At 35.6% G+C, this 144,179-nt stretch overlaps 1 protein-coding gene across 1 annotated transcript; it reads left to right on the plus strand.

Moving 5' to 3' along the window:
- The first annotated feature begins 71,761 nt into the window (after window positions 1-71,761).
- LOC133032787 (uncharacterized) lies at window positions 71,762-72,718 on the plus strand. The gene is made up of 2 exons (XM_061107237.1): window positions 71,762-71,981; window positions 72,075-72,718. The coding sequence occupies exons 1-2, from the start codon at window positions 71,762-71,764 to the stop codon at window positions 72,716-72,718; spliced, it is 864 nt and encodes a 287-aa protein (XP_060963220.1).
- Window positions 72,719-144,179: the final 71,461 nt, after the last annotated feature.

A 144,179-nucleotide genomic window follows, 5' to 3' on the forward strand; every position in this document is an offset into this window, starting at 1 on the left:
ATATAGAATGACTTTATATGATTTATAGACCATTCATCCAATGATATGTCATTGAGCTAATTCGAAATGAATAAGCTAAGAGGAATTAGGATAATTTTGTTTTAAATAAGAATCCAACGATGCTCCGATTAGCGAGAGTCAAAGTAATCTTATTTATACAATCTTCTTGTTTCATATTATAAAATACTAGTCTAATGTGTCATCAATTGATGAACAGCTAGATGTTGCATATACAATATTTATCTTTTGAGATCTAACACTATTATGTTTGTCTAATGGTGAAAATCCATTAGGGATTTATCTCATTAGAAAAACAAACCAAGTTAGACCAACAATGAAGATTCGAAATTAAACTACAATTTAATAACAGAAAATAACATGGTTCAATATTAATTCATACACAATTCAGAAATTATTAAACACATAGCAAGTAGGAATGATAAGTGAAAATACTAAAACATACAATCCTAATTAATTTCCAAGGTCTTCAACAAACTGATATCAGTGTCCCGTTTAGGCGAGAGTCAGTGATAGCATCCATTGAATAGAGTTGTCAGCTCATCTAAAATGATAAACATTCTAGCAACCTTTTATTCGATCAAGATTGGAATCCGCGTTGTCCCGTTTAGGCGAGAGTCAAGGCTATTCTATCTTATGAGCTTCCACCATTGTTTCATATTCTTGCAAGTCTTATACAGTCGCCACCATTAGGGTGATCAATACTATATTAAAAACTTACAAGATTACTTATCTTTCGAGATTAAACGGTGCTAACTTGCTAATGAACGTTCCTCCATTAGGGAGGATTACTCACTAAAACAATAGCTATGTAAAACCAACAATGGAGATCGAATATCCTAATAAAGCTCATTATTTAATGAAGGTTGTGTTTTCTCCTAATATTTATTTTAATCAATTTATTTTAAATATACATATTCATTTAATTAAAATTTCCAATAGAATGAAAAATTCTAAATATAAATTTTAATTTAATATTTATAAGTTATAATTAGATGGATATGAAAATAACGTGAATTATTTCTATCTTAGTAATAATTTCCATAAATATTTAGAAAATTATTCAATTTAAGTTGTTTCAAAATTAATTTAAATTAATTTACAACTCAAATTTAATTTTCTATAAATATATATTGCATTTCAAAAAATGAAGTGTATAAGAATACTACTTTCGAAAATGCTTTAAAATAAAATAAAATAAAAATAAATTCTGGAAAAATTATCTTAATTTTATGTTGGCCCAAAATTAATTAATAAAATTAATTTACAACAAAAATAAAATTTTCCTATTTAATTAAATATTTAAGAAAAATTTCAAACATTTAAGTATCATGATTAAGAATCAACTTAAATATTAATTTTCTATTTAATTAAATACACTAGAAAAATACTTCAAGTAAAACAGATAATATCTATCTAGACTTTCATTGACTAATTAATTTAATTTCTAATTATAATATATTTTAGTTCATTTATTTTAATTAATCATTAAATGAAAAAATCATTGATTTAAGTTGGTCCAAAATTAAAATAAATAATTTTCAACTTTAATCTATTTTTCAAATAAAATTCGAAATTTCTACATTAAAGAAATGCAATTTCGAAATTTTGGGAAAAAGATTAATAAAATAAAATAAAATATATTTTGAAAATTATTCAGATTTAAGTTATTCTGAAATAAGATTCCAAACTTAAGACAATTTTCAACTTTAATTAAATAACATGAAAATAACAATATTTAAGTATCATGATGAAAATCAACTTAGATATTGAAATTTTCAATTTAATTAAATGTATTAAATTCAAGAAATAAATAATTAAGTATAGAGGAAACTTAATTGTTAATTCTAGTTTAATACTAGGAAAATATTTTAAACTTAGATTGTACCAAAATTAATTATTAAACAATTAATTTCACAATCAATGATATTTTCTTATTTAATATTAGAAATAATAATTAGTACTAGAGATAACTATCTAGAATATATATCATTAACTAAGTGTTTTTCTAAAATTAACTTTAAAATATTAAAATGAAAAATAAATTTCATATATTTCAAAAGTTAATTATGTTGCTAATTCAATTTTAATTAGGTTAGACTAATATAATTAACCTAATACAATTATTTAAATAAGGCAAATGGGCCTTCACAATTGGGGTAGTTCATGTGAGGAGGAGCTGGGTTCAGTATGTCGTACCCACTTCTATTGGCCCCCAACTCTCACACAAGGCCCAAAAGAGAGGAATTTGACCTTTAAATAAACAATTGTTATTCATTGAATCAGCCCAAATCTAATTGGGCCTAAATAAAATTACTTATGTCAAATTTTATTTTAGCAACCTAGTCCATTTACTTAGTAAAACTTAGATGGGCTTCCTATATGCATCTAAGCCCAATAGCAAACATATAGGCTCACACAGGTCAAATGATTTGGATGGGCCTTATCATGTTACTAGGTTTACACAGATGAAAGAAGTACAAAATTTACCTGTTACAAATTATTTATAAGATCTATTGACAATTGGACTATGATTAAAATCAGATCATTGGATCTGTCAACAAGTTAATCATAGCAATTCAGATCAAATAAATAATAGGTTTGTTAAAAGGAATTTTGAATAAACAATATAAATAAACAAACATTGTCCATGTAACAGATGTGAAATAAGATATTAATATAATTAAATTATTATTCTTAAACTAACCAAATAAATTTTGAAAATTTAGGGTTGTTAAAACAAACCTTAAAAAATTTCAAAATAAAAGAAACTAATTTTAAAATATCTAGGTTTATTTGAATCAAATTAAATTTAATATCAAATAAGATCAATGATTTGAAAGAAAGAACCTTCAATATCAATTTCAGATCTTATAATTTAATAAAATTATAGTAACAAAATAAACCAATTTTAAAATAGATTTGGTTAGATAATTATTATTTTAAGAATAAAATAATAAATAAATAATAATTACAATAATTATATGTCAAAATATCTAAATTAAGCAATATTCAAATTTCTACAAAATATCTAAGTTATTTAAATATTTAAGATATGATTTATAAATTTCCAATAAGAAAAAAATGATATATATAGAAAAAATATTATTTTTAAACTTATAATTTATAAATAATTAAATATTTAACAAAATAAAAAATTTTGAATTTGAAAATATTATGGTAAGTGTATCTATAAAAATATCTATGTTAATTTCAAATTTATTAATTATTTAATTTGTCATATAAGATAATTTTAATATAATATTTTAAAGAAAAAGACAAAGTTATCTTTTAATTTAAAATATGTTAAATATCAAAATATCTAATCTTATAATTAAATAATAAATAAATATTAAAGAAGTTAACAAATTTTTAAATCTGACCATAATAGGAAATATTTAAAATTGGAAATATTCCAAATTGGAAATATTTAAAATTGGAAATACTCCAAAATGGAAATATTTAAAATTGGAAAAATTCCAAATTGAAAATATTTTAAAATTGGAAATATTTCAATTTAGAAATATTTAAAAATGGAAAAATAAATTTTGGGAAACAATCCCATGAAAAAATTGGATTTTTGGGGAAAAAACCCCAAAAATCGCAATTTTGGGTTGGCAGCCCAGTAGGCTGCATCTGCAGCACAGTAGAGGCTGCTAGCAGGGTGCATGAGCGGCAACACTCGACGCATGCAGGGGTGACACGGGCGAGGCTCACGCGCGCGCACGGCTTCGTTGTCCAAAGCCTGATGCGTGCGATTGAGTTCCGTAAAAACCAAAATTGCTTAAAAACCAAAATTGAGTTCCGTAAAAACATAACTTTTTCAATTTTTATCGGAATTGAGTTCCGTAAAAACCAAAATTGCTTAATTTTTCACAAGGAATCCAAATAAAATATTTTCAAAAATAGAAAAAATATTTTTCATGGAAAAAGGTACTGTACAACATATACATTCATCAACTAACACATAAACCACATGAAACCATCCAAATCAACACAAAAACATATAAAACATTATTTTAATTCATATTACATGAAAGTAAATCATTACCATGGCTCTGGTGCCAGTTGTTGGAAATATTTTACTAGGATCTAGATTTACTACCAAGTATGTTTCATTAACATCCTAATATGAATTCTAAAACAATCAAATAAACACATAAGAGTTTAAGAAAACCTTACATTGGGTGCAGCGGAATATAATGACTCCTTCCATTCAGATCTCTAGCCCTTGATTCCTTTCTGTAGCAGAGCATTATCAAGATCTGAATATGGATCTCTTTCTCTCCTTCTTGTTGGTGTTGATTTTCCACAGTCTTACATACTATGATTGAGGTACCACTTGATGTGTGTGGGCACTACTCATTCACTCAAGGGTTTCGAAATTCTAGAGAGGAAAAGAAAGAGAAAGTGGTGTGTAGGCTTTTCTCTGAAGGAAACAATGTGCAAAGTTATGAGTTTCCTGAACCCAACACTTTCTATTTATAGAATGCCCTCTAGGTTTAGGTTAGAATTGTGTGGCATTAAAATAATGGAAAAAATAAAATGGTAAACCTCTTGCATAGTGGGCGGCCCATATGAGGAAATTGGGCCTCACTTTGCAACTTTCCCATTTTGTTATTTTTCATTCCCATTTTCTCAAAAATGCCAATTTTCCAATTTAACCTTTTAAATGCCAATTCTAATTATTTAATAACTAAAAATAATTATTGAATAATATTGCAGTTCAATATATTTATTAATTTAGACGTATAAAATATCTTAATTAATAAATAAACCTAGAATCTCTTTTCTTTACAATTTCGCCCTTGCTTAGTGAAAATTCATAAAGTAGACATAGTCTAACTTTAGAATTATAATTGATTAATTAAAATCAATTAACTGAGTCTTACAAGCAGTATGGTCTCAACTAGTATGGGGACCATGGGTCTATATAACCGAGCTTCCAATAAGTCGAACTGAATTTACCAAGTAAATTCCCTAACTTATTAATTCCTTATTGAATCCACTCTTAGAACTTAGAATTGCACTCTTAGTCATATAGAACACTCTATATGTTCCATGATATAGACACGTTATTAGTTATCCATTGTTATAATCCTAATGTGATCAATGATCCTCTATATAGATGATTTACACTGTAAAGGGATTAAATTACCGTAACACCCTACAATGTATTTTATCCTTAAAACACTTAACCCTGTATAAATGATATTTCAGCTAAGTGAAATGAGTACTCCACCATTTATTTTCGTTTGGTTAAGCTCAAAAGAAATCATCCTTTACTTTCTATTCACCAGATAGAAGTTATAGATTCCATATTTATGTTAGCGCTCCCACTCAATTGCACTACTGTGTTCCCAAAATATACGTATCACCCTGACCCAAAAGTAGGCTTAACTAACAAATCAAAGAACACGAATAACACTCTTGAGATTGAACCTAATCATATCAGGATTAAGATCATTTGATCTAGGATCAACAGGTGATATTGAATTGAATAGATATTACGGTAAATTCTAATATATCTAATCAAAGTTCAATATCAGTCCCTTCCGATGTATACTCCATACATCCGATACTGGTAAACTTTGCCAATGTCCTGGAAAGGACATAACACTTTTCCAAGGTGTAAGAATACGTATCGCTTATTATACCATGTCAGTCTAAATCCAGTGTTCTGAGAAATCAGGGAATAAACTTTCGAACATATAATTAAGATTATATTCCACTGTGCTGACAACACTATAATCTTTAACAAATAGAATTCATATGTTCATATGTTCTGGACTTAAATAGAATTCATACATTATATATATAATCATGAAATAAATCATGTGAACCATGCAACATAAAATGTTATTTCTGATCTTTATTAATAAGTAAATCTGATTATATTGAAATGGGTTTTATTTAGGGAACAAAGCCCAACATGATGATGTTTGTGAATTTTCGTGAAAAATAATTTAAATTCTGTTTCTAGAACTATTTTTATTGGATAGTTTGGAAAAAATTAAGCAATTTACTTTTTTACAGAACTCAATTTCGATTCTATTTGAATTAGTTATGAATTTTTGAAAATCGGAAAAATATCAGGATGGTGTCACCCACCCTACGTGCGCGGATGAGGGTGCAACCCTCGGCTGCACGCGCTCAGACAAAATGCTCGACCGAGCTTCCTCGGTAAGGACAAGATCCTGTCGGAAATCGTCCCATGCGCGCGCGGAGAGGCTGCATGCAGCCTCCTGCGCCGAGGGACTTCGGTCAAGCCTCCCTGCTCGTGCGTGTGGACAGTATGCAATGCATACTGTCCGTACCACTTACACTTTTTTTTTTTTCATTTTCTTCTATTTTTCATGCTATTTCATGAAATTAACTTCCGATTTTTTGTGAAGTTTTGTATTTTGATTTTTACTTTTCATATTTCAAATCTAATTATCAGAAATAAATTAATTTGAATTTTTTAAAATTAATTTTAGATATTAGTGTAATTTGAATTTGAAAATTGGTAAAAATCTATCTCTTTGCTTAATTTTTTATCTTATTTTTTTAAATTTGATTATTTTATCTTATTTTTTAAATTTAAGGTCAGATATTAATTTTTTTTTTAAAAATTAATTTTTTTTAAATAATTTGACCTTATTTAAATTTAAAATAAGATTACTATAATCATGATATTTTGAATAGAAATAGGATATTTTGCTAACTTTTAAATTTTGTTATTTTTTTTATTTAAATGAAATTATAAAATCAGAAAAGGATATTTATTTATCATTTTTTATTTTATTGAATATTTAATTTATAAAATAACATGAAATTTTTTAAAAGCAGTTAGCAAATTTTTTGTGAAATGATATTTAGGTTAGTTGAAACCTAATTTTTCAAAATTGTAGGTTTAATTTTAAATATTATTTTATTTTAATTAAAAATGCGAAAATATTTTTTTTATTTATTATTTTCGAAATTTAATTATTTAAAATTAAATAAATCCTACATCCAACTATCCAGTTTAACTTGTTGCAGGAGTATGTGTTTTAGCTTATGTGTAAGTTTTATAAAACCTATTATTGCTTGATCTAAATTGCCATGGTTAACTTGTTGACAGATCCAATGATTTGATTTTAACCCATGGTTCAATTGTCAATAGTAAATAATTTGTAACAAGTAAATTTGACATTCTTCTTTCATCTGTGTATGACCTAGAAACATGATAGGGTCCATCCAAATCTGTGTGCATGTGTGAGCCTATATGTTTATTTTATTATAGATGCATATAGGTTGTTGCTAAATAAAATGTCACACCCTGATAGATTTTATTTAGGTCCATTTAGTTTTTTGGACCTATTCAATTAATAAAAGTTATTTATTTTAAGGTTAAATTCCTCTCTTTTGGGCCTTGTGTGAGAGTTGGGAGCCAATAGAAGTGGGTACGACATACTGAACCCAGCTCCCCCTCACATGAACTACCCCAATTGTGAAGGCTCATTTGCCTGATTTTGGATAACTGTGCATTGGTTAAGGTACTCTGGATAAACAACAAGTTGGAGGAAGCCACCTGGGAGCTAGAAACAAACATGAGAGCTCAATATCAAGAGTTGTTCAGGTTAGATTTCGGGGACGAAATCCTTTTAAGGGAGGGATAGTTGTAAAGACCGCTTAGTTTAATTTGGAAATTAGCAGATATTTAAGGTTTAATTATGAAAATTATTTATGGATATTTAAATAATTATTTATGTTGATTTATTTGAATTCAAAATGCATTTTATGTCATATAGTGAAATTTCATAATTTTACATTTTCGGTGCCCGGCAACATGGAACGCGGTGTATGGCTCAGTAGAATCACAATTTAGTATTTTTGTATATTGGGGCAGTTTATTTAGACATTGGGAATGTCGAGATTAGTCGGGAATTTAGAGTTTTCCCAAAATACCCTTTTAGTGGTTTTTAACCCTTTTAGTGTGGAAGGGGCAAAATGGTCTTTTTGCCCCATAAACCTTTGTCCTTTAGTGGACTTAGTATTATGTGACTATGTGATTTGTGATGTGTTTATTTGGCTGAAATGAATAATTAAAATTACATTTATAACTCATTTTATTCAAAATTGAAAAATCAAAGAAAAAGCAAAACCAATTTTCCTCTCATACTCTCTCCCTCTTTCGGCCCCTTTGAGCAGCAATCATTTTTCTTTGTGGATTCAAGCAGATTTTGAGAGAATCCAAGCTCTAGGTATAGGTCTTGCTCTCTCTCTTTAGTTTTTTTGAAATTTAAGGAAGAAAATGGTTGCATGCTTGATGTTTTGTTGATGGTAACTGCTGTGTATGATTGTTGTTATTTTCTGAAGATTAGATATGTTTATTTGAGTAGATTCAAGCTTGTTTTGTTGTTAGTTAATTGGTTTTTAACCTTCTGTAAGCTTTGAGCTCAAAACTTTGATTTTCAAGGTAAAATGATGAATTTTGTTGCTGTAGTTGTTGTTATTGTTTGATTGTGTTTTCAGAGGCTTAATTATGCATATTTGAGTAGATTTAAGCAGGTCTTGATGCATGTTAGTGGGGTTTAACCAAGCTTGAGTTTTGAATTCAAAGCTTGGAGCTTTAATGGCATTTTTTGTATATGTGCTTACTGGGTTGTTTTGATGCTTTGAGAACGTTCTTTGGGGTATTTAGAACAGGTTTGGAAGGTTTGATATGGTTTGGGATTGAATTGCATGAGATATGAATTTTTCAAAGTTTCCTGGACTGAACCGGAATTCCGGTTCAGTATAGCCTGTAGGAACCGGAATTCCGGTTGGTGTTCTGGGTTCCTCCCAGAACCGAAATTTCGGTTGTAGAACCGGTCTGCCGGTTGGGGAAAAATTGGGAACCCTAGTTCTTCCCATTTTTGTGTTGTTTAGGGTATCGCCATGCTTTTTATCGATAGGGAAACTTTTAGTTTCTAGTTTAAGTCCCCGGAAAGTGATTTAGCGTGTCACTTATCTAGTGTTGTGATTATTATGGTTTAGAAGCCTGTAATTCGCCGAGCAGTTCGTTCCACTCAGGTTGACCGGCACACCTAAATTCGGAATCGAGGTAAGATTAGTATAACAATATGCATATGTATTTACATGTTTAGTGTGCATGTTAGGAAGCCTGTTAGATTACATTAGATATGTATGTTGGCTTCGTACCATTCGACAATATCACATCGGTACGACTAGAGTATGACTAGCGTACCGAGTATAGGCTAATATCATGGTCGATGGTACTGTACTGTTTGACTGTATCACATCGGTAAAGCTAGAGTATGACTAGCAGCTAGAGTATGACTAGCGTACCGAGTATAGGCTGATACTGTAACACATTGGTAAGGCTAGAGTATGACTAGTGGCTGGAGTATGAACAGTGTACCGAGTATAGGCAGTTACTCTGTCAAAAGTACCGTCGTACGAACGTTCGAGACTCAGTACCGTGTGGGATACGGGGATTAGGGTTGTGGTCAGGGGTATGGGCGTCTGATCATAACCCGGGATTTATGTATGTTTTATGATTTATGCTTTTCTTACTGAGTCTGTCGACTCACAGTGCTATGTTTATGTGTAGGTAAGGGCAAGGCCAAGGCTGAGGAACCGTGAGGACGAGCCGATGAAGATTGTACATGTCGGGGCGGTTAGGCCTGGAGCATACGATCCTCGGGACAACAGTGCTTTTGTAGTTGGTCGCTAGGCGACAAATATTTTGTAATGAACAGTAAACTTTTTGTAAAGTATTTTGTAAATAGGATTCCAAAGTATTTTGTATGAAATATTATAAGTTTTAATTAAAAAGCAAAATTTTAATTAATTACGATTTCCATAAACCTCGTTGATTAGCAACGAGCTGCACTGTACGTTTATGTAACACCCTAACTAACATAGGCGTATTACGTGATTTTTAAACATGCTGTGCAGCTCGTTGCTAATCAATGAGGTTTATGGAAAACGTGATTAATTAAAATTTTTGCTTTTTAATTAAACTTATAAAATAATATTACAAAAGACTCGGGATCCCGATTACAAAATCATTTACAAAAGTTTACAGTTCATACAAAATATGTGTCGCCTAGCGACTAGTTACAAAAATCAGCCTTGCTGTCCTGAGGATCGTACGCTCCAGGCCTAACCGCCCCGACATGTACAATCTTCATAAGCTCGATCACGGTCCATCAGCTTTAGCCTTGCCTTTACATACACATAAACGTAGAACTGTGAGTCGACCGACTCAGTAAGAAAAGCATAATAATATTCATACATAAAACCCGGTCATGATCAGACGCCCATACCCCTGATCATAACCCTAACTGCCGTGTCCAACACGATACTAAGTCCCCCTAACTGTCGTGTCCAACACGATACTGAGTTCTGAACGTTCATAGGGACGGTACTATTGACAAGTAACAGCCTGATCGGTCGAACCAGTCATACTCCGGCTGCTGGTCATACTCCAGCCTGTACCGACGTGTTACAATATCCGCCTGATCGGTCGAACCGGTCATACTCCGGCTGCTGGTCATACTTCAGCCTGTACCGACGGGATACGTCAATAGTACGAAACCACCAACCTAAGTGTCAGCCTGATCGGTCGAACCGGTCATACTCCATTGCTAGTCATACTCCGGCTGTCTACCGACGTGACAGGGTTGGATGGTTCGAAGCCAACATACATAACTAATGTAATCTAACAGGCTTCCTACATGCACGCTAAACATGTAATCTACATATGCATACTGTTATACTAATCTTACCTGGATTCCGAATTCAGGTGTGCGGCCAACCCGATCGGAACTTAATCGCGGCGGATTACAGGCTCCTAAACCATAAAAATCACAACACTATAAGCGACACGCGAAATCACTTCCCGGGGACTTAAACTAGGAACTAAAAGTTTCCCTATCGATAAAAAGCATGGCAATACCCCTTAAAACATAAAATCGAGGAAATCTAGGGTTTCAGAATTTTCCCCAACCGGTAGACCGGTTGCCCAACCGGAATTCCGGTTCTGGGAAAATTCAGAACCCCATCCGGAGTTCCGGATGCACAACCGGAATTCCGGTTCCTCGCAGGCAACAAACTCAAAAAATCATAACTTGCTCAAATCAACTCCAAATCAATTCAAACCTTCCAGACCTACTCCATATAACCCAAATAACAATTCTAAGGCATCAAAACCACCCAGATTGCACATAATCAAAAATCACCATTAAAGCTCAAGCTTTGAGTTCTAAACTCAAACTTGAGCAAACCTAGCTAACATGCAATCAAACCAGCTTGAATCTACTTAAACATGCATAACTAAGCCTCTGGAGACAATTACAAACATCCACAACATCACAGCAACAGAACATAGACATTTCTTTCAAAAATCATATATTTTGCATAGAAAACCATAGCTTTGCTCAACCTAAGAATCATGCTTCAAAAACAACTCAAATAACATCTAACAAACATGCTTTAACCTCAGAAAATATCCACAAAACACAGCAGCAACAACAATCAAAAATTCATGGATGCATCATCATCTTTTCTTGAAAATTAAGAAAACTAAAGAGCAAGTTTCAAGGCTTACCTAGAGCTTAGAATCACCCAAAAACAGCTTGAAAATCAAAGAAAATCCAACCCTTTGCACACCCACAACCAGCCGAGAGAGAGAGGAAAAGAGAGAGTGTGTGTTTTTGAAAATTTTTCCTATTTTTGACTAAGTGTTGAAAATGTGAAAGAAAAAGAATTTTAAGGCATATCACACTTACTTTCAGCCAATACTAACATAAATAAACATTTATTTATCAATTAATAAAATCACTAAAAAGAAAATATCATTAGGGCAAAAAGACCATTTTGCCCCTCCACACTAAAATCACATAAATCACACTAAAGGGGTATTTTTGGGAAATTCTAAATTCCCGGCCATTCCCGACATTCCCAATGTCTAATAAACCGCCCCAAACTACTAACATACTAAGTTGTGATTTTTACTGAGCCAAACACCGAGTTCCAAAATACCGGGCACCGGAATGCAAAATTATGCAACCTACTACATGACATAAAAATGCATCTCTGAATTCAATAATAACAGTATAATAAATTATTTAAATAGCTATAAATAATTTTCATAATTAATCATGATTAACTGCTAATTTCCAAATTAAACTAAGCGGTCTTTACAACTATTCCCCCCTTAAAAGGATTTCGTCCCCGAAATCTAACCTCAATAACTCTGGATATTGAGCTCTCATATCTGACTCTAGCTCCCAGGTGGCTTCCTCCACCTTGCTGTTTCTCCAGAGAACTTTGACCAATGCTATGGTCTTATTCCGAAGGACTTTATCCTTTTTATCCAGGATCTGCACTGGCTGTTCTTCATAAGTCATGTCTGGCTGCAGCTCAAGGCTCTCATAACTGAGTATATGAGAGGGATCTGAAACGTATTTTCTCAACATCGAGACATGGAATACGTTGTGAACTGCTGATAAAGCTGGAGGCAACGCTAACCGGTATGCCACTTGACCTATCTTCTCGAGAATCTCGAAAGGTCCTGTAAATCTAGGGCATAACTTGTCTCTTTTCCCAAAACGTTTGATCCCCTTCATCGGAGATACCCGTAAAAACACATGGTCCCCTACTTGGAACTCAACATCTCTGCGTTTCGGATCTGCGTAACTTTTCTGTCTACTCTGTGAGGCAAGCATTCTAGCTTTTATTTTCTCTATTGCCTCATTGGTCCGCTGCACTGTTTCTGGATCTAGGTATTTCCTCTCCCCTGTCTCATCCCAGTGAATGGGAGATCTACACTTCCTACCGTATAACAGTTCGTAGGGAGCCATCCCTATCGTACTCTGATAACTGTTGTTATAAGAAAATTCTATCAACGGTAGATACTTATTCCATGAGCCTTCAAAATCCATAACACAGGCTCGCAACATGTCCTCCAATATCTGAATTGTCCTTTAGGACTGACCATCTGTCTGAGGATGGAATGTTGTACTAAATTTCAGCCTTGTACCCATTGCTCGCTGCAAACTTTGCCAAAATTTAGAGGTGAACTTCGGATCCCTGTCCGAAACTATAGACTTATGTACCCCATGAAGTCTTACTATCTCTCTGACATACAACTCTGCCAACTGATCCACTGTAAATGTTGTTCTAACCGGCAGAAAATGAGCAGATTTCGTAAATCGATCCACCACTACCCAGATGGAATCAAACAAACCCGTGGTCCTAGGTAACTCGACCACAAAATCCATCGTAATATCCTCCCACTTCCATTCTGGTAGGGTTAGAGGCTGCAACAACCCTGTTGGTCTCTGATGTTCAACCTTAATCTGCTGACAAGTGAGGCATCTCAATACGACTTCTACCAAATTCTTCTTCATACCGCTCCACCAGAAGTACGGTTTCAGATCTTGGTACATCTTAGCGGTGCCGGGATGCAGAGAATACGGGGTAGAATGAGCCTCCTCAAAGATCTCATTCCTAAGTTCCACACTATTCGGAACAAAAACCCTAGCTTTATACAGAAGCATCCCACTGTCTGACACTGAAAAGTCCTTGGCTTGACCAGCCAACGCCTCATCTCTGATCTTCACTAACTGTGGATCCGTCATCTGAGCGAATTTTATTCTTTCCAACAGATCAGATTGCAGCGTTAAGTTGTGAAGCTGACCTACCACAAACTCAATGCTGGATCTAATCATATCCTCCGCTAGCTGAGGTGAGATCTGAACCATACTAGCCACTTGCCCGGGACCCTTTCTGATCAGGGCATCGGCCACTACATTGGCCTTCCCAGGGTGATAGAGGATCTCACAGTCGTAATCTTTCACTAATTCCAACCAACGTCTCTGTCTCATGTTCAAATCTTTCTGAGTAAAGAAATACTTGAGACTTTTATGGTCGGTATAGATTTCACACCTTTCTCCTTAAAGGTAATGCCGCCAAATCTTCAGTGCGAAAACCACTGCGGCCAACTCTAGATCATGAGTCGGGTATCGCTGTTCATAATCCTTTAACTGATGGGAGGCATAAGCGATGACCCGATCGGCTTGCATTAACACACACCCCAGACCCTGTCTGGATGCATCACAATAAACTACAAACTTTTCATTGTCCGAAGGCAAAGCTAGCACTGGTGCGGTAATCAACCTCTGCTTCAACTCCTGAAAACTAGCTTCGCATTTGTCTGACCAAATAAATCGCTGATTTTTCTTTGTAAGTTCGGTTAGGGGCATTGAAATTTTTGAAAACCCTTCCACGAACCTATGGTAATACCCAGCTAAACTCAAAAAGCTTCTGACCTCTGTCACTGTCTTCGGTCTCGGCCAATCCCTGACGGATTCGATCTTCCTGGGATCCACCTTGATCCCATCTTTGCTCACAATATGCCCTAGGAAGGACACCTGAGATAGCCAGAATTCACATTTCTTGAACTTGGCATAAAGCTTGTGTTCCCGAAGCCGTTGCAGTACCCTCTGAAGATGTAATTCATGCTCCTCTTCTGATTGAGAGTACACGAGGATGTCGTCGATAAACACAATCACACAGATATCGAGGAAATCCTTGAATACTCTATTCATCAAGTCCATGAATGCTGCAGGAGCATTGGTTAGTCCGAACGACATAACCAGAAATTCGTAATGTCCATACCTAGTGCGGAAAGCCGTCTTCGGAATGTCCTCCTCTCGGATTCTCAACTGATGATAACCCGAACGGAGATCAATCTTAGAAAAGACCGTCTTCCCCTGAAGCTGATCGAACAAATCATCGATCCTAGGTAATGGATATTTATTCTTCACCGTCAGCTTGTTCAATTCCCTGTAGTCGATGCACATCCTCATAGATCCATCTTTCTTCTTGACGAATAAAACCGGGGCTCCCCAGGGTGACACACTAGGCCGAATAAACCCTATGTCAACCAACCCTTGCTGCTGAATCTTTAATTCCTTAAGTTCAGCTGGAGCCATTCTATACGAGGCTTTGGAAACCGGTTCTACCCCTGGTGCCAAGTCTATCACGAAGTTAATCTCCCGCTGAGGTGGTAACCCCGGAAGTTCTTCGGGAAAAACATCCAAAAATTCTCGAACCACCTTGATGTCCTCTGACCGAATGGTATCTGGCCGAGTGGTGTCCACCACCACGGCCAGAAACCCTAAGCATCCGCCGTGCAATAAATCTCTAGCTGACATGGCTGAAATCACCGGGATCCGAGATCCCCGAACTGAACCAACAAACACGAATGGTTCTTCACTTTCCGGTCGGAAGATCACCATCTTCCTTTTGCAATCAATGCTCGCCGAATATTTAGATAGGAAATCCATTCCTAAAATAATATCAAACTCTACTAGACTCATCTCTATCAAGTCAGCACTTAATTCTCTACCATCTATCCTGATCGGCATAGACCTAATCATTCTGTTGGAGATAACCAATTCTCCGCCAGGTAATAGGGTTCCAAACCCTGATTCATAACTATCGTACGGTCTATCCAATTTACTAAAGACTCTGGCTGCCACATAAGAATGTGTAGCCCCAGAATCAAACAGTACTGAGTAAAGCGAGTTATTAACAGAAAGCTGACCTGTCACAACTGATGGGCTGGCATCTGCATCAACCTGAGTGATGGCGAACACCCTGGCTGGAGTGGGTATCGCTGGAGCTCTCGGTGCCTCTGAACGGAGCTGGGGACAGTCCCTCTTGAAGTGTCCGGGCATGCCACAGTGAAAGCATCCCTGACCTTTGCACTCACCCCGATGGTGCCTTTTGCAGTTAGGGCACTCGGGATAGGAGAATCGGGTCTCAGTACCACTGGAACGACTTCCTCTATTCTGGTTCCCCCGGAACCTCTTGTTCTGACTCGAGCCACCGGATGCAGTGGGTGCTCTCTTCCTCTGATCAATGGCCGAACCACTACTCCCCCTGCTAAAGCCTGATGCAGGAGGGGTAGGAGCCCCGCCACTCGCCGGAGTACTAGCTGACTCCGACATACACCCAACTGCGCCCTCAGCTCGCAGTGCCTTCTCCACCATCTGAGCATAGGTGGTGCTGTCGTCTGTGGTGATCATCAAATCGTGTTTGATCTTCGCATTTAAACCATCCAGGTACTTCTCTTTCTTGCTGAAGTCGGTTGGCACAATTCCCGAGGCTAACCTCGCTAACCGATCGAACTGAGTGTTTGAATTATATTTATCTAGGATCTTAGATCTACTTACAAGTATGTTGGTTTAACAACCTAATATTGAACTTCTAAAACGATGAACTAAACACATAAAAGTTAAGAATAACTTACAGTGATTGCAGCGGAATTAATGTCTCCTTCCACTCAGATCTCTAACCCTTGATTCCTGTCTGTAGCAGAGTATAATCAAGATCTGAGCCCGAAAGTTCTTCAGTTGGATGTGATCCTTCACAGTCTTCCAAACTATAATGAGGTACTAAATGATGTGTGTGGGCACTTCTCTCTCACTAGGAATTTCGAAATTTCTCTCTTATCTTTTCTCTTGATTTCGTGTGATACACAATGCAAAGCAAAGTTTTCTCATGCACAAGAAGAGTAGAGAGGGGCGGCTATAAAAAGGAAAAGGGAAGATCACAACTTTCCAAATAAACAGTTTCCTCTTTTACTGTGTAATTGAATAACTGCCTTATTTAGTGTGATTCACCACTTTCCTATTTAGGCTAGGCTTTGATTAGCAATTATATGACAAATTAAATTGAAAATAATAATTGGGAAATATGCAATCATGTGGCCGGCCATGGTGTGTATGGGCCTCACATGGATTTTGCAGTTTCCTCAATTTTATTTCTGATTCTCCAAAAACTCCATTTTTCCAATTCTAATCATTTAAATGCCAAAACTAATTATTTAATAACTAAAATAGATTATTAAATAATATTGCCATTTAAAAATAATTATTAATTTAGACATGCAAAGTCTCATAATTAATAATTAAACCTAGAAACCCTTTCATTTACAATTTCATCCCTAAACTGTGAGAATTCACAAATTAGACATAGTCTAACTTTTAGAATTATAATTGATTAATCATAAATCAATTATAGAGTCTTACAAACAGTATAGTCTCAACTAGAATGGGGACCATGGATCTATATTCTGAGCTTCCAATAAGTTGAACCGATTTACCAAGTAAATCCCTAACTTATTAATTCCTCGTTGAATCCACTCTTAGAACTTGGAATTGCATTCTCAGACTTATATAGAGCATATCATATGTTTCACGATATCAATATGTTATCTCATTTAACCATTGTTATAATCTTAATGTGATTTAGAGATCCTCTATATAGATGATTTACATCGAGACGGGACCATTTTACCGTTTACACCCCTCAATGTATTTTGCCCATTTGAACACTTAGTTACCTGTAAATGATGATTTAGTGATCTAATATATAGTCACTGAAACAAGAGCTTATCCATTTACTTCTATTTAACTAAGCTCAAAAGGAATCATCACTTTACTTCTATACACCAGTAGAAGCTATAGATTTCCATATTTATGTTTAGCACTCCCATTTAGTTATGCTATCATGTTCCCAAAATACATGTATTATCCTGACCAAAAGGTAGGCTTTAACTAATAAATCAAAGAACAAGAATTGCACTCCTGAGATTGAGCCTAAGCATATCAAGATTTAGATTCTCTTAATCTAAGATCAACTTTTGACATTGACTTGGAAAGATACAACGGTAAGTTTACAATATCTTTGACCAAGTTCAATATCGGTCCAGTCCAATGCATGCTCCATGCATTCGAAACCAGCATACTTTGCCAATGTTCTGGAAAGAACATAACACTTACTCCAAGTGTAAGTATACTTCATCGCTGATTATCACATCAGTGTAAATCCAAAACACTGATGAACAGGGACCAAATCTTTTGAATCATATAATCACAATCACATTCCACTGTATTGACGATACTGTAATTGTGAATAACTATATGTTCTGGATTTAACTGATTTTGTGCATATATCAAGTATATGTATTAAACCATAAGCATGTAACATACATGTAATCATACTTCACTTCTAAATTGATAACTAATCAGATTGTAATGAGTTTTATTTAGGGCATAAAACCCAACAAACTCCCACTTGCACTAACATAAAACAAGTTGTGCATTACAATCAATCTTTTGTCTTGATCCTCTGATCAAGTGTAGTATATTTGAATCCACCCATATATCTGGAACCAGGTTCATAAGACTCATGAAACCTCCCTAACTTATGCTTTACTCATCAAGGGATACTGAAATCCTTACTGCCCATTAAGTACATCTGAATGACCAGAAGACATATCTCTCAAACTTTAAAATTTGGAATTGAGATAAAGCAGTGTAGAATTTTCTTCAGTAAAATAACTTTCTGGTAATTTTGAATTTACAAAGTTATATCTTCTCTAATGAAGCTTGAATTATTATAGATGGGTTTTAACACTCTTCTATAATGATTCCTCCACCCCCAGAGTAACCACCATCTCACAATTTTTTAATGAGTCGGTGTGCATATCATGATCACTAATGCATAGTTCCTTAATAACATATACGTCACTTTTGTAAATCTTTCTTGATTGTCCCCTAATGTTCCCCATTTGATTACATCTCAGATGGCTCCCACTCAATAGCAGATGTCTGGTTAGAAACTTTTAACCTTTTACTATTGTTTCTGGGAACATCTCATTGTGACTTATTATCCTAAGCTGAAACTGTAAGTTTCTTTAAGATTAGGTCAACAACATAGCAGTCTAGTATTTGAAGTGTAAAATACTTGCTAGTGATTTAAGCAATCAAATCAAGATACCATAAAATGTTATGAGAAATAGACATCTTGAATCAAGTCTTTCGAATAGACTGTGCAAGAATTCTTCTATCTTACTCTCATAATTCTGATAAGTTGTTTCTATCCATGTGAATGGTTAGACTTGTTTTTATCAGAGGTATTCTTAAGTTCCTATCACAATTATCAACCAAACGAAGATGGGTAAAGAATTTTAATATTCTCCCACTCAACCAAGGTAATGTGAAACATTATCAAAGAACTTTAATGGTATCAATAACTATTACAACAGTAAATCTAAACTTGAACATATGATCAAGATCAAGGATTTATTCTGATAATAGCTAATTTATTATATTACTTCCATGTTTAAAATTATGTGTCACAAAGGGTACTGTAGAATAAAGTCCACCCCTAAGTTTATAGAGATTATGGTCCACCCCTAAAGGTTGTAAATCTCTAAGTGTGATAGAGAGTCTGTGGAGTTGAATATAATCCAGAGTTCATTAGATATAAAAAATCGTTTGAACTGCATATTATTCTTAACTTTTCTCCACCCCTATCAGATCAAAAGATCTTTTTATTAAACAAATTCTCAAATAATTGTTTTTGGAACTAACAATTATTCATAAACATAGAAATAATTTCTAGTGTTTATGCAGTAATTACTCTGTAAGGAGTTTAAATACCTTTTGAATTTGCATCAATAATAAAAACACATACACATTCAAACATAATAAATATAATAATCGGTAATAGATAAAATAAAGAACTGAAGGTCAACTCATAAATTGCAATATAATTGAAAAAGATATTTTATTATAAACCCAAAAAAATTGTTTGCAATATTTATGAGAACCAAACAGGGAATTAAGATCCCATAACTTGAAATCCAAATTGTTTGAAAAACTAAACAATTAATTCAAATGAAAGAGCTTCTTCTTTATTGTAGACAATCTCCATCCACCATCCAGCTTTCTAATCCAACTCGCTAAGACAGCACCCGAGTTTAAGAAGCTTTAGCTATAAGAAGAATAATAAACAGGGTTAGTAGTCCAGAATTATTAATCCAAAAGGATAATAATTCACTAAAAACACATCAGTTTATAAAGAAAATACCTTGTTTCTTTGCGAGATACTTAGGACATTGGGATTTCCAATGGCCTTTCTCATTGCAGTAGAAACACTTTCCTTTTGGTGTATTGCCAGAAGCTTCAGCATTTTTGTTCCTAGCTGCATTCGCAGCTTGAGCTCGCTTCTTGGCATTTTTCCACTTCTTCTTATGATTGGATTTGGAAGTAGAAGCAACAAGTGCCTCAGGATTACTCGTCTTATTACCATTTCCAGAATACTGAGGTTTATTCCCTCTTTTCTTGGGACCTCCAATCAAATTTTCATATGTCTGAAGGTCATTGACTAAAGTATGAAAGTCTTGTTCCTTCTTATTCATGACATAATTTGATGTGTAGGGCAGAAAATTTGGAGTCAGGCTATTCAAGATGAGACTCACTTGAGTAGTCTGATCCATTTCAGCACCATGATTCTGGGCTTCCTGGAAATAACTAGCCATCTGGAGAAGGTGATCACGCACATTCTGATGGGGTTCCATCCGTGCGTTGATGAATTTCTTAGTCGCGTCAAAACGAGACTGGATAGATGCCATACCGAATAGCTCAGTTAACTGCGTCATGATTTCTGCAGCCGTGACAGTGTTTGCAAACCTTGTTTTCAAGGTGTCAACCATGCTAGAAAGCATGAAGTAACGAGCTTTATTGTTAGCATTATGCCAACGCTCGAACTTCTCTTTCACAGTTTTGGTTGCATTGTCACTTGGCTGCTCAGGGGACGGCTCAGTCAACACAAACGAGGCACTTTCACCTATGAGAGCAATATGAATGTTCTCTCTCCACTTTGGGAAGTTAGACCCATTTAGCTTATTTTCAGTTAAGAGTGACAACATATGGGATTTGACATTGCAATTCAGGATACTACAAGATAACACATAGATATCAATTATGGTTTATCACAAAATCTTATTTAGAAATTACTAGCACACAGCAAGTAGGAATGACTAGAGAAAATACAAAAAAAAAAAAATTCAATCCTAAATAATTTCCAAGGTTTTCAACAAACTGATATCAGTGTCCCGTTTAGGCGAGAGTCAAAGTTATCATTCATCGAATAGAGTTGTCAGCTCATCTAAAATGGCAAACATTCTAGCAACCTTTTATTCGATCGAAAAGAGAATCCGACGTTGTCCCGTTTAGGCGAGAGTCAAGGTCATTCTTATTTCATGAGCTTCTACCATTGTTTCATATGTTTGTAAGTCTTATACAGTATCCACCATTAGGGTGATTAATACCAATATAAAACACTTACAAACATACTTATCTTTCGAGATTAAACGGCGCTAACTTGCTAATGAACGTTCCTCCATTAGGGAGGATTACTCACTAAAACAATAGCTATGTTAAACCAACAATGGAGATCGAATATCTCAAAATAATAAAGCTCATTATTTAAATTGTATTTTCTTCCATTATTTATTTATTTTAAATCTATATATATATATTTATTAAATTTTAAATTTAGAATAGAATCTAAATAAAATTTAATTTAATATTTGTAAAATTAAACTTAGATGGTTAAGAAAATAAAATGAATTATTTCCATCTTAGTGTTAATTTTCCAACAAATATTAAGAAAATTACTTAATTTAAGTTGTATTAATTTAAATTAATTTGCAACTCAAATTAAAATTTTCTACAAATATATATATTGTATTTCCAAAAATATACAATTTTCGAAACACATTTAAAATAAATCAAACTTTACTTAGAAAAAATACTTCAAGCAAAAATATTATCTATCTAGATTTTCTTGACTAATTAATCCAATTTCTAATAATATATTTCAGTTCCTTTATTTTAGATTAATCATTAAATGAAAAGATCATTGATTTAAGTTGATTCAAAATTAATTAAAATAATTAATTTACAACTTCAATCTATCTTTCAAGATAAATTCAAAATCATCTTGCATAATTAAATGCAATTTTGAAAAAATGATTAATAAAATAAATAGAATATATTTTGAAAACTATTCAAATTTAAGTTGTTATGGAAATACCCAACTTAAAATAATTTTCTTATTTAATTAAATATCATGAAAATAACAATATCTAAGTATCATTATGAAAATCAACTTAGATATTTAATTTTCAATTTAATTAAATGTATTAAATTCAGGAAATAAATAATTAAGTATAAAGAAGGCTTAATCATTAATTTCCAATTTAATACAAGGAAAAATATCCTTAATTGAATTGTACCAAAACTAATTATTAAACAATTAATTTCACAATCAATGATATTTTCCTATATTAGAAATAATAATTAGTATAGAAATTAATATCTAGAAGGGTAAATACCATTTTGGACCCTCTGTTTTACAAAAGATACCAATTGGACCCTGTGTTTTGTTAAATGACAAAATAGACCCTATATTTTCTAAAATAGTACATATAGGACCCTGAATTGATTTTTTGTCAAAATAAAGTTTAATTATAATCCGATCTAAAAGTGATATGACAAAACTGTTTACATTTATTGTATCTGTTCGTATTAAGCATTGTCTTTAAGTTGGTTGTATTAAAAAAAAAGTTGTCAAAAATTAAGCTTAGGGTCCTATATGTACTATTTTAGAAAATACAGGGTCCATTTTGTCATTTAACAAAACACAGGGTCCAATCTGTAACTTTTGCAAAACACAGGGTCTAAAATGGTATTTACCCTATCTAGAAAATATCTCAATTCTACTAAGTATTTTTTCAAGATTTGGAAAATATCTGATTTAAGTTATTATAGAAAGAATCTATAAATACAAACTTAAAATTTTCCAAACAAAATTTAATTAAATATCAAAATTAGGTGTTAACTACCTAATTTAAAGATATTCCCTTTTTAAGTTTAAAACCAACTTAAAATAATATCTTTTAAGAATCTTCAATAACTAATTCCTAGAATTCCTCAGCTTAATATTATTATCAAAATATATTCAAATTTAAGTTAAAAGGAAAAATTAGTAATTACTAATTCATAACTTAAATAAGAATATTTAATGAAATAATAAAAGTAAGTTTCAGAAAGAATCTAGTTAGTTAAAATTCTTTATTTAATTAAATACAAGAAAAATACAAATAGTTTATCTAGAAATGAAATTCATTAAACTATGTTTTTCTTAAATTAATTTTGAAGAAATTAATTATGTTGCTATTCAATTTTATTAGGACAAACTAATATAATTAACCTAGCACAGTTATCCAAATCAGGCAAATGGGCCTTCACAATTGGGGTTGTTCATGTGAGGGGGGGCTGGGTCCAGTATGTCGCACCCACTTCTAAGGCTCCCAACTCTCACACAAGGCCCAAAAGAGAGGAATTTAACCTTAAAATGAATAACTGTTATTAATTGAATAGGCCCATTAACTAAATGAGCCTAAATAAAATCTATCAGGTTATGACATTTTATTTAGCAACAACAACCTATATGTATCTATAATAGAAATTAAACATATAGGCTCACACAGGCACACAGATTTGGATGGATCCTATCATGTTACTAGGTCATACACAGATGAAAGAAGTTTGTAAAAATTACCTGTTACAAATTATCTACTTGATCTATCATCAATTGAACTATGGGTTAAAATCAGATCATTTGATCTGTCAACAAGTTAACCCTGGCAATTTAGATCAAGTAATAATAGGTTTTAGAAAAACTTACAAACAATCTAAAACACATACTCCTGCAACAAGGTTAGATCTGGATAGTTGGATGTAGGATTTATTTAATTTTAAATCTATATTTCGAAAAATAAAATTAAAATTAAACCTACCATTTTGAAAAATTAGGTTTTGGGTAACCTAAATGCATTTCAAAATTAAATTGCTAACTTTCCTTTTAAATTTCATGTTATTTAATAAATCAAATAATAAAATAGAAAATGGTAAATACATACCCTTTTCTTATTTTACAATTTAATTTAATTGAAAAATAACAAAATTTAAAAGTTAACAAAAATACCTTATTTCCTCTTTTAAAATTATCATGATTATTTTGATCTTATTTTAATTAAGGTCAAGTTACCAAAAAAAATTAATATCTGACCTTAAAAAAAATAAAATAATCAAATTTTAAAGGAAATAAGAAAAGAGGTAAGCAAAACTTGATTTTTCCTATTTTTCAAAATCAAATTACATTAATATCTAAAATTAATTTTAAAAAAATTAAAATTAATTTATTTCTGATAATTAGATTTGAAATTTGAAAAACAAAAATCAACATACAAAACTACACAAAAAATCGGAATTTAATTCCATGAAATAGCATGATAAATCGAAGAAAACGAAGAAAAACAGCACACTGTACGGATGGTAAGCGTTGCATACCATCCGCGCGCGCAGGGAAGGAGATCAGCCGAGTTTCCTCGGCGCTGGGAGGCTGCCAGCAGCCCTTCCGCGCGCGTGGGTAGGGTGATCACCACCCCCGCTTTCAAAAATTCATAACTAATTCAAATTAAATCGAAATCGAGTTCTGTGAAAAAGTAAATTGCTTAGAATTTTCCAAACTATCCAATAAAAATAATTCCAGATACAGACAATCAATTATTTTTCCCAGAATTCACAAACATCAATCAAACATCAATATGACACATCATGAAACCATCCAAATCACAAGCAAATCGTTTTAAGGCAAAATTTCTTGCAAGCAAATCAATTACCATGGCTCTGGTGCCAGTTGTTGGAATTATATTTATCCAGGATCTTAGATCTACTTACAAGTATGTTGATTTAACAACCTAATATTGAACTTCTAAAACGATGAACTAAACACATAAAAGTTAAGAATAACTTACAGTGATTGCAGCGGAATTAATGTCTCCTTCCACTCAGATCTCTAACCCTTGATTCCTGTCTGTAGCAAAGTATAATCAAGATCTGAGCCCGAAAGTTCTTCAGTTGGATGTGATCCTTCACAGTCTTCCAAACTATAATGAGGTACTGAATGATGTGTGTGGGCACTTCTCTCTCACTAGGAATTTCGAAATTTCTCTCTTATCTTTTCTCTTGATTTCATGTGATACACAATGCAAAGCAAAGTTTTCTCATGCACAAGAAGAGTAGAGAGGGGCGGCTATAAATAGGAAAAGGGAAGATCACAACTTTCCAAATAAACAGTTTCCTCTTTTACTGTGTAATAGAATAACTGCCTTATTTAATGTGATTCACCACTTTCCTATTTAGGCTAGGCTTTGATTAGCAATTATATGACAAATTAAATTGAAAATAATAATTGGAAAATATGCAATCATGTGGCCGGCCATGGTGTGTATGGGCCTCACATGGATTTTGCAGTTTCCTCAATTTTATTTCTGATTCTCCAAAAATTCCATTTTTCCAATTCTAATCATTTAAATGCCAAAACTAATTATTTAATAACTAAAATAGATTATTAAATAATATTGCCATTTAAAAATAATTATTAATTTAGACATGCAAAGTCTCATAATTAATAATTAAACCTAGAAACCCTTTCATTTACAATTTCATCCCTAAACTGTGAGAATTCACAAATTAGACATAGTCTAACTTTTGGAATTATAATTGATTAATCATAAATCAATTATAGAGTCTTACAAACAGTATAGTCTCAACTAGAATGGGGACCATGGATCTATATTCTGAGCTTCCAATAAGTTGAACCGATTTACCAAGTAAATCCCTAACTTATTAATTCCTCGTTGAATCCACTCTTAGAACTTGGAATTGCACTCTCAGACTTATATAGAGCATATCATATGTTTCACGATATCAATATGATATCTCATTTAACCATTGTTATAATCTTAATGTGATTTAGAGATCCTCTATATAGATGATTTACATCGAGACGGGACCAATTTACCGTTTACACCCCTCAATGTATTTTGCCCATTTGAACACTTAGTTACCTGTAAATGATGTTTTAGTGATCTAATATATAGTCACTGAAACAAGAGCTCATCCATTTACTTCTATTTAACTAAGCTCAAAAGGAATCATCACTTTACTTTTATACACCAGTAGAAGCTATAGATTTCCATATTTATGTTTAGCACTCCCATTCAGTTATGCTATCATGTTCCCAAAATATATGTATTATCCTGACCCAAAGGTAGGCTTTAACTAATAAATCAAAGAACAAGAATAGCACTCCTGAGATTGAGCCTAAGCATATCAGGATTTAGATTCTCTTAATCTAAGATCAACTTCTGACATTGACTTGGAAAGATACAACGGTAAGTTTACAATATCTTTAACCAAGTTCAATATCGGTCCAGTCCAATGCATGCTCCATGCATTTGAAACCAGTATACTTTGCCAATGTTCTGGAAAGAACATAACACTTACTCCAAGTGTAAGTATACTTCATCGCTGATTATCACATCAGTGTAAATCCAAAACACTGATGAACAGGGACCAAATCTTTTGAATCATATAATCACAATCACATTCCACTGTATTGACGATACTGTAATTGTGAATAACTATATGTTCTGGATTTAACTAATTTTGTGCATATATCAAGTATATGTATTTAACCATAAACATGTAACATACATGTAATCATACTTCACTTCTAAATTGATAACTAATCAGATTTTAATCAGTTTTATTTAGGGCATAAAACCCAACACTGAGTAGTATACTCAGTTACGCTCATATTCTCACGCTGGGTCAGGTGAGCGAACTCTTTCCTCTTGGCGCTTCTGACCGCCTCATTGTAGTACTTGGCGTTGAAGAGTTCCTGAAACCTTTCCCAGATCATGGTGGTGACATCGTGAATCTGAGACACCATGTCCCACCAGACCAGAGCGTCCTCCTGGAACTGGAAAGTGGCACACACCACTCTATCATTACCGGTGACACCCATGAAGTTCAGAATCTTGGTGATCACCGTCAGCCACTGCTCGGCCTTCATTACGTCTGGACCTCCCAAGAAAATCGGAGGTGCTTGCTTCCAGAACCGTTCGTACAAAGGTTCCAATCTATTGGCCGCCACCACTATCTCGGCCTGGGCAGCAGGGGCAGGTGCCACTGGAACTACTGGCACCGGAACTGCAGGAGCACCCTCCTGTCTCAACCTCTGAATCTCGAGGTCCTGCTCTTCAATCCGGGCTTGCATCTCAGCAAACCGTACCTCCCAATTCTGGGCTCCCTGATCGGCGGGGGGAGCCTGGGCAGCCTGTGGCGGGTTCTCATCACCCCGACCACGAGCCCTGCCTCAGGGACCTCTACCTCGACCCCTAACTGGCGGGGGAAACTGAGCTCCCTGACCTTGATTCGACCCCACTGAGTTGCCTTGACTCCTGGTAGTCCGCCGGCGTCCATCTAGTTAGAACCGCCTGCGAAACCAAGAGTTGGCATATCAGGTCGTATTCAAGGAGAGCTTACTAATGCCGCTTAATTTGGAAATTAAAAACGAAACATGCGCCTATTCTACTATCAGGCTACTAACATGCTTCCTAACAGGCTTTTCTTTTTCATAAATAAATAAATAAACTACTAAAGCAATAAAGGCTTACTGAACCATGAAACAAGCTAACTGCTGATGATGATTGTACATGTCGTGACGATCTTCGGAAGATAACCTGGAGGCTCAGATACCAAATTGTAACACCCTAACTAACATAGGCGTATTACGTGATTTTTAAACATGCTGTGCAGCTCGTTGCTAATCAACGAGGTTTATGGAAAACATGATTAATTAAAATTTTTGCTTTTTAATTAAACTTATAAAATAATATTACAAAAGACTCGGGATCCCGATTACAAAATTATTTACAAAAGTTTACAGTTCATACAAAATATTTGTCGCCTAGCGATTAGTTACAAAAATCAACCTTGCTGTCCCGAGGATCGTACGCTCCAGGCCTAACCGCCCCGACATGTACAATCTTCATAAGCTCGATCACGGTCCATCAGCTTTAGCCTTGCCTTTACCTACACATAAACGTAGAACTGTGAGTCGACCGACTCAGTAAGAAAAGCATAATAATATTCATACATAAAACCCGGTCATGATCAGACGCCCATACCCCTGATCATAACCCTAACTGCCGTGTCCAACACGATACTGAGTCCCCCTAACTGCCGTGTCCAACACGGTACTGAGTTCTGAACGTTCATAGGGACGGTACTATTGACAAGTAACAGCCTGATCGGTCGAACCGGTCATACTCCAGCCTGTACCGACGTGTTACAATATCCGCCTGATCGGTCGAACCGGTCATACTCCGGTTGCTGGTCATACTCCAGCCTGTACCGACGGGATACGTCAATAGTACGGAACCACCAACCTAAGTGTCAGCCTGATCGGTCGAACCGGTCATACTCCGGCTGCTGGTCATACTCCAGCCTGTACCGACGTGACAGGGTTGGATGGTTCGAAGCCAACATACATAAATAATGTAATCTAACAGGCTTCCTACATGCACGCTAAACATGTAATCTACATATGCATACTGTTATACTAATCTTACCTGGATTCCGAATTCAGGTGTGCTTGGCCAACCCTTTGTTGGAACTTAACTGCGCGTCGGATTACAGGCTCCTAAACCATAAAAATCACAACACTATAAGCGACACGCTAAATCACTTCCCGAGGACTTAAACTAGGAACTAAAAGTTTCCCTATCGATAAAAAGCATGGCAATACCCCTTAAAACATAAAATCCAGAAAATCTAGGGTTTCAGAATTTTCCCCAACCGGAATTCCGGTTCTGGGAAAATTCAGAACCCCATCCGGAATTCCGGATGCACAACCGGAATTCCGGTTCCTCGCAGGCAGCAAACTCAAAAAATCATAACTTTCTCAAATCAACTCCAAATCAATTCAAACCTTCCAGACCTACTCCATATAACCCAAATAACAATTCTAAGGCATCAAAACCACCCAGATTGCACATAATCAAAAATCACCATTAAAGCTCAAGCTTTCAGTTCTAAACTCAAACTTGAGCAAACCTAGCTAACATGCAATCAAACCAGCTTGAATCTACTTAAACATGCATAACTAAGCCTCTGGAAACAATTACAAACATCCACAACATCACATCAACAGAACATAGACATTTCTTTCAAAAATCATATATTTTGCATAGAAAACCATAGCTTTGCTCAACCTAAGAATCATGCTTCAAAAACAACTCAAATAACATCTAACAAACATGCTTTAACCTCAGAAAATATCCACAAAACACAGCAGCAACAACAACCAAAAATTCATGCATGCATCATCATCTTTTCTTGAAAATTAAGGAAACTAAAGAGCAAGTTTCAAGGCTTACCTAGAGCTTAGAATCACCCAAAAACAGCTTGAAAATCAAAGAAAATCCAACCCTTTGCACACCCACAACCAGCCGAGAGAGAGAGGAAAAGAGAGAGTGTGTGTTTTTGAAATTTTTTCCTATTTTTGACTAAGTGTTGAAAATGTGAAAGAAAAAGAATTTTAAGGCATATCACACTTAATTTCAGCCAATACTAACATAAATAAACATTTATTTATCAATTAATAAAATCACTAAAAACAAAATATCATTGGGGTAAAAAGACCATTTTGCCCCTCCACACTAAAATCACATAAATCACACTAAAGGGGTATTTTTGGGAAATTCTAAATTCCCGGCCATTCCCGACATTCCCAATGTCTAATAAACCGCCCCAAACTACTAACATACTAAGTTGTGATTTTTACTGAGCCAAACACCGAGTTCTAAAATACCGGGCACCGAAATGCAAAATTATGCAACCTACTACATGACATAAAAATGCATCTCTGAATTCAATAATAACAGTATAATAAATTATTTAAATAGCTATAAATAATTTTCATAATTAATCATGATTAACTGCTAATTTCCAAATTAAACTAGCGGTCTTTACAGTTTAAAATCACGTCAACACACCTATGCTAGTTAGGGTGTTACATGCTCTCATAGGTGAAAGTGCCCTGTTTGTGTTAACTATGCCGTCTCCTGAACAGCCGGGTGACAATGCAACTAAAGCTGTGAAAGAGAAGTTCGAGCGTTGGCAGAATTCTAACAATAAAGCTCGATACTTCATACTTTCCATCATGGTTGACACCTTAAAAACAAGGTTTGCAAAAACCAACACGGCTCCAGAAATAATGATGAAGTTAACTGAGCTGTTCGGTATGGCATCTATCCAGTCTCGCTTTGACGCGACTAAGAAATTCATTAATGCGCGGATGGAACCCCATCCGAATGTGTGTGATCACCTTCTCCTAATGGCAAGTTATTTCCAGGAAGCCCAGAATCATGGTGCTGAAATGGATCAGACAACTCAAGTAAGTCTTATCTTGAATAGTCTGACTCCAGCTTTTCTGCCCTATACATCAAATTATGTCATGAATAAAAAGGAACAAGACTTTCATACGTCAGTCAATGACCTTCAGACATATGAAAATTTGATTGGAGGACCCAAGAAGAAATGGAGTAAACCTCAGAATTTTGGAAATGGTAATGGGACGATTAAACCTGAGGCTCATGTAGCCTCTACTTCAAGACCCAAGACAAATAAGAAGTAGAAAAATAGCAAAAAGCGAGCTCAAGCTGTGAAAACAGTTAAGAACAAAAAGGCTGCTGCTACTGGTGATGCACTAAAAGGAAAGTGTTTCTACTGCAATGAGAAAGGCCATTGGAAACCCAATGTCCTAAACTTCTTGCAAAGAAACAAGGTATTTCTTTCTATAAACTGATGAGTTTTAGTGAATTATTATCCAATTGGATTATTGATTCTGGACTACTAACCTTGTTTATTTATTTCTCTTCTTATTATAGCCCAAGCTGCTTGAACTCAGGTGCTATCTTAGTGAGTTGAATCGGAAAGCTGGACAAAGGGGTGGAGTTCGTCCAAGATAAAGATGAAGCTCATTTATTCATTTATTTATTTTTGAATTAATTGTTTTAGTTTAAAAACAATTTGGATTTCAATTATTAGTTTGGGATTTTTATTCCCTGTTCCTTTCTCATAATATTGCAAACAATTTTCTTTAAGATTTTATAATTTTTTTTTTATTTTTTACAAATAAATTGCAATTTATGAGTTGAGCTTCATTTACTTTATCTTAAACAACAATTACCAATTATATTTATATGTTTGTATGTGTAAGTGTTTTTATTATTGGTACAAATTCTATAAAATTTTAAACTCTTCATAGAGTTATTATTACATAAACACTAGAAATTATTTCTATGTTTATGAACAATTGTTAATTCTAAAACAATTATTAAGAATTTGTTTAATAAAAAGATCTTTTGATCTGATAGGGGTGGAGAAAAGTTAAGAATAATATGCAGTTCAACGATCTTTTATATCTAATGAACTCTGGATTATATTCAAAACTCCACATAATCTCTATAACACTTAGAGAATCATGATCTCTATAACCTTTAAAGGTGGATCATAATCTCTATATACTTAGGGGTGGATTTTAATCCACAGTACTCCCTGTAACACATATTTTCTTTAAACATGGAAGTAATATAATAAATTAGCTATTATCAGAATAAATCATTGATCTTGATTATATGTTCCAGTTTAGATTTACAGTTGTAATAAATAACGATACCAATAAAATTCTTTGATAAAGTTTTACACTACCTTAATTAAGTGGGAGAATTTTAAAATTCTTTTCCCATCTTCATTTGGTTGACACTTGTGATAGGAACTTAAGAACATTATTGAGAAAGCAAATCTAACCATTCATGTGGATAGAAATAACTTATCAGAATTATGAGAATAAGATAGAAGAATTCTTGCATAGTCTATTCGAATGACTCGAGCCAAGATTTCTAATCCTCATAACATTTTATGGTATCTTAATTTGATTACTTAATCTCTAGAAAGTATTTTACACTTCAAATACTAGACTGCTATGTTGATGTTTTAGTCTTAAAAGAAACTTACCATTTCAGACTAATACAATAAGTCACAACTAGATATCCCTCCAAGCAATAAGAGGTTAAAAGTATTATTTAACCAGACATCTATTATTGAGTGGGAGCTATCTGAGATGTAATCAAATAAGGAACGTTAGGAGATACTTAAGAAAGATTTATGAAAGTGATCTATATGTAATATATTAAGGAACTGTATATCAGTTATCCTTATATCTATCCCAACTCATTCAAGAATTTGAGATGGTGGTTACTCTGGGGGTGGAGGAGTTATTCTACAAGAGTATAAAAACCATTCGATAATAATTCAAGCTCTACCAGAAAAGATTTATAACTTTGTAAATTCGAAATTACCAGAAAGTTATTTTACTGAAGAAAATTCTACACTGTATTATCTCAGTTCCAAATTTTAAAATATGAGAGATATGTCTTCTGTTTATTCAGATGTACTTAATAAGCAGTAAGAATTTCAGTATCCCTTAATGAGTAAAGCATATAGTAAAGGATGTTTCATAATGTTTTTATGAACTTGTTTCCAGAAGTTTGGGTGGATTAAAATATACTACACTTGATCTAAAGATCAAGACAACAGATTGATTGGAATGCACAATTTGTTTTATGTTAGTGCAAGTGAGAGTTTGTTGGGTTTTGTGCCCTAAATAAAACCCATTACAATATGATTAGTTATCAATCTAAGAAATTTGAAGTGATTTATGTTTGCATGAATTTTTCATGCTTATGGTTTCATATATTTAATATATGCACAACATCAGTTAAGTCCAGAACATATATTTATTTACAATTACAGTTTTATCAACACAGTGGAATGTGATTGTGATTATATGTTCAAAAGACTTAGTCCCTGTTTTATCAGTATTTTGGATTTACACTCATGTGATAATCAGCGATGATGTATACTTAAACTTGGAGTAAGTGTTATGTTCTTTCCAGGACATTAGTAAAGTATACTAGTTTCGAATGTATGGAGTATACATTGGACTGGACCGATATTGAACTTAGTCAAGATATTATAAACTTACCTTTGTATCTTTCCAAGTCAATATCACTAGTTGATCTTAGATCAAAAGAATCTAAATCCTGATATGCTTAGGCTCAACTCAGGAGTGTTATTCGTGTTCTTTGATTTATTAGTTAAGCCTACTTTTGGGTCAGGGTGATACGTATATTTTGGGAACATGATAGTATGATTTAGTGGGAACGCTGAACATAAATATGGAATCTATAGCTTCTACTGGTGTATAGAAGTCAATTGATGATTCCCTTCGAGCTTAGCTAAATAGAAGTAAATGGATGAGCTCTTGTTTCAGTGACTATTTCTTAGATCACTAAAACATCATTTACAGGTAGCTAAGTGTTTTAAGGGGCCAAATACATTGAGGGGTGAAAACGATAAATTTATCACATCTCGATGTAAATCATCTATATAGAAGATCTTTGATCACATTAAGATTATAACAATTGTTAAATGAGATAGCATATCTATATCGTGGAACATATAGAATGCTCTATATAAGTCCGAGAGTGTAATTCCAAGTTCTAAGAATGGATTCAATAAGGAATTAATAAGTTAGGGAATTTACTTAGTAAATTCGGTTCGGCTTATTGGAAGCTCAGCAATATAGATCCATGGTCCCCATTCTAGTTGAGACCATACTGCTTGTAAGACTCAATAATTGATTTATGATTAATAAATTATAATTCTAAAGATTAGACTATGTGTAATTTGTGAATTTTCACTAAGCAAGGGTGAATTCGTAAAGAAAAGAGATTCTAGGTTTATTTATTAATTAAGAGACTCTATATGTCTAATTAATAATTATATTAAATGATAATATTATTTAATAATCTATTTTAGTTATTAAATAATTAGTTTTGGCATTTAAATGGTTAGAATTGGAAAATTGGCGTTTTTGAGAAAATAGAAATAAAAATTGTGAAAACTGTAAAATCCAAGTGAGGCCCACTAACACCTATGGCCGGCCACTTGATTGGCTTTTTCTAATTAATATTTTCATTATTTTAATGCCAAATAATTACTAACCTAAACCTAGTAGTTGCCTATAAATAGAAAGTGATGGCTTAGGCTAAAGTAAGTTTTTGTCAATAATTCAAGAGATTGCCTTTTTCAGAAAAACTAAGCCTTCCACTTTCTCTCTATAGCCGACCCTCTCTCTCTCTCTCTTTTCTTCTTCATAGTTTCAAAACCCCCTAGTGATAGAGTAGTTCCCACACACAGCAAGTGGTACCTCAATCATAGTTTGGAAGATCGTGAAGGATCAAATTCAAAGAGAAGGACATTCGGGCTCAGATCTTGATAATACTCTGCGACAGAAAGGATACAAGGGTTAGAGATCTGAGTGGAAGGAGACATATTATTCTGCTGCAACCAATGTAAGGTTTTCTTAACTTTATATGTGTTTATTATCATTTTAGAAAGTTCATATTTAGGATGTTAAGCAACATACTTGTGAGTAGATCTAAGATCCTGGTAAAATAATTCCAACAGAAAGAACATGGAAAGTATGCTATCTTATTGTCGCAATCGTGAGGAGGCAGAAGCCAGGGAGAAGGCGCAAGCAGCTTGCATTCAGGCTGATTCATACCTCAACTTTGGGGTTGAGGCAACAGATGACAGTCCCCTTAATGACTTACTTGATGGTTCCTATTGATGTACTTCTACTTTTACATATTTTATGCCCGCTAGTACTCTTCAGAGATTCATGACTGTCCGGGCAGTCTTTAATCCCGTAACTTTACTTTTGAGACATTTATGTCTTTAATCTTTTTACTTGGCCATAGGGCTTTTATCTTTATATATGGTTTTGGCTTTACATGTTGACTTTTGTTTGGCGTGAGCCACATAGCGTGGGTATTTATCCATAGTCAACCATTCACCACACACAAGTTGCTCAAAACATTGAGTATTGCACCGACACTTTAATAACAATCATACAAGTTGCGTCATTATATGAAAATAACTTGCAATTTTATTGATAAATGAAATTGGCGACAACGCCTTATTACATCACTACGTAGTAGTATGTGATTAAAACTAAAGCAAATCTAAAAGAAAAGACTAAACACTAATAAAGATTCTAAGTTGCTTACGGGCATACCCTTAGCATGAATTGTCGCTGAAAAGCAACTGTTATTGATAATATTTGCGGAGGTGTTGGCCTTTCCAATATTGGGGTACTGGTATAAGGTTCAGGCTAGAGTCATACCGGCCTAGCCTATACGTGCCGGGGGGTACAACTTCCGTAATTTCGTATGGACCTTCCCAATTTGGCCCCAATACTCCTGCTGTTGGGTCTTTAGTGTTGGCCAAGACTCTGCGTAGTACTAAATCTCCTACCTTGAAGCTTCTTTCCTTAACTTTGGAATTAAAGTATCTGGCTACTTTTTGTTGGTATGCTGCTAACCGTATTTGTGAGGCCTCCCTACGACTTTCCAATAGGTCCAACGATTCATTCATCAGCTGGTGATTACTGACTTGGTTTTATGTCCCTCGTCGGTGGGAGGGTGGGTCTAGCTCGACCGGTATCATCGCATCATACCCATACGCAAGGGCAAAGGGGGTATCACCAGTAGCTGTTCTTTCTGTCGTCCTATATGACCACAAAACTTTGGGTAATTGTTCTGGCCAGCTTCCTTTCTCTTCTTCAACTCTTTTCTTCAAGGTGTCCTTTAAGGTCTTATTCACCGCCTCTACCTGCCCGTTTGACTGGGGGTGCGAGACCGCCGAGAAGCTCTTTACTATGCCATGCTTAATGCAGAAATTTGTGAACAGGACACTGTCAAATTGGGTACCGTTGCCAGATACCAATTTATGGGGTAATCCAAACCTACATATAATGTTCTTGACCACAAAGTCAAGCACCTTCTTGGATGTTATAGTTGCTAGTGGTTCGGCTTCTGTCCACTTTGTAAAATAATCGACCGCTACTACCGCATATTGCACTCCTCCTTTGCCCTTAGGCAACTGACCGATCAAGTCTATACCCCAAATAGCGAAGGGCCATGGACTCTGCATTTGTGTTAGCTCGTTGGGTGGAGCCCTTGGTATTTTTGCAAACTTTTGACATTTTTCACACTTTCGAACATACTCCATGTAGTCTTCTGTCATGGTTGGCCAGAAGAATCCTTGCCTTAGTACCTTCTTGGATAAGCTTTGCCCCCCAGCGTGATTACCGCAAAAACCTTCATGGACTTCTTCCATTAGTCGTTGGGCTTGGTTTTGAAGTACACATCGTAGTAGGGGCATTGAGTACCCTCACCGATACATGACACCATCAATGATTAGGTACCGGGTGGCCCTCCTTCTCATTTTCTTTGCCTTGTTTTTGTTGGTAGGCAGTGTCCCTTGTTCTAAGTAAGCGGCTATGGGGGTCATCCACGATTGAGTCGTATCGAGTAGGAGTACTATTTCTTTGGTGCGGATGCTTAGCTCGAGTAAGTATTCTATTGGCACAAGGCTGTCTTTATCTATCTTTTCACTTGTTGCCAACCTTGCCAAGGCATCAGCGGTAGCATTCTCTTCTCGTGGTATTTGTTGAATGGTGTACCCTTCCAGTTGGGCAAGCAAGTCTTGTATTTTGCTAAGGTAGGCCATCATCTTTTCTCCTCTAGCCATGTACTCTCCCAAAACTTTGTTTACAACCAGCTGGGAGTCGCTGTAAATGTCTAAGTGTCTGGCCTTCACCTATTTTGCTAGTTTCAGACCGCTAATTAATGCTTCATACTCTGCTTCATTGTTTGAGGCAGGGAAACCAAAGCGAATGGCCGTGTGAATCCGTTGTCCCTCCGGTGTTGTTAGGGTGATCCCCGCTCCTGATGACTGGTCGGTAGAAGAACCATCAAGTTGTAGCTTCTAGGTTTCACTTGGGTGGTCTTGGTTTTCATTTTTCTCGGAGTTATGGACGTGTGGTTCAGGTGAATCGCTCAGGTCAGGCCTTTGGACGTCATTGGTTATTGTTGGTTGGTCGCCCTCTTGCGCCCGGTACACTCGGCTACAAAGTCAGTAAGGGCCTGCCCTTTAATAGCCAATCTTGGCTGATACGTTATGTCATATTGCCCTAACTCTATTGCCCATTTAAGAAGGCGTCCCGATGTATCAGGTTTTTGTAGCACCTGGCGTAAGGGTTGGTCAATGAGTACCGCAATAGGGTGAGCTTGAAAGTAGGGTCGAAGCTTCCTGGATGCTAATAGTAAGCAGTAAGTCAATTTTTCTATGAGGGGGTATCTACACTCTGCCCCAATCAATCTTTTGCTTATACAGTAGACTGGGTGTTGTGCTCTATCTTCCTCCCTCGCCAAGACTGCACTAACTGTATGTTCTGTTACTGCTAGGTATAATCTTAACCCTTCACCATCTAGGGGTTTCAAAAGGACCGGAGGCTACGATAATTGTTGCTTTAAAGCTTGGAAGGCATTTTCGCATTCCTCAGTCCATTCGAATTTTTTGTTACCCCTTAGGATGTTGAAGAAAGGGACACATTTTTCGGTTGACTTGGAGACGAATCTACTCAAAGCAGCGCTTCAGCCTGTTAAGCTTTGGACTTCTTTAACTTTAGTTGGGGACTTCATGTCGATCAGGGCCTTTATCTTTTCTGGGTTAGCCTCGATGCCCCTAGAGTTCACTATGAATCCAAGGAACTTTCCCGAGCTTACTCTGAAAGAACACTTAAGAGGATTGAGCTTCATTCGGTATTGTCTTAGGATCTCAAAGCATTCTTTTAAGTCTTCAATGTGCCCTTGGGCTTTCTTAGACTTGACCAGCATGTGATCGACGTAGACCTCCATGTTTCTGCCTATTTTCTCTTTAAACATCCTGTTGACCAACCTCTGATAGGTGGCTCCAGCATTTTTCAAGCCAAACGGCATCACTTTGTAGCAATACAAGCCGACGTCCGTTCGAAAGCTTGTATGTTCTTGGTCAGGTGGGTGCATGCTTATCTGATTATACCCTGAGTACGCATCCATGAAAGTTAGAATTTCACGGCCGGCTGTTGCGTCTACCAACTGATCGATTCTCGGTAAGGGAAAACAATCTTTTGGGCATGCCTTGTTTAAGTCTGTAAAGTCAATGCACACCCTCTAGGTGCCATTTGGCTTTGGAACTAGTACAAGGTTCGATACCCAAACTGGGTAGTAGGCCTCTTTGATGAAATTGTTGTTCCATAGTTTTTCCACCTCTTCCTTCAATGCCTTGGAACTTTCTTTGTCGAGTAACCTTCTTTTCTGTTGAACTGGCTTGAAGTTTTCGACGTCGATGTTTAAAGCATGACTTATCACGGTGGGGCTTATTCCCTCCATGTCTTCGTGTGACCAAGCAAAGACATCTTAGTTGTCCCTTAAGAATTGGATCAAAGCGGATCTTATGTCCTCAGGAAGGTTTTTCTCGATCTTGATTAATTTGGATGGTTGTTTGGGGTCTAATGGCATTTCTTCTAATTCTTTAATCGGACCAACCCCTGTATCAATATCCCCAAAACGGGGATCAATGTCCTCGACCCCGTTTTGGGCGAGTCTTCATTGTTGAGAACTACTTGTCGTAGCTTTGAGGGATTTGGCTGCTTTCTCCCTGGTTGTGATTGATAGGTTGTAACACTCTCGTGCTACTATTTGATTGCCCTTCAAGCAGCCAATTCCACCCTTAGTAGGAAACTTGACGAGGAGGTGAAAGATAGAAGTGACCGCTTTCAGGTCATATAGGGTTGGGCGGCCAATTAAGGCGTTGTAGGGAGATATTATATCCAATACCACGAATAATGCCATGATAGTGACACACTTGGGGGCTGTTCCCACCGTCAATGGTAACTTAATAAGTCCAGCCGACGCCATACCATTTCCTGTGAATCCATAGATGAGATGTTCACAGGGCTCCAAATCCTTTGCTCACACGACCCATTATCAATCATTGTCCTTGCCACAATCATATTGGCGATTTGTACCTCTACTACCAAGGGGTCGTTGTGTGGATATCGAACGTATTTGGTGTCGTCTTCAGAGAACGTGATTGACTCATGTTCATAACGAGGTTGCTTGGGAGCTCGCTCTTGGACAGCCAACACATCGTCACCCAGTTCATGTCGCAGAGACTGAGCGTATTTCTCTCGGGACTTTTTCGGAGTTCCCGGCAAGGTGAGGTCCTCCAGATATAATTTCCAAACGGCCTGCAACGGGGGGAGGTAACAATTGTTGGTCATCCCCAACTGCTTGCTGTTGTTGTCGTGGGGGCCGGTCATTGTCCCGTCGTACATATCTTTTCAAGTTGGGATTGTTTTGTCTGATGAGAAACTCTATTTCCTCCTTTAGATTATTGCACTCATCGGTGTCATGTCCGTAGTCATTGTGGAATCGACAAAACTTGTTCATGTCGCGTTTGCTAATGTCCTTTCTCATGGGATAAGGTTTGCGGTACGGTACCACCGAGTGAGTTGCATTGTAGATATTTTTTCTTGTGTCCAGGAGCAAGCTATATGTGGTGAACCTTGGGATTGGATCTCGTCTGGCTGGCTCGGGGGTATTCCTTAGTCTCTTGTAATCATTGTTGTTACCGTCGTTACTGTTATTCCCTCTCTTACCATTGTTGGAGCCATTCCTACCATTACCCCCTTGAGAGCTTTGACTATTTGAGCTTGTTCCGTTTTTTATTTATTCTTAGTGTGGTTAAAGTTTTGAGCGTTTCGCTCGGCTTCTTCCAATTTAATAAACTCATCAGCTCTGTCAAGAAAGTCTCTCATAGTATGGGTTGGTTTCCGCTTTGTATCCTTCCACAGCCGACTTCCCACAAGGATGCCCCCCATGATGGCGGCCCGCTTGCCATCATCGCTCAGATTTTTTACTTTGGTTGCCTCCTGCATAAAGCATTGAATGTAGTCTTTTAGTGGCTCATCGGGCTTCTACTTGATGGCGACCAAGTAACCCAACTCCGCTGGTATCTGTCGGGCTGAAGAGAATGAGGTGTAGAATAACCCTTCAAACTCATCCCAAGAAGTAATTCTTCCTGGGGGTAGTTTAGTAAACTATTGTTGCGCCGTGTCCGTGAGGGTTGCAGGGAAAATTTGACACCTAAGGTCATCCCTAATTCCTTGAAGGTCCATTTGGATTTTGAAGTTCTCCACATGAGTTAGTGGGTCTTCACTACCCGTGTACTTGCAAGTGGGCATCTTGAACTTTGCTGGAATAGGGAGGTCATTAATCATTTGGGAGAAGGCAGACCCTCTCCTCCTTTCCAGGTCCAAATCAATGGGTTTTGGTGCGGTAAGGTCCTTGACCAACGGGTTAACTCGTCCAACTAAGCCTGGATCACCGAATCTGTGGCTGTTTGAGGTTGAGCAATATTGGCACCAACATTCGCTTGGTCCCCTTGGTCTGGCTCAGGTGGGTTCACTATGTTGGAACCACGATTGTCTCTATTTCTGTTGAGGGCGTCCCGCAGGTCTCTACCCCCTCGGGGGCCTACCCGTTCAAAAACTGACCTAGTTCTTGGCCTTCCTCCAGCATTCTGACTATCAGCCCTTCCATCAGCCAGGGGTGGTACTTGGTCATTCCTACCCCTTTGGGGTGGATTTTCAGGTTGATGTTGCCTATTAGGGGCATACGTGTTGGAATTATTTTACCAGGATCTAGATTTACTAACAAGTATGTTTATTAACATCCTAATATGAATTCTAAAACAATGAAAATAAACACATATAAAGTTAGAAAACCTTACAGTGGGTGCAGCGGAATATTATGACTCCTTCCATTCAGATCTCTAGCCCTTGATTCCTTTATGTAGCAGAGCATAATCAAGATCTGAATCTGGATCTTCTTTTCTCCTTCTTTGATGCAGAATTTCCATAGTCTTACATACTATGATTGAGGTACCGCTTGATGTGTGTGGGCACTACTCATTCACTCATGGGAATTTCGAAAACAGAGAAGAAAAGAGAGAGAGTGGCGGCTTGCCAGTGTTTGAGAAAATAATCAGTAAAGTCTGTATTAAACCTGAAGCCTTTACCTTCTATTTATAGAATACCACATAGGGTTAAAGTTGAATTATTTGGCATTTAAAATAAAAAATAAAATGAGAAATAGAAGCAAAGGTGGCCGACCATGTATTGAGGAAACAAGCCTTCCACTTTTCCAACTTTCCTATTTCATCATTTCTAGTTTCCCATTTTCTCAAAGATTGCCAATTCTCTCTTTCAACTACATAAATGTCAAATCTAATTATTTAATAACTATAATTGATTATTAAATAATATATTGTCATTTATTTTTATTTATTAATAAAAACTAATCAAATTTTCTCAATTAATAAATATACCCTTTAAACTCTCTATTTTTTGTTTTACCCTTGCTTAGTGAAAATTCACAAAGTAGACATAGTCTAACTTTTAGAATTATAATTGATTAATTAAAATCAATTAACTGAGTCTTACAAGCAGTATGGTCTCAACTAGTATGGGGACCATGGGTCTATATAACCGAGCTGGAAATAAGTCGAACCGAATTTACCAAGTAAATTCCCTAACTTATTAATTCCTCATTGAATCCACACTTAGAACTTGGAATTGCACTCTCAGTCCTATAGAACGCTCTATATATTCCATGATATAGACACGTCATTAGTTATCCATTGTTATAACCCTAATGTGATCAATGACCCTCTAATAGATGATCTACATTGAAAAGGCACTACTGTTACCGCTACACCTTCAATGTATTTTATCCTTAAAACACTTAGCTCCGTATAAATGATATTTCAGCAAAGTGAAATGAGATCTCCACCATTTATTTCTGTTTAGGCAAGCTCGAAGGATATCATCGTTTCACTTCTAAGTTCCTATAGAAGTTATAGATTCCATCTTTATGGTAGCGCTCCCACTCAATTATACTATCATGTTCCCAAAATGTACGTATCACCCTGACCCAAAAGTAGGCTTAACTAACAAATCAAAGAACATGTATAGTACTCTTGAGATCGAACTTACCCATATCAGGATTAAGGTCATTTGATCTAGGATCAACATGTGATATTGAATTGAATAGATATTACGGTAAGTTTTAATATTTCTAATCAAACTTCAATATCGGTCCCTTCCGATGTATACTCCATACATCCAATACTGGTAAACTTTGCCAATGTCCTGGAAAGGACATAACACTTTTCCAAGGTGTAAGAATACCTATCGCTGATTATACCATGTCAGTCTAAATCCAGTGTTCTGACAAATCAAGGAATAAACTTTTGAACATATAATTAAGCTTATATTCCACTATGCTGACAACACTATAATCTTTAACAAACTCATATGTTCTGGACTTAAAAAGAATTCATACATTATATACATATAATCATGAAATAAATCATGTGAACCATGCAACATAAAATGTTATTTCTGATCTTTATTAATAAGTAAATCTGATTATATTGAAATGAGTTTAATTTAGGGCACAAAACCCAACAATACGGCCCTCTGGCTTGATAACCGCCCAGCTCATGATTTGGTTGGTTGTTAGCCCGACTTTCAGCTTCATCATCACCATGACCGTCAGGGTAGTTTGGATGGTAGTCACTGTTGACCTCAGGGTCTTCTCTTCTCCCTCTGGACCTACTATTTCTTGGGCGATCATTGCCATCTCGTGGTTGGCCACGTTGATCGCGGGGTTTCCACTCCCTACGCTGGGGCGTCCTTCCACTATTTCTGCCACGATCACCATTATTGTTTCTAGAGTTTCCTCCACCACTCCGCCTTAGACGGACATTGTGGGAGTCATCGTGTCCCATATGATGACCGGGTAGGACTTGCTCATCAGCCGGGGGTGGTCGATTATTATTGCGGGGAACCCTGTTGGAGGGGTGACTCCTAGTCCTTTCTTGGTTCCTTGGGTGCTCTTCAGGTCCATAGACAACCCTCTCCCTCTGGTTCCTTGGGGTAGGGACCTCCCGAGGATAGGTTTGAGGTATCTGTTGATTGTTGGCATCAGTACCCATCCCTTGAGTGTTTTGGTTGAAGTAGCTTCGTATTAAGTCGGCAGCCTCTTGGGTGCGACGATCTTGGTCGTCTTGGCGCCTCCTTATCTCACGAGCATGTTGAATGGATTTTTAGACAACCGAAGCAGAGTCGTAATAAATGAGATTTAAACCAAAATCACAATAATAAATGCAATTAATAACACCAGAATTCGTAATAAATGTAAATAAAAGACACCATAATTTAAAGAGGTTCGGCCCCGGATGTCGGTATTAGCCTACTCCCCTTGAGTTTTATTAATCTGAGTTGCAAAAGTCAAGAACAAGCTCTTGATTGCAAAGAATGAGAAGTGTTTATTTTTCTATGTGTTTCAGATTGCGGATCCCCCTCCCAGGTCATGAGTGACCCCTTATACAGGGGAGGGGCTCAGTGCTTCTCGCTTCAGGAGACGCGACCAACGCTGAGCTATCTCAACCGTCTCCTTGATTTTTGGAGGCGGTTGGAGTCTAATTTTTAGGATAATATCCCGCTATTTTTGTGGGTTGACAACTGTCTTTGAGCCTTTCGCGGGATTTGAACATTTGAAGGAGCCACTGATGACAAGGGTCCCTTATGGGTGTGACATGGTCGTCAACCACCTTTGAGGATTAAGCCCATACTTGGGGGTAACACCCCCGGGACTCTCGTTGAGAGGGGATGACCACCATCATAGTTAGGTGACCCCCCCAAGACCCAACTTGAGAGGGGGGGGGGGGGGGACCCAACTTAAACCCAAGTTGGGGGAGGGGGGGTGGTCCCCCCCCAAACCCAAGAGTTGGGGCGGGGGGGTGGGTCTCCCCCTTAAACCCAAGTTAGGAGGGGGGGGGGGGGGTTCCCCCCAAAACCCAAGTTTTTTTTGGGGGGAGAAGAACAACTACCCAAATTGAGGGGGCATCTCAACAGTCATGACTTTACACCTTCTTCATTAATTTAGTCCTGGTATTTTTGTGCCACGCGGTTCTATTCTTGACACGTCATCGTCGTCAAAATTTGGGTAAACATATATATTTAAGGCTTTTGAACATCTTATTTACGGCTCCTTTAATTTCTTTAAGCACTCCTAATTTTTTCTTTTGTTCTCTTGGTCTTTGTACATCATTAAACTCAAAGTGATGATGAAGATGATTTGGTGATATCGGTGTATATCTCATGCTTTGAGTTCTCTGTACATCAGAAAAAGAAGATCTCCTCATACTTAGAGTTCTCTGTACATCAGAAAAAGAAGATCTTCTCATATTTGCTGATTTGTATACACAATTTATAAAAAATATAAATTAATACACTAACAATTATACTCTATTATAAAAAAATAAATTAGATCTATTCTAAAAGTTGTCATTAAACATATCAATATTGGTAACAATATACAGTAGGAGGAGAGGTATATGATCTATTCTCAGTGTTTAATGAAATATTGTTGTGAAAATTATATTGCTTTATAATTGCGCAAGTGTACACAATCACAAACAAGTAATACAATGATAAGTAATCAAAGTTCGTCTCCACAGGGACTTTTTACTAAATAATGTTAAATCAACTAAAAGTAATTCCAAGAATTTCAAATAAAAATAAAATAAAGTCACACATTAATTCACGAGAAAAATTTATAGCCTTGATTCTAAACTTGAGAACTAACTTTTTAAACTAAATAAACTAAAAATAAGAAACTAAAAGTGAATAAAGTGGTGGTAATTTCAGATTTGGAAAATAGACTTGGGTGATTAATTTCCACTTGTATGTCCCAGTTGATACAGCAATGACCCAGCTGTAAAACCTGTTAGACTTTTATTTGGGCTTACATTAAATTTTATTGGTTTTATTAAAACTTGGGTTGATTGGATAGTTCTTTGCTGTGTTAGCCCATGTTGTTGGTGATCAATTGTTAATGGGCTTAGCATCTGTGAGTAAAGTCTAGGTGAAGCTTAAGGTGGGCTTTTCTAGTCGATCGAAGCCTTTCGATGAGCTGTGCCCAGCCTCAACTAGGGTTTTGTAGCTAAGTCCCCTCCCTAACTCTATAAATACATTGTCTCATCACAATTGTATACCTTTTGATAATCGCAGAAAATAAACTGCTTCGATTTAGAGATCTAGTGGAGGAAGACTTAGTTGATAACATTGCACTATCAAATTGAGTAATCTCGTGGATCAATCAGAGATAATTGCTATGGATCAATCAGGTACACATACCTAATTATTATATCTTATTATTGTGTTCCATGTTATATACAAATAGATCTTGGGTTAATTGTTAATTTATATAACATGTGGTATCAGATTGCCTATTGTATATGATTTAGAACCTATAATTAGTATAATTAATTTGTATATGTTAATTATCCATAATTTCATATCAATTTCGTTATTATTTTATGTGCAATTTTTTGTTTATAAATCTTAAAACTTTAGGGGTTTTATTGATCGTTAAATTCTCTTTCAATTGATATATTACATGCATGAAATCATTATGTATATTAAGAGAATTTTAAATTTAAAGTTTTAGGGTTTATAGGATTATAATATGAAATTATAATTTGTGTTTTTTAATTTTATAGTTTTTGATCTAAAATTGATTATAGATAACTCATTATCAATTGTTTAAGAATGTTCTTGCATGATTAATTTCGGATTCAAACCGAGATTGGCATTACTTTTTTTTTTTTCTATTGTGTTTTTCAATTTTCGGTTGGACATTTGCCATGAAATCTAGAGATTTAAACATTAATACCCGAAATTAGTAGCTTAGATTGATTAGAAATTACATCCCGAGCAAAACCCATCGAAAATCCATTGTTTTCGTCGATTATTTGGCCGGAAAAACGTGCAGACCCGACTGGGGCCGACCGGGTCGCGCGACCCGCCTGGAAGATCCGCTGGAGCTTGAAGACAACTCCCAGCCGCGAAGCCCACTCGCGCAGGCGGCGCGTGGGGGCGCGTGGGGCCGGCTGGGAGGTCCGTTTTCGACGATTTTTTTTTTCAGCGTTATTAGAATTTAATTTCTGATTTTTCTATGATTTTTAATTAATTTTTTGACTCCGTTTAATAATTATTATTATTTTAATGATAATTATGTAGTTAAAAATTATTAAAAATATTTTTTGATAATTTTTCGAAATTTGTCAATCATAGAAAATTTTTTGAGTTTCTTCTCGTTCCATATGACATAGTCACTCTCTTGTTTCGTTTATCTTGACTATGTAATCTCCACCAATATTCTTTATTTCACATTTTTTTTTCCATTAATTGTTGTTCTAAAGTTATAAAACTTGGTTGTTTGATACAAAAATAATGTGTTATGGTGGACACTTTATTTTTTGCTTATCAATATAATAAAAGCAATTATATATCTCTTTTGGAAATTTGGTTGAAAATTATTAATTTTCAATGATTGTTTTATCACCAAATTTCACATGTTGAAGAAAATATTATATTTTTGGTTGACTATATGTGTAATTACTTGCCCAAAGGTAGTATTTACATATATTAGTTCACATTCCATGAAGTGAGTTAATATTAAATGTGTATATTTTAATTATTTGCCCAAAGGTAATAATTTAAATATATAAATTTATTATTATTTTTTTGCTTGAATTAATACATATTTTTTAAGAAATTTATTTGCCCAAAGGTAATAAAATTCTTAAATGATATGTATTTTTTCTTTGTTGTTAACTTCATGAAGGTAGATCATGTGTGTGTTATATTCTCACCCCAAAGGGGAGTTTATAATGACCAGTTGATTCTACAATATTTTCTAATACATTGCTCATATTGCTTATTCAAGTTTTAATTTTTGAATTTTTCAGTCTCCTTTTCTGTGAACAACAATAATGCTTCCATCCATATTCTGAATGCTTCCAACTTTAAGACATGGAAACGAGATGTGAAAATTACTTTAGGCATAATAGATTTGGACTTATGCCTTCGAGAAGAAAAATCTGCTGATCTTATTCTAATATCAGAATTGTTGCCCAAAAAATTCTTCATGCACATTGGAAAAATTCAAATCATCTTAGTCTCATTGCTATGAACCGTTTAATTCCTGAACATCTTTTGAGTGGTTTGCCAGACACTACAAATGCCAAAGAGTTTTTCAATGCTGTAGAAAAATTATACGACACTGGAGAAAACGCTGAAGCTGGACATCTTATGGATGAAATGACAACCATTAAGTATGATGAATTAAAAGGAGTGCGAGATTTTATTCTGAAATTGGTGAATGTTCAGTCCAAGTTGAAAGATCATAATATTCCTCTTCCTGACTCTTTCATTATTCATCGAGCTCTTCATGCTCTTCCCGCTCTTTCAGCCTTATCAAGACAAATTTCCTACAACACTTACAATCAAACATGGACTATCACGATCTAATTTCTCGTTGTAGCTGAAGAAAGCAAGCTTAAAAGGGAGAAGAATGAATCTGCTAACTATGTTTCTCACCTCAAGCCCAACAAAGGAAAAGGAAAATTCAAGAATAAAAATGATGGTGCTACTAAACAGAATGGTAATGGTAAGGAGCATAAGAATAAACAGAAGAAGAATAACAACTAAAGTCCAAATACTCTAATGTGAAGTGCTACTTTTGTGAAAAATCGGGGCATCTGAGAATGATCGTCACAAATTTAAGACTTGGTTAGAAAAGAAGCAAGCACAATCAGGTAATCCATTGGCATGTGTTTGTTTTGAATCTACTCTAGTTGATGTTCCTATTGATTCTTGGTGGTTAGACAAATGGTGCATGTTCATGTTTCGCTCTCTACAGGGGCTAAGGGATCTCAGGAAGCCAAGTGAGAGGGAGTCCAAGCTTAAAGTTGGCAATGATGTTGGAGTTGACGTTATCTATGTTGGAACTTTTATTCTTGAATTACAGTCTCGTGATAAGATTATTCTGAACAATACTTTCTATGTTCCTACTTTTAAAAGGAATTTAGTTTCGCTTCCGCTTTTGGTTAAACAAGGATATTCTTTTCATATTTTCTTTATCCTTTGTTGGGCTTGAGTTGAGAAACAAAGTGAGAAGACTCATTCTTTTCATTTTGTTAGCTTGCTTGTTTCAGCAACCCAAGTTTTAATAAAACCAATAAAATTTAATGTAAGCCCAAATAAAAGTCTAACATTCTCCCACTTGGGCTACATTGATTTTAATACATATATATTATATATCAAAATAATTTTATTTGAAAACGACTCATGGGTTGAACAACAGGAAAACATTTGTGGCCACTTTAAAAACTGATAGTTCTCTGATAGCATCTCAACATACCGGTCCAATTTAATCATTGATAATGAACTATGACAGTCATATTGTTTTTAGCTCAACAAAAGACATTCATAATCACAAATACCAAAGTATTAAATCGACATGGTCAATAAGTCTAGTAGTGTGGTAAGGAATTATGTTCAACATGTGATCAATTTAAAATAACATAATATCCTTATCAGTCCTCAATTTCACTGATACCGTGATGCTTAATAAATAAGCCAGTGAAATTAAACATACACCACTTAAAATAAGTAAGTGTCACTAAACTTGCTTAAATAATTAAGCCAACAACATATCATTGTCAATAAGCAAATAAATTTAAAAGACAATGATCACAACAATATGAACCACATGCTTTCAATTCAATCATTCTCGAGAATATAACAAAACATAATTGAAAACATATCCATTCAATAATAAAAAATATTGAAACATAAAATGTAGTTCATAACTTTATTCAGAAAATTATAAATAATAATTTTTAAAAACAAACAGAAAACAAAACTCCCACTAACCCAAAAGATCAAAAGATTCTAAAATGCCCATATTAACAACATGTTTATTAAACAGCACGGCACTTAACCCTTTGGTTAGAGGATCGCCTAACATCGACCTTGCCTTGCAATTTTCAATGACAATGTCTCCTTTCTTGACCAAGTCTCCGATGCTGAGATACTTTATTTCCATATGTTTAAGCACTACTAATCTTGTTATTCTTCGAAAAGAAAACAAAGAAAGATCATTATCACAATAGATTAGCATAGGTGTGGAAATAGAATCAACCACTCGTATCTCCGAAATAAAATTCTTCAGCCACAAAGCTTGCAAAGATGCCCCATAACATGCAACAAACTCAAAGCATACATAGTAGATGACGTGATCAAAGTCCGTTTGACACTCTTCCAAGAAATACAAAGACACTCGCCAAGGTGAAAATATAGCCGAAGTTGACTTTAAATCATCTACACAACCACCAAAATCTGAATCGAATAACCAACAACTCGAAGATTGTCAACCTCGCTTATACACAAGCATAAAACTCTTCGTTCTTTGCAAATATCTCAAAACTTTCTTGGCCGCAACCCAATGATCAAGGCCGTGGTCGATAAATATCTCCCAAGAACATTGACTACGAAAGCTATGTCGTGTCGAGTGCAAACCTCGAGCATACATTAAACTCCCTACTACACTTGCATAAGGGATGTTCTTCATTGCTCCTCTTTCCAAGTCGTTCTTAGGACATTGCCGCTTAGTGAACTTGTCCCCTTTCGTAATAGAATGAACCAGCCTTTTTACACAAATCCATGTTGAACCTTTTCGAGCACACGATTAATGTAAGCTTTCGAGATAAGCCAAGAACTTTTCGATTCCCGTCACGATGGATCTCAATCCCCAAAACATAGGATGCCTCTCCAAGATCTTTCATATCAAAATTGGAAGACGTAAAATTTTTGGTCTCATTTAGTAATGACAAATCACCGCCGGCAAGTAAAATGTCATCTACATAAAGAACAAGAAAAATATAACGACTCCCACCGATCTTCATATAAATACACCGATCAAACTTGTTCTCTACGAAACCAAACGATGTCACAACCTTGTCAAACTTCAAGTACCACCGGCGAGATGCCCGTTTGAGACCATAATTGGATCGTTTCATCTTGCAAACCAAGTGTTCTTTTCCATTCTCCTCGTAGCCTTCAAAGCCGAGACATATAGACTTCCTCATTCAATTCTCCATTCAAAAGCGCTTTTAACATCCATTTGATGCAACTCTAAATCAAAATGTGCAACTAAGGCCATAATAATTTCCGAATGAATCTTTAGTGGAAACAAAGGAGAAAGTTTCTGTAATCAATACCTTCTCTTCGAGTAAAGCCTTTAGCCACTAAACGCGCTTTAAACCTTTCTAATCGTGGCCCTTTTTATCCCTTTTAGCCTTTAAAATCCACTTACAACCTATTGGTTTAAAACCATCGTGTAATAAAACTAGCTCCCATACACCATTTTTCTTCATGGAGTCGATCTCATCATCCGTAGCTGCTAACCATTTTGAAGATTGTGGACTATTAAGTGCTTCACTAAAAGTGACAGGATCCACAAAATGATCAATATCATATTCTCCTTCTCCAAGATAAACAAAATTATCATGACACTTTGTTGACTTCTTTTGTCTCTGAGATCTTCTTAGAGGAGGTACTTCTGGAATAACTTCTCTTTGTTGATCATTGTTTTGAATAACATCTTCCACAACTGGAATTTCTTCAATAACAGGATTCTCATTAACAATAGGAGCTTCATCATTAATAGGCCCTTCATCAATAATAGGACCTTCATCATCTTCGATATCGGGAGCAATGTATTCATCAACAATGGGAGCATTACCAACTGGAGTAGGATGAAGACTACTATTATCATCTCTTGAAAATGACATAGGAATACAAATTCCTTTAGATGACTCCCCCATTTCAAGAGATGTTGAAGGAATTTTTTCAAAGAACATCAAATCTTAAACTTAGCAAGCCCGAGATTCAACAATTCGCGTACCACGAGTAGGACAGTAAAAGCGATAGCCTTTTGAGCGCATTGGATAACCAATGAAATAACAGCGATTTGTTCTCGGATCTAACTTTTTCAAATTAGGATCATAAATCTTTACTTCAGCTGGACAACCCCATACTCGAAGATGATTTAGACTAGGCTTCCGCCTTACCCACAACTCAAAAGGGGTCTTGGGAACAGATTTACTGGGAACACGATTTAAAATATAAGTTGCAGTCATAAGTGCTTCACCCCATAAAAACTCTGGAAGATTTGTTCTACTCATCATACTTCTAACCATATCCATGAGAGTGTGATTTCTCCTTTCAGCAACGCCATTTTGTTCAGGTGAACCTAACATAGTGTACTGAGAAACTACACCATTTTCGAGAAATGATAATGATAATGTTGACATTATGCTTGACTCTCGAATTATTGGAAATTGCTTTTATTCTGATGGTCTTTACAAGTTGTCATTGGCTCCTTTAAATTCCTCTTTTAATGTTGTGAATTCTGTGGGTAAAAGACCTCATATTAAGGAAACATCCTTATTGTTATGGCACAAAAGATTGGGTCATATTTCCAGAGAAAGGGTTGATCGTTTAATTAAATCTGAAATACTTCCTCCTCTTGATGCTTCTGATTGGGATACTTGTGTTGATTGTACTCGTGGAAAATTGACTAAAACAAGAAAAAGACCGCAAACCGCAAATAATCTTTATTGGAAATTATCCACACAGACATCAGTGGTCCTTATTCCACCACGTTGTGCAGAAATAAGTATTTTATCACTTTTATTGATGATTTTTCTCGTTATGGATTCACCTATTTAATTAAAGAAAAATCTGACGCCCTTGATAAAGTTAAATGTTTCGAAATGTTCTTCAGAAACAATTAGGAAGAGTCATCAAAGTTGTTCTTTCAGATCGTGGAGGAGAAATTATGGTTGTTATTCAGAATATGGACTACGCATGAGGCCTTTTGCTGCATATTTTCTCGAAACATGTTATATAAATTAACAATTAACCCAAGATCTATTTGTATATAACATGGAACACAATAATAAGATATAATAATTAGGTATGTGTACCTGATTGATCCATAGCAATTATCTCTGATTGATCCACAGCAGTACCCACTTGATAGTGCACACTATCAACTAAGTCTTCCTCTCCTAGATCTCTAAATGTATTTATTCTTCGATTATCAAAAGGTATACAATCGTGATGAGACAATATGTATTTATAGAGCTAGGAGGGACTTTAGCTACAAAACCCTAGTTGGGCTCGCCATCAAGGCTTCGTCCCTAGAAACACTTCGCTTCACCTAGACTTTACTCGCATGCTAAGCCCATTAACAATTGATCACCAACAACATGGCTAAACACAAGAAAGAACTATCCAATCAACCCAAGTTTTAATAAAACCAATAAAATTTAATGTAAGCCCAAATAAAAGTCTAACATTCTCCCACTTGGGCTACATTGATTTTAATACATATATATTATATATCAAAATCAATGTAGCCCAAGTGGGAGAATGTTAGACTTTTATTTGGGCTTACATTAAATTTTATTGGTTTTATTAAAACTTGGGTTGATTGGATAGTTCTTTGCTGTGTTAGCCCATGTTGTTGGTGATCAATTGTTAATGGGCTTAAGATTCGTGAGTAAAGTCTAGTGAAGGTATGTGGGCTTTTCTAGTCGATCAAGCCTTTCATGAGTGTGCCCAGCCCAACTAGGTTTTGTAGCCAAGTCCCCTCCCTAACTCTATAAATACATATTGTCTCATCACAATTCTATACCTTTTGATAATCAGAGAAAATAAACTCGCTTCGATTTGCAGATCTAGGGGAGGAAGACTTAGCTGATAGTATTGCACTATCAAATCGAGAATCGCCGTGGATCAATCAGAGATAATTGCTATGGATCAATCAGGTACACATACCTAATTATTATATCTTATTATTGTGTTCCATGTTATATACAAATAGATCTTGGGTTAATTGTTAATTTATATAACAAAACCCCGATTTCCCGAGATGTCACATAGGATAGTCCATATAAAATAATTTAATAAGATAAAAACAAACAAATACTTCTTTATTGAAAAATATTCAAGCATGAGATCTCATTGTTTAAAACAAAATTCTTTTAGTACTGTAAACTTAAATAAGAACTAGTTAAGTCAAAATAATAGTTCCAAAATGTTTAGCAGTAAAAAAAACATTAAAAGCAAAATACTGTGCCAGCCCCCTAACATGCGGTCCACGCCTCGAGCTCTTCATTCTCACTGCTTAGCCTTACCCTTACCTGCACACAGAGTACCCGTGAGCTAACGCCCAGTAAGAAGAGCTATGTAGGACATAACCCTCCTAACTAGTTACTTGACATAATTTGCTCTTTAATATTAATCAACAGTAATTCACATTCCATAAATATATCCACAACGCATGTTGTTCTCACATGCACACATTAAGTCTCATACCGCACATTATACTCACATACGATCATCAACTATTCTCTCATGTTGATCAGACATGAGGTACCTACCTTGCCTTGTGTTATTCTCACACTTAACATCCAACAGGGCAATTAATTACCATAAGTTGTACTTACCCATGATAATGTTATAACCTGCAAGTGTTATGCTCACACAAGCAGCAAGACCCTAATATTATTCTCATGCTAACGATGCTCACAAAATATAAGAAAATCACAACACAATCAAATTAAATAACAAACCATCCCAAGTTGTATGCATAACATACACCCTGTGCACAGATGTCCACTCTTCTTACCTCAGTTGCTAAAACCACACTTGCTACCTCGAGCACCTCAACGAATTTCCTTGTTGAGAATAAGATCCTAGACATTAATTAACACAACAATACACTCAAAATACATTCAAGTATGAATCTCTAAACTCATACAGAAACTTACGTAAAAATACGTAACACATAGGTCCATTTCACTTGCATGACACACCATACATAAGCATTTATTATTTTGATTCACACAAACATATTGCATGGACTCAAACAAACATTCTTAACGTAAAACATGAATTCATACAACACATTTTTACGTAAAATTTACTAAAATACTATTTATTCTTATTAAAGTCCAAATAAATAGTTAATTAATCACCAATAATTATAATAAATACCTACAACAACCAATAAATAATAAAACCTATTCCATTTGATATCATAGGCAGTGAATCGTATTACAAAAATACATTTTACTATTTTAACAACACTTATCTATTTTTCATAATTAACTTAAGCATTAATTAAGTAAATTCATGAAAAATACCAAAATTGATTAAAAACCGAATCTAACTCTCCTAATACACTTTATAATCTGTAATAAGTCATAAATAATTTTCTTTGAATTTTCTAAGCAACCTAGGTATTTTTCATAATTAAAATAAGAAATAACATCAATAATTCATGAAAAATACATAATCGCTTGAAAATTCAATCTACCAATTTTATAACAGTTTATATATCATAGTCCATCATATAAAATAAATCTAGATTTTTCTGAGCAACCTAAGTATTTTTCATAATTAATTTAATAAATAACACAAATAATTCATGAAAAATACAAAATTAACCGAAATTCGAATCTACCAATTTTGCAATAGTTTATATCTCATAACTAATCATATAAAATATATTTAGATTTTTCTGAGTAATCTAAGTATTTTTCATATTTAATTTAACAAATAAACCAAATAATTCATAATAAATCAAATAATTGCAAGAAAATTATCAAACTTCATAGTAGGCCTAAGAACACCTAGCACAAGTCAAGAACTGAAAGAAAATCGAAAAATAACCTCCAGAAACCCCTGAACGGAGTGTCGCCGGAGTTCTCGTCGGTTTCGTCGCCGGTAAAGTGTAACTTTGTCTCCGACTGCTCTTGAAGCGTCCTTTCGATTGGGGAAGCTCTCCACAATGCTCAGGACCTCAAAACGATCAAGAAAAGTGGTCCAAGAATGCAGATCGGGGTTGTCTTCTTCGTTGGCGGTGTACCGTCTTTAATGGAGTCCAAAATTTTGGATTTTCGTTTTGGACGTTAAAGCTTCGTTTTCTTACGTCAAAAACAATCCTTAGGGTCCCATGCACTCAAATATAACCTCCCTTGACCCAAGAACAAGCTTAAACACGTTCGAATTCGAGTCCGTAACTAAGCCGCACCTTTGAAGCTTCAAAAATGGCGAATCTTAAAACGACGACTTTCGCCCCTTATACCACGTTAAAAAGCTTCCTTAGGTCGTATATAAGTGATCCCAAACCCCCAAGTTCACCCAGGTTGCACTCCGCTTGAAGAAACGAAAATTTTCGGTATCGTATACGCCGTATACGCTCTCTCTCTCTCTGTCTCGTTGGTTCTCTGTTTTGGGTGTACGAAAATAGAGCTTAAAACCTATTTTCTATCGTGTTTAAACCCAAGCAAAATATCGCATTGAACCGAAGTGGAGCGATTCCCATTCCACAAAAATAGGCATTCGGTTCGTGTATATATAGTTCGTATATAACAATACGTAAATATAATCGTAATAATAATAATGATAATAATAACAATATCAATAACAAAAAAAAACGTTATTAATAATAATAATAATAATAATAATAATAATAATAATATAATAATATCAATAACAAAACGTTATTAATATTAATATTAATAATAATAATAATAATAATAATAATAATAATAATAATAATATCCAGATATATATATATCTATTAGGCATTATGCACATGCCAATAAAATTAAATATTATATCATCATAAAAATAATCCCATACATATTTAAATCCATAAATATGTAACATAATAAAAATACTCTCAGCTAAATAAAATTACAAAAATACCCTTTTGGAGTTAGCGGATATTACAATTATCCCCCTCTAAAAGAAAATTTCGTCCCGAAATTTTACTCAAATAATTCTGGATATTGTTCTCGCATATCAGACTCTAGCTCCCAAGTAGCTTCCTCAACCACGCTGTTTCTCCATAGGACTTTCACCAAGGTAATTGTCTTATTTCTCAAAATCCTATCCTTTTGATCAAGAATCTTAACCGGACGTTCATTGTAGGACAAATCTTCCTGCAAACCCAGTGTTTCATAGCTCAAAACATGCGATGGGTCTGACACATATTTCCGGAGTTGAGATACATGAAATACATTGTGCACCCCAAATAATGATGGCGGTAAAGCTATTCTATAAGCTACACTGCCCACTCTATCCAATATCTGAAATGGACCAACATATCTGGGACTTAGTTTCCCTCTCTTGCCAAATCTCTTCACCGAGAGTCCTTTTCGTGGTGTCACTCGAAGAAACACATGATCACCCACTTCGAACTCAATGTCTCTCCGCTTCAGGTCTGCATAAGATTTCTGTCTGCTCTGCGCTGTGATCATTCTAGCCCTGATCTTCTGAATAGCTTCGTTGGTGTGCTGAACTGCATCTGGCCTTAGGAGTTTGTTCTCTCCCAACTCATCCCAATGCAGTGGAGACCTGCATTTTCTTCCATACAACATCTCATAGGGTGCTACCCCGATAGTAGACTGATAGCTGTTGTTGTAAGAAAATTCAATCAAAGGCAGGTATTTGCTCCATGATCCTTGGAAATCTATCACACATGCCCTCAACATATCTTCCAAGATCTGATTTGTTCTCTCAGTCTGACCATCTGTCTCTGGATGATATGCAGTGCTGAACTTCAATCGAGTTCCCATTGCTCTCTGTAAGCTTTCCCAAAAAGACGAAGTGAACCGAGCATCTCGATCACAAACAATAGAATACGGTGCCCCATGTAATCTCACAATCTCATTCACATAAAGTTCAGCAAAATGGTCCATGGAGTAAGTCATGCGTACTGGTAGAAAATGGGCAGATTTTGTATACCTATCGACGACTACCCAAATGGCGTCATGTTGCTTTGTAGTCTTAGGTAACCCAGTCACAAAATCCATGGAAATCTCTTCCCACTTCCATTCAGGGAGCTTCAGTGGTTGTAATAATCCCGCTGGTCTTTGATGCTCTGCTTTAACTTGTTGACATGTTAAGCATTTGGCCACAAATTCAACTACATCCCTTTTCATACTAGGCCACCAATACAATGCTTTTAGGTCATGGTACATTTTAGTGGTCCCGGGATGAACTGAATAAGGTGTAGTATGAGCTTCTACCAATATCCCCTTCTTGAGCTCATCATTATCGGGCACATAAATTCGTCCCTTGAACCGAATTAATCTCGTGTCTGATATTTCATAATCTTTGGCGTTACTATTCAAAATTTCTTGCTTTAGTTCACTGAGCTTTTGATCTGTCGTCTGCCCCTCCTTAATTCTTTCTAACAAAGTGGATTGAAGTGTGACCTTTGCAAGTTGCCCTGTAATAAACTCTATACCAACTCGTTCCATGTCTTCCACTAATTCCCTTGATACTCCTTGTAAAGTGGAAACTAGTCCGGGACCTCTACGGCTGAGTGCATCCGCTACCACATTGGCTTTACCGGGATGGTACATTATCTCGCAGTCGTAGTCTTTGACCAACTCCAACCATCTTCTCTGCCTCATGTTTAACTCCCTCTGGGTGAAAAAGTACTTTAAACTCTTATGATCGGTGTAGATTTCACATTTCACTCCATAGAGATAATGACGCCAAATTTTTAGTGCAAAAACCACTGCGGCTAACTCTAGGTCATGTGTCGGGTATCTCTGTTCGTATTCTTTTAATTGCCTTGAAGCGTAAGCAATTACCTTCCCTTCTTGCATTAGAACACAACCCAACCCTTGTTTAGATGCGTCACAATATACCGCAAATTGTCCCTCTTCTATTGGTAAACTGAGGATTGGTGCTGAAATAAGTCTATTCTTCAACTCTTGGAAGCTTTGCTCACACTTGTCTGACCAGGAAAATTTTAGATTCTTCCTAGTTAATTCTGTTAAGGGTGTGGCTATCTTTGAGAACCCCTCAACAAACCTTCTATAATAGCCTGCTAAACCCAAAAAGCTTCGAACCTCTGAGGCGGTCTTTGGTCTAGGCCATTCTTTCACTGCAGCAACCTTAGCAAGATCTACTTTTATTCCCCCGTTAGTGACAATGTGGCCCAAAAATGCAACCTCGGACAACCAGAACTCACATTTTTTGTACTTGGCATACAATTGATGTTCTCTCAGTCGCTGTAAGGTCAAGCGTAAGTGCTCCTCATGTTCCTCCTCTGTCTTAGAATAAATCAGTATATCATCTATGAATACAATGACAAACTGATGCAGATATTCCTTGAAGACTCGGTTCATGAGGTCGATAAAAGCTGCTGGGGCATTTGTAAGTCCAAATGACATCACCATGAACTCGTAATGCCCGTATCTCGTTCTGAAGGCTGTCTTCGGTATGTCTTCATTTTTGATTCTTAGCTGATGATATCCTGAACGAAGATCAATCTTAGAAAACACCTTTTTTCCTTGAAGCTGGTCAAGCAGATCGTTAATCCTCGGTAGTGGGTACCGATTCCTTATAGTCACCTTGTTCAATTCTCGGTAATCTATGCACATTCTCATAGTACCGTCTTTCTTTTTAACAAATAGAACTGGTGCGCCCCACGGAGAGTAGCTAGGTCTGATAAACCCTAACTTAAGCAATTCTTCTAACTGTATTTTGAGTTCTTTCAATTCAGATGGTGCCATTCTATATGGTGCACGGGAAACTGGTGCTGTCCCGGGCACTAATTCTATCACAAATTCGATTTCTCTGTGTGGTGGTAACCCGGGTAACTCCTCTAGAAATACATCAAGAAACTCAGCAACTACCCGTGTTTCCTCCGGCTTTCTTTCAATTTTCTTGGTGTCATCAACCACATTAACTGGATACCCTAAGCACCCACGCTGCAATAGTTGCCCAGCCTTCATTGCCGAAATAATAGGGGTGCGAGGTTTCTTTCCTACCCCTCTGAACTCGAAAGTCTCTCCATCTTCTGGTGTGAAAACAACTTTCTTTTGCTTGCAGTCAATTGATGTTCCATATTTGGTAAGAAAATCCATGCCCAAGATTACATCAAAATCAAATAAATCTAATACAATCAGGTCTACAAATAATTCTCTACCATCTATCCTGACAGGTATACCCCTAAGCCAACTTCTAGAGATTACAACCTCCCTGATGGTAACATGGTCCCAAACCCCATAGTAAATAATTCACTCGGTGCATTTATATGATTTACAATTGTGCTAGCAATAAAGGAATGAGTTGCACCAGAATCAAACAAAACTTTACAAGTGGTGTTGGCCATAGGAATACGACCCGATACAACCGAAGGACCGGCCTCGGCTTCGCTTGAGTGATGGCAAAAACTCCGGCCGGAACATACTTGTCATCTTTCTTGGGTTCGCTCCGTTCCCGGTCCGTCCCCACGGTGGGCAATTGCGTTTGATGTGTCCTTCTTTTCCACATTTGTCGCATGCTTTTGCGCGACACTCGCCGAGATGACGTTTGGTACATTTAGGGCATTCGGAATGTTTCGCCCACCGCCGCCATTAAATCGTTGGTCGTTATCACTTTTGTACCTCTTGTCTTGACTTGGCTGCCCGGACTGGTCCTGTCCTCGTTTCTTGTGGTCATTAGAATTGGCTCCACCTTTCTTCGATTCTCTCCTGGCAGCATTTTCCTTCCAAATTTTGTTTTCACTCCGCTCAGCCGTAAGAGCCATTTCGACAACTTGAGCATAGCTGAATTGACCCCTTGACACAATTTCCACATCTCGAGCAACCATTGGTTTCAGGCCTTCCACAAATCGATGTGCTCGCACTCTATCAGTAGGTACCAGATCTGGAGCAAATTTCGCCAATCTATCAAATTTTTGTGCATACTCAGTCACAATAAGACTCCCTTGGACTAACCCAGTAAATTCATCGACATTTGCTGCTAGAACTGCTGAGTTATAATATTTCTCATTAAAGACCCTTTTGAAATCGTCCCAGTTCATGGTATCTACATCCTTTGTTTGTTCCACCACCTCCCACCAGATACGAGCATCTTTCCTCAGCATGTAAGATGCACACTTCACTCGGTCATTCCCATCCACCCTTAGCATCTGCAAAATGCTTCCTATGCGACTTATCCACTCCTCAGCCACTACGTGGTCTATGCCTCCCTCAAACTCAGGTGGGTGTTGTTTTCGAAATCTCTCTGCTAACAACTCATGTCTAGCCTCTGTAGCAGGATATACCACTGCAGCTGGTGGGTCTCTATTTTCTGCATCTTGCCTTATTTGGACTGGCGGCTCCGGTTGACGTCTCAGCTGACGAAGTTCTTCATCCTGCCTATGAATGATTCCTTCCAGTGCGGCAATGCGCTCTTCCCATCCCTGTGGTGCTTGAGGTGGTTCATTGATCCCTCCATCATCTCGGCCTTGGGCTTGGCCTCGACCTCGACCTCGACCCACTCTAACTGACCTTCTAGGAGGCATTTCTAAACTCCTGAACCACACAAACCAATACACATCAAGATCATTTTGATCATCAATTTTACATGAAAATAATGTTACCCTCTCGCATGCAGAAATTTAAGGCAACTTAATTATAAGTAATAACCACTTACAGTACAGTGAGTCGAGCTCGTCTCATGGCGGTGAACTTTACATGTTAGGGCTAACCACATTCTTTAAGACCGTATTGCTCTGATACCATATTGTAAAACCCCGATTTCCTGAGATGTCACATAGGATAGTCCGTATAAAATAATTTAATAAGATAAAAACAAACAAATACTTCTGTATTGAAAAATATTCAAGCATGAGATCTCATTGTTTGAAACAAAATTCTTTTAGTACTGTAAACTTAAATAAGAACTAGTTAAGTCAAAATAATAGTTCCAAAATGTTTAGCAGTAAAAAAAACATTAAAAGCAAAATAATGTGCCAGCCCCCTAACATGCGGTCCACGCCTCGAGCTCTTCATTCTCACTGCTTAGCCTTACCCTTACCTGCACACAGAGTACCCGTGAGCTAACGCCCAGTAAGAAGAGCTATGTAGGACATAACCCTCCTAACTAGTTACTTGACATAATTTGCTCTTTAATATTAATCAACAGTAATTCACATTCCATAAATATATCCACAACGCATGTTGTTCTCACATGCACACATTAAGTCTCATACCGCACATTATACTCACATACGATCATCAACTATTCTCTCATGTTGATCAGACATGAGGTACCTACCCTGCCTTGTGTTATTCTCACACTTGGCATCCAACAGGGCAATTAATTACCATAAGTTGTACTTACCCATGATAATGTTATAACCTGCAAGTGTTATGCTCACACAAGCAGCAAGACCCTAATATTATTCTCATGCTAACGATGCTCACAAAATATAAGAAAATCACAACACAATCAAATTAAATAACAAACCATCCCAAGTTGTATGCATAACATACACCCTGTGCACAGATGTCCACTCTTCTTACCTCAGTTGCTAAAACCACACTTGCTACCTCGAGCACCTCAACGAATTTCCTTGTTGAGAATAAGATCCTAGACATTAATTAACACAACAATACACTCAAAATACATTCAAGTATGAATCTCTAAACTCATACAGAAACTTACGTAAAAATACGTAACACATAGGTCCATTTCACTTGCATGACACACCATACATAAGCATTTATTATTTTGATTCACACAAACATATTGCATGGACTCAAACAAACATTCTTAACGTAAAACATGAATTCATACAACACATTTTTACGTAAAATTTACTAAAATACTATTTATTCTTATTAAAGTCCAAATAAATAGTTAATTAATCACCAATAATTATAATAAATACCTACAGCAACCAATAAATAATAAAACCTATTCCATTTGATATCATAGGCAGTGAATCGTATTACAAAAATACATTTTACTATTTTAACAACACTTATCTATTTTTCATAATTAACTTAAGCATTAATTAAGTAAATTCATGAAAAATACCAAAATTGATTAAAAACCAAATCTAACTCTTCTAATACACTTTATAATCTGTAATAAGTCATAAATAATTTTCTTTGAATTTTCTAAGCAACCTAGGTATTTTTCATAATTAAAATAAGAAATAACATCAATAATTCATGAAAAATACATAATCGCTTGAAAATTCAATCTACCAATTTTATAACAGTTTATATATCATAGTCCATCATATAAAATAAATCTAGATTTTTCTGAGCAACCTAAGTATTTTTCATAATTAATTTAATAAATAACACAAATAATTCATGAAAAATACAAAATTAACCGAAATTCGAATCTACCAATTTTGCAATAGTTTATATCTCATAACTAATCATATAAAATATATTTAGATTTTTCTGAGTAATCTAAGTATTTTTCATATTTAATTTAACAAATAAACCAAATAATTCATAATAAATCAAATAATTGCAAGAAAATTATCAAACTTCATAGTAGGCCTAAGAACACCTAGCACAAGTCAAGAACTGAAAGAAAATCGAAAAATAACCTCCAGAAACCCCTGAACGGAGTGTCGCCGGAGTTCTCGTCGGTTTCGTCGCCGGTAAAGTGTAACTTTGTCTCCGACTGCTCTTGAAGCGTCCTTTCGATTGGGGAAGCTCTCCACAATGCTCAGGACCTCAAAACGATCAAGAAAAGTGGTCCAAGAATGCAGATCGGGGTTGTCTTCTTCGTTGGCGGTGTACCGTCTTTAATGGAGTCCAAAATTTTGGATTTTTGTTTTGGACGTTAAAGCTTCGTTTTCTTACGTCAAAAACAATCCTTAGGGTCCCATGCACTCAAATATAACCTCCCTTGACCCAAGAACAAGCTTAAACACGTTCGAATTCGAGTCCGTAACTAAGCCGCACCTTTGAAGCTTCAAAAATGGCGAATCTTAAAACGACGACTTTCGCCCCTTATACCACGTTAAAAAGCTTCCTTAGGTCGTATATAAGTGATCCCAAACCCCCACGTTCACCCAGGTTGCACTCCGCTTGAAGAAACGAAAATTTTCGGTATCGTATACGCCGTATACGCTCTCTCTCTCTCTCTCGTTGGTTCTCTGTTTTGGGTGTACGAAAATAGAGCTTAAAACCTATTTTCTATCGTGTTTAAACTCAAACAAAATATCGCATTGAACCGAAGTGGAGCGATTCCCATTCCACAAAAATAGGCATTCGGTTCGTGTATATATAGTTCGTATATAACAATACGTAAATATAATCGTAATAATAATAATGATAATAATAACAATATCAATAACAAAAAAAAAACGTTATTAATAATAATAATAATAATAATAATAATAATATAATAATAATAATATCAATAACAAAACGTTATTAATACTAATATTAATATTAATAATAATAATAATAATAATAATAATAATAATAATAATATCCAGATATATATATCTATTAGGCATTATGCACATGCCAATAAAATTAAATATTATATCATCATAAAAATAATCCCATACATATTTAAATCCATAAATATGTAACATAATAAAAATACTCTCAGCTAAATAAAATTACAAAAATACCCTTTTGGAGTTAGCGGATATTACACCAGCAATGACTCAGCAATCCTGGCAAAGTTAACAGATTTCAAAAAAAAAACCAGCAAGCTTTTTCCAAAACTTGCAATAAACCATTCACAATCTCACAATGCATTCCTACATTAGTTCAGATCACAAATAGCCTAATAAAGTATCAAATCTTTAATTATGCATGGTAGCAAAAGATTCCTATTTCACTACTAATTAATTCCTAAAAGAAAAGGTAAACATCATGCATCAATTAGAGGGGTTCAACTAGGTCTTGCTTTTCCAAGTAAGATCTAGCTTGCTAAATGTTAAGAATGGCCAAAAATTAACATTCAATCAACATTTCATCACATCTAATTGAACTAAGACAAGATTACTTCATCATTGCAAAATCAAAACACTAGTCCATACAAGGGTTTATAACCACCCAAATCTCAAAGATTTTAGTTCATAGCTGAAATTAAAAACTCAAAACCAGAAAATATATTGTTCATGGAGTTAAAGAGTAAATTAGAGAAAAGAAAATGATACAAAATGAGGTGGAGAGCAAGAGAGATGAGTGGTTCAAATCCTTTCTTTGGTAGTTGCCTTCTTCTCCTTCTTCTCAATCTTCTTCTTCTTTCTTTGTACTCTTTTTTTCTCTGTACTTAGATATTTTCTGCTGTAATTTTCGTACCCCCCCATTCAAAGTGCAGCCAGCCCCTCTTCTAATAACCCCCTCTTTTCTTTTTGCTCCCCAATTAGGGTACCAAAGTTTACCCTAATTGGAAATCCAAGTCATCACCCACTTGTCCTTCATTTTCCACATGTTTGTTGAGTCAATAGCCAAATTCCGCCACCTCAGCTCGTTTTTCTTTTCATTAAAGCCAGCTGAACTATCTGCCAAAATAAACTTACTGGGCTGACAAATTGCTACGCGATGATTGCTATAGCAATGCCAGTCAGCAATAATCATTTTCCTGCTCCTTTTTCTCCTTGTCCCAAACATTTCCAAATACCTATTCTTGTATTTTTTTTCTGCTTAAAACACATAAAAACAACAACATAAGTCCATCTAACACTTACTAACACACACACTTCCATTTATTACAAAGACACAACAAACTAAACACAATTACACAATATAGACATTAATTGCTCCACAATTCACATTAAATTCAAGCTTAAAGATATGAAAATAACTCTAAATCTTAGAGTTATCAAATATATATTATATTTATAGTGGAAAGTGGAAAGTGAGTTTTTTTAAGTTGAGTACGTACGTTGACTTATGTGGGTTTATTTTCTGTGTTTATTTTATGTGTAAAATTAGTTTTTGTTTAATTTTTATGTTTATATATATAGTATGAATGAAAAAAATGAGTAAAAAGATTTACCCTTGTTGTCGTTTGTTGTAGTCTGCGAGAGTGGTCGGGGAGTTTCCTTCGATTGTGGTCGTTGACAGCGATTAGGGCTTATGCTTAGGCTTTAACTGTAAATATTTGAAATTAGAAGCAAAATTGAGATAAAGGGAAAATAGAGAAAGAGAGAGTCTTACTGCTGCGGTTAGGGCAACGGCAAAGGCAGAGACTTAAGATCTTTGGGGTTTGAATGTCTTGACGAGAGAGGAGAGTTTGTGTTGATCTGTATTGGTACTGGTTTTGGATGATATTCTTGGGCTTCTAAACTATGTATATATACTAGTTGTTGTTGTTCTTGTCGTTTTCCTTTCTCCTACTTTCATAAATGTTACCTATATATATATTTAAAAAAAACATAAAGGTAAAATTTATATACTAACAATTATCACTGTAAAATTAAATTTTTAATTACTAAATTACAAATCAAAAATTAAAATATAAAGCATGGAGTAAGAATTAGTTAATTAATTAGCTTTTTCTATAATAAAATATATTATTTTTATTTTGGTTATATTTGCTAAATTATTTATTTTAATGTATATTAAGAATATAACTAATGAAGTAAAATTTATCTCTACGTACAAAAAAAAAATGTAAAGTTTTTCTTTACAAAAAGAATAAAAAATAAACAGAATATAAAAGGTATATTTATAATAACAATGATTATCTATATTTTTTTTTACTATAAAATTAACTTAATTATTTACTAAATTAGAAATCAAAAATCAAAGTATATAAAGTATTAAGTAAGAATTAGTTAATTAACTCTTTTTTTTGTAATAAAACATATTATTTTGACTTTGGTTATGTTTGCTAATTAACTCTTTTTTATTAACGTGTGTGTGAGGCACTAAAAGATATGTCAATAATTAATAATAGTTATAGAAATAAGAAATAATTAATTCCTTAAGTATATAATCCCAAAAAGCATACACAAACACTAGGTCTGATCATTACAACTACAACCTACGTATATATATATATATACATACATACAAGAAATGTCACTTTTACCAGCACAGTTCGCTATTGCGCTGGTAAAAGTAACTTTTACCAACGCATTTCGCAAACTGCACTGACAAAGAGGTCAAAGTTTTACCAGCGTACATTTACAGTGGCTAAAATCTTACTTTTACCAGCGCATTTACACACTGGGAAAAGTCATTTTTGCTAGCACTTTTCATTTTATGCTGGCAAAAGTAATAATACCAACATTGATTTGCCAACCCCCTTTTGCCAACACATCACAAGTAAATTCTATTTTACCAGTGCAATACCAACTTTTGCCAGCACAAAAATATGCTGGCAAAAGTGACATTTCTTGTGGTGATAGGTGCATGTAAAGTTGTGTTTGTAGTTATTAAAATACTTTAATGTGTAATAATGAGTATATATACAAAAAGAAAATAATTTATTGGAGAATATTTTCATATATTTTAATAAATTAAATAAAATCACTTATTGTTATTATTATAGAAACAAAAGCATATATATGGCAGTCCAAATTAATTAATCAGAGTTTGAAGGCCGTACTCTTCGTCATATATACAGGGGCGGACCCACATAGAGGCGAGGTGGGGCAGTCGCCTACCCTGAAAAAAAAATCGGGAAAAAAATATATATGCATTTTAGTTAGTTAGAACATTTATTTATAAATAAAAGTGATATCTATACACATAAAATAAGCTTTAGTATAATGGTAAAGTCATTTCATGCATCTAAAGGAGGTCATGAGTTCTAATTCCAATAAAAGCATGTTTACTTTAGTATTTTTATTTTACTTTTTGAACCTCTACCAATAATACTTATATTTAATGTCTTAATTATTGAACCAAATATATTTTATTTTTATTTTTTTTCACTTTATACTATATTTAATACTAAAATATAAATTTACATTAATTTTTAACATGTTATGCAATGTAGAAAAAAAAAAAGGCACCCCTCACTTATAAAAAAACAAGTGTCGCCCCCCCTCAACTTAAACCTGGGTCCGCCACTGCATATATATATACACACGCAAAGAATATAATAATTCTTGTGATCATTTGTCAGGATTTTTCTACAATGAGGTAGATGACTCAATTCAAGGCAACACAGGCTTCTTAGTTGTGTGATTTGATCACTCTCACTAATTAATATAATTCAACCATATATGTATATATACATTATAAGGTTTTCGTTACACTAATGAGGACACAAAATGTAAAATCAATGGTTTATGTGTATAGTTTAAGTCTTTAAGATCGTAAGTACGTACGTAGGTCCTTGGAAATTTTTTCCACAAAACATTTATAGAGGGTTTTCATTTAATTGTCCATGTATATAATATATATATATATATATATATATATATATTGGCTATGAGGATGCCAGCATGAACCAATTGATATTAATGCTATAGAATCCTTTTTTGAAATGTTTGAAGTGTTTATTTGGATTAGATTATCTTGTACTTAATTACTTATGTTTGGTATTTTCTTTGAATATGAAAAAAGAGTGTTTTGTAAAAATAAATTTTTATTAGTAAAATAATTTTACAATAATAGGTTAAAACAGTCCTACCTATTTATTTTTTTAAAAAATAAATATATAATTTTTTAACATAATATATATATATTATATTTTAATTTTGTTTAAAGAATGATTATTATTTTATATATATATATATATTAAATAATATTATAATAGATAATAAATATTACGTACGTATATCATTAATTTTATTGAAATATTAATTTTTTTTTTTAGTTTTTTGAAAAGAAAAACAATAGTAAATGAGCATTAGTTAAAATATTTTATGTATTCCTAATTAATGGCGATTAATAGTAGGAATTGATTAAGGTTGTTGGGTTGGGTAGATATATAAATTAAAGACAACATATATAAGAGTACAAAATATATAGAAATTTTTACATCAAAAATACAAAATGCAATCTTTATTACACCAATACCACTACACGGCTATATCAACTTTTTTACTCTTCTTCTTTATTTTATTACTATTTTACCACATGCACACTCATTCAAAGCATTGGTTCACGTGTTGACCTATGACCCCTATCAATCAACTATCTATCATTTCTCCTTTTTTATCTTTTTCTTTTTTCCATTTCTTTTCAATTTTTTTTAAATAGTAACCTCCATAGCTGAATATTTTCTTCTCCACAATCCCAACTCTATTTTCCCTCTTTTTTTTGCTCTTCAATGTTTTTTTTCAACTCCCATTAACTGAATCTCATAATCATTTTTCATCTTTTAATTTTTCTCTTAATCCATATATAGATATGGCTGTAACTTGTTCTTCATCAACTCCTTCCCCTATTCAAACAAAAAATTCTAAAATGGAGTTGAAATCTTTAGCTAATAGGAACAAGGGTAAACGAACTATTGTTGAGGATGATGACTCTGATTTCGCTCCTCCATTGTCGAAACATGGGCGAGCTCCTCCAAAGAAGAAATCAAAAGTGGCTGCCCATGAAAAAATTCCTCAAGATGATGCTCAAAAAAATAATCAAGATGGAGTTGGTCTTCGGTATAAGGTTTGATTTTAGTTTCTTTTTAGTTTCGCCCCTATTTAAAATTTGTTTGTATTTGCCATTTGTGTGTCTTGTGTTTTTCGCTTGTACTATTCTAGGTTTTTCAATTTAGTATTTCGTTTGGTTTTGTTTGGTTTTTTAGGGCTTCTATTTTTTTAGTTTAATTTATTTGTTCTTTTTAAAAGTTTTTCATTTTCGTTTGTTTAGTCTTAATTTCTGTTTCATTTTGTTGTCTTTTTTTTCTGTTTTTATTTTTCCAGATGTTTTATTGTTTTTCATTTTAGTTTTTTCATTTCATCTATTCTCAGTTTGTATTAGTTTTTTCATAGTTTTTTAATAGTGTAAACACGTTCTGTATGTGTTTTTTTTAATATATTTTTGTCTAGTTGTTTCTTGTCCATTTTTATATCATAAATGGGTAACAATTTGATTTATCATGGATGTTGATGTTCAAAGAGTTTTTTCTGTGTTTTAGTTTGTTTACAGTTGTTTTGTAGTTTTATTATGATTTTGCTACTTGCATAATATATAAACTATCATAAAACGATAATGCAACTATAAGGCAACCAAAACAAAAAATAAACAGACTTATGCGTAACTGGTTGTACCTTAATTCGATTTTACTCTTCTTATTGTGTTTTTAGAAAGATATATTTATATTGGAAACCAGTAATCAATCAACATGCAACTGTATATAACGTAGATGTATTATTCATGAGGTTTTTTTTAAAATTTTCCACATCATAAATTGTTTTGGATTTGGTGAGAGCTCCAGATCTGTTTGTTACAAATCTACATTTCATGAATCTGGATTTCGATATTAGGGGGAGTTGTTTTGATCGAATAAAGCAGAAAACAAATGTGTAATTTCAGTTTCTTTACAGTTTTTTTGATTTTTCTTTTCGTCATTTTTTGTTTAGATCATTGCAGGTCTTCTTTTCCAGTTGATTTCGCCAGAATTAATGGTTGTATTTTCTTCGTTTTGGTTTCATTTTGGTTGTTTTGCGGTTTTGAAACGATCGAGGTATGTTCATCTTCAACGTTCGCTCTGTACAGCTAAAGGCTTAGTGCATGTGGTATTTTTGTAAATATTTGTATATGGACTGTATAAATGTTTAATGGGCCGGCCCATAGTATTTTTGTAATTTTTTTTTTCCTTTTTTATATTTTTCTGTTTTTTTTCCCAAATATATAATATTAATTATTTTCTACACTTAATTTTTCTTTTTCTTTGTAGCCTAATGAATAATGATCATAACATTTAAGTGTCTCTTGTAGAAACATGAAAAAACGTAATATTATTAATTAAGGAAAGATTATCAATTTGTAATATATATATATATTTCAAAAGAAAATTTTACAAATCAAAACAATTAATATTCTATACCAATACTGTAATTTTGCGTAAAAATAGATAATAAAACAAAACAAATTTGGACAGAAAGCATCTCATAAAATAATACACATTCATGTGTATTGTCCTATTGATTGTATTTTTATATAAATATATTGGTATACAAACTCACACAGAAAAGAAAATTCATCATTGCACAAAGCTAATAATAAACACCTTTATGTGAACTACAGTTGTTGTAATTGTTGTATAAAAATATTGAGATAGTAATTTCTATAAGAACCAAAACAAAAAGGCACTAATACATTGTGGGAGAAGTCCCCAATATTTAGACATCCGAATTTTCGCTCAAAGCAAATTATATGTTAACCTTTTGTTTTAACAAACTGATTGCTATTTTATATGTAATCCTTATGTAACCTTTTGTTTTAGCAAGTAACGACCGATCAATCAAACTGAAATTTGAACCACAATTTCAGATAGAAACTTTTCAACACAAAAATAAGAACCAAAAATAAAATAAAATAGCAATGGTGGGTAAAAGAGTTCTTATACTAACTCCATAAAAGAAGAAAAAGAAACTCATCTTAAACTAATCCTGCAAAATTTTAATAGCCGCTCTCTGTCTCTCTTCTCTCACTCTATTATCAAAAGACTCAAGGTCTTTTTTATATGTTGTTGTATTATTTTTCTTATCCAATGGTATAATATATTGTTATCTGCAAAATTCTCTTCGTGATTATAATTTCACACTCTATGTACAGGAAAAAAAAATGAACAAAACTCACCAATTGTCTAGCATTATTAGGCAAAAAAAAAAAAAGAGTCAAGAATCATAAATCATTGCCTAACAAAAACCTATAAACGAAATAGTGAACATGATCAATTTTCCAGCCATTTGGTGTTTTGTTATTTGGCAAAGCCTTCTTCAATCCCTAATATATATATCTTCTTTCTTTCTTTCTTTTTTCAGTTAATTCTATATCTTTACCTATTTAGATAATTACTGGACGTGTGAATAGAATTTTTATGTACTTCACCCATTGATGAGCACAATCTGTCAATCAAACCACCATCACTTGCCAAGATGAGATAATATTACTCAATGAACCATCCCATCAGGCAGACTAATTCCTAAATGAATCACATGAGGAAAGCTGCCTTCTCCTCTGTTATGATATATATTATTATGATTCTCATCCATACCTCAACTATTAGGTATAATCACCTCAAATAAAGTCAAGTCAAGTTTTCAAATATTGTCTCACTAAAGCCCAAATCAACCATCAAACAATGCACTTAACACAACTAGTTATCATGTAATAAAATAAAGATATTAATATCATAGATAGCTAGTTAAATTAGTTTCCTTGCATATATGCCTATAAAAATAAATAAATAATAAAACCAATAGAAAAAAAAAAAAAAAATAGAAGTAGATCTCCCGTCTTTTAGTAATAAAAAAAAATGCTAAAAAATTTCTTAAAGTATCAATTATAAAGCGCTACACCTCAAGGTGTTAACTAGTAATGCATCAAATACTATTACTATATTTAATTATCTATAGCATTATTATTAGGTACCTTTGACATTTGAATCAGCGAGATAATTATAGGTTAGACATATGTAATATAATAGTTAACATGTGTGTATTAACTTTATTATTTTTCTTAAAGCTTTGTTATGATATTCTTAATATTGTATGCAGGACTACTTCATAATTACCGAGTCTTATTTTCGCTAAAGGAATTAAAATTTTCTTGATTGTTCATTGATAGAGGTATGTACAATGACTTATTTATTTTGTTTAATAATATTATGAAAATTTTAGAGGAGTTTGAATATGTTAGATACCTATTTATAGCGAAGTAGGTTCTGAGATTATATTGGAGTCAAATGGGTGGAATAATATGCATGTTAGATGAGTTTGAATATTTTAAATATTCATCTGTAGTGAAGTAGGTTCTGCGATTAACTGTGGTCGGATGGGTGATGATTTTGTATTTTCATTTATTGTTTTTATTTCTTAATTGATAGGTGATCTTTTAAATTGGTAAATATTGTATAAACAGAGGAAACTCTGCCGAAATTTTTAATAATTGAACTATTTTTAAATAACTAGTACTTAAATAAAAAAAAAAATAGTTTAAAAACTCGATAGATTGATCGTTTAGCTTACTTAATGTGATTTAATTATTTTAGGTGGTTTTAGTTAGATATGGATAAAGAATGGATGAAAAGAAATAGATTGTCTAAGGAATATGAAGAGGGTGTTGAGTATTTCATGGAATTTGCCAGAAAAAATGGCGACGACCCTAATATGATACCTTGCCCATGTATGATGTGTCGAAATTTTAAAAAGTTAAGTGGTGTAGACGTAAGAGTACACCTTTACAAATGTGGTATAGATTCGTCATACAAAAATTGGATTCGGCATGGTGAGGGGTAGACTAGACCAAATTCTTCGAAAAGAGCTCGCACAGAGCATGGATTGAATAATGATTTTCATAGTGACATGTTTAATAATGTAGAAGAAAATTTTGCGGAACGCCCAGATGAATTTGTAAGATTGATTGAGGAGTCCGAAAAGCCAATTTATCCCGAGTCTAAGGTTACAAAAATGTCATTCTTGATTAGGATGTATAATTTAAAGGCTAGAAATGGATGGAGTGACAATGGGTTTTCTCAAATACTTTCTTACATGTGTGAGATTTTTCCTGAAGGTAACAATATCCCTAGTAGTACTTATGAGGCGAAGAAGATATTGCGATCACTGGGCATGGAGTATGAAAAGATACATGCATGCCCAAATGATTGCATTTTGTTTAGGAATGAGTTTGCTGATGCTAGTAATTGCCCTGTGTGTAAGTACTCTCGATGGAAGTTGAATGATAATGGGAAAGAGCTTAAAATTGGCACTCCTGCAAAATTGTTGTGGTATATTCCCCCGATCCCTAGGTTTAAGCGATTATTTTGCAATCCAGAACATTCAAAGAGTCTTGTATGGCATGACGAAGAGAGAATTAAGGATGGAAAATTGCGTCATCCAGTGGATTCTCCATCTTGGAAGAAAATTGACGATATGTATCCAAAATTAGTTTTGGATCCTAGAAATCTTCGTCTTGGTCTTTCTGCAGATGGAATTAATCCTCATAGTTCAATGAGTAGCAATTAAAGTTGCTGGCCAGTCAATCTTGTTATTTATAACCTTCCACCGTGGCTATGCATGAAGCGTAAATTTGTCATGTTGTCATTATTAATCTCCGGACCTAAGCAGCCTGGAAATGACATAGATGTGTTCTTGGCACTATTGGTGGATGATTTAAAACTTTTATGGGATGGGATCGAATGTTATGATGCAAGAAAAAATGAAACTTTCACTTTACGAGCGGTTCTACTATGGACGATCAATGATTTTCCAGCTTACGGTAACTTGTCGGGCCATTGTGTTAAGGGATATAAAGTGTGTCCTATTTGTTCAGAGAATACATACGGCATTAGATTAACACACAGTAGGAAAGTTGTATACTTGGGCCATAGACGCTTTCTACATCAGTCTCATCCATTCCGAAGATACAAAAAAAGAATTTGATGGCAACATAGAAGACAAAATTGCTCTTGCTCCCATGACTGGTTTGGAGGTGTTTGAGAAAGTTAGTAAGTTGGTAAATCAATTCGGGAAGGAGGCTCCAAATGTAAAAGAAAAAGAAAACATGAAAGAACAAGAAAAAGGGAAAGGAAAAGTAAAAAGGAAAGGGAAAGGGAAAGGAAAAAGGAAAAAGGAAAAAGAAGAAAGTTTTAAAAATTAAAAGAATCCCCCCAAAAAATAAGAATGTGATTGAAGATGCTTGTTGGAAAAAAAAAATCAATTTTTTTTGAGTTGGAGTACTGGAAACATCTTTTGTTGCGGCACAATCTTGATGTCATGCACATTGAGAAAAATGTTTGTGAAAGCATAATTGGAACTTTGCTTAACATTCCAGGAAAGACAAAGGATGGTTTTGCAGCTCGACAAGATCTATTAGAAATGGGAATTAGAACGGATTTAGCTCCTCGTGTTAAAGTTGGTGAAAGGAGAAAGTTATTACCAGCTGCTTGTTTTAATCTTACAAAAGATGAAAAACATCAAGTGTGTGCGACTTTGGCCAATGTAAAAGTCCCGTATAGTTATTCATCCAATATTCGCAACTTGGTGTCAATGAAAGATTTAAAACTTATTGGGCTTAAGTCTCATGATTGTCACGCTTTAATGCAACAATTACTCCCTATTGCTATTCGGGGAATATCTCAAACTCATGTTAAAGCTGCAATCACCAGACTTTGTTTTTTCTTTAATGCAATTTGTGCCAAAACTATCGATGTATCTTCTTTGAAGCCATTACAAACTGAAATTGAGTTTACATTGTACTTGCTTGAGCAATTTTTCCCTCCATCTTTTTTCGATATAATGCTTCATCTTATAGTGCATTTAGTTAGGGAAGTTGAGTTAGGTGGGCCCATGTATATGAGGTGGATGTACGGATTTGAGAGATATATGAAAATATTAAAGGGATATGTTCGAAATCGTAGCAGGCCAGAAGGTTGTATAGTTGAATGTTACATTGCAGAAGAGGCTGTTGAGTTTTGCTCTGAATATGTTAGTAATGTCGATGCAATTGGTATCCCGAAACCAATATCTGATGAAAACACTAGTAGAGGAGTCGGTGCTGGAACTCCTACATTCAGAAATGATGAAGAAATTTATTTGGCGCACATAAATGTACTGGAGAATACTTCGGTGGTGCAACCTTACATTGAGTGAGCACTATATTAATAATTATATAGATTTCAATATATTTGCTTATTAAAATATGAAATAATAACTTTATTGTATGGTATACAGTGAACACCTTGAACACTTGAGGAGTGTCAACACAACAAGGAGGGACAAGTGGATACAAGATGAACATCATAAAACTTTTGATCTTTGGTTAAAACAAAAGATTGAAAATGAGCTTAGAACCAAAACTGTGCCAGAAGAATTGAAGTGGATCGCTAAAGGACCAAGAAACATGCCAATAAAGTACGAGAGTTATCTGGTTAATGGACGTCGTTTTAACACTAAGTCTCGAGATGATATTCGAGTTAATCAAAATAGTGGAGTCTCAATTGTTGCACAGACAATGATGGTTTCTAGTTCTAAAGATAAAAGAGCCGTGTATGGAGACATGTCATATTATGGAACCATCCAAGAAATATGGGAGCTTGACTATATTAAGTTTCGAGTGGCGGTGTTTAAATGTGATTGGGTTGATAGTAACAATGGATTCAAAGAGGATCGAATGGGTTTTAAACTTGTGAATTTGAGTAAAATAGGCCACAAAGAGGATCATTTTATCTTAGCATCTCAAGCAAAACAAGTATTTTACATAAATGACCCCATGAATGATAGTTGGTCTATAGTAGTGTCCGCCGAACCTAGAAATATAAGAACCAACAATGACTTAGTCACAGAGGTCGACGACATTGAAGAGCTCCAAATAATTGATAAATCATTTATTGATATTGATGGTTTGGATACAAGAGAAATAACAACGGGGTCTTATTCTCGAGATGATATGGATGGCATATGGATTGAAATTAAATAACCAAATTAAAGTAATTGTGTAACTTTATATTAATATTGATACTAAAAGTGCTTCTAAATTCATTGCTAATTGTACTCATACATTTAATGTTCTTATGCAGAGATACATGGCAAATGATGAAAGTGACACACCTGTGGAGGATAGCGCACCCAATGAGGATAAGCAACCCGAACCAAAGAAATTACGAGGTCCATCGGTGTGTAAAGAGGTCCTTAAGTGGCGAAGTCAAGGGTTAAAAGTTCCTCTAAAATGGAATGAACATGGTCAACCGATTGGAGATCATTGTAGGATACTTCAAACTTATCTTGGCCACCTTGCACGTACGATGGTGCCTATAAATTTTATCGATTGGCCAAGTGTTTCAGACACAAGATTGAGTAACCTATGGGATGATATCGAGGTAAAAGTACTTCCATGTAGCTACATTTTTTTTTTAACATGATGAATTGTTCAAACTTTTTTTCATTAAGATGCATTGTTTACAAGAGACATTTGTAGTTGATGCAAATTGTGATCAAGCTTTTATTTTTGAGTCTATCAGCCATAAATGGAGGGATGACAAGTCATATTTGACTTCAAATATCATATATGCCTACTTAGAAAATCCAGAATATGCGAAGAAAAATCCGACTGCATTGACAGAGCCACCAAAAAATAAGAATATTACAAAGGAACAATGGAAAAAATTTGTAGCTTCCCGAAATAATCCTGAATTCAAAGTAAGTTTTATTTTAATATTTCAATTTATATATCTTAAGCATAATTGCAATGATGATTATTTTTGTTTCAATTATTTAGGCGATGCGAAAGGCCCAACAAGAGAGACGTTCTAAGCAAGAATATGTTCATCGATCAGCTCGGACGTTAATAGCGCAAATAGAGGACAAGATATGAAAAGAGCGTCGTACATCTAAGCCCATTGACCGAGCTGTACTTTGGAAGCAATCTCGAACGAATTCTAAAGGAGAATTTTTAGATGAATCAACCCAAAAAATTGGTGAAAAGATTGTAAGTAATTATATTAACTAATTAACTAAAATATATTTGATCTTTTGATAATCATCCAAACTAAAGTAATCATGTTTATTTGTCCAGGATGAACTACTTTAGAAAAAAGCAAGTGGTGAACTTGTTGTGGTTGGCTCAAAATGATGTTCTTGCCCAAGCATTAGATAAACCCGAGCACCCTGGTCGTGTTCGTGGTAAAGGAATGTCTGTGTGTCAAAGAGAGGTGTTCAAAAAGCCTCCAAGGAGCACTTACACACAACTACTAGAGGAACGACTGCAAGATAAACAAGAAAAACAAGAAATTAAACAAGCATTGAAAAGCATGGAGGAAAAATTTAGTTCTTTAGAGGCCCAGTGGAAAATGATGACAAGCCAATTCTCTCAAGCTCAATCGAAGAATGCAGATGACACTCAATCTCCTCAACCTCAATCGAAGAATGTAGTTGATCCTCAGTCTGAGAATGCAGATCACACTCAACCGCCTCAACCTCAATCGAAGAATGTAGTTGATCCTCAATCTGAGAATGTAGATGACAATCAACCTCAGTATGCAAATGATGTCCAACCTGGGCATGGAAATAAACATCAACTTGATTTAGTTGATGATGATCATATTCACTCCTTTGACGATATTCATACTCCAGACTCACAGGTTATCTTTTAGACAATCAATTATCGTTGACATATTTGTATTTGATAATATTATAAAACAAATTAAGCTAATAAATTATCATTGCTTTATTGAACAGGGTCAACCTTGCAGATTAACTATAGAATCATCACACAAAGTAGTTGCAAAAGGATACATTATCAGTACGGAATCTGTAGATACAATTCATTGTCAAAAAGTTGTCAAATCTCTACGAGTTCGAATATCTGAAGTTACTGATGCCGATGCGAAGTTACCAAATCCAATATCAGATGAGATTATCAAAGTAGGAGATACATTTGGCACTTTTCTCTCATGACCAGAACATTTAGTCTTAAAAGGATTTGAGGTAATATATATATCTTAATTTTACTACATGTTAGTCAATTGTGTCACTTTCTAATATAATTGGTCATTTGTAGACACTATCACGACTAAGGATTAAAATAACAAGCCGAAAGAAGAGCCAAGTTTCACCAATAGCACCTACAACCCAACCGCAAGGTCAAGAGACATTACCATCATCATCATCTAGTGTAAAAACATCAAGTATGAGGCCCAATGATATCAACATTCCAAGTCACTTTCCCAAAAGTTTGCTTACTTGGGCAAAAATGACATTGAAGCAAAAAGGTTCTTTGACGTGCACAATTACAGTGCCTGAGGATGTCTTTGGAAAATTACCGTCACCCATTTATCTTGATAGGGATGATATTACACAGCTTATACATCTTCAAGAAATCAGTCCATGTGTCATCTCACTATATATGAGGTAAATATATAGGGTTCTATTTAATTTGTTCGTTACTTATAATAACTATAATTAATATGTTCAAAAGATTATGTAGAGGCCTATATGACGAACTTGTCAAGTTAAAAATTTCTCAACACACTTTGTTCATGGACCCTTCAAAGTTTGCTACAAAAATATATAATACCGAGAATCGAGCCAGATTTTTGTCTGAACGCTTAGGCATGGCAAACAAAAGGATGTTCTTATGTGTACTGTTAGGAAATTTTATGTTTATTACGCAAGTATACACAATCAAGTAGTATCTCACGCAAGTGAGGTCGAACCACAGTGAATTAGATTAAGTACTGCTAAACTATACTTATGATTCTATTTGGTAAAATAATAAGTTTACAATTTAAAAGTAAATAACTCAGAAAAGTAAAGAGAAAATAAACGAAGATTAATCAAGATGAGAGGTTAGGGAGGTGAATCCTGTTGATAAGTTACCAATGTTAATACCTAATTGCTATCCTTATCTTAATGTGAATGACAGATTATAAATTAACCTAACTCTTTTCAGATCTTTTAGGTTCTAAATCTTATGTTCTCTAATTAACTTCTTAATTAAATCAACACAAAATCAGCATTAAGCAATAATCTATTCGTCACTGAGGCTATGTAAATACTTTCGTTTCACATCAAAACCTAGACTATCCAATTTTAGCATTCTCAATTCTCACTTTTCAGATTTCGAATTGAGATCATTAAACATGTAAAAGGTGATCAAGCTTGCACATGGAATTAAACACAAATAGAGATAGTATTCACACGCAAGATGAAGGAATGACAATTATTTATTAACTAGGCATAAACTTAAACAACATTCATCATCCTCCCTTAATGGGAAATTTAGTTCAACATAACTCTAAAAACATCCATGATTAAATCAGAAACAAAACTAAACATAAAAGAAGAAATTAAGGGTAAAAGAAAGAAACTAGAAGGTGATATCGCTCCAGGTCTTCAAGATAGCTTCCTCTCCACCTTCATCCACTTTTTAGGTCTTTTTCTGCTTGCTTTGACCTTCAGAGTCGTATTCCTTATATAGGGATGAGAAGTGTGCCTCCAATTGAGAGAAAAATCAAAATTAGGTCAAATCTGCGATTTCCGTACCAAGTCGCGACCATCATTTAAGCTGGTCGCCACTACAGGCAAAACTCGAAAAATCGAGTTTCTGCCAATTCTCGAAGTCGCGGCCAGAGTCGCGACCAGGAAAAAGGGTCGCAACCTGGCTCTCTGGAGGTCGCGACTACTGACGCGTCTGGAGCTGAATTTTCCAATTTTTTCCAAGTTTTGTCCCAGTTTTTCGCCATTTGACTGAATTTGAACTTTAACACCCCGGGAACCTGAAATAATGAAAATCAAGCGTAAAATTGCTCCAAAAGACACCAATAGACGAGATAATGCTAACTTTAAAGACCCGAAACATAGGCTAAATATAACCTAACATGTACCGTATAACTCTGGGTGAGTGATAATAGTGTTATCTTTTGATGTGTAATTTTTTATTTTCAAATAGTAATAAATAATGACATAATATGTATTTATTACAGAACACATTGGATGGGGATAGTCATTTTTCCATTTAGCAAGGTGTTGACTTCGCTTTTAGCCAACGACAATGAGTCTTTTTGATAAGCAATAAACGATATGTCGTAATAAGAATTTGTAGTAAAGCAATAATAAGACACAGAAATTTTATAGAGGTTCAGTCCCGAGCAGTTCGGTAATAGCCTAATCCTTGTTAGTTGTATTGACTTAAGACTAAGGAAGAAGATTCAGTTTCTTATAGCTCTTACAATAATATCTCTGAATATATAATTCTTAGATAGCCTTAGCTTATAGGATTTCGGCGTACAATTTCTTCGTTCTTTTCCCAGTGAACATCCCTCACTATTTATAGGGCAGGAAACTTGAGGAGGAAGAGTTTCCTCTCTCGTTACAATGCGCATAAACAGAAAGATCGTGTCATCAATGCTGAATGCAAGGATCGTGGGATTGAGGTTGAATACACTGATAGTGGGATCGTGTGTATGCCACATCAACGTAAGTTGATCCCTGAGTTATAGGGATTGAGCTAGTGACTCACGATGCGTTTAGTCGAATTCGCTAAGTTTTGCTCATTCTGCACGACTCGTTGAGTATTCCATTTTGGATATGTCAGCGAGGCACTCTGCTCGGCATGTTGATCCGAACAGATGTTCTAAGTAGAGTCCACGTGTCACCATTCTCGTGATGCCACGTCAGAGTGCCAAATTTGGGATAACATTGTTGGAAATTATTTTACCAGGATCTTAGATCTACTCACAAGTATGTTGATTAACACCCTAAATATGAACTTTCTAAAACGATGAAATAAACACATATAAAGTTTAGTAAACCTTACGTTGGGTGCAGCGGAATATAATGACTCCTTCCGTTCAGATATCTAGCCCTTGATTCCTTTCTGTAGCAGAGCATTATCAATATCTGAACCTGGATCTCTTTCTCTGATTCTTTAGTGCTGAAACTCCTTCTTGCTGAAAGTCTTTCTTCACGATCTTCCTCACTATGATTGAGGTATCACTTGCTGTGTGTGGGCACTACTCTAACACTAAGTATTTCGAAATCTCAAGGAGGAAGAGAGAGAGGGAGTGGTCGGCCAAAGATAGGGAGAGAGAGAGGCTGAGTTTTTTCTGAATGAAAAAGTAGAAAATTAAGTGTAAATTTCCTGAAACCTTCACTATCTATTTATAGCATTCCACTAGGGTTATCTTTGAATTATTTGGCATTAAAATAATGAAAATATCAGTTTGAAAAATAATTCCAAGTGGCCGGCCATGTGGAGTAATGGGCCTTACTTGGATTTTGCCGTTTTCTCAATTCTGCATCTGATTTTCTCAAAAAAGCTAATTTTCTAATTCAACCATTTAAATGCCAATTCTAACTATTTAATAACTATAAATAATTATTAAATAATATTGTCATTTATCATATTTATTAATTGAACCATACAAAGTATCATAATTAACAAATATGCCCCTAAAACTCTTTCTTTACAATTTTGCCCTTACTTAGTGAAAAATTCACAAATAGACATAGTCTAAATTGAGAATTATAATTGATTAATCAAACCCAATTATATGAGTCTTACAAGCAATATTATCTCAACTAGTGGGGGGACCATGGGTCTATATAACTGAGCTTCCAATAAGCAGATCAAGAATTTATAACCTAAATTCACTGACTTATTAATTCTTCGTTGAATCCACGCATAGAACTTAGAATTGTAGTCTCAGTATATAGAATGCTCTATATGTTCCACCATATAGACACATCATTAGTTATCCATTTTTATAATCCTAATTTGATCAATGATCCTCTATATGAATGATCTACACTGTAAAGGGATTAGATTACTGTTACACCCTACAATGTATTTAATCCTTAAAACACTTAACCCCGTATAAATGATATTTCAGCTTATGTGAAATGAGATCTCCACCATTTATTTTCGTTTGGTCAAGCTCGAAGGAGATCATCCTTTACTTACTATTCGCCAGATAGAAGCTATAGATTCCATGTTTATGTTAGCGCTCCCACTAAATTGCACTACCGTGTTCCCAAAATGTATGTATCACCCTGACCCAAAAGTAGGCTTAACTAACAAATCAAAGAACAAGAATAGCCTCTTGAGATTGAGCCTAATCATAACAGGATTAAGATCATTTGATCTAGGATCAACTAGGCGATATTGACTTAAATGGATATTACGGTAAGTTTAATAAATCTAAGTCAAAGTTCAATATCGGTCCTTTCCGATACATACTCCATGCATCCAACCTGAGCTTTACTTTAACCAATGCTCTGGAAAGAACATAGCATTTCTCCAAATGCAAGTAAACTCTGTTGTAGATTATCATATCAGTAAAACCCTGTGTCTGATAAATCTAGAAAACTTTATTCACATAGTCATGTTTACTTTCCAATGTGTTGACAGCACAATAAACAGGATTAAGTATGTGAAAAGGGTTTCAGATGAATTCATACATTATGTACATATAATCATGAAATAAATCATGTGAACCATGCAACATTAAATGTTATTTATGATCTATATTAATAAGTAAATCTGATTATATTGAAATGAGTTTTATTTAGGGCATAAAACCCAACAAACATTTGCCCCCCAAGTCTGTACGGGACCTCCGAGGTTGCGTGTAGACTTATTTCTGAGCTGGCTCTGCCTTTGTATGGGGACACGTGTCGAGCATGACCGTTCAAGACTCGATGTGAAGCTCACTGGGCGTCCCTTCGGTTTTCGGCTAATTAATGCTCTGACAATTAATATTTTGAAAATCCGAATTTCTCTCTCCATGGCTGACGGTTGCACTCGATTATTTTGATTTCCCATATTCGCTTTCAAGGCGGGAAGTCGAGGCGTCTAAGGTTCCTTTACGTACAGTTACCCTTTTGCCTATAAATACTCTGAGTACTGGCACATTACCTCATTTCATCACCCTTCGTTGTTAAACAAACTTCAGAGCGAAAAGAGAGAATTTTTTGGCTTCAAAGTTGTCGAAGTGCCTACAGACGATTGCTGGCTTGCTTGAACCCGGACATTCGAATCTTTGAGTAAGTTTCTGATTCCCTTTATGCTTTTCCTTTGCATGCTTATGCTTTGAATGTAACTTCGTTGTAGAAAGAACACTTTAGGAAACCCTAGGGTTTGAAACTTCTACAACTCTTCTTTTCCATGTCCTTGTGTTAGCTTTCAGCCGTAAGGCTTATTTTAGAACTGCATTGCGTCTGTTTTCCATTCTGCTTTTTCCAAGCTTCATGAAATTTTTTGCCCTAACTCAAGAAAAACTTTCTGACTTCTTGAGTTTAGACTTTTCTCTGAACATGGTCGTTCTTTAATCTGTTGGGTACTCCTGGTCGGCATATTTGCTTGTTTTTCTCTTGATACTCCGTCCAACACTCATCTCGCGTGTTGTCTTTTATAGATGAACCCAGGTGAGTCTTGGGAGCCTGAACATCAAATCGACCAGGAGCTGCTTCAATCTTCTGCACGAAGTCCACCGTTGTTTTCGTGCCAACTCTCCTTCTAGAGAAGGAGATTCTTCTGATCCCGTACCCAGCCATAGGATGATGGCTCGTGCGAAGAAAACTACGCGTCTTGCTGACAAATCTGATCCCCAGGTTGCTCGATTCGCCACTCTTCCTGACGCCGAACAGGATTTGGCAGTCCTAATGGAGGAGGACCGTGAGGGGGACGCCGAAGTCCAGGAGGTTGAGGAGTTGGACGAGGCGCGTCCGGGCAGCCCTCCCGCTGCTGAGGGAGAGGAAGCGATTGAACCCCCTAACTATAGGGAGTACAATGAGGATGGGCAACCAGTTGATGCTGACGGGGACGTCCTGGTTGAGGGCGTTGATTACGTCAGTGAGGAGCTTGCTGAGGCGGTTCCTCACAGGAGGCAGGGTGCCTTGGGCGCCAGGTGCGTAAGTCCTCCGTCCAAGATTTCGGAGGCACGCCTCCGTACTCTTGACCAGGACGGATACCTGGGCGAGCTGGACTACTACATTCTCGCCCACGACAATTGTGCCACAAACCTTGATAAGGGGATGTGTGCCTGGTCGGGGGCTCACGGCCAGCAAGGGGCGTTGATGCCCTTGCATAAGTACTTCCGGGATGTGGCGGACTTCTCCGGCCTCCGCCCGGCTCAGATTACTCCCAAAGGCATTAAGTATTTGTCCCTCTCTTCGTCCTCTACGCTTCCCAGGGATGGGATGCTCCTTCTCCCCACGAGGTCGCTTGGTTCTTTGACCTGAAGTCTACCCCCAAGCAAGGCAGGTCGGGGTATTTTTACTTCTCTCAGCCAGGCTTCAAGTGGTTGAGCAGGACGGACCACAAGGCCATCAACAAAATAGGGCGTTTTGTTGATGAGTACTTCATGGTGAAGGATCCGAGCATCACTCTAACTCAGTTCCAGCAGATCCCGACATATCACCGTCCTCCCATCACCCTTACTCTTAGGGATAGGGCTCAAAAACTTGCCCGGTTGTCGGTAGAAGAGAGGGATATCATGCAATTGACCTCCGACGAAAATCTGGTGCAGTACGGGCTTTACCTAGAGGACTTTTCTTCTAAGTCCGTGACGGGGAAGAAGAGGAAATCTGATGTTGCCCAGCCCGAACGAGCTAATAAGGAGGATGAGCTCAGTCAACTTAAGCGTGAAGCTAAGTTGAAGGGAGGTTCTCGGGCAAAGTAGTATGCTCAGGAGCTTATGAATCCCAAAGATGAAGCTGAGGCTGAGGCTGAGGCTGAGCATGTGACTCCTTTGAAGAGGAACAAGAAACTCCCGGCCATGCCCAGGCCCGTTGAACATGCTATTTGCATAAGGGAGCCCATTTACCTGTTCGGCCATCTCATCCCTATGCTGGAAAAGGGAAGGCCGTTATGTCTGAGATAAAGTCGATGTCAGGTGATGAGGGACTTCTGGCTTTCAGGGCGGGCAGTCACTCTGCGCTTTACTTTTTTTCAGCTTCTTGACTTTCATGTTTTGTATTTTCTGCTGGTTTGTGCTAACCACGCTGTTTTTGTTCTCTGCAGACATTTCTCGGCAGATGATTGACGATTTGAGGAAGAGGATGGGCGAAAGTTCTAGCGCCTCCCCTCCGGTTAAGAAGTCTAAGGGCGGAGAGGGGTCTTCAGAGTGGAGACCTTCTGGAGAGGTTATTGACCTTTCTGAGGAGCTGACTACTGCGAATCCTTCCACTCCCAAATCTGCCAAGTCTAAACAGTCTGGGCCACCAACAACTGGGTCCGAACTGGTGAGGAGGATTCCTGAGCGGGTGCAGGCACCAATTCCACCCGTGCCCGTGCTGCCTGAGGCCAAGAAGGGCAAGGAGGTGATGACTCACTACATGAATCGGCTGGTTCCTGAGGTCAGTGAGCAACTGGCTGGTGCTGACGACTCATCTCTGGATGTGTTGGTGGGTGGAGTCTTGAAGGAGCTTACCAGGGTTAGTCTTTTCTTTTCGATACTTTCCTTTTAGCTCTTTATACTTAGCTCCATATGTTGACTTTTTTCCTTTATGCAGGCCGATTTGAAGTTGGCTTACACCTACTCCCGGGCTAAATCTGTTACTTTCAAGAGTGCGGCTCTGTCCGACACCTTGAGGGCGGAGGCGGACTTCGCCAAGAAGGAAGCTGAGGAGGCCAGGGCAGAGACTGCAGCTGTTCGTCATGAGTTGGGTGAGGCTAACAAGAAGCTGTTTGCCGCCGAGAAGAAGATCACTGTGCTGACAAAGGACCTCGAGGCTGCTGATCGCTTTGAGGAAACTATCGAGACCTTATCTGCTGAAGTTGATCGTCTTCAGGATGAGAGGAGTTCTTTGCGGTAGGTCCTTCTTCGGCTAAAGGAAGATAAGGACGCTCAGGTGGCCGAGGCGGACTGTTTGAAGGAGAAGGTCAATGCTTTGGAGACTGCCTGCCTCGAGCTCTTCTTTGATTTTTGGAAGGCTAATCCCCAGGCCAACTTCGACTACTTGGGCGATGCCAAGGACATGTACCTCGAGTACTGCGCGGCCCAAGTTGCCTATGGTGGGAAAGAGGTGGCTGCTTCAACCTCGGGCCAAGCTTCTGACCAGGCTGCTGATGCTTCTCTTGCTCGAACAATAGATCCTCCTGCTCCAGTTGGCTCAGAAGAACCGAACCAGAGCCTGGGACTCCAGCTGTTTGAACACTGATCTTTTTATCTCTCCTGTTTATATATATTATATGGCCTCAAGGCCTTTAAGACATCATGACCGGCCAAGCGGTCTTTAAACTTGGAATTATTTTTCATTTTTTGGACAACGGGCTGACCGGGCAGCTTTTAATCTCGGTACTATATGCTCTTGTTATCCTTAATGAATTTCATTCTCTTTTTATAATTTCAGTGCAATTGTGATTATTTTATGCTTACCAAATGCTTTGTACAGGTATAGGTGCCCCCCAAGTGACCGAGCAGACGTATGACTCTTGGTCACTTGTCTTTCGCAAATATATTGCTTTTTTGTTCGGTGTTTTGGGTTCGACCAAACCTTTTGTACGCACTTTAGGTAAATTATAATCATGCTAGTTTTTTCGACTCAATAGAATTGAAAATACTATCTCTATTCTTTTATTGATCGAAAATGTATTTGTTACCGTAGTAACTTACATCAGAGCTAGTGATCTAATATGATCTTTTTAGCTTAACATGACATAAAACAAATAAGAAACTGTACTTAAAGTGGTCTACCCGACCTGAGTACTTTGTTTCTGAAGCCTTTCCGCGTAGTCCGCCCAAGAGGCCATTCACTTAGAAGCGAATGTTTAATAGTACTTTAATGTGGTCTACCCGACCTGAGTACTTTGAAATGGTCTATTTGACCGGAGTACTTTAAAGTGGTCTACCCGACCTGAGTACTCATTAGTAGTACTTCCTTAAATGTTCTCCATTCCAATATCGTGGTACTAGAATGAGTTGCATTTTTTCATCATACTTACCCGGTTTGTATGCTCTAGAGTCGAGAACTTTGACCACCTGATATGGTCCTTCCTAGTTGGGTCCTAGTACGCCTGACGTGCTGTCTTTGGTGTTTAGGAATACCCTTCTTAGGACCATATCTCCCACAAAGAATTTTTGAGCTTTCACTTGTTTGTTGAAATACAGAGCTACTTTTTGTTGATGAGCTACCAACTTTAAGTTTGTAGTTGCTCATTTTTCTTCGATTTCATCAAGTGATTTTGCAAGGAGTATGTGATTGGTACCTTGATCGTACGTCAACCTTCTGTGGGATGGTGGCTCGAGTTCGACGGGCAGCATAGCTTCAGAACCGTACGCCATTGAGAATGGTGTCTGATCGGTTGCTGTTTTTCCCGTTGTATGGTATGACCATAGAACTTCGGGGAGTTCTTTCGGCCAATTTCCTTTGGCATCTTCAAGTTTCTTCTTTAGTGTATCCTTCAAGGTCTTGTTGACTGCTTCAACTTGACCGTTTGCTTGGGGATGTGCCACTGCGGAGAAGCTTTTGATGATGCCATGGTTCGCACAGAAATCAGTGAAAGATTGACTGTCAAACTGCTTGCCGTTGTCCGAAACTATTTTGTACGGTAGTCCGAACCGGCATATGATGTTCTTCACTATAAAGTCTTGAACCTTCTTTGATGTGATAGTTGCGAGTGGTTCGGCTTCAGTCCACTTAGTAAAGTAGTCGACTGCTACCACTGCGTACTGCACTCCGCCTTTACCTTTAGGTAACTGTCCGATTAGGTCAATTCCCCAGATGGCAAAGGGCCACAGACTTTGTATTTGTGTCAGCTCGTTGGGCAGAGCTCTTGGTATCTTTGAAAATCTCTGGCATTTTTCACACTTCTTGACATAAGCTTTCGAATCTTCAATCATCCTCGGCTAGAATTAGGCTTGCCTTAGAATTTTCTTTGATAAGCTCTGTCTGGCTGCATGATTTCCACAGAATCTGTCGTGAACTTCATATAGAAGTCGTGCAGCTTCATTTTGTGTGACGCATCTGAGTAATGGCATTGAGAATCCTCTTCTATACATGATCCCGTCTACGATGATGTACCCTGCTGCCTTTCTACTCATTTTTCGAGCTTCATTTCGGTTATCTGGGAGTTCCCCAGAGTTGAGGTAGGCTGCTATTGGCGTGCTGCCTTTCTTCTCATGTGTCGATCATTTTGATTTCTTCCGTGCCGGTGATGCTAGGATCTTCAAGAAACTAGATCGGGACCAGGTTCGCCTTGTCACTTATATTGCTGCTCGCCAATCGGGCTAGCGCATCTGCTGTTGTATTTTCTTCTTTTGGAATTTTCCTGAGACTGTAGCTTTTGAATTGTGCGAGCAGATCATGTATTTTGCTCAGATATGCTATCATTTTTTCTCCCCGAGCCTCGTATTCGCCAGATACATGATTTACCACTAGCTGTGAGTCACTGCAGATCTCGATGTGCTCGGCCTTCATCTCCTTCGCTAGTTTGAGCCCAGCGATTAGGGCTTCGTATTCGACCTCGTTGTTGGAGGCTTTGAATTCGAATTTGACCGCTGCATGCAGGTGTTCCCCCCAGGTGTGACAAGGGCAATTCCTGCGCCGGATAGCTGATATGTGGTCGACCCATCCACATGCAGCTTCCAGGTCCGTGTTGCTCGGCCGTGGTGTTGACTCGAGATCGCCTTCTGGGATGATTTCAGTTTTTCTTGTGCATTCCACCACAAAGTCGACCAAGGCTTGGCCTTTGATTGCTGTTCGAGGTTAAAAGTTAATTTCGTACTGCCCCAGCTCCACCGCCCACTTGAGTAACCGTCTAGAGGCATCTGGCTTTTGCAGTATTTGTCGTAGTGGTTGGTCGGTGTATACCCGAACAGGATGAGCTTGAAAGTAAGGTCTTAGCTTTCTTGTTGCTAAGATGAGGCAGTAGGCGAGCTTTTCTATCAACGGATATCGGCCTTCGGCCTCGATGAGTCTTTTACTGATGTAATAGACTGGATGCTGCCCGCCATCTTCTTCTCTAATTAGTACGACGCTTATGGCATGCTCCGTTACTGCTAGGTATATCCCCAGCTCCTCACCGTCCAGAGGTTTAGAGAGGACGGGAGGTTTTACGAGCTGTGCCTTTAGGTCTTGAAAAGCTCTTTCACATTCTTCTGTCCATTCGAACTTTTTGTTTCCTCGCAGGATGTTGAAGAATGGGACACATTTATCCGTTGATTTTGACACGAATCTGCTAAGTGCGGCGATTCGACCAGTTAGGCTTTGTACCTCTTTGGTTTTTGTTGGCGAGTTCATATCCAGGAGGGCTTGGATTTTTTCCGGATTGGCTTCAATTCCTCGAGCATTGACGATGAAGCCTAGAAACTTTCCTGAGCTGACTCCGAAGGAGCATTTTAGGGGATTTAGTTTCATGTTGTATTTCCTGAGGACTTTGAAACATTCGTCCAGGTCGTCTATATGCCCCCCAGCCTTTCTGGATTTGACGAGCATATCATCCACGTACACTTCCATATTTCTGCAGATCTGATCTTTAAACATTTTGTTGACCAATCTTTGGTATGTAGCTCCGGCGTTTTTAAGACCAAACGGCATGACTTTGTAGCAGTAGAGACCCATATCTGTCCGGAAACTTGTATGTTCTTGGTCTGGTGGATGCATCTTAATTTGATTGTAGCTCGAATAAGCATCCATGAAGCTTAATATTTCGTGCCTGACTGTTGCATCGACGAGCTGATCGATTCTTGGAAGTGGGAAACAGTCTTTAAGGCACGCTTTGTTGAGGTCTGTGAAGTCAATATAGACTCGCCATTTCTTGTTCGGCATAGGCACGAGTACGGGGTTCGCAACCCAAGCTGGGTAAAAGGCTTCAATGATGAAGTTTTTGTTGCGCAGCTTTTCAACTTCGTATTTCAGGGCTACTGCTCGTTCTTTATCTAGCAATCTTCATTTTTACTGAACTGGTCGGATGTTAGGATCGATATTCAGGACATGCGAAATAATAGAAGGATCGATTCCGACCATATCCGCATGTGACCAGGCGAAAACTGTTGGGTTTTATGCCCTAAATAAAACTCATTTCAATATAATCAGATTTACTTATTAATATAGATCAGAAATAACATTTAATGTTGCATGGTTCACATGATTTATTTCATGATTATATGTACATATTGTATAAATTCATCTGAAACCCTTTTCACATACTTGATCCTGTTTATTGTGCCGTCAACACATTGGAAAGTAAACATGACTATGTGAATAAAGTTTCCTAGATTTATTAGACACAGGGTTTTACTGATATGATAATCTACAACAAGAGTTTACTTGTATTTGGAGAAATACTATGTTCTTTCGAGAACATTGGTTAAAGTAAAGCTCAGGTTGGATGCATGGAGTATGCATCGGAAGGGAGCGATATTGAACTTTGACTTAGATTTAATTAAACTTACCGTAAAATCTATTCAAGTCAATATCGCCTAGTTGATCCTAGATCAAATGATCTTAATCCTGTTATGATTAGGCTCAATCTTGAAAGGCTATTCGTGTTCCTTGAATTGTTAGTTAAGCCTACTTTTAGGTCAGGGTGATACGTACTTTTTGGGAACACGGTAGTGCAATTGAGTGGGAGCACTAGCATAAACATGGAATCTATAGCTTCTATCTGGCGAATAATAAGCAAAGGATGATCACCTTCGAGCTTGACCAAACGAAAATAAATGGTGGAGATCTCATTTCACATAAGCTGAAATATCATTTATACGGGGTCAAGTGTTTTAAGGATAAAATACATAGTAGGGTATTATGGTAATTTAATCCCTTTACTGTGTAGATCATTCATATAGAGGATAATTGATCACATTAGAATTATAACAATGGATAACTAATGATGTGTCTATATGGTGGAACATATAGAGCATTCTATATACTGAGAGTGCAATTCTAAGTTCTATGCGTGGATTCAACGAAGAATTAATAAGTTAGTGAATTTTAGTGCTAAATTCTTGATCTACTTATTGGAAGCTCGGTTATATAGACCCATGGTCCCCCCACTAGTTGAGATAATATTGCTTGTAAGACTCATGTAATTGGTTTTGATTAATCAATTATAATTCTCAAATTAGACTATGTCTATTTGTGAATTTTTCACTAAGTAAGGGCGAAATTGTAAAGAAAGAGTTTCTAGGGGCATATTTGTTAATTATGATACTTTGTATGGTTCAATTAATAAATATGATAAATGACAATATTATTTAATAATTATTTATAGTTATTAAATAGTTAGAATTGGCATTTAAATGGTTGAATTAGGAAATTGGCATTTTTGAGAAAATCAGATACAAAAGGTGTTAAAATTGCAAAATTGCAAAAAGCAAGGCCCAATCCACTAAGTGTATGGCCGGCCACCTTAGTAGGTATTTTAAGTTGATTTTTTTATTATTTTAATGCCATATAATTCAAATCTAACCCTAGTGGAATGCTATAAATAGATAGTGAAGGCTTTAGGAAAATTAGACTTTCCTGACACTTCTGATTCAGAAAAACTGAGCCTCTCTCTCCCTATCTTTAGCTGCCACTTCTTCTCTCTCTTGTTCATTGAAATTTCGAAATTTCTTAGTGTATGAGTAGTGCCCACACACATCAAGTGATACCTCAATCATAGTGAGGAAGATCGTGAAGAAAGATCATCAGCAAAGGAGTTTCAGCATCAAAGATTCAGAGAAAGAGATCCAGGTTCAGATATTGATAATGCTCTGCTACAGAAAGGAATCAAGGGCTAGATATCTGAACGGAAGGAGTCATATTATTCCGCTGCACCCAATGTAAGGTTTCCTAAACTTTATATGTGTTTATTTCATCGTTTTAGAAAGTTCATATTAGGATGTTAATAAACATACTTGTGAGTAGATCTAAGATCCTGGTAAAATAATTTCCAACAACTGGCCTCAGAGTCATGGTAATTGATTTACTTGCAAGAAATTTGGACTTTAAAACGATTGTTTGTATGTTTTTTGGATGGTATCATGTTGTATTGAGTGTTATTTGATGATTGATTTATGTTTGTAAATTTTCGTGAAAAATAATTGCGATTCTGTTTCTGGCATTATTTTTATTGGATAGTATGGAAAAAATTAAGCAAGTTAGCCTTTTACAGAACTCAATTTCGATTTTATTTGAATTAGTTATGAATTTTTGAAGATTTGAAAAAATCGGAGCTGTGCTGAAATTTTCCTGCGATCGCGAAAACTGTCCGTACAGCTCACAATTTTTTCGTTTTTCTTAGATTTTTCATGCTTTTTCATGGAATTAACTTCCGATTTTTTGTGTAGTTCTATATATATACTATTACTATTCCTAATTCAATTCTAATTATCATTTTGAATTAATTTAATATTTTTTTTAAATTTAATTCAAGATATTAGTGTAATTTGAATTTGAATAGAATTAGTATCTATCTTCTTGCTTAAAAATCTATCTTATTTTAAAATTTGATTATATCTTATCTTATTTTAAATTTAAAAATAAGATATTTATAATCATGTCATTTTTAAATGATATAAGATATTTTGCTAAATTTTTAAATTTTGTTATTTTATTTATTTAAATTACATTTAAAATTTGAAAAAGATATTTATTTATCTTTTCTAATTTTTTATTTAATTTTTATTTATAAAATAACATTTAAAATTTAAAAGTAGTTAGCAAATTTTTGAAATGATATTTAGGTTGGTTGAAACCTAATTTTTCAAAAATTGTAGGTTTAATTTTAAATTTAAATTTTTTAAAAATTTCGAATTTTTCAAATTTTTTTTAAATTTTCGAAAAAATTTTTAATATTTAATTAATTATTTTCGAAATTAAATATTTAATTTAAAATTAAATAAATCCTACATCCAACTATCCAACTAACCTTGTTGCAGGAGTATGTGTTTTAGCTTATGTGTAAGTTTTCAAAACCTATTATTACTTGATTGCAAATAGCCTTGGTTACTTTTTGCCAGATCTAATGATCTGATGGCTCCCTTGGTCAAGATAATAATTTGTAACAGGTATATTTACAATCTTCTTTCATCTGTGTATGACCTAGCAACATGATAGGACCCATCCAAAGTGTGCCTGTGTGAGCCTATGTGTTTAATTTGATTATAGATACATATAGGTTGTTGTTGCTAAAATAAATTATCATAGTTCTTGATAGAATTTATTTAGGCCCATTTAGTTATTGGGCTTATTCAATTAATAACAGTTGTTCTTATTAAGGTTAAATTCCTCTCTTTTGGGCCTTGTGTTAGAGTTGGGAGCCATAGAAGTGAGTACGACATACTGAACCCAGCACCCCCTCACATGAACCACCCTAATTGTGAAGGCCCATTTGCCTGATTTGAACAACTGTACTAGGTTAATTACACTAGTTTAACCTAATAAAATTGATTAGCAACATAGTTAATTTCATTTATTTTGAAATTAATTTAAGAAAATTATAGTTTAAAGAATTCTTTATTCTAAGCTAAACTATATGTATTTTCTTGTATTTAATTAAATATATAATTATAACCATCTAGATTCTTTCTGGAACTTAATTTAAATTTTTCATTAAATATTCTTATTTAAGTTGATATTTAGTTATCTACAACTAACCAACTTAAATCTGAATATCTTTTGAATTTCAAATTTCAAAATTAAGTTGAGGAATTTTAGGCATTGGTTATTAAGATTCTTTAGATATTTTTTAAGTTAATATCTTTTCGAATATTAACTTAAAATGGAATATTTTTAACTTTAAGTGGTTACAACTTAATTTTTGATATTTAATTAAATTTAAATTTGAAAAATATTTAAGTTCTAGATTTTTTCTAATACAACTTAAATTAGATATTTTTTCAAATTTTGTGGAAAAGATACTTAGTCAAATAAGATATTTTCTAGATAGTTATTTCTAGACTACTTATTATTTCTAATATTAAATAGGAAAATATTATACATTGTGAAATTAATTATTTATATAATTAATTTTGGTACAATTTATTTTAAGTATATTTTTCCTAGTATTAAACTAGAGACTGATAATTAAGCCTTCTCTACACTTAATTATTTATTTCTTGAATTTAATACATTTAATTAATTTGAAAATTAAATATCTAAGTTGATTTTTATCATCATACTTAAATATTTCTTTTTCATGACATTTAATTAAATAGAAAATTATTTTTAGTTGAAATTTATTTTTTCAACTAAATTTAAATAATTTTCAAAATATATTTTTTCTTTATTTTATTAATCAATTTTCGAAATTGCATTTCTTAAATGCTAGAATTTTGAATTTTATCTTGAAAAATAGATTAAGTTGTAAATTAATTATTTATTTTAATTAATTCTTGGATCAACTTAAATCAATGATTTTTTTCATTTATTGATTAATTTAAAATAAATTGAATTAAAGTATATTATTAGAAATTGAATTAATTAGTCAAAGGAAAATCTAGATAGATGATATTTTTGCTTGAAGTATTTTTCTAGTGTATTTAATTAAATAGAAAATTAATATTTAAGTTGATTTTCATCATCATACTTAAATATTTGAAATTTTTCTTATATATTTAATTAAATAGGAAAATTATATTTTTTGTTGTAAATTAATTTTATTAATTAATTTTGGGCCAACATTAAATTAGAATAATTTTTCCAGGATTTATTTTTTATTTTAATATGCATTTTTCGAAAATTATATTCTTATATACTTTAATTTTTCGAAATGCAATATATATTTATAGAAAATTAAATTTGAGTTGTAAATTAATTTAAATTAATTTTGTAACAACTTAAATTGAATATTTTTCTAAATATTTATTGGAAATTATTACTAAGATGGAAATAATTCATGTTATTTTCATATCCATCTAAGTAAAATTTATAAAATATTAAATTAAAATTTATATTTGGAATTTTTCATTCTAAATTGGAAATTTTAATTGAATAAATATATATTTAAAATAAATAGAATAAATAAAGAGAATCAAAGAAAATACAACTCACTTTAAATAATGAGCTTTATTATTAAGATATTCGATCTCCATTGTGGGTTTTACACCGCGTTTGTTTTAGTGAGTAATCCTCCCTAATGGAGGAACGTTCATTAGCAATTTCGCACCGTTTAACCTCGCATGATAAGTAGTTTGTAAGTGTTTTGTATGGTATGGATCACCCTAATGGTGGCGACCATACTTGACTTGCAAATTATGAAACAATGGTGGAAGCTCATAAGATAGAATTGCCTTGACTCTCGCCTAAACGGGACAACGCTGAATTCCAATCTTGATCGAATAAAAGGTTGCTAGAATGGTTATCATTTTAGATGAGCTGACAACTCTATTCAATGGATGATGCTTTGACTCTCGCCTAAACGGGACACTGTATCAGTTTGTTGAAAAACCTTGGAAATTATTTAGGATTGTATGTTTTAGTATTTTCACTTGTCATTCCTACTTGCTATATGCTTATAATTTCTGAATTGTGTATGAATTTATATTGAACCATGTTATTTTCTGTTATTAAGTTGTAGTTTAATTTCGAATCTTCATTGTTGGTCTAACATGTTTGTTTTTCTAATGAGATAAATCCCTAATGGATTTTCACCATTAGACATACATAATAGTGTAAGATCTCGAAAGATAAATATTGTATATGCAACATCTAGCTGTTCATCAATTGATGACACCTTAGACTAGTATTTTTACAATATGAAACAAGAAGATTACATAAATAAGATTACTTTGTCTTTCGCTAATCGAAGCATCGTTGGATTCTTATTTATAAACGAAATTATCCTAATTCCTCTTAGCTTATTCGTTGCGAATTAGCTCAATAACATATCATTGGATGAATGGTCTATAAATCATTTCATGTCATTTTATATGACGCATATGATTATAATCCCGAAATTCTATTCCCAATTGATATAAATCCTCAATCTTAGAAATCTCCTACTTGTATGGGCAAATCAGACTTAGAGTTTGTATTAGTAGTGGTGGTCCAAGATAGAATTACTCATTATATTTGGTATAAATTTAAGTCTTTGACTTTAATTTTAGATTCCAAACAGAAATTTTCTTATATTTCTAATTCCAGATACAATACAGTTACACTTTCTCAAGTGTTTAATATCCATCTTTTATTAATGGATTCAAACTGTATGGAATATGAGTTAGGTATTCTGTGACCAGGATCCACTTGCACTATTCTAAGAATTCTTTTATAAACCTATGTCATCAAAAGACACTACCACATTTTTTTTAATCTATGGCATTTGTATCTTGTTCATAGTGGATTTGACAAGATCAATCTCTGCAAAGAGTTAATATGCCTATATCCACTGAAGCTTAATATTTCGTGCCCGACTGTTGCATCGACGAGCTGATCGATTCTTGGAAGTGGGAAACAGTCTTTAAGGCACGCTTTGTTGAGGTCTGTGAAGTCAATATAGACTCGCCATTTCTTGTTCGGCATAGGCACGAGTACGGGGTTCGCAACCCAAGCTGGGTAAAAGGCTTCAATGATGAAGTTTTTGTTGCGCAGCTTTTCAACTTCGTCTTTCAGGGCTACTGCTCGTTCTTTATCTAGCAATCTTTGTTTTTACTGAACTGGTCGGATGTTAGGATCGATATTCAGGACATGCGAAATAATAGAAGGATCGATTCCGACCATATCCGCATGTGACCAGGCGAAAACTGTTGGGTTTTATGCCCTAAATAAAACTCATTTCAATATAATCAGATTTACTTATTAATATAGATCAGAAATAACATTTAATGTTGCATGGTTCACATGATTTATTTCATGATTATATGTACATAATGTATAAATTCATCTGAAACCCTTTTCACATACTTGATCCTGTTTATTGTGCCGTCAACACATTGGAAAGTAAACATGACTATGTGAATAAAGTTTCCTAGATTTATTAGACACAGGGTTTTACTGATATGATAATCTACAACAAGAGTTTACTTGTATTTGGAGAAATACTATGTTCTTTCGAGAACATTGGTTAAAGTAAAGCTCAGGTTGGATGCATGGAGTATGCATCGGAAGGGACCGATATTGAACTTTGACTTAGATTTAATTAAACTTACCGTAAAATCTATTCAAGTCAATATCGCCTAGTTGATCCTAGATCAAATGATCTTAATCCTGTTATGATTAGGCTCAATCTTGAAAGGCTATTCGTGTTCCTTGAATTGTTAGTTAAGCCTACTTTTAGGTCAGGGTGATACGTACTTTTTGGGAACACGGTAGTGCAATTGAGTGGGAGCGCTAGCATAAACATGGAATCTATAGCTTCTATCTGGCGAATAATAAGCAAAGGATGATCACCTTCGAGCTTGACCAAACGAAAATAAATGGTGGAGATCTCATTTCACATAAGCTGAAATATCATTTATACGGGGTCAAGTGTTTTAAGGATAAAATACATAGTAGGGTATTACGGTAATTTAATCCCTTTACTGTGTAGATCATTCATATAGAGGATAATTGATCACATTAGGATTATAACAATAGATAACTAATGATGTGTCTATATGGTGGAACATATAGAGCATTCTATATACTGAAAGTGCAATTCTAAGTTCTATGCGTGGATTCAACGAAGAATTAATAAGTTAGTGAATTTTAGTTCTAAATTCTTGATCTACTTATTTGAAGCTCGGTTATATAGACTCATGGTCCCCCCACTAGTTGAGATAATATTGCTTGTAAGACTCATGTAATTCGTTTTGATTAATCAATTATAATTCTCAAATTAGACTATGTCTATTTGTGAATTTTTCACTAAGTAAGGGCGAAATTGTAAAGAAAGAGTTTGTAGGGGCATATTTGTTAATTATGATACTTTGTATGGTTCAATTAATAAATATGATAAATGACAATATTATTTAATAATTATTTATAGTTATTAAATAGTTAGAATATGCATTTAAATGGTTGAATTAGGAAATTGGCATTTTTGAGAAAATCAGATACAAAAGGTGTTAAAATTGCAAAATTGCAAAAAGCAAGGCCCAATCCACTAAGTGTATGGTCGGCCACCTTAGTAGGTATTTTAAGTTGATTTTTTCATTATTTTAATGCCATATAATTCAAATCTAACCCTAGTGGAATGCTATAAATAGATAGTGAAGGCTTCAGGAAAATTAGACTTTCCTGACACTTCTGATTCAGAAAAACTGAGCCTCTCTCTCCCTATCTTTAGCTGCCACTTCTTCTCTCTCTTGTTCATTGAAATTTCGAAATTTCTTAGTGTATGAGTAGTGCCCACACACATCAAGTGATACCTCAATCATAGTGAGGAAGATCGTGAAGAAAGATCATCAACAAAGGAATTTCAGCATCAAAGATTCAGAGAAAGAGAACCAGGTTCAGATATTGATAATGCTCTGCTAGAGAAAGGAATCAAGGGCTAGATATCTGAACGGAAGGAGTCATATTATTCCGCTGCACCCAATGTAAGGTTTCCTAAACTTTATATGTGTTTATTTCATCGTTTTAGAAAGTTCATATTTAGGATGTTAATAAACATACTTGTGAGTAGATCTAAGATCCTGGTAAAATAATTTCCAACAAAAACATCTAGGTTTGCTCTCAGAAATTTTATCAATTCTGATTTTACTTCGAGCAACAAACCCTTTCCAATTTTTAGCTTTCTGGTCGAGATAGCTGGATCAATCTCGATCTCTTCTAATTCTTCCACAGGTCCAACATTGCTGCTGGGATCCCCAAGTCGAGTATCCACATCTTCATCCTCGCCTTGGGAAGTTTCCTACTTGGGAATATTTATTCCCTTGTCCAGGCTCTGGCTGGAGGATACTTCCTTCTTAGCCTTGGCCACTGCAAGGTTGTAACATTCCCGAGCAAATTGCTTATTCCCTCTAAGACACCCTACCCCGTTTTTGGTTGGAAACTTCAGGCACGAGTGGAATATTGATGTGACAACTTTTAAGTCATACAAGGCTGGTTGGCCTAGCATTACGTTAAAGGCTGAAGGAACATCTAATATCAAGAATTGTGCCATGATAGTTATGCTCGTTGGAGCTTGTCCAACTGTGAGGGGTAGCCGGATTTGTCCTAGAGGTGCAACTCCTTGGCCGAAGAAACCATAGACGGGCTAAAGGCATGGAGTTAAATCCTTGAGCTGGAGCCCCATCTTCTCATAAGCAGTCTTAAACAAAATGTTTGAAGAAGCCCCATTATCGATCATGGTTCTGGACACCATTTTGTTTGCTATCTGGACTTCCACGACCAGCGCGTCATTGTGCGGAAACCTTATCTAGACAACATCTTCGTCGTTAAATGTTATGGTTGGCTCTCCTGCTCATGGAACTTTGGGCTTCCTTTCTTCCACGGCTAGGTTGACTTCTTCTTGCTCGTATTGAGCTGTGCGGGCATATCATTCTCGAGCTTTGCCCGTGTCTCCAGCGATGTGCGGGCCTCCAATGATGACTTGCAAGTGTCCATCTATTGGCGGAGGCATCAGATCCTGGTTATTCTGACCTTGGTTGGCCTTGATGTACTTCTGTAAGTGCGGGTTGTTTTTCTTGATCAGAAGTTCTATTTCCCGCTTCAAGTTATAGCATTCGTTGGTGTCGTGGCTGTAGTCTCCATGGAACTGACAAAACTTTGTCATGTCCCTTTTGCTGGTATCTTTCTTCATGGGCCCGGGCTTCTTGTACGGAATTAGCGATTCAGTCGCTATATACACACTTTCTATATCTTCTGTTAAGATAGTGAATGCAGTGTGTCTGGTGCGATCACGGGGAGTCTGTCCGAGTTTTTCGGTGAACTTTCCCTTCTTCCCGTTTCCTTGCTTGTGGTTGTTGCCTGAACGCTTGCCACTTGAATTGCTGGAATATTGCGGAAGTTGGGCGGACGTTCCAGTAGAGGGAGCCTTCGTTTTGTTCGGCTTTTGCTCACCCTCTGCTCGCTGAATGGCTTCTTCGAGCTTGATGAAACGTTCGGCCCGGTCAAGGAAATCACTCATTGAGTGGACCGGTCCGTTTTTCCTTATGTCCTTCCACAGTTCGCCAAGGACTTCAATGCCCCCCAGTATCGCGGATAACTTTCCATCCTCGGTTACCCGTGATACCTTGATCGCTTCCGTCATGAATTTGTTGATGTATGCTAGGCGTGGCTCACCTGGTCGTTGTTTTACTTCGACCAAATCTCCCAGGTGCAATGGGAGTTGGCGTGAGGAAGAGAATTGTGCATGGAATTCCGAAGAGAAGGTTTTCCATGAACTAAACTTCCCAGGAGCCAACTTGAAATACCATTGTTGTGCGGCCTCTAACAGAGTAGCGGGGAAGATTCTGCAACATACGTCTCCTCGTACCCCTTGTAAATCCATTTGCATCTCAAAATATTTGAGATGGGAGAGAGGATCTTCTCTCTCAGTGTACATCTTCCACGTTGGCATCTTGAACTTGTGAGGTAGTGTCAGGAGATTGATTTCTGGTGAGAAGGGAGTTCCGCGTGCACGGTCTAACTCAAGATCGTTGTTACGCTGTCCGGCCATGCCATGAAACATATTCTTCAGTTCGTCGAGCTGGGCCTGTACGGCTGGGCTGACTTGATTGGCATTCTGGTCGGGTTGGATTACGTCAGCGTCTTTCTGAGCGGGGATTTGAGTATGGGTTCCGGACTGCACGTTTGTTGTAGTATTCTGCTCGTCTATTCCCCTTCTTCTGTTTAGGTCGTCCCTTAGGTCATGGGTTGTTCCCAACCTATCAAAGACAGAAGAACCTGGCTACCTTGCGATTGGTTCGCTTGGTTGGCAGGTGGAATGGCTCCATTATTTTGCGTGGATGCGTCGAGCATGACTCCTCCTAATGAATTCCCGGACAAGGTCTGTCCGCCTACCTCTTGGCCCATGAGTGGAACTCGTGACCGGGGATTGGACGGCTGACCGTTGGTTGTCTGGGAAGCATTCACCGTTGGGTCATCCTCGGTTTCTCCAAGGGGAATGACGCTCGGTGCTTGCTAGCCTACAGTCTGATAGGCTCTTTGTATCAGCACAGTGGCTTGCCGACTACGATCTTCGATTTCTGCATGGTGAGCCCTTAATGCCTCCATCTCTTTGTCCCTCCACTCGGCGAACATACGCCTCTGTTCGTCAAACGCGAGGTTTACTGCAACACGTAATTCCTCCTGATCGTGATGCAGGGTATTGTTGTGACCTTGCATGAGTCCGAGCGCAGCGTGGAGGTTTTGCAATTCGGTTGCGTCTCCGATGGTCGTCTGGGCGTTGATGCCTAGTGGAACAGTCATGTTATGAACGTCCTGGCTGTGTGCGGAACCGTTGTTTCCGGTCTCTTGCACACCAGGCACAGTTTCAGTAACAGGAGTGGTCCCACCATTCACCACGCTTCCCGACTGTCTAGGAATGACAGTGGGTGGAACCCTCGAACTCCCTCGGTCCTGCAACGTCGGATCCAACGGTTGTGAGTTTGCTGGGTCGGACAGGCCTCTACGAGTTTGTACCATCGTGTCGAGAGAGCGATCTGTGATTCTTCTCTCAATGAAAGCAGCAAAATGTTGACTTCGCTTTTAGCCAACGACAATGAGTCTTTTTGATAAGCAATATACGATGTGTCGTAATAAGAATTTGTAGTATAGCAATAATAAGACACAGAAATTTTATAGAGGTTCAACCCCGAGCAGTTCGGTAATAGCCTAATCCTCGTTAGTTGTATTGACTTAAGAATAAGGAAGAAGATTTCTTTTCTTATAGCTCTTACAATAATATCTCTGAATATATAATTCTTAGATAGCCTTAGCTTATAGCGTTTCGGCGTACAATTTCTCCGTTCTTTGCCCAGTGAACATTCCTCACTATTTATAGGGCAGGAAACTTGAGGAGGAAGAGTTTCCTCTCTCGTTACAATGCGCATAAACAGAAAGATCGTGTCATCAATGCTGAATGCAAGGATCGTGGGATTGAGGCTGAATACACTGATAGTGGGATCGTATGTATGCCACATCCACGTAAGTTGATCCCTGAGTTATAGGGATTGAGCTAGTGACTCACGATGCGTTTAGTCGAATTCGCTAAGTGTTGCTCATTTTGCACAGCTCGTTGAGTATTCCATTTTGAATATGCCAGCGAGGCATTCTGCTCGGCATGTTGATCCGAACAGATGCTCTAAGTAGAGTCCACATGTCACCATTCTCGTGATGCCACGTCAGAGTGCCAAATTTGGGATAACACAAGGAATGCTATTTCTACGATTCGGCTGGTAGCGATCTAAGGGAGGATGCCTTGATTGTGGTTAGAACGTAAGTTTTACATTCATTTTATCTAATATGCAAATCTTATAATGTTTATAATCATTGTATTGTCTAATTGAAAATTTATTTCATTGTTAAGGGCATTTGGCATAAATGATGCTTTCAATCCAAGAGGAAAGAGTAAGAAAATAATTTGGTTTCCAGTGAAGGTATATGATGCTAAAATTGAAAAGTATTTCATTTGATCATTTATTTTATGTATAAATTAAATATTAATACATATTATATGATATGTAGGGCCTTAAGCAACCTAATGACACTGTGTGCGGTTTTTACGTCATGCGGCTAATGAGAGATTTAACTATGGCAAAAGATCCAAAAGAATATCTTTCGAAACACGTGAGTAATTAACATATTCTTTTAAATTTGATAAATTTTAATTATTAACAAACTAACATATTGATTTACTCTTATATTGCACTGTGATGGTAAGACGGAGTATACAATAGATGATATTAACACTGTGCGTGAAGAATGGGTCGACTACTATACAAAATATTTTCCAGCTTAGTTTTACTTTTGTTGTTTTACTAGCAAGTATAATCTTAGCTAAATTTATAAAGTTAGAACATATAGTTGTCATACATATATATACTAGATTTTTATAAAGTTAGAACATATATAGTTGTCATACATTTAACTATTAACAAAATTTATATGTAAAATTGATATATTTGAATTTGATTAGATATATAATATTGTATATATTTTGACTACCGAGGCAGGAGAAAATTTAAAAAATATAGATATATATTTTTTTCTGAAATCAATTATGGCGGTTCTTAACAAACCATCGTCATAAACCTATCTCGTGGGTTCTTAACCGCCGAGATAGGGTATCCTAACCACCGTCATTGGACATATTTGACACCATGTGACACACCTATCTCGGCGGTTCAAAACTGTCGAGATAGAGTACCCTATATCGGCGGTTGGTTTCAAACCGCCGAGATAGGATAGTCTATCTCGGCAATTTTGAACTGCCAAGATAGGGTACTCTATCTCGGCGGTTTTTAACCGCCGAGATAGATCAACACATCTATGTCGACGGTCAGATTATCGGCAGTTGTGAACCGCCGAGATAGGTCTATGTCGTGGGTTTTTAACCGCCGATATAGGGTAATTTTTTGTTAGTGGTTGTACTTGCTGAAAAACTAGTCTGATGCCTTTAAAGTGTTTCAAAATTTCAAAGCTGAAAGTGAGTTGCAATTATGCACTAAACTAAAGGCACTACAAATAGATTAGGGTGGGGAATATAGAAGCTTTACGCCTTTTCTTAATAAAATTGGGGTATTGCATAGACATCCTTGTCCAACTACCCATGAACAAAATGGTTTAGCATAAAGAAAACATAGACAAGTAGTTGAAAATGGGTTGACCTTGTTAGCTCAAGCCTCTATGCCACTTAAGTTTTGGGATGAAGCTTTTAGAGCTGCTGTCTATATCCATAATAGGTTGCCTACCCCTGCCCTTAGGAGCCAAACACCTCTTGTAGTTCTGTTTAAACGAAAACCAGACTATGAAGCACTTAGAACTTTTGGATGTGCTTGCTTTCCTAACATAAGGTCCTATAATAAGCACAAATTGGAGTTTAGATTAGCACCATGTACTTTCTTAGGCTATAGTCTAAATCACAAAAGGTATAAATGTTTAGACTCAAGTGGTAGAATGTACATATCTAGGGATGTTATTGTTGATGAAAATTCCTTTCCCCTTGCTAAAACCTCTACTACTACTGCTACACCTATTAATTACTCCACTGAATTTTTCACTACTGGCATTATACCCTCTGCTTCAAATAACAACAGGTCAGCTGTTAATCCCATATCCTTCCCACATTCTCAGTCCTTTGAAGGTTCAGCTTCCTCTTCTACGCAATTTTCATCACATGCATTCTAATGAGTCTGGCCAACATGTTCATATTGACACTCACCATTTTCCTGCACTTTCAACATCTAATACTCAAGAGTCTCATTCTTCTACAGATGCTACTGTTCCTCAGTTTGGTACCACAAGTGTTGCAGCTACTCCATCTCGGCCTATTGAGACTGCAACACACTCTAATGTTCTTGTTGATGTTGATGTTGCATAGGATTTTGATAGTTCAGCTGCTGTTTCTACTCAACCTATTCCTGTTGAGATTGTAGTACCTGATGCAGCACCTACTACAGTATCATCCTCAAACAGTGGTCCTAGCAATAGACCTATCAATTCTCATCCAATGCAAACTCAGGGCAAGTCTGGAATCACTAAACCTAAGGTGTATTTTTAGAGAACCTCAAACTCCAGCTGAAGCATTACAGAGCTTGCATTGGAACAATGCAATGTTAGATGAGATGCTTGCTTTAATTCGAAACAAGACTGGGTCTCTTGTTAAGAAACCTCCAAGGAGAACAGCTATAGGCTGTAAATGGGTATACAAAGAGAAGTTCAATGATGATGGTTCTGTTAATAGACATAAAGCAAGATTAGTGGCCAAGGGTTTTCATCAACAACCTAGGTTTGATTTCACTGAGACTTTTAGTCCAGTTGTGAAACCAATAACCATCAGAGTTGTTATGACCTTAGCTTTAGCTCGAGGCTAGAAAGTTCAACAATTGGATGTTCATAATGCCTTTCTAATTGGCAACTTGCAGGAGGAAGTTTACATGACACAGCCACCTGGCTTTGAAGATCCAACAGCCCCCAACCTTGTTTGTAAACTTCACAAGACTTTATATGGACCCAAGCAAGCACTAAGGGTTTGGTTTGAAAAGTTGCACCAATGCTAGCTTGCTGAGTTTTGGCTTCTTTTTCTCCAAATCAGATCAATCATTGTTCATTTGTTCAACTCCTCACTCTATCACACTCATATTAGTGTATATGATATTTTGATCACAGGAAGTACTGATTCAAAAATTGTCTCCCAAATTGTAACTGATCTAAATGCCAAGTTTTCTCTTTGAGATCTTGGAGAGTTAAACTATTTCTTGGGGATAGAAGTGAATTACACTACAGAGGGGATGCACCTGTCACAAGAAAAATATGTTAAGGATCTTCTCTGCAGAGCAAAAATGCAGAATGCTAAAGCCTCTTCAACCCTGATGACAAGTGGAACAAAATTATCTGCCTATGGTAGTGATCCTATTGACAATATATGCACCAGCCTTTGCAGTCACATTGGGTTGCTGTTAAGCAAATTTTGAGATATGTTAGTGGCACGATTAAACATGGTCTGCATCTCAGGAGACCTACATCTTCCTCAATGGATCTTGTAGCCTTTTGTGATGCGGATTGGGTTGCAGAAGGTCAACTTCTAGATTTGCTATATACCTTGGTCCAAACTTGGTTAGTTGGCAGTGTAAGAAGCGACATACAATTTCAAGACCAAGTACAGAGGCAGAGTATAGAAGTTTGGCTAGTGCTGTTGCTGAATTGACTTGGATGAATAATCTATTCTTAGAACTAAAGGTGTCATTGCCACGGGTTCCCACCATCTGGTGTGATAATTTGAGCACGATTTTGCTTACAGCTAACCCAGTTCTTCACGCAAGAACAAAACATATCGAGCTCGATCTATACTTTGTTCGTGAAAAGATTCAGAGTGAAGTGGTTCAGGTTAAACATGTTCCTGCATTGATCAAATTGCAGTGGGTCTTATATACAAAAGCCATCTCAAGCAATAGGTTCTATTCTTTCAGAGACAAACTTAGAATTGAAGACCTTTCAATTCTAAGTTTGAGGGGGGCTGTCAAGACAAGTGATCAACTAACTAGTTAGTAACTAACTTTTCAGTTAGTTATTTTCTAACTGTTTTCTGTTGTTCCAGCTGAGCTACTGCTCTTTATTTCTGATGTAACAACTTTTTGTTGATTGTAATCTGTTAGTACCATTTCTTGTATATATACCTGAACTGTTGTTTATAATAAAATGAGATTAGTCTTTCAATCTTCACCGTTCTCTTACTTTGCTTTTCTCTCTTACTTTCTCTTTTATTCTTTTAATCTGTACTGCTATGGCTAAGAGATTCAACGGAGACAAAGTTAATAATCACTAATCTAAAATTTATTTTCTTTTCGTTTGATTTCAGTTTCACTAAGAAAGAAATTTGCCTCTTAAATACCCACTAAAAGATCTTATTATTTATGAGATGCATTGCAAGACATGATCTTATTATTTATTTGTGCTTTGGAGAAGCTTGATCACTTAATGATATATAATATCAACATTGTATAACAAATATGAAACTCTTTCAAGGGAAATTGAAAATTTAATGCAATCTTGTAATGTTAATCAAAGAAACAACAATTAAAACTGAAACTAAAGTCTCTCTAATTTTTCTTATATGATGTTAAAGATAGAAATTTCAATAATTAGTCTTCTTACCATGAATGAAATGCTTTCTTCTACAATTTTTCACAAAATGAATAATCTCATTTGTCCATGGATATTCTATTCAAGAAGAAAAAAAATGTTAGAGATGATTTATTGGCGTGTTCATAAATTTCCTTTTATTTTATAGGAATTTGAGGTAAACTGTAAAGAGCAAATGCCATGTCATGAGTGTAAGGAGCTTGAGTACAGCAATTACTATTTTGTCCAGGGTGATTATAACACTATTATAAAATTGGCTTTTCCTATCGGTTTATGATTGTCTTTTATACTATTTTCCAACGGTTCTTAAAACCGTTGGCTTTGTGGGTGTCATAAAAATGCAGAATTTTAAATAACGGTTAATAACTGTTAGAAAAAGTCACTTTAATTGACGGTTTATAACTGTTGGTAAAAGTATTATGAAAATTAAATTAAATTACTTTTTAATATATGTTTTTAAAAATTAAATATATATAATAATATTTATTTTTATTAAAAGATAATACTAATTAAAATAAAAAAATCAATATATTTTAATAATTCACAATGTATACAATATTATTCTAAACAAAAAATACAATTGAAAATAAATAATAAACATCAATATTATAACTTAATCTCTAAACAAATATGTAATAATAATAATCTCTAAACAAAAAAATATGTAATAATAATATCAATATTACAGATCTTGTTCTTCAACAAAAAAAAAAATATATTACAACTTAATCTCTAAACAAAAAATGTCTCCAACCGAAGTGATGGTCTTCTTCACAGTAATGTCTTCTTCACAATAAAAAAACTCACCACAGTCATTTTGGGTTTTATGCCCTAAATAAAACTCTATTTCAATGTAATCTTTATTCTTTAAATATCAATCAAGAAACAGAAGTATTTTCATCACTCATTTGTGTGTCATTTGGTTCATGTTATCATTTACTTATTTATTTGATTTATAAATTCATCCGAACCCTTTTCACATTTATGTTCTTGTTTATTGTGTCATCAGCACAGTGGAAAGTAATCAAGATTATGTGATTAAAGATATATTCCTAGATTTATCAGTACACAGGGTTTAACTAATATGACAATCTACGACATAGTTTACTTGCACCTTGGATAAGTGCTATGTTCTTTCCAGAGCATTGGTTAAAGTAAAGCTTGGGTTGGATGCATGGAGTATGCATCGGAAGGGACCGATATTGAACTTTGATTCAGATATATTAAACTTACCGTAATATCTATTCAATTCAATATCACCTAGTTGATCCTAGATCAAATGATCTTAATCCTGATATGGTTAGGTTCAATATCGGGAGTATTACACATGTTCTTTGATTTGTTAGTTAAGCCTACTTTTGGGTCAGGGTGATACGTACATTTTGGGAACATGGTAGTGCAATTGAGTGGGAGCGCTAAACATAGATATGGAATCTATAGCTTCTATCTAGCAAATAGTAAGTGAAATGATGATTTCGAGCTTGGCTAAACAGAGATATATAAATGGTTGAGTACTCATTTCACTTCGCTGAAATATCATTTATACGGGGCTAAGTATTTTAAGGATAAAATACATTGAAGGGTGTAACGGTAATTTAATCCCTATACAATGTAAATCATCTATAGAGGATCATTGATCAAATTAGGATTATAACAATGGATAATTGATAGCGTATCTATATGGTAGAACATATAGAGCGTTCTATATAACTGAGAGTGCAATTCTAAGTTCTATGCGTGGATGCAACAAGGAATTAATAAGTCAGTGAATTTACTTGGTAAGTTCTTGGTCTGCTTATTGGAAGCTCGGATATATAGGCCCATGGTCCCCATACTAGTTTAGATAATACTACTTGTAAGACTCAGTTAATTGATTTTGATTAATCAATTAAAATTCTAAAATTAGACTATGTCTAGTTTGTGAATTTTCACTAAGCAAGGGCTAAATTGTGAAGAAAGAGTTTCTAGGGTACATTTGTTAATTAAGAGACTTTGGTTAGTCTAATTAATAAATATATTAAATGACATTATTATTTAATAATTAATTTTTAGTTATTAAATAATTGAAATTGGCATTTAAATGGTTAAATTAGAAAATTGGCGTTTTTGAGAAAATGAGATGTAGAAATGATAAAACAGCAAAATTGCAAAAGTGGGGCCCATTATCCAATACCAAGGCCAGCCACTTATGTAGGCTTTTATCATTTTTTTCATTATTTTAATGCCAAATAATTCTAAGCTAACCCTAGGTGGCATCCTATAAATAGGTAGTGAGGGCTTCAGGAAAAAGAAGATGCATCTTATTCCTTCAGAGAAAAACTGAGTGCCTTCTTTCCTTAACCTAGCCGCCACCCTCTCTCCTCTTGCTTCACTTCTGAAAATCGAAACCTTGAGTGATAGAGTGAGTGCCCACACACATCAAGTGGTACCTCAATCATAGTGTAGAAGATCGTGAAGAATCCAGATTCAATAGAAGGACATTCGGGCTCAGATCTTGGTGATACTCTACGACAGAAAGGATACAAGGGTTAGAGATCTGAGTGGAAGGAGACATTATATTCCGCTGCAATCAGTGTAAGGTTTCTCATACTTTATGTATGTTTATTTAATATCGTTTTAGAAGTTCATATTTAGGATGTTAAACAACATACTTGTTAGTAAATCTAAGATCCTAGTAAAATATTTCCAACAACTGGCCTCAGAGCCATGGTAATTGATTTACTTTCAAGAAATTTAGACTTAAAACGATTTGTGTGTGATTTGGATGGTTTCATGTTGATCAGTATGTTATATGATGATTGATTGATGCTTGTGGAATTTTATGAAAAATAATTGAATTTTCGTTTCTGGAATTATTTTTGTTGGATAGTTTGGAAAAAATTAAGCAATTCACTATTTTACAGAACTTAATTTCAATTTTATTTGAATTAGTTATGAATTTTTGAAAATCGGAAAATATCAGGGTGACATCACTCAACCCACGCGCGCGGATCGCTCATTTCCTCGGACGCGTGCAGCTTCGGACAGCCTGGTGTCCGAGTTCTCTCGGTCAGGACAGAGTGGAACTGTCTGAAGACTGGGATGCCCGCGCGGAGAGGCTGCATGCAGCCTCCTGCTCCGTGTCTTCTCGGTCAGGCTGTCCCTCGTGTGCGTGTGGACAGTATGCATTGCATACTGTCCGTACCACTTACAATTTTTTTCGTTTTTCTTCGATTTTTCATGCTATTTCATGGAATTAACTTCTGATTTTTTGTGTAATTTTGTATTTTGATTTTTACTTTTCATATTTCAAATCTAATTATCAGAATTAAATTAATTAAATTTTTTAAAATTAATTTAAGATATTAGTGTTAATTTGAATTTGAAATAGGTAAAAATCTATCTTTTTTGCATAATTAATTATCTTACTTTTAAAATTTGATTATTTTATCTCATTTTTAAATTTAAGGTCAGATATTATTTTTTTAAAATTATTCTATTTTTTTTAAATAAATTGACCTTATTTAAATTTAAAATAAGATTATTTTAATCATGATAATTTTAATAGATATAGGATATTTTGCTAACTTTTAAATTTCGTTATTTTTTTATTTAAATTAAATTATAAAATTTGAAAAATGATATTAAATTATCATTTTATTTTATTGAATATTTAATTTATAAAATAACGTGAAACTTAAAAGATAGTTAGCAATTTTTTTTTTTTTGAAATTATATTTAGGTTAGTTGAAACCTAATTTTTCAAAATTGTATGTTTAATTTTAAATATTTATTTATTTAATTTTTTTTATTTAAACCAGAATTTTTTTTATTATTTATTTATTTTTCGAAAATATTAAATAAATTAATTAATTTAAAATTAAATAAATCCTACATCCAACTATCCAATTTGCTGCAGGAGTATGTGTTTTAGCTTGTTTGTAAGTTTTATAAAACCTATTATTGCTTGATCTAAATTGTCATAATTAACTTGTTGACAGATCCAATGATTTAATTTTAACCCATGGTTCAATTGTCAATAGGTCAAGTAAATAATTTGTAACAGATAAATTTTACATTCTTCTTTCATCTGTGTATATATGACCTAGTAACATGATAGGATTCATCCAAATCTGTGTGCCTGTGTGAGCCTATATGTTTACTTTGAGTTTAGATGCATATAGGTAGTTCATTTAATTTTCTTTAATTAAGATGAACTAGGTTGCTAAATAAAATGTCACACCATGATAGATTTTATTTAGGCCCATTTAGTTTTTGGGCCTATTCAATTAATAACAGTTGTTCATTTTAAGTCAAATTCCTCTCTTTTAGGCGTTGTGTGAGAGTTAGGGGGCCAATAGCAGTGTGTACGACATACTGAACCCAACCCCCCTTTACATGAATAACCCCAACTGTGAAGGCCCATTTGCCTAATTTGAATAACTGTACTAGGTTAATTAAATTAGTTTAACCTAATAAAATTGATTAGCAATATAATTAATTTCAAAATAAATGGAGTTTTTTTTTCATTCGAATATTTTGAAATTAATTTAAGAAAAACACACTTAGTTTAATGAAATTATTTCTAGATAAACTATATGTATTTTTCTTGTATTTAATTAAATATAGAATTGTAACTAATTAGATTCTTGTGAAGCTTAATTTTTTTTTTTTTAATATTTCATTAAATATTCCTATTTAAGTTGTAAAATTGGTCATTTCTAACTAATTTTTTTTATCAACTTAAATTTGAATTTTTTTTAATTTTAATTTAAGTTGAAAATTAGTTATTCTTTAACTAATTTTGGATCAACTTGAATTTGATATTTTTTTTTTTTTTTGAATTTCAAAAAAAATAAGTTGAAGAATTCTAGGAAGTAGATTTTTTAAAATTTATATCTTTAATTGTACTAAGTTTTTTTTAACTTTATTCCAATTCATATTCTTAAAAAATATACCTATTAAATAAAAATAAATTATATTTTAAATATTATGAAAAAAATTAAAAATAAAAAATTATATGAAATTTTCTTAGAAAAAAATAAAAAAAAATATATATACATGTTGCCCCTGATTTTGCCCAATATACGTGGACCAACCAGACAAGGACACGTGGACACAAAGGCTTTAGCACTCAAATTAATAGCTAAGTCTTTATAAAAAAAGGCATTATCCGGGATCTGCCTCCCGGAGAAGGCATACAAAGTCCTCTATGCTCCTGGAGGCCAAGGTGGCATCAAAGCATCTCCGGGAGGTGTCAGGCTTCCTCTGAGCAGTCATCTCGCATTTAATGACGCATGGGAGGAGGCGTGTTGGTACTGCCACACGCAATAAAGTCTGACGACACAACCCCCACTCTGCACCTACGAGACTATGACCACTAGAGTCTAATGACGGCTACTTTGTGAAGAATCACATCGGTCAAAAGGGAATAAGGACAAGCCTCATAAAATCCCTACAGCACCTAGAGATTTGACCATGCATTGCCCATGGTATATTCATTGGGAATACCCACCTTTACTGATAGTTACAGAAATAAATGTACTATAATTCTGGGGATCACCCTACAAAAACACTATAAATACCCCCTTAAAGCTCATTAATGGGGGTCGAGAATTTTGGGTTGCACAAGTGCAAGAAGAGTAAATACTCACCAAGAACATTCTCTGTATTAAATACACTCATAAATATACAGACTCGTGGACTAAGGCTCATTAACGCCCCAACCACGTAAAAATCCTTCTCTTAATTTCTTACAGCTCTTTAAACTCTTATTATTTTATTGGTTGCCGAAAACCTCAGTCAACATTTTGGTGCTTTCATTGAGAGCTGAAGAAAGCTTCTGTAAACACACAATATATTACAATAATGGTGGAGACTCGAAGCACTCTTCAACCTCGCCCTCTTGAAGATGCTCAAGACCCGAATGAGGAAGACGTAGCCTCAAGAGCAGCTGAGGGTTTCAAGGAAGAAGAAGGAATTCCTGATGATGATTACAAGGGAAACCTCGATGAGTACGCCTACGATGACAGTAGCTACTCGGAATTGGTGCTCTTAAGACAAAAAGCTGTCGATCATGAAGCCGAGATCGCAGCCCAAAAAGCACAAAATCAAAAGATGCAAGAGGTAATGCTGGCCATGCAAAAAGCCATGGAGGCAGCTAGAATCCACGTGCATCCCAAAGCCATGTCTGCTGGACTTGGAAAGGAACCAGAAGAATCCTCGCCAAGTAAACAACGGCAAAAATCTAGGGAACCAAGCCCTATAAGGTATCCCGCTGAAGGGAACCAAAAGAAAAACCCTACTTCTACCCCCGGGATAAAGAAGAAGGTGCAGGATCCGCGAAAGGTCCGCTCAGATTTCCCGAAAGGGAAAGGTCCGCAGAGGGGAAAACTCCAAAAAGGGAGTCTTGGCCCTCAGGATCGAGAGGACCAAAAAAGCGTTTCCGTGCACCAGGATCCCGGAGGAAGAGGAAGAAGAGGACAGAAATGTCCTCCCGTTGATTTGAGGAATCAAATCAATGGGAATCAAGGTGACCTCCGGGATCACCTTGACCAAAAGAAATACGGACCCGCAATTTCCACGGGAACGTTAAAAGAAGGAATCATGGCGAAACTCGCCATACTCCGAAAAGATATCGCCCGAGTCTCCCGGAGGCAGAAAGGCGACGACTCCGACTCAGACTGCGAGGACCAGGAGCCATGTGCCAAACACATCCTGGAAGCAGAGCTCCCCAAGAATTTTAAGATGCCCGAAATGGCAACTTATACCGAGAACTCCGATCCAAGCGACCATCTGTCACGGTTCAACCGGGTCCTGACGGTCATGAGAGTCAGCAATGACGCTAAATGTCTATGCTTCCCGCTTACTCTAAGCGGGTCCGCGGAGGAATGGTTCAAGAAACTGGAGTCGGGATCCGTGGGCTGCTGGAATAAGTTACAGACCAACTTCCGGAGACAGTTTGTCGCCGTAAGAAAGGTTAATTCTGAGGTCAGCGCCTTGACTAACATCAAGCAGCTGCCTACGGAGACCCTAAAGAATTATATAAAGAGGTTCTGAGAGGAAGCCTCGAAGACCAAGAAAGTTGATGACGGACAACAGCTTGCCCTTCTCCAGGCAGGCATCCGTACAGGGACTCCATTCTGGAACGAACTACAACAGGAAGGAGCTGCAAACCTTCAGGATTTCCAGAAGAGAGTCTAAAAATACATCAATCTTGAAGAGGCCCAAATAGTGGCCTATGGAGGATACTATCCCACTGGGATAGCAGGGTATGTACCCAGAGCCCAGCCCTCGGGCACTGTGCCAGCAGCAGCTCCACCGATGAGCGGCATACAGTTCTCTGCTACTCCCGGATATAGCCAGGGCTAGGCCTTGGCCCCCGCATCGTCCCACTTTCGAAATCCCTCGGGGATAAATGGACAAGCTCCCTCGCACTCCGCTCCAACTGCCAGCCTGGCCGGTCCTTCCCAGGGCTCGAGGAGTAAAAGGTCCTCCAAAGGCAGCACCCGGACGGAGGAAAAGCGACAAAAAAGGGGGTACACTCCCCAATATACTCAGTACACGGAGTTGACGGACTCCCAAGAACGTGTGTACTTTTCTACTAGGCAAAATACACACTACCGGAGGCCACCTCCTCTGTACAAGGATAGTTCCAGGAGGGACCCCAACAAGAGATGCGAGTACCATAACGACATTGGGCACATCACCAATTAATGCAAAAATCTCAAAGACGAGATCGAAAACTTAATCCGATTGGGACACCTCTATGAGTGGATTAAGAATCGGTTGCCTCATCTCAACCCAGGTCTGGCGGCTGGAGCTTTGCCACAGGGAACACCAGGGGGTGCGACAGGAGTATTGGCTCCAGTTGTTCCCCCCAAAGATGCCTAGCATATCCCCGGTCTGCCACCCAGACCTAATGGGAGAGTGGCCATGATCTCGGGAGGACCCCATATCGGAGGAACTACCCACAAGGAGCTGAAGCGGTATGCAGGGGCCGTGAAACACAATGAGGTGTGGGAGGCTACTCAACTCCCAGCTCAGAGGCCCCGGCTGATGGATCAACCCATCACGTTCACGGAAGCAGACACTAAGATGGTGCGTTTTCCCCACCATGACCCGTTGGTCATAGAGACCCCCATCGCCAAAAAAGTGGTGGCCAGAGTCCTGATCGACAACGGGAGTTCCGTGAATCTACTTTTCAAAGAGGCCTTTACTGCAATAGGCTTGACAGACCGAGACCTCTCACCCAGTGGTTCCCAATTCACAGGGTTTAATGGAACAACACTTATCCCAATGGGGAAGGTGAGACTTCCAGTCACCTTGTGCCCGGACACCCCCCAGAGCACGTTCAAGTACTGTACTTTTGTGGTGGTGGACTGCCCGACTGCATACAACGCAATCCTCGACCGACCGGCCTTGGTAGACTTTGGCACAGTCACGTCAATACGGCACTTGTGCTTGAAGTTCCCGACCCAAGAAGCTGGGATAGGGACGGTGAGAGGAAATCAAGGGGAGGTGAGGAAATGCTACAACGTTGCCACCCACCTACCCGTGCTGATGGTCCAGGAAACTATTGAGCCAGAAATGGCTGAAGAAGATGAGTTGGATCCCCGCGTGGGGTCCGAAAAAATCGTAGAACCAATGGAGGACGTCGAAGAGGTATCAATGTGTGACCTCGACTCCACCAAGGTACTCCGGCTAGGAAAGAGCCTAGACCCGGAGGAAAAAGAAAAAATAATAAAGACACTGAAGGGCGCCATCGACATTTTTGCATGGTGCCAAGAGGACATGACTGGCATAAGTCCCCACGTCATTACCCATGTCCTCAACGTCAACCCGGACATGTCGCCGGTCCAACAAAAGCGACGCCCCCTCAATTCAGTGAAGGTCGAGGCCTTAGAGAAAGAGGTGGATAAGCTTTTAGCAAACGGCATGATCAGCGACGTTTTCTACCCGGAATGGCTAGCCAATCCGGTCCTGGTGCCGAAGCCTAACGGAACCTGGCGAGTTTGTATAGACTTCACTGATCTAAACAAGGCTTGTCCAAAGGACTGTTTCCCTCTGCCCAGGATCGACCAGATGGTAGACGCCACTTCCGGATTCAAGCTACTGTCCTTCATGGATGCCTACGCCGGTTACAACCAAATAAAGATGCACACGGCAGATCAAGAGTGCACTAGCTTCAGGACCGATAAGGGGGTATACTGCTACCTAGTCATGCCTTTCGGACTGAAGAACGCTGGTGCGACCTACCAAAGAATGGTCAACCGGATGTTCAAGGGCCTCCTGGGGCGAAACATGGAGGTGTACGTAGATAACATGTTAGTCAAGTCTAAAGCGTGCAATAGCCATGCGGACGACTTAGAAGAATGTTTCGAGGTAGTCCAGAGATACGGAATGAAGCTAAACCCAAAGAAATGGACCTTTGGGGTCAAATCAGGAAAGTTCCTAGGCTTCATCGTCAGCCAGAGGGGGATTGAGGCAAACTCGGAGAAAATTCATGCTCTCCTGAGCATGCCATCCCCCAAGAAGCACAAAGACGTGCAGAGCCTAACTGGAAAGGTTGCTGCCCTGAGCCGTTTTATCTCCCGGTCTACAGACAAGTGCATTCCCTTCTTCAACATTTTGAAGAAGTGCCAAAAGTTTGAATGGTCGGATGAGTGCGAGGAGGCATTCAGAAAATTGAAGGAGCACATGGCCAAGCCTCCAATCCTGTCAAAACCCGTTCTCGGAGAGGACCTGTTCCTGTACTTGGCTGTCTCCGAGCACGCGGTGAGCGCGGCCTTAGTTCGGGAAGAAGAGAAAACTCAACATCCCGTGTACTACGTCAGCAAGCGCATGATAGGGGCGAAGACGCGGTACCCCATCATCGAAAAACTAGTTTTCTGCCTACTAATGGCCTCAAGGAAACTGAGGCCTGATTTCCAAGGGCACCCAATCAAAGTGTTGACCAATCATCCACTCCCGCAAGTCCTGCAAAAGCCAGAGGCGTCCGGAAGGCTCCTCAAATGGGAGATGGAGTTAAGTGAATTCGACTTGCACTACATACCCCGTATCTCCATAAAGGGGCAAGCGCTGGCGGACTTCATCACCGAATGTAATGAAGCCGAGGCAACCGCGAATGCGCCGATACCGTTGGTCCCACATGGAAAGTATTTGTGGACGGAGCCTTCAATGAAAATGGATCCGGAGCAGGGGTTGCAATGATATCCCTGAGCGGACTTCGACCCCAAGCAGCCCTTCGGTTTGACTTTTCAGCTTCAAGCAATGAAGCCGAGTATGAAGCCCTGATAGCAGGGCTGAGATTAGCAAAGGCTGTGGGGGCCAAAAGAGTAGAGGTCTACAGCGACTCCCAACTGGTCGTGAACCAAATATCAGGAGAGTATCAAACGCGCGGCGAAAGAATGGCCGCATATGTAACGATAGTCCGGGAACTGCTCCACGAGTTCACGGACTATAAAGTAGAAAGAATCCCCCGGGAAAAGAACGCTCACGCGGACTGCCTGGCTAAGTTAGCTTCGGACAGTGAAATTGAAGGACTGGGGTAGTACCCGTGGAACGCTTGGCAGAGCCAAGCATCAAAATAAAAGAGGCCATAGCAACGGTTGGGCAAGAACCCAACTGGATGGTCCCCATCATAGAATACATAACAAAAGGTGAGTTGCCCCAAGAAAGGGCACTGTCCAGAAAGATTCAGTATCAGGCTCATCGTTATGTAATGATGGATAAAATTCTCTACCGAAGAGGACTCAGCATGCCTTATTTAAGGTGTGTATCGGACCCTGAAGCTAGGCAAATTATGCTAGAGGTCCATGAAGGGTTCTGTGGAGATCATACATCAGGACCAAGTCTCTGAAAGAAAATATTGAGACAAGGATACTTCTGGCCAACAATGAAAAAAGATTGCATAGACTACGTCCAAAAATGTGATTCGTGCCAAAGGTTCGCAAACATACCGAGAGCTCCTCCCAATGAGATTACCCTGATGACTAGCCCCTGGCCCTTCGCGGTCTGGGGGATAGACCTTATTGGGTCCCTGCCAACAAGAAAGGGAGGAGTAAAGTATGCAATAGTAGCAGTAGACTACTTCACCAAATGGACGGAGGCTGAGCCCATGAAGACTATAACTGCTAAAAAAGCACTAGACTTTGTTATTAAAAACATAGTGTGTCGATATGGCTTGCCTCACAAAATAGTCTCTGACAATGGAAAGCAATTTGATTGTGAAGAGTTCACTAACTTCTGCAACCAACACGGAGTCGTAAAAAGCTTCTCCGCGGTGGCAAGGCCGCAAACAAATGGACAAGCAGAAGCAGTCAACAAAATTCTAAAGGTCACCCTAAAAAAAAAGTTGCTGGCCTGCAAAAACAATTGGCCCGAAGAGTTGCCAGGGAAAGACTTACATAAAGCTTTAGAACTGGGCGTTGTTGTTGATCGACGGTGAAACATTGACTGACAATAGCGAAGGAAGGTCAGTAAGAAACCTATGGTGTTTGAAGGTTTTCTGGTTCGAGGGTTTCTTTCTCTCTGGAAAATTTGAAGAAATTTGGTGAAAGTCTGAAAGTAACCAAATGAAGGGAGAATGGTGGCTTTTATAGGCCGAAATTCATGTGGAACAGGCGTGATCACCTACCAATCGTGCGGTTGGGAAGGCACACGATTCGAATTCCCAGGATCCAACGACTAAATTGGTTTGTCATCAAGGCGGTGGAAACGCTTGAGTGTCCGTCTGACACCCATTAATGCGCAGTATCAATTAATGGACAAGAAACGAATCGACGCCTGAAAAAAGTGAATCGCTGCAGTAATGGTGATCATTAAATACACCTTCACACGCTCGAAGCACGTGCCAGGGAACCGAGGAGCCAACCGGAGGCATCTGAACAAGCCTTGTTCATTTCACAATTAAACAAGGCTTGGGGGTAAATGTTGCCCCTAATTTTGCCCAATATACGTGGACCAACCAGACAAGGACACGTGGACACAAAGGCTTTAGCACTCAAATTAATAGCTAAGTCTTTATAAAGAAAGGCATTATCTGGGATCTGCCTCCCGGAGAAGGCATACGAAGTCCTCTATGCTCCCGGAGGCCAAGGTGGCATCAAAGCATCTCCGGGAGATGTCAGGCTTCCTCTGAGCAGTCATCTCGCATTTAATGTCGCATGGGAGGAGGCGTGTTAGAACTGCCACACGCAATAAAGTCTGACGACACAACTCCCACTCTGCACCTACGAGACTATGACCAATAGAGTCTAATGACGGCTACTTTGTGAAGAATCACATCGGTCAAAAGGGAATAAGGACAAGCCTCATAAAATTCCTACAGCACCTAGGGATTTGACCATGCATTGCCCATGGTATATTCATTGGGAATACCCACCTTTACCGATAGTTACAATAATACAAATACTATAATTCTGGGGATCACCCCACAAAAACACTATAAATACCCCCTCAAAGCTCAATAATGGGGGTCGAGAATTTTGGGTTGCACAAGTGCAAGAAGAGTAAATACTCACCAAGAACATTCTCTGTATTAAATACACTCATAAAATATACAGACTCGTGGACTAAGGCTCATTAACGCCCCAACCACGTAAAAATCCTTCTCTTAATTTCTTACAGCTCTTTAAACTCTTATTATTTTATTGGTTGCCGAAACCTCGGTCAACAATACATGATTTAGAAAGAAAAAAATATGAAAATAAAATCAAAATAAGTATTGAAATTAACAAAAATAATGTGAAGAAAAAATTTCAAAAAAAATATATATATTTTTAAAAATTATTTAACTATATATATTTTTAAAAATTATTAAGAGTAATTTTTAAAAATTATTTAACTATATATTTTTTTTAATAATGGGGTGTACTTATCATTTTATGAGGTGCAAATAGAATTCCCCTATTTAATTTCACTCCAATTAATTATTTTATTATTTATTATTTAAATAAAGTAAAGTCTCATAATAAAATGACATGTTAAAAAAAAATTTCCCTATAGATTATAACTGTTGGGAATACTATGTGTATCTAACATTTTATAACCGTTGGGAATACTAAGTATACCCAACGTTTTGTTAACATTTACTGTTTTTTTTTTAATTCCATTTAGTATTAGCCACGGTTCTCCAAGACCGTTGGCATTAGTTTTTCCCAACAGTTAATTTGCTTCAGTTCTCATCAGTCGTTAGGAAAAACTTCCATTTACTTTTTCTAACGGTTTATATAATGGACTCCCTTATTAACCGTTGGGAAAAGCTTCTTTTGTAGTAGTGTAATTATGATATTTTACTTTGAAAATATAGTTTTCCAAAGTTGTTTGTTTTCTTGAGTCATCTCTAAAGACAACATGTTTTTGTTCTAAGATGTTAACATTTTCATGACATTAATAGTATTGTGACCTGAGTTTAACTTAGGTGGCGTTTGATAACACTTTTTAAATCAGTTTTCTGTTTTCAAAAGTGAAAAAGTGAAAATATTTTTTAAAAATATGTTCTATAAAACTGTTTTTACTTTTTAATTTTATAATTAGAAATCAAAATTTTAAAAACAAAAAAAAAATCACTTTCAATAATTTTTTTAAACAGTTTTTTTCGTAATCAATCTTTTTGGATTACGACTAGACTCGGACCAAATTTCCTCCCCACGGCCCTGGCGCTGAACCCGACTTCTGATCCGAACCTGAATCTCACCCCAAACCTAGACCCGACACAAATAAAATCAACAAATAAAAATGAAAATGAACTTTACAGAATACACTTTTATTTTCTGTTTTTAAAATTGAAAAATAAAAGTTGTTACAGAACGCATTTTTGTTTTTCAAAAATAAATTTTTTAAAAACAGAAATTTTACTTTCATTTTGTGATTAAAAAATTGAAAAACAAAAGTGTTACCAAACGACACCTTAGCAATTAGAACATTTGCAAAGCTGATCATGAATGAATTTTTTCATGCCTTCTTTTTAAAATCATATTCAAGTTGGTGGAACAAAATTTCTTATGTGCTGAATTTTTAAAACCAATCCTAAAAAGGTTAAGAACCATCTCAACTCCATGTCCAATCTTTTTGGAATCTACAATGATTATTGGACACCAATAACACATAATTTAGTCAATTGTTAGATTCAGTTCTTCTTCTATATAAGGATTATTGGAGATTAGTTCTATTTTTTTTAATTTAATTATGTGGTTATTGCAATGCATCTTAATATACATGATTATATTAAACCCATAGTAAGTATTCTTTTTCTTTTATAGACCATTCATACCACAAGAGAACTATTATAAGAAAAAGATTGAGAAACATTTCAAAAAAAAAATAAAAACAGAATTGAGAAAGGTCTGTATTTAAATCTTCTTTTACATTTACATTTGACACTATAACTTGATTCCATATTTTCCTATATTATTTTTTTTTTGTGTCATTGAAACACTATTTTAATGACTCGGTATAAATTCATTGACAGGTTTTTATTTTCTCTATTGCTATCAGAAAAAAAAAATCATGTTGGTGACAAGTTTTTTTTTTTTTTTTTTGATGGGTAAACAACTTTTATTGAAAGCAAAGAAAAAACTAGTAACCACATGAGGGGGCTACATCCTTTAAAAGGCCAATGGCCTCGGCCTTATGCACTCTCGCCCAGCGAGCAAGCATGTCAGCCATCAAGTTGTTCTCTCTTTTCACATGAAACACAAAGACCTTAGTAAAAGACTTACATAAATTCAAACACTCACAAAACAAAGGAAACGTCTCCCAGCCAAAAGGAAGTTGAGCATTTTCAAATGCTTTAGCTGCAATCAAGGAATCGGTCTCAATTTTTACAACTGAGTCACAATTCTCTTTAGCCAACCGAAGGGCCATAGCAATGCTCAAAAGTTCACCCTCCAACACTCCCTTGACTTTAGTCCAGCCTAGTGAAATGAGAGAAGCCCCAGCATCCAACTCATTGACCTTGATCACTGCCAAACCAGCTTCATCATCTCGAATGGAGGCATCAACCATGCAACACCAAGCCTCGTCTAGCAGGGTCGAGTTTGGCACACCAGACTCAACTCTCTGCAATTCCACATACTGTTCTTCAAAGTGTTCAAACAAGTGTACCTTAGTATTGAACTCCTGGGTGCGGCGAGTGAAGTTACTGAATAAGCCATCCATATCAATTGCAGTCCCTTTAAAGACTGTGTCATTACGCCACTGCCAAATCGAATCACACAACACCGTAACCTTCACCTGCAAATTCAGATTGTTCAAACTAATCCACCACATACCAAATGCCAGCAAACTATCCCAGTTACAGTCCTGTGTTCGAATGCCACCCCTGAACCAGAAAGCCCGAGTACAAGAGCAGTGGCAAAATAAATGAAAAGCAGTCTCCTTTTCGGCATGACAAAGAGCACACATCTGAAGGTCATCCTGGAGAAAACCAAGTTTGAATTTAGTGGGGAGAAGATCACTGAACAGCCTCCAACAGAAATGCTTTAATCTAGGATGCAATTCCATCTTCCAGAGTTTTTCCCAAAGCTTCTGTGGCTCTTTGAGGCGGCTTTCCTGACTTAGCCAATAAGCACTCTTGACTGAGAAATTTCCAGAAGTGGAAGCCTTCTAGAATAAAACATCACCCCCCCTCATTCAAGGTTCTAATCCGAAGTATCTCCTCTGCAATGTCCTCCGAAAAGCAGTCCTTAACCACCTTCTCGTTCCAAGTTCTAGTTCTGGGTATGAAGAGATCCATAACTCTCTACAGAGATTGGTTTCGTTGGAATTGAAAGTTGTCCTTAATATCTTCTAAGCCTCGCCTTGGGAGCCAAGGTCTGTCCCATATTTCATAAGATCCGTCGCCTATCAGAATGCCTGCCCCATTAATGCATAATTCACGGGCCTCTAAAATGCTCTTCCAACACCTTGAGGCATTTCCAGTTTTCTCTACATCCCAAATATCAGTGTGTTTACCGTACTTATTTCTAAGTAGTTGCACCCACGGTTTATCCTTCTTCTCCATTACCATCCAACAAAGTTTAGCCAGTAGAGCCAAGTTCATATCCTTAAGTCTTCGGAATCCAAGACCCCCGCATCTCTTCGGTTGACACAACTCACTCCAGCTTCTTAAGGCGCAATAATTCTTTTTATCCACACAGCCAATCCACCAAAACTTAGCAATTACCCGATCCAACTCTTCACACAAAGTGATAGGAACTCTCACTGTTGACATAAAGTAATTGGGGATGCTTTGGAGAACAGAGCTAACCAAAGTAGTCCTTCCTGCTTGAGAGAGTTTTTTTTTCCTTCCAACTGTTAGGTTATTTTTAGTATTAATTTTAGATTAAGTTTAGTATATTTTTAATTGAGTTTTAATTGTGTTTGGAGCATTTTTACGCTTGTTATCTTTTATTTTTGTAGATTTAAAATAGAAGAAGATTAGAAAAATATCAGAGAAAAAGATGGGAAAAAGATAAAATATCATGATATTTAAAATAGAGAAAACTGTGCAAGAAAATAAAGCTGAAATTTCAAGACTGAATTCGACTGTCTTCTGATTGGATTTTGGAAAACGTCAAAACATAAAAGTTCTAGATCTCTCTTTTATATTTCCGGAACATCTTGAATCGTCCAATTCCGAGCAATATTGAGAGAGTTATGGCCAAAATACTATCAGTCGACGCAGCAGAAAAATCGCTTCCAACACGGGCCGCGGCATGGCTTTAGCATGCCGCGGCCCGCCTCCCTAAACAGCACAAAAATCGTATTTTTATCTCACGTGGGTGTTGGGGGTTTCCTAGTTCGAATGGGCATTTAACATGTGCGTTTTTCCATCTTTTTAAGCCCTGAATGCCTATATAAAGAGCAGAAGAGAGTTGATTTCATCAAGCAATTTCAGAGAGAAGAAGTGAGAGTTCTGATACAGAGTAGAGAGATCAGCTGCAATACTGGAGACATACTGCTCAGGGTTTTTCAGCATTCTTCTTTTCTTCTCTTCTTTATTTTTCATCTCTTTTCCATCAGTTAATATGTGTATTTGTGCTTCATTGAACATGAGTAACTAAACACTTTAATTAGGGTTAGATGGATATTGTTTAACATTGTTTTATGGTTTTAATATGATTAATTTTCCCCCTAATTTCTATGTATTCTATTTTATTTGTGCTTAATTACTTTTAATTGCCTGATCACCAATTATCTGTTTATGATTTTGATGCGAGATCTGAGAAGTGAGTGTCAAATATGCTATAGTAGAATAGAACTGAATTTCGATATAGGACGAGAGTACCTATGTGGTTTAGATAGCTTATAGGGTTTCTGTGTTTAATGCCTGTTGCATGCTAAATTTATCACGAGAGTAGAAAGTTTGCATGTAGTTGAGGTTTATATATCTGAGAAGACTATAAATTACCTTAGTAAACCTGCTATTGCATAGGAATTAATATTAGGAAAATAATCATATTAATCCATATTCAACAAAAATAATTGAAATCGACACCCTAGTTTATTAACTATCAATTTTCTCGAATCGTTGCTTCCAACTATTTTTCTGATACTTTATTGTGTTTTCTATCTTTTATTTAATCAAATAGAAGTAAAAGTTTAATTTTAACGTACTTAACTCCACTCCCTGTGGGATCGACCTCACTCCTGGTGAGTTTAATACTTGAAACGATACGTACACTTGCGTGTGCTAAATATCGCAACAAGTTTTTGGCGCCGTTGCCGGAGAGTGATAGTTAATATTATTAAAAATTAAATTTTGTTCTAATTTGGTTTTTCTTTTTAGTTTTAGTATTAATTTTGTTGTTTCAAATTTTTATCTTTTTAGTACTAATTTAGTTTTATTTTATTTTTTTTTAATTTTACTAATGTTTTACTTATGAGTTTGACCTGCAAGACAAATTCAGATGCTATATCTTGAGGATTTTGCCCAACAACACAATGAACCATTCTATTCTGCTTGGAGGAGATTTAAAGAGTATGGAGAGAGATGTTATCCCACTTTCTCAAGTGGGTGTTTTACATGGCTCTTTTATAAAGGACTTAATAATGAAACAAGAAGTTGGGTTGATTATGGAGCAGAAGAAACTGGAACACCTCTATTAATGAGAGGCTGTGACGTAATAAATCTGTTGAATAACATGGCAGATTTTGATTACGACTGGTATTGGGATCCATCACTTCAGGGTTCGAGTCACCAATACCCACCTTATTGCCCAAATTCATCCCAACAATCTGAAAAAAAGGAGCAACTACTAGCACTTATGCAATCACTTCCAGGAGAGATTAATCGCTTAACAGACATGGTGAGATCCTTATGTGATAATTTAGTGGCTCATGATTCAGAATGTAATAACTCCAATAATGAAAGTTATGAGAGTTATTGCTACAATGAAGAAAGGTCATTAGTTGAATACAAGGAAGATAATGAGCCTACAATTGAAGATCAAGATCCTTGTGAAGAGGAACTCATTGAACATGAAATCACAAGCAAGGTTATGGATAGCCAAGTGGAGAGTGAGCAACAAGAAGAAAGGTTGTTAGATGAAAGTGTAGATACTGTGACATTGGAGGATGAGGAAGAACATGGCATCATTGATTCGACTTCATCAATGATATTGACAAATAAACCACCAATGAATCCATATATTTCATCAACACCATATTATATCCTCTGCAAGCTACAAAAGGCTTCTCCCCAAACTCATCATCCAAAGTCTTATGTTGTTGGTGTTGACTTTGGTTCAAACTCATCGCTTGCCAAGCTTGAAGGCAAGTACAATAACAATTTTCGAGTTGTCTTGCATGATGCTTATTATGGGCATCAATCGCTTATTGATGTGGCACCCAGGTAAGTTTCCTTTCCACTTCCTTTAATGTCACATTGGGGACAATGTGTCACTTTAGTTTGGGGGGAGGAGTGACTTAATTTTTATTTTGAGTTTTTAAGTTTTATGTCTTTTAATTTTTAATTTTTAGTTTTTTATTGTTTTGAGTCAATTTGCTTAATATGAGTCAATTTAAAAGTAGGTAGATAGCATGATTTGAAAAGTTCACTTATTTTCGAAAAATCCGTGTGCTTGGCGATATTACATTCTTGACTAATTTCAATTTTATACTTGAAAGAACATGGAATCATATTAGGTAATTTGCTAGTAATTGAATTATTTTATGTATGCTGATTGTGGAATGTGGAAAATTGTTTGAAATAAATTCTAGAACTTGCTTGCTTGCTATTTGAGGCAAAAATAAATTATGCATGACTAGGAAAGTGATTTAGGCATTTTTTTGGATCGATTGTGCCTTTCAAGCCATCCCTGTAATTTTATCCTAGTTACCCTTTTTTGAGCCTTAACCTATTATTTGTTCTACACATATTGAGCCTAAAAAGATTAACCCAATTTAACCCTAACCATACCATAAGTAGATCTTTAGTTTGGGAGAATTTTGATGGAAAGTTTGTTGTATGTGTGTGGAAAAGGTGTGAAAATTAAGAGAATATACAAAAAAAAATTTGATTGGCAACAACTTGAAAAAAAAAAAAAAAGAGAAAAGAAAAAAAATCTGACAACCAGTGTCAAATCTAGAAAGAAAAAAAAAAAAGAGAAACATAAAATTGTTGCAATCTTGTTGAAAAAAAAGGAAAAAAAAATATCTCTCATACAATTAGAAAAAAAAGGGGTATTGGGATTGACATGATTGGAGAAGCTTATGGTATAGACAAGCCTAAATGACCATTTCAACTACCTTTACCCTAAGCCTAACATTACAAGCCTAGAAAAACCTTCTGATTCTTAGTTGTGCATTAATCTATATTAGTGGAGAATAGTAAGTATTGCAAGCATATGGAATTTTGGGATAGTGGATTGATGATTGTAATTGGCATGCATAAAGTGGTTTAATTGTTAGTTAATTGCATTCTATGGTTTCACGAGCTAAATGAAAATAAATTGAAATCTGTCAATGGTGTAATTGAACTGAAATTCTGGATTATATGTATAAGCGAAATTTTTCATAATCATGTTATTGAAGCTACTTGAAATTTCTCATGTTTTGGAGATTGACTTGTTTAGTGAGTGTTTTACTCGAGGACGAGTAAAAGCTTAGTTTGGGGGAATTTGTTAGGTTATTTTTAGTATTAATTTTAGATTAAGTTTAGTATATTTTTAATTGAGTTTTAATCGTGTTTGGAGCATTCTTACGCTTGTTATCTTTTATTTTTGCAGATTTAAAATAGAAGAAGATTAGAAAAATATTAGAGAAAAAGATGAGAAAAAGATAAAAATATCATGATATTTAAAATAGAGAAAACTGTGCAAGAAAATAAAGCTGAAACTTCAATCCTAAATTCGACTATCTTTTGATTGGATTTTGGAAAACGTCAAAACATAAAAGTTCTAGATCTCTCTTTTATCTTTCTGGAACATCTTGAATCGTCCAATTCTGAGCAATATTGAGAGAGTTGTGGCCAAAATACTATCAGTCGACGCAGCAGAAAAATCGCTTCCAACACGGGCCGCGGCATGGCTTTAGCATGCCGCGGCCCGCCTCTCTAAACAGCACAAAAATCGTATTTTTATCTCACGTGGGTGTTGGGGGTTTCCTAGTTCGAATAGGCATTTAACATGTGCATTTTTCCATCTTTTTAGGCCCTGAATGCCTATATAAAGAGCATAAGAGAGTTGATTTCATCAAGCAATTTCAGAGAGAAGAAGTGAGAGTTCAGATACAGAGTAGAGAGATCAGCTGCAATACTGGAGACATACTGCTCAGGGTTTTTCAGCATTCTTCTTTTCTTCTCTTCTTTATTTTTCATCTCTTTTCCATCAGTTAATATGTGTATTTGTGCTTCATTGAACATGAGTAACTAAACACTTTAATTAGGGTTAGATGGATATTGTTTAACATTGTTTTATGGTTTTAATATGATTAATTTTCCCCCTAATTTCTATGTATTCTATTTTATTTGTGCTTAATTACTTTTAATTGTCTGATCACCAATTATCTGTTTATGATTTTGATGCGAGATCTGAGAAGTGAGTGTCAAATATGCTATAGTAGAATAGAACTGAATTTCGATATAGGACGAGAGTACCTATGTGGTTTAGATAGCTTATAGGGTTTCTGTGTTTAATGCCTGTTGCATGCTAAATTTATCACGAGAGTAGAAAGTTTGCATGTAGTTGAGGTTTATATATCTGAGAAGACTATAAATTACCTTAGTAAACCTGCTATTGCATAGGAATTAATATTAGGAAAATAATCATATTAAGCCATATTCAACAAAAACAATTGAAATTGACACCCTAGTTTATTAACTATCAATTTTCTCGAATCGTTGCTTCCAACTATTTTTCTGATACTTTATTGTGTTTCCTATCTTTTATTTAATCAAATAGAAGTAAAAGTTTAATTTTAACGTACTTAACTCCACTCCTTGTGGGATCGACCTCACTCCTGGTGAGTCTAATACTTGAAACGATACGTACACTTGCGTGTGCTAAATATTGCAACACCAACCTTCCAATTTGCCCATGATTTTATCTTTTAAGAACAAAAAATCATTCCTCTTCTTTGCCGAGAAAAACAAAGGGTTTCCTATATATTTCTCCTTTGCCTTTAGATTGTTGAAGCCCAAAATCCCTTTGACTTCTTCTCTGCAAGAACTCTTTGTGTTAGGAGAGAAAACTACTCCACTCTTGGCACTACTTACCCGTTGTCCCAACCAACTTTCGTATTTCTCAAGACAATTCAGCAAAGCATCCGTGTTTTTTGCATTAGCATGACAAAAGAAAATGGAATCATCCGCATAAAACAGATGAGTAATCGGGGAAGAATTCCTTGCCACACTAACACCTTTCAAATCACCATTCTTTTCAGCTCGTAGAATAAGTTTGGATAAAACGTCACTACAAAGTATGAACAGAAACGGCGAGAGAGGGTCTTCTTGACGGAGACCACGCTTGGGATTGAAGGGAGCCAAGGGCGCACCATTAAGAAGAACTGAGTACTTGACCGAAGTGACACACTCCATCAACAATCACAAACCTTGCTATTAAAACCATTCGCTTTCAAAACCCACAAGAGAAATTTCCATTCAATTCGGTCAAAAGCTTTATTCATATCCGTCTTAACCGCCATTACCCCATCTTTACCTCTCTTTCCTTTCATAGAATGGAGAACTTCCTAGGCCACCAGGGAACACTCCGCAATAAATCGGCCAGGGATGAAAGCCGATTGGAAGGGAGACACAAGTCGATCAATGCACCCTTTGAGACGATCCGTCAGAATACGAGAAATCACTTTGTATCCATAGTTGCAGAGACTTATAGGTCTAAATTGATCAAAGGTATTTGCACTAGCAGTCTTGGGTATAAGGCTAATAAACGTCTCATTGACTCTCTCCATCATCCGCCCAGTAAGGAAGAATTGTTGCACCATAGAGCAAACCGATTCCCCAACTGTGTCCCAATATTTCCTGAAGAAGATTCTTGGGAAACCATCAGGCCCCGGGGCTTTGAGAGGATGCATCTTGAATACCACTTCTTTAATCTCTCCAACCTCGGGCATCCGACAAATAGCTTCATTTTCACTTTCAGAGACTTTCTCAAAAAACAAAGTTTCCAATTCATCTTCTATCACAGGATTGGAAGATAGGAACATTTCCTGAAAATGATCCTGAAAGTATTTCCCAATGTTATCCCTACCTCGAATCCCTTGTCCCATATCGCCCCACACAGCGCCTACATAATTACGTCTTCTCCTGATCAAAGTGGATGCGTGAAAGAACTTTGTATTCCCATCGCCGAATCGAAGCCAATTCTCACGGGACTTTTTGCGCCATATCCTGCTCATCTTCTCCTCCAAATCAATTATTTCCATTTGAATTGCTGCCTCTTCAGAAACCGAAGACTGATCAATAGGCCTCCTTTGAATTTTCTCCAGCTGATCTCGAAGGAGTCTTAGCTTTTTATCACAGAAACCAAAAACATTTTGGTTCCAAACCTTCAAATCTCTTTTGGTTATGTTTAGCTTTCGAGGGAGCCCCACCACTCTCCCGAAGTCACTATCTTTCTTCCAAGCATCTTCAACTACTAGTCTGCAATCTTCTCTCGTAGTCCAGACCTCAAAGAATCGGAATGGATAGTTCAGCTTCAAGTTATCCCCCCAAATGTCCAGCAATATAGGAGCAAGGTCCGAGCCAACAATCGGATAATTACGCACACGGGCATTAGAAAAAGCAGTACACCAGTTTCCATCAGCAATAACTCGGTCAAGGCGTTTTCGAATTCGTTTACCAGCTAGCCTTGAGTTTTGCCAAGTGAACATTCCACCATCACTACCCAAGTCTACTCCACCACAGTTAAACAGAAAGTTACTCAAAAGCTCGCCTTCCCTAGCATCGAATTGGCGGCCACTAACCTTCTCTGTATGGTTGATAATTGCATTGAGATCTCCCATAAGAGCCCAAGGCTCCTTACAATCAATTACTTTCTCCGTGAGCCAATTCCGAAATTCGCGTTTAGAAGCACCATAAGGAGTACCATAAATACAAAATAGCTTCAATTCTGGACATCCCATAACAGCTTGAAACGAGACAAGAAATCCTGTCTCATAAGTATTCACCACATTACATAGCACCCCGACTCTCCAAGCTATACAAAAGCCCCCAGCTAAGCCATTGGCCGGGATACACCACTGATTCAAAAACCCCAGGCGATTCATCACATTAACCATGGTGTCCACATCCACTTTAGTTTCTGAAAGAAAGATGAAATCTGCATTTGAATCACGGATTAATCCCCAAAGGGTCCTTTCTGTCGTGGATCGTCGTAATCCACGACAGTTCTAAGATAAGCACCACATGAGGACGGTGGTGTTGGAATTATTTTACTAGAATCTAGATTTACTACCAAGTATGTTTCATTAACATCCTAATATGAATTCTAAAACATGAAATAAACACATAAGAGTTTAAGAAAACCTTACATTGGGTGCAGCGGAATATTATGACTCCTTCCATTCAGATCTCTAGCCCTTGATTCCTTTCTGTAGCAGAGCATAATCTGTTGGAAATTATTTTACCAGGATCTTAGATCTACTCACAAGTATGTTTATTAACATCCTAAATATGAACTTTCTAAAACGATGAAATAAACACGTATAAAGTTTAAGAAACCTTACATTGGGTGCAGCAAAATTAAATGACTCCTTCCGTTCAGATCTCTAACCCTTGTATCCTTTCTGTAGTAGAGTATTATCAAGATCTGAACCTGGATCTCTTTCTCTGAATCCTTGATGCTGAAACTCCTTTGCTGATGATCTTTCTTCACGATCTTCCTCACTATGATTGACGTATTGCTTGCTGTGTGTGGGCACTACTCTAATCACTAAGGTAATTTCGAAATTCTAAGGAAGAAGAGAGAGAGAGAGAGTGGCCGCCAAGGTAGAGAGAGAAAGGCTCAGGTTTTCTGATTCAGAAGTGTAATTTTCCTGAAGCCTTCACTATCTATTTATAGCATTCCACTAGGGTTAGGTTTGAATTATTTGGCATTAAAATAATGAAAATATCAGTTTAAAATGCCTACAAAAGTGGCCGGCCATGGCTTGTTGGATTTGGGCCTTGCTTTTTGCAATTTTGCAATTTTAACACTTTTGTATCTGATTTTCTCAAAAATGCCAATTTTCTAATTCAGCCATTTAAATGCCAATTCTTACTATTTAATAACTACAAATAATTATTAAATAATATTGTCATTTATCATATTTATTAATTGAACCATACAAAGTATCATAATTAACAAATATGCCCCTAATAACTCTTTCTTTACAATTTTGCCCTTACTTAGTGAAAATTTCACAAATAGACATAGTCTAATTTGAGAATTATAATTGATTAATCAAAACCAATTACATGAGTCTTACAAACAATATTATCTCAACTAGTGCGGAGACCATGGGTCTATATAACCGAGCTTCCAATAAGTAGATCAAGAATTTAGCACTAAAATTTACAAACTTATTAATTCTTCGTTGAATCCACGCATAGAACTTAGAATTGCACTCTCAGTATATAGAATGCTCTATATGTTCCACCATATAGGCGCATCATTAGTTATCCATTGTTATAATCCTAATTTGATCAATGATCCTCTATATGAATGATCTACACTGTAAAGGGATTAGATTACCGTAACACCCTACTATGTATTTTATCCTTAAAACACTTGACCCCGTATAAATGATATTTCAGCTTATGTGAAATGAGTACTCCACCATTTATGTTCGTTTGGCCAAGCTCGAAGGAGATCATCCTTTGCTTACTATTCGCCAGATAGAAGCTATAGATTCCATGTTTATGCTAGCGCTCCCACTCAATTGCACTACCGTGTTCCCAAAATGTACGTATCACCCTGACCTAAAAGTAGGCTTAACTAACAAATCAAAGAACACGAATAGCCTTTCAAGATTGAGCCTAATCATAACAGGATTAAGAACATTTGATCTAGGATCAACTTGGCGATATTGACTTGAATAGATTTACGGTAAGTTTAATTAAATCTAAGTCAAAGTTCAATATCAGTCCCTTCCGATGCATACTCCATGCATCCAACCTGAGCTTTACTTTAACCAATGTTCTGGAAAGAACATAGCATTTCTCCAAATGCAAGTAAACTCTTGTTGTAGATTATCATATCAGTAAAACCCAGTGTCTGGTAAATCTAGGAAACTTTATTCACATAGTCATGTTTACTTTCCAATGTGATGACAACACAATAAACAGGATCAAGTATGTGAAAAGGGTTTAAGATGAATTTATAAATCAAATAGACATGCAATTGATAAAGTGAACCAAAACATACTCAAATGAATGAAAAATACTTCTGTTTCTTTATTGATGTTGAATAAAATAGATTACATTGAAATGGAGTTTTATTTAGGGCATAAAACCTAACATAATCAAGATCTGAATCTGGATCTCCTTCTCTCCTTCTTTGATGTTGATTTTCCATAGTCTTACATACTATGATTGAGGTACCACTTGATGTGTGTGGGCACTACTCATTCACTCAAGGAATTTTGAAATTTAGAAGAGAAGAAAAGAGAGAGGAAAGTGGTAGCTCAGGAATTCACTCTGAAAAGAATGAGATGCAATTGTGTGTAGTTCCCTGAAGCCATTACTTTCTATTTATAGAATGCCCTCTAGGTTTAGGTTAGAATTGTATGGCATTAAAATAATGGAAAAATAAAATGGTAAAAGCCTATGCATAGTGGGCGGCCCATATAAGGAAATTGGGCCTCACTTTGCAACTTTCCCATATTGTTATTTTCCATTCCCATTTTCTCAAAAATGCCAATTTTCCAATTTAACCATTCAAATGCCAATTCTAATTATTTAATAACTTAAGAATAATTATTAAATAATATTGTCATTTAATATATTTATTAATTTAGACATATAAAATATCTTAATTAATAAATAAACCTAGAATCTCTTTTCTTTACAATTTCGCCCTTGCTTAGTGAAAATTCATAAAGTAGACATAGTCTAACTTTAGAATTATAATTGATTAATCAAAATCAATTAACTGAGTCTTACAAGCAGTATGGTCTCAACTAGTATGGGGACCATGGGTCTATATAACCGAGCTTCCAATAAGTCGAACCGAATTTACCAAGTAAATTCTTTAACTTATTAATTCCTTATTGAATCCACTCTTAGAACTTGGAATTGCACTCTCAGTCATATAGAACGCTCTATATGTTCCACGATATAGATACGTCATTAGTTATCCATTGTTATAATCCTAATTTGATCAATGATCCTCTATATAGATGATTTACACTGTAAAGGGATTAAATTACCGTAACACCCTACAATGTATTTTATCCTTAAAACACTTAACCCTGTATAAATGATATTTCAGATAAGTGAAATGAGTACTCCACCATTTATTTTCGTTTGGTTAAGCTCGAAGGAAATCATCCTTTACTTTTTATTCGCCAAACAGAAGCTATAGATTCCATATTTATGTTAGCGCTCCCACTCAATTGCACTACCGTGTTCCCAAAATGTACGTATCACCCTGACCCAAAAGTACGCTTAACTAACAAATCAAAGAACACGAATAACACTCTTGAGATTGAACCTAATCATATCAGGATTAAGATCATTTGATCTAGGATCAACATGTGATATTGAATTGAATAGATATTACGGTAAATTCTAATATATCTAATCAAAGTTCAATATCGATCCCTTCTGATGTATACTCCATACATCTGATACTGGTAAACTTTGCCAATGTCCTGGAAAGGACATAACACTTTTCTGGTGTAAGAATACCTATCGCTGATTATACCATGTCAGTCTAAATCCAGTGTTCTGACAAATCAGGGAATAAACTTTCGAACATATAATTAAGATTATATTCCACTGTGCTGACAACACTATAATCATTAACGAATTCATATGTTCTGGACTTAAATAGAATTCATACATTATATACATATATATAATCATGAAATAAATCATGTGAACCATGCAACATAAAATGTTATTTCTGATCTTTATTAATAAGTAAATCTGATTATATTGAAATGGGTTTTATTTAGGGCACAAAACCCAACAGGTGGGGGCATGCTTCCGGCCGTCTCCTCGCCATTTCAAAAATTTTGAATACTAGCATATTCAATACTAACCTCAATGCAGTTGTTGAGTAATTCATTGATATTGTTACTTCCACTATTATCCCCTATCGCAGTGCCCCTCCTTCTTCCACTTCTAGTTTTCACTCCCGAATTGCGATTCATTGTACGATTGGTAGTTTTGCCTTTTAGCTTCCTTCCACGAGTGATACTCCTTCCTGAATTCGAAGCATCATCCCCAGAGCCAATACAGAATTTTTCTTTTGAAGATGTCCATTTGGTTTGGTCCGATTCCTCTGAAACAAGATTCGAAGGGGTGGCTATCGTCTCAATAGGATAAGGCTCATACCATGTATGTGCCTTTCTCTTTCTGGTATGTTGTCGAGCAAATTTCGACAACACCAGTTTTGTGCGAGTATTCAAGGGCTACTTGGATACCAAAAAATAGATATGCGAGTACTCCCTTAGAATAGCGAGTACTCAAAGAATATAGTGTATAATATACGCGAGTATTGTAAATAGTATAAAATAGACACAGAAAAGTATAGTGGTTCGGCAGGAGCTTCGGGCTTGGCCTGCCTAATCCACTATTGAAAAGAGTACTCTAGCTCTATTTCTTTATTCAGATCAGCCCCCCCTTGAATGGAGGGGGAAGCCCCTACTTATAGGAAGTAGGCATCGGTTACAAATAATGGCCATAATGAGACCGTTACAAAATAATAACAATAATATGCTTATTAATCAAATTAATTACAACGGTTATAAATATATGTAACGTTTGTCATGAATGCTCCTTAAATGTTTGACTGTTGACTTCCATTAATTGGTGTATGTATTTGCACCTTTCCCTATTAGTACTGCGAGTTCACCAAATATGCGAGGTGTGCCTTTCTTACTATAGCGAGGTCTCTTTAAGTTAATATTGCGAGATCCTTTCTTTCGGTACTGCGAGTACTATAATATTGCGAGCCACCTTCAATACAGCGAGTTCTCTATAGACAAGTCTTTCTCGCGGGGAGGGTAGATTTATGCCTATAACACATGCCCCTAGTTCTTCAGTATAGCTTGCTCTGTGCTGGAGAACTAAAAATAGTCCAAGCTCGTGTTTGCCGGAGATCATGATGCCTTATTCATGTTGTGCGTCACATTTTTGATTGGTTATCTAAACTCGCAGGTTTCTTATAAGACCATCGCACAATAAAAATGTGAATCTCGCGGGATTCTTTTGGATGTGTGAACCGCTCGTGGTTCATATTGATGTATGGACCTTACGGGGTTCAAATAAATGCACAAACCTCTCGAGGTTTGTTTTGTTGTGCGAACCTCTCAGGGTTCTTAACTCATGGAATGGTTATGACTAAACAGGTCGCGTATCGGGCATTCGTGTATGAACCTCTCGGGGTTCTTATTTCATGGAATGCCTGCGACTAAATGGGTTGCATATCAAGCATTTGTGTACGAACCTCTCGGGGTTCTTATTACATGGAATGCTTGCGACTAAATGGGTCGCATATCAAGCATTCGTGTAGGAACCTCTCGGGGTTCTTATTACATGGAGTGCCTGCGACTAAACGCGTCGCGTATCGAGCATTCATGTGTGAACCTCTCGGGGTTCTTAACTCATGGAATGCCTGCGACTAAATGGGTCGCATACCGGGCATTCATGTATGAACCTCTTGGGGTTCTTAAGTCATGGAATGCCTGCGACTAAACGGGTCGCATATCGGGCATTCATGTATTGACAACATAGAACTCGCGGGTTCCGGTCAAGTTGTCGTGCACATTGGTCATCCGAACCAAATGCCGGTAAAGATGCAGTCTTTACATAAGCTTAAGGGAGAAACATCGGGTCATCGCATATACTCGATATATGTCGCGACTGTGCTAACTTCTCTCTACGTCCCGCTTTTATTATTTTTACTATGCGATGCATAGTGTGCGACTAGATCATATCTCGGTCGCACCTTCTCGCAAGTTTTGATCATGCAAGGAAATACTGTGGGAATTGCTCCCTTATCATGCCCCTAGTTCTTGCGATGACATGTTGCTGTCTAATCGTTGAACTTTTCTTGAGGGACATTTGATCTGTCACATTGCAGGTGATCTTTAGTTTTACCTTATCGAGATTCTCATAATGACTATCAATCATCATTTATATTTTAAAGATGCCCTGTCAGCAGAATTCTTTGGAGTCTGTACTGTCCGTTAGGATGGAGAGGCAATTTGTTCATGAATCGTCCAAATAAGGCATAGATTTGGCCATATATACGATGTGCTAGTATTTAAAGTACCGAGCACCATCAGGGATTTGCAATAAACTCGTTATTTTATCATGCAAAAATGAGTCTTTGGACTTGCCTATTTATGAAAAATAATTATTGCAATAGACTCACTAAATAATTAAGAAAAAATGAGCGCACATAGCTCGCCAATTTGCGATTACTTAAGAATGAGCATAGTTGGCCCAAATAATTATGCAAAAAATGAGCACACATTGGGCTCGCCAATGAACGAATAAATGTATGAAGAGCATACTTGGCTCCTAAATAGCCATGCAAAAATGAGCACAGACAGTGTTCGCCAAATTCGCGATTAGATAAGCATAATTGTGGGCAAAAATGAACACTATTTTCGACTTGCCAATTATTTGTGAGCGTATGCGAAAAATGAGCATTATAGTTGGCTCTAAGTATCACGCAAAAATGAGCACACATTGGGCTCGCCAATTTGCGATTATGAAAAAATGGGTATTGCAATACGCTCATAAATAATTATGCAAGAAATAAGTGTCATGTTTCACTCTACTTTGCAAATAAAATGAGCACATAGCTTTATCATGCATTCAGATGCAATTCTATTCCCCTTAGAAGTTAACGGATAATAATTTATCAAATATAGAATAATTATTTGACCAAAGTGTTGGACTTGATTAAAATAAAGGAAAAAGTGCACCTGGTAATCTGTAGGTGTTGGGCTATCCGCACATATAGCGTCCAGGCGTTGATTGATTCCTTCTCGTTCCTCTAATGTATCGTGCCTCTTTACTTTTATATATTCGATATATAAGAGTGTGGTATTTACCAAGTGGGCCATCGGGCCCTAAAATGAGACAAAAAAGTCTTTTGCCTTTGGTAATTAATTCATCGTCCGAACCTTTTGAGTAGGGTTCGATTCTTTCATTTTTTTTGAGATGCTAGCTAGCAAATCTTTTGGGTTTGTGCTGCCCAATTGAATCGGAGTGGTGCCTAAGCGAGGCATTGGCCATATCTGCGATGTGCTAATGGGCAAAAATAATTGAGCACTATCGCGAGCTTGCCAAATACTTGGTACTTTAGCATACATAAATGAGTGTTTGAGCTTGCCTCTTTGAGAGTACATAAGCATAATTGTGAACTTGTCAAATAATTTTGCAAAAAATGAGCACACGTAGGGCTCGCCAATTTGCAAATAGAAATAAAATAGCGGCTTTGCTAAATAATAACGCAAAAATGAGCACTATATTAGGCTCGCCCATTTGCAATTATAAATAAGCGCAATAATAAATTTGCTAAGTAATTATGCGAGAATGAGCACATATCGGGCTCGCAAATTTGCAAATATAGTAAAGTTTAGCTTCGATATATGATAGTGTTTACCAATTAATTTCACATGCATACTAGATTTTCTCTCATTAATTCAGCATATATTAATTTAATTTTCGAAAGCATGAACTGACAAGAAGAAAAATATACGTGCACCTGAATATAATTTGTATATCCGAGACTTTTCATTCGCTTGGGCCAAGTATTGGGCTCCATGAAACTAGTCCACCAAAAATGAAATGACTTTCGAATATTATATGCTTCTCTACTCCTTGCATACAAAGCCACGTGCTCTTTTTATTTATATACAAAAGCTATTGTGCACATAATACGGGTGGTGACAAAAATTCATGGGAATTTTCATATTCAATGTATGGCCATTGGACTCTATCTCAATAGCAAAAAGAATTGGGCCCATTGTTCTAATGAAAAGACTAGGCCCAGCGAGCCTGTACGGTTTTGTATTTTTCAATCTCCTTTTTGTTTTTTTGTAGCGGCAGGTAATGGCCTTTCAATACTCAGGCTCCTCCCAGTTCTTCCTCTTTGTACACGGTAAAGTCGCTCAATCAAAGCAGTACATTAAAGTCAATAAATTCATTGAAGAGGCAGACCAACAGATTAAGAAATCAAAAACTCATTACCGTTTGGTTTCTCATTTATGATGGATTTTATGAGCCGTTTCGGTTCGACCCAGCGGTGTCATTTGGAATTCTCTGATCAACTTCATCTTCTGGCGATAGAAAAGTCCATCAGGTGGGTTTCGATGCCATATTCTCCATCTCTCCATGCGCTCTCCAAATACCAGATGAATATCCACTTTATTCACCCTAAACGGATCTGCAATTCATTGATTTAGAGCTTCGTGACCTCCATTGACGACCAGATACATTTCTCCAATGGAATGTCGGAGTTTGAAGTGCGAAGTGCGGAATGTACTGTACGCCTTGATTTTGCGAATATTGGAGCCTTCGTTGCTATTTTTGGGATCGCTTCTTTGTGGCTGCGAGAACAACGATGGGTTGCTCCCTCATTTCAACCTTCTTCTTTATGCCATAATTTTGATTGTGCGATCATGCCACTGAAATCATAATTGTCATCTTCGTGAACGTTTTTATATATGCTCTGTTTTTATACGGGTCGCAGAAATGCATCTATGCTTGAGCGGCTCCAAAATAAGAGCGTCCTCAGAATCTGGGCAGCTCCAAAATCCGAGAGAGCAGTTGAAGTCATTCCCTCCTAGGAGAATATATTATATATCTATGATTCTTCTCTATTTGCTGATATGGAATTTTTCTCAGGTTGGGGTTATTTGTGGATAATCTCAAACGGAGATGTTCATTTGACTTTGCTGATGTGAATTTTCTTTCTTTTGGGATCTTTTATGTTGCTTTAAACAGTGTTGTTGATGATCTCTTGATTTCGGTTGATCTCTGAGTGTCGGGGCTGAGATTGCTCACATTTTTTCTGATTAAACTGAGGTTGATTCTGTGTATACTCGGTTCATCGCGTCATGATTTTCCTCCAAAAATTATAGAAATATTATAAAATATCGTTCCCACAGACGGCGCCAATTGTTGTCGAGCAAATTTCGACAACACCAGTTTTGTGCGAGTATTCAAGGGCTACTTGGATACCAAAAAATAGATATGCGAGTACTCCCTTAGAATAGCGAGTACTCAAAGAATATAGTGTATAATATACGCGAGTATTGTAAATAGTATAAAATAGACACAGAAAAGTATAGTGGTTCGGCAGGAGCTTCGGGCTTGGCTTGCCTAATCCACTGTTGAAAAGAGTACTCTAGCTCTATTTCTTTATTCAGATCAGCCCCCCCTTGAATGGAGGGGGAAGCCCCTACTTATAGGCAGTAGGCATCGGTTACAAATAATGGCCATAATGAGACCGTTACAAAATAATAACAATAATATGCTTATTAATCAAATTAATTACAACGGTTATAAATATATGTAACGTTTGTCATGAATGCTCCTTAAATGTTTGACTGTTGACTTCCGTTAATTGGTGTATGTATTTGCACCTTTCCCTATTAGTACTGCGAGTTCACCAAATATGCGAGGTGTGCCTTTCTTACTATAGCGAGGTCTCTTTAAGTTAATATTGCGAGATCCTTTCTTTCGGTACTGCGAGTACTATAATATTGCGAGCCACCTTCAATACAGCGAGTTCTCTATAGACAAGTCTTTCTCGCGGGAAGGGTAGATTTATGCCTATAACATGGTATTTCCCAAAAGGAATAGAATCATTTCGGATAGGTTGGGGGGTTGGATATCAAAGATGGTTGGGCCTTGTAAAGGTTTAAAACCTCATCTCCATATAGCTTAAGAAACATTTCTTAGGCTTCTTTATCCATATTGGGCCATCCCAAAGGAGTAGGTTTAGGAAACTTATGGGGCTTTTGGGATAGACAAATCCACTCATGTGGAATCCCCAATGATTGGGCAATAGTAGGCCAATGTTTGGGATGGTATCTCTGTCTTCAGTCATAGCAAAATCAGGGTTAGGTAATTGCAAGAATCTTGGCATTTCTCCCTCATCTTCCACGTGATTAATATGGAAATTTTCATTCGCCACCTCACCAGTACGATACGATCAACAACTATCAACAAGTTATTTTTATGGAGAGTAAATTTTTTCAAAATTATAACACACATTAAATAATAAAATTAAGTATACAACTAATCATACGTGCTATAATTATCTAGTGTATATATAAAGTGGATCGATGTAATTTATAGACAAATATATATATACTAGTAAAAAGTTATGTGCGAGGCACGTATACTAAATATGCTAGTTTTTTTCTATGTTATTAAAAAGTGATACAATTAAAAATTAAAAAAAATATTATTAGTTATTAGGTTCAACATCATTACCCTATGTTCATTTTTAAAGAAAAAAAAAATATTTATGAAATAATAATTTGTTGCAACGCGAGTACAGGCAAAATTCAAAAAATATAGCATTTATTAGTAGAGTATTGACAATTTCAACAGTAAATTAACTGATTGTATACTTTTTTATCTGCTAACAGTAAGCTTTTGATATTTGAGTGGTGAACTCTTATTTGTCCGCTTTTCAAATTTTTCTAACACTCTCATTTTATTCTTCCAACTTTCTGTAGTTGGAATGATGTCCTTAATTGTTGTATATAGTGTAGTTATTTATTCACCTGTTTTCAAATAAAACAATAGATATACAAAATAAAATTAAATATAACTAAGCTCATATTAAAATCAATCTCACCTTTCAATATAGTAAAAGGTTTTTAAATTGATTCATTCTCACTTAATAATAATTGTGACAGACCTAACGAATAATAATATTATGTTACCTAATAACAAAATAGGAATCCACCAAACAACATTATGAAAATTTATTCCAGGTATAATTGTATAAATCTATTACTCATTGAAGTCTATAAGAAACTCTAAAAAGCTCACAATACGAAATTTCACATCAAAAATCTAAAAATCATCAACTATGTAGCAGGAATAATAATACAATAACTAAAATTGTCTAGTCATATACAGTCTTAAAACTTAAAAGAGTGGCATTATTCATTCAAGTTTCGACTAAGTGTTTCTGAGTTTGACTTATAATATTGTGTCCTGTGTTTATGTCCAAATATTATGTGTCTCTGGCTAATCTAGTGAAGAAGATTGAAGTTTTGATTCTCAATAAATAGAATGAATATAAGTGTATACTTTGTAGTAGGTCATTATTGTGTCATTTTTAAGTTAATGTGTCAACTTGAAAATAATTCATTTAATAAACAGAATGGAGTCAATCTAAAAATATTTTTCTACCTCAATAAGTAGAGCTATAGAAAACAAACTCAGTAACTTTTTGAGTGTTAAAAAATTGTAAATGGTTATAAATTCAGAGTAAGTAAGTTGTGTGTGGCAGCTGGTTAAAGAAGCCAAAATTGAGGTTTATGATTAGAAAGTAAAAGCACCGCTAGAACTTTCCTTTGTTTGAAGTAATAGTATAATAACTAATATTTTTTATTACATATTAATAATTAATTCAAGATGAACTTTTCAAAGTATTTTTGAAATATCGTGGGATATATAAATGCAATACTTTTGCATCTTTAGCAATATATATATAATATATAAATAGTAGTAAATTCTTATTTAATTTTTAATTGTATCATGGCATAAAATTTAATATATAGCTTTTTACTTACCATGCATGGTCGACACCTCAATTGAATAGATCCTATTCAATTGGTTTCTGTTTTTCGTGTCTTGATTTCAGATTATAAGAAATTATTATTTTTCTTTGGACCTTGACCACTTAATCTATGATCGTATAGTTTTAGAATAAAATTCTTATATGATCGTAGATGTATATTTATGGTATTGTTTCTTAATAATTAAGATATCAAATTAAATATTTTAAACCATGAATTTCTCATAAACCATTTTATTTTTATTAATAAATCATTTTATTTTTAATATAAATATACATCTACGATCATAAACTATATTCGGTTCCCTACTCATCCTTTCAACCTCAATTATCTCTTTGTGATTTACAACTAATTTTGTCATTTTTTTCACCTACAAAATTAAATTTATTTAAAAATCCACCCCATATATATCTATTATCAAACTGTACATATATACAAAGGCTTAATTAGTTTAAAATTCAAAAAAGTTTTATGTTTCTAAAAATTTAAAAGATGAGTCCACACGAAAATTTTTGATTGGTTGGTAGTTTTAAAAAATCTGTTTGGTTTGGTTTTGTTTTTACATTTTAATTTTTAAAATTGTATTTTCAAAATTAATAAATCATTTTATTTTTATTAATAAATTATTTTATTTTTAATATAAATAAAAAGTTACCTATGAATTTCTCATAAACTAAAAATTCTGTTATATAGACATACTTTATATAGAATATAAATAATTATATAATATTCTTCGCTTTTATTTATTTATATATATCACAATTGGTATTCTTTTTTTTTTCCTATCTCAATGCGATTCTTTGAGTGTGTTTACTGAGAATATTTAATGTTTAATAATCTCTTCTCATTCTTTCTTAGTTTACTATGATTTTGAACTACATTTGTGTTTTTGCCACTTTTTCTGTTCATTGTGATCTTGAACCACAATGAATTATTCTAAATAATATAAATAAAATGGACGATTATTTTATATATATATTTTTAATTTCTAGAGAGTTATAGTTGTGATTATATATAGAGTTGAAATATGCTAAATATCAATTCAAATATTAATAGGATTTGTTTTATTATTATTTTATTATATATAAATAATATTTTATTATTTTATTAATTATAGAATAGATATATATATATATATATGGAAGAGGTTTCAATGGTTACATTTTTATTGTAACCATCATGGTTACATTTTTTTAAGCCATTGGATTACTATTAAATGGTTGTGATTATTTTGGAAATTAAATAAAAATAAATAATAAATAACTTGTAACCTGAAAGTAACCTAATCATTTATTTCCTTATAAAACTTTAATTAAGATTAATTATATTTTAAAATTAAATTAATTATAATTATTAATTAATTTTTTGCAATTTATTACTATATAAGGATCTTTTAGCAATTTATTTTTTTATACTTAAATTATTTAAAATTTTATAGCAAAACTTTTTATAATTTAAAATTATACACATATAATTTCATAATTTAAATTTTATTATACTTGTAATCTTAATTTTAAATTATTACACTTAATTATTAATTTTTTTATTTAAATATTTAAAAAGTAAAAAATGAAATAAGTTGAAGGATTTTTTAGAAAAAAAATGGCTGCACTTGTTATCGATTGATTAGCTTGAGGCCTCATACTTAGTTCATATAATTGTAACAAAATAATTAAATATCATTTAAAAATAATTAATTATTTGAAAATTTATTATAAGAAGAGAATTTTAATTTGTGTCAAAAGAAGTTTAATTTTTATAAAAAAAAAAAGTAAATTTTATTGTAAATATTATAATTAAATGGTTTAATTATTAAAATAAGTCAAGTAAGGATTTAAATATAAATATTAATTGCTAAAAGAGGTCTTTTTAAATATTTAATTAATTATTTTAAGAAAATAGTTAATTATAATTAAATAATTCTAAAAAAGGAATGTCTATTTAATTAATTATTTTAAGAAAATAGTTAATTATAATTAATTAAATCTAAAAAAGGAAAGTTTACCTATTAGTAACCTGCTATTACAGGTTAAAGAAAAATATAACCATATGGTTACAATAAAAATGTAACCATTGAATAGTCACCCATATATATATATCTTTATATATTAAAAGTGCCTATGTAACGGCATTTCTTGGTTTAACAGAATATACTTAAAAATAAAAGAATATTCTGTTAAATTTAACGATTAGGTTTGATCTCCCGTTAACAAATAAACCCAATAATTAAACCCAAAAAATTAAACAATCTTTTAAATATTAATAATCTCTTTTTAAATTAAAAAAATCATCTTAGCCACATATCTCTCTAACAAACCTATCTTGGGAGAATATTAATAATTATTTTTATTTATTTTTTAAAAAAGAAAAATCTTTATATATTAAAGTTAACCTCACTTATCTAATGTTTTCTCTAGATAAGCATAGGAAGCAGAAATACCACTTCTATCTTTGTGTGATTGCAGATATACCACTTCTGTCATTGACCCACTTTTTAGCTTTATAAATGGAGATGTTCATATAATATTAACACTTTACAGAATATTTATAGATATAAACTTACATTACAATGCTATGTTAAAAAAAGAACTAAATAGAATAATCTACTACTCCAATAATAAATTTATTTACAATTTTATAATTACACTAATATTATTTTTAATACATTATTAAATAATATTTCAAATATAAATATTTAATTTTTCCAAACAAAAAATTTGTAATCTTTAAAAATAAAATACATTCAAAATCTTAAAAAGACCAAAATCTTAAATGAAACTAGCAACACGTGGCTCGACACGTACATTCACCTAGTATATATATATGTAATTATACTATACATGGTGAATAATTATTAATTTTGTTTCTTGTTTGGTTACATTATAATTAGTCGACATGGATCGATTGACAATTGATGATGGTGATTTTATTCGATCAAGACTAT

This window comes from Cannabis sativa, chromosome X, assembly GCF_029168945.1.
Source record: "Cannabis sativa cultivar Pink pepper isolate KNU-18-1 chromosome X, ASM2916894v1, whole genome shotgun sequence".
NCBI lineage: Eukaryota > Viridiplantae > Streptophyta > Magnoliopsida > Rosales > Cannabaceae > Cannabis > Cannabis sativa.

What these genes read in the sequence shown, in the direction of transcription:
- LOC133032787 (XM_061107237.1), top strand. Translation starts at nt 71,762, where the DNA reads ATGGATAAAGAATGGATGAAAAGAAATAGATTGTCTAAGGAATATGAA. An exon ending in CAAAAATTGGATTCGGCATG is followed by an intron (nt 71,982 to 72,074) that starts GTGAGGGGTAGA and finishes TTAATAATGTAG; the next exon opens with AAGAAAATTTTGCGGAACGC.